Source organism: Zingiber officinale, chromosome 1B (genome assembly GCF_018446385.1).
Source record: "Zingiber officinale cultivar Zhangliang chromosome 1B, Zo_v1.1, whole genome shotgun sequence".
In the NCBI taxonomy this organism is placed as follows: Eukaryota; Viridiplantae; Streptophyta; class Magnoliopsida; order Zingiberales; family Zingiberaceae; genus Zingiber; species Zingiber officinale.
The window spans coordinates 82,414,470-82,558,648 of NC_055986.1; the positions used below are offsets into that span (position 1 = coordinate 82,414,470).

The 144,179-nt window shown below is 38.3% G+C and overlaps 3 protein-coding genes and 2 long non-coding RNA genes across 13 annotated transcripts; 1 reads left to right on the forward strand and 4 right to left on the reverse strand.

Annotated features, from left to right (window-relative positions):
• Positions 1–28,433: 28,433 nt before the first annotated feature.
• LOC121968542 lies at positions 28,434–49,050 on the reverse strand. Of its 3 annotated transcripts, none has more exons than XM_042518871.1 (8): positions 48,918–49,050; positions 47,931–48,016; positions 45,837–46,423; positions 45,597–45,674; positions 39,205–39,331; positions 33,329–33,547; positions 33,086–33,210; positions 28,434–29,092 (listed from the first exon to the last, which is right to left on the reverse strand). In XM_042518871.1, the coding sequence occupies exons 1-8, from the start codon at positions 48,924–48,926 to the stop codon at positions 28,953–28,955; spliced, it is 1,371 nt and encodes a 456-aa protein (XP_042374805.1). In that variant the 5' UTR covers positions 48,927–49,050; the 3' UTR covers positions 28,434–28,952. The 3 variants fall into 3 exon arrangements, with proteins under 3 accessions (XP_042374805.1, XP_042374804.1, XP_042374810.1); XM_042518870.1 differs by having other exon boundaries at positions 45,597–45,683; XM_042518876.1 differs by lacking the exon at positions 45,597–45,674.
• A 6,020-nt stretch (positions 49,051–55,070) lies between these two features.
• On the reverse strand, positions 55,071–57,028 carry LOC121968562 (PLASMODESMATA CALLOSE-BINDING PROTEIN 3-like). Its single transcript, XM_042518886.1, has 4 exons — positions 56,676–57,028; positions 56,348–56,587; positions 56,210–56,252; positions 55,071–55,642 (listed from the first exon to the last, which is right to left on the reverse strand). Exons 1-4 carry the CDS (start codon positions 56,728–56,730, stop codon positions 55,402–55,404), a joined length of 579 nt encoding a protein of 192 aa, XP_042374820.1. The 5' UTR covers positions 56,731–57,028; the 3' UTR covers positions 55,071–55,401.
• Positions 55,639–56,918, forward strand: LOC121968569. Its single transcript, XR_006108221.1, has 2 exons — positions 55,639–55,723; positions 56,181–56,918. It is a non-coding gene; the product is annotated as an uncharacterized LOC121968569 (long non-coding RNA).
• A 15,604-nt stretch (positions 57,029–72,632) lies between the features above and the next one.
• LOC121968578 lies at positions 72,633–90,114 on the reverse strand. 7 transcript variants are annotated; one of them, XM_042518900.1, is made up of 9 exons: positions 89,791–90,114; positions 89,106–89,257; positions 85,861–88,008; positions 85,624–85,742; positions 82,600–84,657; positions 82,443–82,491; positions 82,086–82,333; positions 81,858–81,941; positions 72,633–73,889 (listed from the first exon to the last, which is right to left on the reverse strand). In XM_042518900.1, the coding sequence occupies exons 2-9, from the start codon at positions 89,160–89,162 to the stop codon at positions 73,664–73,666; spliced, it is 4,989 nt and encodes a 1,662-aa protein (XP_042374834.1). In that variant the 5' UTR covers positions 89,163–89,257; positions 89,791–90,114; the 3' UTR covers positions 72,633–73,663. The 7 variants fall into 7 exon arrangements, 6 of the variants coding, with proteins under 6 accessions (XP_042374834.1, XP_042374842.1, XP_042374851.1 ...); XM_042518908.1 differs by having other exon boundaries at positions 90,023–90,093; XM_042518917.1 differs by adding an exon at positions 88,163–88,307 and having other exon boundaries at positions 72,634–73,889; positions 85,861–88,085; positions 89,106–90,114.
• Positions 90,115–140,648: 50,534 nt separating this feature from the next.
• Positions 140,649–141,939, reverse strand: LOC121974882. The gene is made up of 3 exons (XR_006110150.1): positions 141,230–141,939; positions 141,058–141,169; positions 140,649–140,706 (listed from the first exon to the last, which is right to left on the reverse strand). It is a non-coding gene; the product is annotated as an uncharacterized LOC121974882 (long non-coding RNA).
• Positions 141,940–144,179: the final 2,240 nt, after the last annotated feature.

Below are 144,179 nucleotides of genomic sequence, written 5' to 3' on the forward strand. Positions count from 1 at the left end.
TTTAAATTTTAATTTTTAATTTTAAGTTAAATTTTAAATTTAATTTTAAGTTAAATTTTAAATTTTAAGTTTAATTTTAAATTTTAAATTTAAATTTTTTATTTAAATTTTTTATTTTTTATTTTAAGTTTAATTTTTATTTTTATTTTTAAGTTTAATTTTTTTTAATTTTAAGTTTTAATTTTAATTTTAAATTTTAAGTTTAATTTTAGATTTTAATTTAAAATTTTAATTTTAAGTTTAAATTTTATTTTTAATTTTAAGATTTAATTTTTAATTTTTAATTTTTAATTTAATTTTAATTTTAATTTTAATTTTAATTTTAAGTTTAAGTTTAATTTTAATTTAAAGTGTTTAATCATCTTACCCAATTTATGTTTTCAATCAAAGAATCCTATAATTTTGTGAGATGAGTTAAGTTTAATTTCAGGGTATGGTTTAACATTGTGTTAGATTCAGGTTTAGCTTTGGGTTCAATAAATAAACATTCTTTGGATAAACTTCTGGGCTATGGTGAGTCACCTGGACATCATTAGAGTAACCATGCCTTCAAGGTTTTCCAAATAATCTCATCCACTAAACTTAGTATAAAACATTGGTCTAACTAGTTAGGATTCGTAAGAGGTAGCTTCAGTTAGTTCCACTAAGTCAAATACACTAGGTCGAAGACATATCTTCCTAGGCATGCATAGACAGAATTTCCCTAACTTACTATCATCCAAAACTTTACCAGTACATTTGTGAAGTTAAACTGTTGTCCCTATTTTGGCTAGTCCTAATTACCTAGCCGGGTAAATTATTATTTTGGAGGTGTCAACTAATTTGGATCCTCCTCCTGAATTGTTGAGTTTGATTTTTAAGTTTTGGGTTTATGTTGATTACTTTTATAATTATAGTGAACTTGATGATAATTTGATTTGTTTGATTTTATTTTGTTTTTAAGCTTAGAATTTAGTTTTGAAGATTTGTTTTGCTTTGAATTTAAGGTTTTAGTTGGATTTGATTTTATATAATGGATCTCATTTTTATGTACATACTTGCATGGTTAGACACGCTTTTGGAACCCAAGCTTTAATTTGGGTCTTATTTTAATTAACTAAGGATATAAAGGATTTGTTGGTTGAGTTGGACTTGTATCCGAGTTCGGACTTGTTGTACACAACTCTTTGTCACCCAAGTATCATGTCGAGATACTTGGATCTAGTTGTGAATTTTTTTAGTAATTCTTTTAATTCAATTATTTTATTTTTCAGCCTGAAATTATCCTCCTCAAGTTTTGCAACTTGAATTGGGATGTCAGCTTGAATTGGTTCAGTTGTTGAACTTGATTTTAATTGTTCATTAAGTTTGTTATTTTCTTTTGTTAGTTCATTTATGCAATTTTCAGAGTTAGTTAATTTCTTGTTTAAACATGCAATAATTTTGAAAAATCTTTTGCTTAAAGTAAGGTATACTTCATTGGAACCTTCAGAAATGAGTGCGGACTCGTGGCTCGATTCGGGTTCGTACCCGCCTTTTGATTTGTTCTCCGATTTTGATTCGTAAGCCATCAGCGCGAGGTAGTTGGTGTGTTGTGGTTCTCCACCATCTAATTCATCTCTGGACGATTCATTTCACGTCACTTTGAGGGTCTTCTTTTTCTTCAAATTCGAGCATTCGGTCTTGTAGTGCCCCTTATTGCATTCGAAGCAGGTCACATTCTTGCAATTAGAATTGGAGGTGGAGTTGATCTTTTGCAGGTCATTTTTGATGAAATTCTTCTTTCTCCTGGTGAACATCGTTCTTACCAGGTTCACCAGGTATTCTTCATCCTCTACGTCTTGGTCAGACTCAATTTCAAGTTCAGGTTTGGTTCTGGACTTTTCTTTTGATGCCCCTGCAATAAGAGAAATACCTTTCTCGATTTTAGCGTTAGTATGTTCGCACAACTCTAATTCACAAAATAACTCATCTAATTATAATTTAGACAAGTTCCTCGAAATCTTATTGACATCCACGATGGATGCCCACAGTGCATTTCAAGGAAACACATTTAGAGTATATCTTATTAAATCTCGGTTCTCTATTTGATGGATGATTGTATGAAGTTCGTTGAGGATATCTTTTTGTTAGAGTGTATACTAAAAGTCTAGCTTTTGTATAAATATTTATTTTTAAATAAGAATCACATTGGTCAAATGTCTACATTTATGCTAAGTGTAGTTATACATTTAATTTATATTGTAGATAACATGGTGTGAGGAGACACACAGAAGATCATGTTATCAGTTCCTTATAAATTATAAATAGTAACTCACAACCAAAATGGAATGGGACAAACCATTGGAATGGTTGTAGTGTAATTTGGTATTAGTTTTTCTTGACTATAAAATTACACTAGTACGCTATGAGTGAATTGAGCAGGACCATTTGAGGTAGTTTCTTTTTATACTGACTACATAAAATATAAACCCTCTGTTATTATGGAAGTGCATACTCTTAATCATGATATAATAACAAACACGTATACTTAATATTTATTTCTTTAATTTATCAAAGGGTGCGATTTAGTTCGTTAAATCAATAGGCCCAATAAGTTGGGAAATGATATTATTTATATGGTGTGTTGTTGATTATAGAATGAAACTGTGTCCTAGTAATCTTGGTTGATGATGTCCCCTTGAGGAGCTCATAAGGATCGTCATATAAACCTTGCAGGTGGACTTAGTCTGACATGATAATAAGGTTGAGTTGTACTACTCTTGGAACTAGATATTAATTAAGTGAGTTGTCAGTAACTTATTTAATTAGTGGACATTCGATATCTTAAATACAGAGAGACTAACACACTCATGATAAGAAGGAGCTCATATTGTAATATGGGATTGGTGCGGTAGTGCAACAATAACTCATTAGTGGTATGAGTTATTATTGATGAACTTAAGTTGGGTGTTCGGGGCGAACACGGGAAGCTCAAGCTCATCGAGAGACCAAAACTAATTCCTCCTCTCGGTCCCTGTTATAGCCTCTTATTTATAAAGCCTTATATCCACTTAAAGTCAAGCTTCTTACCCATCTTGTTGTGGCCGGCCAAGCCAAGCTTGGAGCCCAAGCTATGACCGGCCAAGCCAAAGAGTGGAGCCAAGTTGTGGTCAGCCAAGCTTGGAGCCCAAGCTAGGTGGCCGACCACATTAAAATAAAAGGGTATTTTAAATTTTAAAATCTTTCCTTTTGTGGAAGCCATGATTTTAAAAGAGAGTTTTTAAATTTTAAAATCTTTCCTTTTATAGCTATCTACAAAGGATTAAGAAAAAGGTTTGATATCTGTCCTTATTTGTAGTTAAAAGAAAGATTTTAATTTTTGATAAACTTTCCTTTTTTGTAATCATCCACATGTTTTAAAAGAGAGATTTTAATTTATAAAATTTTCCTTTTATAACCAACAATGAATTTAAAAGAGAAATTTTTTTTATTAAAAAATTCTTATCGGAAACAAATAAGGAAGTTTTAATTTTATGTTTAAAACTTTCTTTGTTTGGAACACAAGTATAGGGCCGACCATTTAAAGGAAGTTTTAATTTTTTGTTTTAAAACTTTCCTTTTTAGTCATTGGCAAGGAATATAAGAAAGTTTTAATTATGTTTAAAATTTTTCTTTTTTGTCAAGACCAAGGATTATAAAAGAGATGGAGGGGTGCCTCATGAGACAACACATCTTCTATTCCTCTCTTCCAATCCTTGGTGGTCAGCCCTTGTCCTTTTCTCTTCTCCTTTTGTTTTCTCTCTTGGAGGCTGACATCATCAAGGTTGGTGATCTCTTGGTGGTCGGTTGCTTGAAGGAGAAGAAGAAGAGAAGGAAGCTCTCTTGTCTAGCATCCCTTGGAGGTTAGTTGGTGGTCGGATCTAGGAAGCAAAGGAAGAAACTTGGGTGGATTTCATCTTGAAAGATCGTCACCCACACGACGTCCAAGAGAAGGAGAGGAATATAGCAGAAGATCAAGAGGTCTATAAGCTACAAAAGGTATAACTAATTATTAGTTTCCGCATCATAACTAGTTCATCTTTTGTATAGATCTTGAAAAATCAAACACAAGAAGTTATCGGTTTTAGGTTATCATTTTTGTTATTGATTTTATTGTTTGATTTCATGTTTCGATATTATGCTTCTATTGAGGTCCCTATAGTTAAACCTAGTTTACTGTAAGAAGTTGAATATCCGATTTCTTTGAAAGGCTTTGTCTAGGTAGTGGTGGATGATCCCATACCCAAGAAAACCTAGTGCCTCACCATGTTTAATCTGGAAGTCGATCTTTGAAATAGATATTTGCTTGACTTCTGTAATATGGTTTAACTTAGGAAAATCACATCGGTTAAACTTGGAGTAAAAATGTTAAGTATCGTTTCCAATCCAAGTTTAACTTCTTAAGGACAATTTGGATTAATAATGTTAAGAATTATTTGCAATCCAAATTTAACTTCAGTAGAGCACATGGGTCACTAGGATAGTTCTATGCTTGTACAAATTTGTGTACAGGGGAACTAGGACGGTATTCCGAGTAGCAACCAACACTTTTATCCTCGTATGCAGCTGACTAGCAGTCTCACCTTCCTGCATTTTTATATTAAATAGTTTATTTAAATAAAGGTCCCTTTTTGTTACCTTTGCATCGTTGGTTCCTTCGTGCAATTCGATGATTTTATCCCACAGCTCCTTCACATTTTCGTATGGGCCAACGCAGTTCAGTTCTTCCTTCTTTAGCCCACACTGAATTGTGTTGAGAGCCTTGAAGTCGATCTGAGCCTTTTCTTCATTTCCGGATTCTAATGTTCCGGGTCCATTGGAATTCCGATGTTGTTGATGGGAGCCTTGTAGCCTCGGGTGACGTTGAACCACTGGTTAAAGTCGGTCTTCAGATATACCTCCTGTTGGGTTTTTCGGGTCGCAAAAACCGCTTTTTGCGTTGCGGAAACCCCGAAACCCCGCCACCGGATCCGTGCAAAGAAATTAAAATTTTTTTAAAACTTCGAGTACGAGTTTTTAACCTAGATCTAAACTAGATCTACAAAGGAGAAGAGCTTTACCCTTGATGCGATGCCCTTCGCTTAATCTCACTCATCCAAGGTTCGCCGGATCTCGAGAGTATTAAAGTAGATACTCCTCTATGTGTATCCACACAAGAAAGAGATGGAGAAACCAAACAAAAGGTGTGCTAGCACCTTTGAAAGGTTCGGCCAAGGTGGAGGAGAGGGACAGAAGAGAGAGCTTTAGGAAGAAGATGAGAGTTACACCAAACACATCAAATGCACACATAAAGTGGCCGGCCACTAAAGGAGGAGTTTTTATACTCCATGGGATATCAAGAGTCACAACTCTTGATCTCACTCATGAGGTGGCACACACACATAAGTAACCATGATGATGGTGAGGTGGTAAATGGTCAAGTCAAACTTGACTCTTCATCTTCCTCTCAAGTCAAGTGAAACTTGACCACTTCTCTCCCATGGTTGATCAAATCTAACCATTGGTTCAAGTCAATTTTAATTTAATGAATCTCTATTCATTGAATTAAATTGACTCAATGAGTCTAAGTCCAAATTAGACTCATCTAACACATAAACCAAATTGAGTCCAACTCAATTAGCCTAATTTGGATTACTCTTAATCCAATTTGGTTCATCACATGAACCTAATCCTTTAGGTTCATCAAATGAACCTAATCTCCATCTAATTGTCCTTTGTGTGTAACCCTATAGGTTCTTATAACGTTGGCAATTCTCCTAAACTCATTTAGAAGCATAAGTAATGAGCGGTATCTAGCAACACATCATTACTACCCAAGTTGTAAGAATATTGAGATCCAACATCACCTTGTGACTACTAATTGTGACTTTTCACAATATATGACAAGTGTCCTTCTATCCTTGACATCTAGATTGATTAATGTGAGGCATAGACCGTGTCATCCTCTAATCAATCTAAATCTTGAATCTCAAGTAGACTCACTCAATCAAATGAACTCAACATCTCATATTGACTCATTTGGGCATGGTCATGCACTTCGTGGTCTCACTCTATCAAGAATATCGATACCACTCTCGTCATATAGGAGGGATAGATCACATCTACATCACTCACATCCCTCCGCATAATTTGTTACATGCCAGTAATCACCTTTATAGTCCACCCAGTTACGGGTGACGTTTGACGAAGTCAAAGTATGTAACTCCTTAAGTAGGGAACCATGGTGACCTCAAGTCCAAGGACTAGTAGTCATACTAATAGCCACATGAGAAAGTATATGACACTCATACAACGATCCATGATACTTTCTCATGGCGGGTCATTCAGTATACATTCTCCAATGCATACCCATGTGTCAACTTGATATCTCCATATCCATGACTTGTGAGATCAAGTCATCGAGTTGACCTACATGCTAGTCTCGTCGCATTAACATTGTCCCTGAATGTTAATTCTTGACTAGAAATGATTAAGAGTAGTGTTCCCTATATCATCTCACTATCGATTCAACCAATCGATTGATATAAGTAAGAACATTCTACTCAAGGACGCTATTATACTTAGTTATTTGGCATCAATACAAGTAAGTATAATAACAAAAAACAAATACCTTTATTTATATATAAGAATATGATACAACGAGTCCATACAACAATCATCAAATGATTGGCTCTAGGGCTCTAACTAACAATCTCCCACTAGCACTAGTGCCAATCAGTATAGGCTCTAAGGCCTAATGACCTACTGTGACCATCATGCTTTCTCTGTGCCAAAGCCTTGGTCAAGGGATCTGCGATGTTAGCCTCTGTGGGTACTCTGCAAATCTTCACATCTCCTCTCTCGATAATCTCTCAAATGAGATGGAAGCGTCGTAGTATGTGTTTGGTCCGCTGGTGTGAGCGAGGTTCCTTAGTCTGTGCTATTGCTCTATTGTTGTCACAATAGAGCTCTATGGGATCAGTTATGCTAGGAACTGCCCCAAGCTCAGTAATGAACTTGCGGATCCAAACTGCCTCCTTTGCTGCTTCTAATGCAGCAATATACTCGGCCTCTGTTGTAGAATCAGCTACTGTGTCCTGCTTCGAACTCTTCCAGCTCACAACACTACCATTTATGCAAAACACGAACCCTGACTGTGATCGATAATCATCCTGGTCAGTTTGGAAGCTAGCATCACTGTAACCCTTTACAGCTAGCTCGTCATCGCCTCCATATATCAAGAAATATTCTTTAGTCCTTCTCAAGTACTTAAGAATATTCTTAACCGCTATCTAGTGACTTTCACCTGGATCTGACTCGTATCTGCTCGTCATGCTCAAAGCATACGAGACATCAGGACGAGTACATAGCATGACGTACATGATAGATCCTATGGTTGAAGCATAAGGGATCTGATCCATGCGGTCTCTCTCATCTCTAGAAGAGGGACCTTGAGTCTTCGAAAGACTCACACCATGTGACATCGGCAAAAATCCCTTCTTGGAGTTCTGCATGGCAAACCATAGTAGTACCTTGTCAATGTATGTACTCTGACTTAGGCTAAGCAATCTCTTAGATCTATCTCTATAGATCTATATGCCTAGAATGTGGGATGCTTCACCTAAGTCCTTCATTGAGAAACAAGTCCCTAGCCAAGTATTGACAGACTGAAGTAAAGGGATGTCTTTCCCAATGAGTAGTATGTCATCCACAGACAATGTGAGGAAGACAACTATGCTCCCAACAACCTTCTTGTAAACATAAGGTTCATCTTCATTCTTGATGAAACTAGACTATTTGATTGCATAATCGAATCGAAGATTCCAGCTCCGAGAAGCTTGCTTTAGTCCATAAATGGACCTATGTAGCTTGCATACTCTGCTAGTATATTGTGGATCTACAAAACCCTCAGGTTGTGTCATGTACACATCCTCGAGCAGGTTTCCATTCAGAAACGCGATTTTGACATCCAACTACCAGATCTCATAATCGTGGTACGCTGCAATAGAAAGAATGATCCGAATGGACTTAAGCATCGCTACTAGAGAAAAGGTTTCATCATAGTCAATACCATGAATTTGCTTGAAACCTTTAGCTACCAAGTGACCCTTATAAATAAGTACATCCATGTCAGTCTTTCTCTTAAAGATCCACTTACACCCAATGGGTTTGCCCCCTTCAGGTGGATCAACCAAAGTCTATACTGTAGGACCGTTGCGGCCGGCTAGAAGGGGGGGTTGGATAGCCTGTAAAAAAAACAACAAAGACCCTTCTTAAACTTTCAACAGAACACTTGCATAAAGTAAATTAGCAGTAAATAAAAAGCAGAAAGAAGAGGCTCACAACTTGACTTGGTTACAACCAAGGAGGTTGTTAATCCAAGGAATGAATGTGCACTAAAATATCTCCTTCAGGCGGAGAAGCCTCTTATAGCAGTGAAAGCACAAAAGACAGAAGTTAAACTAGAACAGAAGCGCACAAGTGTTTGGAATGTAAATTTCTGAGTTGATTCAAAGCTTCTGGACCAAGACTATATTTATAGCCTTGGTCGAGGCGCCTGGAAGGGTTCCGGGCACCCTTGGGGGATAAATTTTATCCCCCAACGATCAGATCGAGTCAAAGCTCGATCCGGTCAAAAACTGACTCCCGGGCGCCTGGAAGGGTTCCGAGCGCCCCGGGCTGGTCCGGGAGCCCCGGATGCTAAGTCAACTCTGGTTGACTTTCGTCCGGGTCCTCTGCTCCGGATCCACTTGATTGGGTGATCTCTGCTATCCGGAATAGGGCTCACCCGAACCCAAGTTCCGGTCTTCTCGAGCGGGCTTCCCTCCGGCTTCTCGTCCCTCGGAATCGCTGCATGTTTCCTTCTCGTCCGCCGGCGTACTCATCCGCGGTCTTCGTCCCTCGGACGCACCACGTGCCTTCCTTCTCGCTAGCTGCGTCTCTTGCTCCCCGAGAAATCTTTCGCTCCGGCTATCGTCCCTCGGAACCACCACACGCTTCCTTCTTGTCCGTCGGTGTACTCTTCCGCAGCACCTCGTCCCTCGGACTGCCGTCCTTCATGCTAGATGTGTCTTCCACTCGACTACCTGTACTCTTAAGTTCCTGCACAGTTAGACACAAGGTTAGAAACACACAGGACCTAACTTAACTTATTGATCACATCAAAATAACCTTGGGGTTCCAACACATACTTGGTTAGTGTACATGGATTCCATCTCGGATCTCATGGCCTCTAGCCATTTCTCGGAATCTGGTCTCATCACAGCTTCCTGATAGGAGGTAGGCTCATCCTCAATAAGCACAACGTCATCATGGTCAGACAAGAGAAATGAATATCTCTCAGGTTGACGACGTACCCTATCAGACCTGCGAAGAGGTAGGTCTACTTGAACTGGTTGTTGTTCCTCAACTCCTTGTGGAACAACATCATCCACAACACTTTATGGTTCCAGTTCAACTTCCATCGAGGCTTCAGTACTATGGTTCACATCTTGAACTTCTTCAAGATAGAACGTACTCCCACTAGTCTTTCTAGAAACAAAATCTCTTTCTAGAAATATCCCAGTCTTAGCCACAACTATCTTGTGTTGACTGGGAATGTAGAAGTAATATCCCTTCGTTTCCTTGTGATATCCAATAAAATAACACTTATCGGATTTGGGTCCCAATTTATCTGAGACTTGACGTCGAACGTAAGCCTCACAACCCCAAATCCTCATAAAAGACACCTGGGCATCTCTCCCAGTCCAGATCCTATATGGTGTCTTTATTACAATCTTAGATGAAACTCGGTTGAGAATGAAGGCTGCTGTGTCTAGAGCATAGCCCCAAAGATACATAGGAAGATCTGTGTGACTCATCATATACCGTATCATATCTAATAAGGTACGATTCCTCCTTTCGGATACACCATTCCACTGTGGTGTTCCAGGAGGAGTAAGTTGGGATATGATCTCACACTCATCTAGATAGTCACGAAACTCATGGCTAAGGTATTGACCACCTCAATCTGATCGAAGTATCTTAATACTCTTGCCAAGCTGGTTTTGTACTTCATTCTTAAATTCTTTGAACTTTTCAAATGATTCTGACTTATGTGTCATCAGGTACACATAACCATATCTACTGAAGTCATTAGTAAATGTAATGAAGTACCTATAATCACCTCTAGCAGTGACATTGAAAGGGTCACATACATCACTATGTATAAGACCTAACAAGTCAGTCGCTCTCTCACTGTGTCCACTAAAGGGAGTCTTGGTCATCTTGCCTAGAAGGCATGACTCACATGTCTCATATGATTCAAAATCAAATGAGTCCAGCAAACCATTCTTATGGAACTGGGATTAACGTTTGTCATTTATATGACATAAGCAACAGTGCCAGATATAGGTTTGGTTCATATCATTTGACTTGAACCTTTTGGTACTTATGTTATAGATAGGGTTTTCAAGGTCTAGAATGTAGAGTCCGTTCATCAGAGGTGCACTACAATAGAACATATCATTTAAATAAACTGAACAACATTTGTTCTTTATTATAAATGAAAAGCCTTTCTTGTCTAAACAAGAAATTGATATAATGTTCTAGTCAAAGCAGGCACATAACAACAATCATCCAATTCTAGTACAAGCCCAAAGGGCAGAGATAGAGAATAAGTTCCTACAGTAATAGCAGCAACCCGTGCTCCATTGCCTACGCGTAGGTCCACCTCGTCCTTCGTCAATGCCCTGCTATTTCTCAACGCCTGCACATTAGTACAAATGTGAGAAGCACATCCGGTATCTAATACCCATGATGAAGAAATAGATAGATTAACTTCTATAACATATATACCTGAAGTGGAAGTCTCACTTCTCTTCTTCTTAAGATCTTCCAGGTAGATTTTGCAGTTCCTCTTCCAGTGCCCGGTCTGACCGCAGTGGAAGCAGGTAGCATCCTTGGCAACCCCTCCTTTGGGTTTCAGTGCCTTGCCTTTGCCCTTGGCTTGGGACTTTCCCTTACCTTTAGGCTTGCCCTTGCCTTTGCCCTTTTGCACCATCAAAATGGAGTTGGGCTTAACCTTCTTAAGGTTGATCTCAGCAGTTCTCAACATACTCAGAAGCTCAGGCAATGACTTGTCAATTTCATTCATATTATAATTTAGAACGAATTGACTATAGCTATCCGGCAAAGATTGCAAGATCAGGTCAGTGGCCAGCTCTTGGCCAAGCAGGAATCTCAACCTCTGTAGGTTTTCTATATACCCAATCATTTTGAGTACATATGGGCCTATAGGAGTCCCATCTTGCATCTTGCACTGAAACAGTGCCTTAGAGATCTCGAATCTCTCGTATCTCGCTTGTCCTTGATATAGTTGACGAAGATGCTCAACCATATCATAAGCGCTCATCAACTCATGTTGCTTCTGAAGCTCAGAGTTCATGGTCGCGAGCATGAGACAAGACACATCTAATGCGTCATCTTGATGCTTCTTGTAAGCATCACGATCAGCTCGCGTGGCAGTGGCAGGAGGTGCCTCGGGAATGGGCTGCTCCAGGACGTACAGTTTTCTTTCTTGAGTGAGAACTATTCTCCGATTTCTGTACCAGTCCAGGAAATTAGCTCCGTTGAGCTTGTCCTTCTCAAGGACGGAACACAGGGAGAAAGAGTTCGTATTTGACGTCATGGTAATCTACAACAGAAAATGCAAGAAAATAAATATCGTATTCCAATTAATCATCTAATTAGGCCTTTAATTAAATGATACTCCCACTGAATTTTATAATTCATGTGGGACAAGATTCACATCATACTGTGCCCTGAGTTAGCTTTGGCTAAAATGCCTAAGACTTAGTATGATCGGTAGGTAACTAATTACCAATTACATCTCTATGCAACTCTTGTTTATAGGATCAAAATCCGCATTTATATTAAAACTCGAGTTAGCTTTGGCTAATACGCCCAAGAGTTAATATAAACGTGATTTTGTCCTATCTACCAACAATTGGAAAATGTATATAGTTAAACTCGATCCAATTGAGTTAACTAGCTACTCAATCTAATTGAGTTGTACTCACCCATGCGTTGATAGGTGGGACCAAGATTGTCCCTCCGCACCCTACCAAGATAGTATGTGTTCTCTGATTTGGCAGATTCAACAACAACATGCGATCGAGGTAGTGATGGGTATCACGGCATGGTAGGCATTTCGAGTTGACGCGATTGAGATCTAATCTAATCGTCGATGTGTATCATCTACTTGATTTAGATCTAATCTAAATGTGGAGGTACATTATTTGCGCGACTTAGATCTAATCTAATCGTTAAGACACCAATTAATTACTAATCTAGCATGCATCACATATACACACACAAGCAATTAATTAAACTTTTTTGTGATTAGTCAAGGCCCTACTACGATCTTTTCGAGCCAATGAGAAGATCGGATGGTCAACCTAAGGTCAACAGCTTCTCAAGCTCCTTCCTTTGACCACCTCGTGTTGCTTGCACCCTCCTCGTAACTCCGTCTCGAGTGGACCTTCCACCGCCTCAATTTTGTACATTACAAAAGGTGAAACTCGAGTTACATTCGAGTCTAAACTATTTACAACATGAATAAATAAATAGAAGGGCACGATGCGCAGGTCGCGTATCAAATATACAACATACACAATCACATGACGGCACGCAGGCCGTATTATGAATTACAACACAATATCCAATCAAATTGGGGTCTTTTAGGCCATGACCATCACAAAATGATACACAATTCTAAATTATATAATTTCCATAAATTTCTATAATTTTGTCTAATATTTTTACGATTTTATGAGTAAAAAAGATTCCCGGCGGTCCCGTTTAGCTATTTTTGGGCGCAATCGCGGAACGAAGCCCCTTGCGGGGTTAGGGGCAACACCCCTACCCGCGATATAACCATCACAAGTGTTACTAAGCGATCCTACAGCGCCTTAGCCCGCTGTTCCAAAATGATTTGGGGCGAAACCTTGCCGTTTTGGAAAAATTTTCTCAGTAGTCGAAGCCTACAAGTGTCTAAACTCTTGTGCTTCACTTCTACAAGAAAAATACTCATAAAATCTATAAAAACACAAACTTACAGAAATTCACAGATCTGTAATTTTCATAAAAATACAAATTAAAACTCGTACTCGCTTCGCACGTGGCTTTGATACCACTGTTGGGGTTTTTCGGACCGTAAAAACCGCTTTTTGCGTTGCGAAAACCCCGAAACCCCGCCGCCGGATCCGTGCGAAGAAATTAAAATTTTCGTAAAACTTCGAGTACGAGTTTCTAACCTAGATCTAAACTAGATCTACAAAGGAGAAGAGTTTTACCCTTGATGCGATGCCCTTCGCTTAATCCCGCTCATCCAAGGTCCGCCGGATCTCGAGAGTATCAAAGTAGATACTCCTCTATGTGTATCCACACAAGTAAGAGATGGAGAAACCAAACAAAAGGTATGCTAGCACCTTTGAAAGGTTCGGCCAAGGTGGAGGAGAGAAGAGAAGAGAAGAGAGAGCTTTAGGAAGAAGATGAGAGTTACACCAAACACATCAAATGCACACATAAAGTGGCTGACCACTAAAGGAGGAGTTTTTATACTCCATGGGATATCAAGAGTCACAACTCTTGATCTCCCTCATGAGGTGGCACACACACATAAGCAACCATGATGATGTGGAGCATCATCATTGGTCCACTCTTTGCCAACTCACCAATGAGGTGGCAAATGGTCAAGTCAAACTTGACTCTTCATCTTCCTCTCAAGTTAAGTCAAACTTGACCACTTCTCTCCCATAGTTGATCAAATCTAACCATTGGTTCAAGTCAATTTTAATTTAATGAATCTCTATTCATTAAATTAAATTGACTCAATGAGTCTAAGTCCAAATTAGACTCATCTAACACATGAACCAAATTGAGTCCAACTCAATTAGCCTAATTTGGATTACTCTTAATCCAATTTGGTTCATCACATGAACCTAATCCTTTAGGTTCATCAAATGAACCTAATCTCCATCTAATTGCCCTTTATGTGTGACCCTATAGGTTCTTATAACGTTGGCAAGCTCCTAAACCCATTTAGAAGCATAAGTAATGAGCGGTATCTAGCAACACATCATTACTACCCAAGTTATAAGAATGTTGAGATCCAACATCACCTTGTGACTACTAATTGTGACTCTTCACAATATATGACAAGTGTCCTTCTATCTTTGACATCTAGATTGATCAATGTGAGGCATAGACCGTGTCATCCTCTAATCAATCTATATCTTGAATCCCAAGTAGACTCACTCAATCAAATGAACTCAACATCTCATATTGACTCATTTTGGCATGACCATGTACTTAGTGGTCTCACTCTATCAAAAATATCGATATCACTCCCGTCATATAAGAGGGATAGATCTCATCTACATCACTCACATCCCTCCGCATAATTTGTTACATACCTAGTAATCGCCTTTATAGTCCACCCAGTTACGGGTGACGTTTGACGAAGTCAAAGTATGTAACTCCTTATGTAGGGAACCATGGTGACTTCAGGTCAAAGGACTAATAGTCATACTAATAGCCACATGAGAAAGTATATGACACTCATATAACGATCCATGATACTTTCTCATAGCGGGTCATTCAGTATACATTCTCCAATGCATACCCATGTGTCAACTTGATATCTCCATATCCATGACTTGTGAGATCAAGTCATCGAGTTGACCTACATGCTAGTCTCGTCGCATTAACATTGTCTCTAAATGTTAATACATGATTAGGAATGATTAAGTGTAGTGTTCCCTATATCATCTCACTATCGATTCAACCAATCGATTGATATAGGTAAGAACCTTCTACTCAAGGAAGCTATTATACTTAGTTATTTGGCACCAATACAAGTAAGTATAATAACCAAAAAAATATATCATTATTTATATACAAGAATATGATACAATGAGTCCATACAACAATCATCAAATGATTGGCTCTAGGGCTCTAACTAACACCTCCATTCACTTTTTCTAGTACGGGAAGTCGTCACCGTTGAAGATAGGAGGGCAGACGGTGCAGTATCCTTCGTTTTGGGTCATTTCGCAACTATAGATAGAAAAACTAAAAGGAGGTGCCAAGATTTGGTCTTAGATTAACACCAACTTCGAGTTAAAATTGAACGAGCAGAAAAAGTATGAATAGGTAAAGTTTTACCAATTCAATATAAAAAAACTGAAACTGTTTCCCTCGACTTAATTGGTGGCTGCACCAATTCAGAGCAGAACCTGCTCTGATACCACTTGTTGGATTGATACACACACATGAGAGGGGAGGTAATCATGTGATTTTTAAAATCTTGTTTCTCATTTTAAAATCAAAGTGTACGCAGTGGAAAGTAAATAAGAAAGCAAACAAAACACCAGAAAACATAAGGTTTTTACTTGGTTCGAAGTCTTTGGTGACTCTTACTCTAAGACCCAGGTCTCGCGAACCTATCGATGGGTAATCCACTAAAAACCTCTTCCGGTACCTCCGAAAGAGATAATCGATTACAAGAAAGATTAGGTCAAGTGCAACATGTTGCACTTGTCCTTTTGTAGTGATTAATAAAAAAAATGTTACTAACGCTTAAGGATTGAAATAAGAGCACTTGGAGCAATCGGAACTCCTCGGAGCAATCGTCGGGCATAGCAGCTTTGTCGTAGAGTTGTAGCAGGAACCAAGAGCAGTCGAAAGCTTAAACAGATACGCACTAGCTTGTATATTAGTTCTATTTGAATGCCTTCTCGAGACTGCCTTATATAAGGCATGGAAGGCCCCTTCCATAGCCGCTGAAGGTGCCTCCAATGGGTTAAACTTGATCCCGAACAACCCAACACTTATCCTCGGCGAGGTCAAAATTTCACCCTGCGAAAGGCGCCTTCCATAGCCACGGAAGGCATGCTCTATGAACATTATGAAGGTGCCTTCACTTCACTTCTTGAAGGCGCCTTCGGACACTGTTCATCCGAAGGCAAATATGCTCTTTTTGTCCTGTAAACAATGTTAATCCAAATAACCTGCAAAACAAATATTAGGACAATAATAATTAATAATAAAGAGTAGTAATTAGTTCCTGTCCTCCCAGGACTAGGAACTAATCAAGGTCTCAGTTTAGGGATCCTAAATGAACCTAAACTGGACTGATGCCTACTGTCCCTCAACTAAGATTCGTCCTCACAAAGTCATTCTCCTATAGCGACTTACTTTAACTTACCAATTTGCCAGACATCTGGTCAGCCCATCGACCAGACATCTGGTCATTCTCCCATGCTCTATGAACATTACGAAGGTGCCTTCACTGCTTGAAGGCGCCTTCGGACACTGTTCATCCAAAGGCAAATATGCTCTTTTGTCCTATAAACAATGTTAGTCCAAATAACTTGCAAAACAAATATTAGGACAATAATAATTAATAATAAATAGTAGTAATTAGTTCATGTCCTCCCAGGACCAGGAACTAGTCAAGGTCTTAGTTTAGGGATCCTAAATGAACCTAAACTGGACCGACGCCTACTGTCCCTCAACTAGGATGTGTCCTCACAAAGTCATTCTCCTATAGCGACTTACTTTAACTTACCAATTTGCCAGACATCTGGTCAACCCATCTATCTGTCTGAACTTCACACCAGCTATCCAGTCGGCCCGTTGACCTAGTTGGATTTCTTGCCAGATATCCGGTCAACTCGTTGACCAATCTGAACTTCGTACCAACTATCCGATCGACCTGTTGACCCAACTGAATTTTCTGTCAGATATCTGGTCAGCCCATCAACCTATCTGGACTTCTCCTGCACACTTAATCAAGTGGTTAGATCATAACAAAATCTAACTTAACTTACTTGTCATTCATCAAAACATGAGTTAGACCGTTAGTGCAAACTGTACCAACAAACACTACACCCCTGCCAAACCATGTGGCCCATACAGACCCATGCTTATTGATCCTGTTTGAAAGCGAAGGAGATGACGTGCTAGCTAGGGGGCAGCGTCTAGGTGGCTTGGATGTTGACCGTGTGAAGATTGTGAACTGAAGTAAAGTGACACCGAGCGAACCTGCGTAGGAATGATAGGAACTAGGAGAAGGAAGTGTTAGTCATCGAGTTAGGGAAGGGGGTCCCTTGTGTAGGTACTCCGAAGCTCAAGTCAAAATAGTAGCCAAGTAAAATGGAGAAGAAGATGAATAATAGTAACTGTTGGGGTTGCAAGTTGCAAATATAGTCCTACATTGAAAACACATGGGAAAGATCATTGGTTTATAAGAAAAAGATATCTCCATTGGTATAAGACTTTTTGGGTATAGCCCAAGAGTAAAACAATGAGGGTTTAGACCCAAAGTGGGCAATATCATATTATTGTGGAGATATCTAAATTATTTTTGATTCTACAGTAACAACTTATGAACTATGGTAACAAGACCTCATGTACTTCAGCCCCCCTTGGCTAACGGAGAGAACTCCCTTTTTATATCGCCTCTCATAACTTCTGCATTGATGAGATGGTAGAGAATGTTTGGTGTCAGAGTATGTCGAGTGGTGAAGGATGTATGGTAGCTTTCCCATGTTTGGAAGAATGTGTTGTTGCATGTATATGTCAAAATAATGATATATTCCCTAATAGGTTGTTACAATTCTCTGACAATATTGTCTCTTAGAAAGAGTCCAACCTGTTCTGGGCCGACCGACTATAGAGCAGGAGTTATGCTCATGAGAGGTGGGGAGCTGGGCCCCGTAAGTTTGACCTGCACTGGGGCCGACAGGCTATATGCTGAGAGTTATGCTCATGAGAAGTGGAGAGCTAGGCCCCGTAAGTTCGATCAACGCTGGGGTCGGGCAGATATAACTTGAGAGCCTTGTATTTCGAGAAGTGAGAAGTTGAGTCCCGTAAGTTTGATCGGTGCTAGGGTCAAACGGATGTAAGTTGAGAGTCTTGCATTTGGAGAAGTGAGGAGCTGAGTCCTTAAGATCCGACCGACCTTTAAGTTGGGGATTTGGTATCCTCTCGGATAATATCTTCGATCGAACTTTATGTTAGGGGTTCATCTTGCACTCGGCCACTATACTTGAATATAGAGTTCAGTCCAGTCGAGCAATGTGCCTAGCATGTCCGATCGGCTAGAGTACTCGGTGGTGATACTAGACTTATTTCGGTATAGCATCAATACGATACGAGAGTTGACCCCTTCTTGATTTTGATCGCCGCATCAGCCGACTTTCTTGGCGTCAAACCCTACTTCAGGGGTCCCACCTTACTCATCATATCACTAGCCTCCCATTCAAGTCGAGTCGAAGGAGACTACAAATTCAACTGACTAGACACTTATATTTTTTAGTGTCATTGGCTTGGATGCTTGATCCTATTTTTACTATTCAAGTTTTATGTCAGGAGCATTGCCCATTCGAATAGTTCATAGTTATGGTAAGAGTTGAGAATAGGTGTGAGAGTAAACCCGCTTATAACATGATTGAGAGGCATGAGAGTCTGGAATGGGCGCGAGGGCAGGCTCGCTTATAACTCGACCGGATTATACGAGAATATAGGACATAGGAACGAGAGCATGCTCACTTATAAATCGGTCGAGCGATACTAGAGTCTGGAACACAGGCACGAGGGAAGGCTCGCTTATAACTCAGCTGGATGACACGAGAGTCTGGGAGAGGCATGATGGCAAACTCGCTTATAACTTAGCTGAGCGGCGCAAGAGTCTAGAACATAAGCACAAGGGCAAACTTACTTATAACTCAGTCGGATGGCGCGAGAGTCTCAGACATAGGCACGAGGGCATGCTCTCTTATAACTCGGTCGAGAGACGCAAGAGTCTGAAATATAGGCGTGAGGCCAGGCTCGCTTATAATTTGAACAAACGACACGAGAGTCTAGGACATAGGTGAGAGGGCATGCTTACTTTTAACTCGGCTGGTCGACACAAGAGTCTAGTACTTGGGCGTGAAAGAAGGTTTACTATAACTTGATTGAACGACACTAGATTCTAGGATATAGGCACAAGAACATGCTTGCTTATAACTCAGTCGAGCGGCATGAGAGTCTAGAACAAAGGCGCGAGGATAGGATCACTTATAACTTGACCGGATGGCATGAGAGTCTGGGACATGCACGAGAGTAGACTCGCTTATAACTCGGCTAGATGACATGAGAGTCTGGGACATGGCCAATAGAACATGATCGCTTATAACTCGACCGGACGCCACGAGAGCTGAGACTTGGGTGCGAGAGCACACTCGCTTATAAGTTAGCTGAGTGGTATGAGAGTTTGGAACACAGACGTGAGGGTAGGGTCGCTTATAACTCATTTGTATGATACAAGAGTCTGGGACAGGCGCGAGGGTAAGCTCGCTTATAACTCAATCGAGCGGTATGAAAGTCTAGAACATAGGTGCGAGGGCAAGTTCGCTTATAACTCAGTCGGATGGTGCAAGAGTCTAGGACATAGGCATGAGTTCATGCTCACTTATAACTCGGTCAAGCGGCATGAGAGTCTGGAGCATAGGCGCTAGGGCAGACTCACTTATAACTCTATCGGACTGCATGAGAGTCTGGGACATAAGAGCGTACACATACTCGCTTATAACTCTGCTGGTCGGCACTAGAGTCTGGGACTTGGGCACAAAAATAGGCTCTCTTATAACTCAGCCGAACAACACATGAGTCTGGGACATAGACGCAAGGGTATGCTCACTTATAACTCAGTCGAGGGGTACGAGAGTCTGGAACACAAGCGCGAGGGCAAGATCGCTTATAACTCGGTCGAACGACATGAGAATCTGGCACTTGGGCGTGAGAGCATGCACGCTTATAACTCGATCGGATGACACGTGAGTCTGGCACTTGGGTACAAGAGCATGCTCACTTATAACTCGGCTGAATGACACTAGAGTCTGGAACATAAGTGTGAGGGCATGCTCGCTTATAACTCGATCGAATGACATGAGAGTCTAGAACTTGGGCGTGAGAGCATGCTCGCTTATAACTTGATCGAGTGGTAGGAGAGTCTGAAATAGGCACGAGAGCATACTCGCTCATAACTCAGATGAGGGCATGAGAGTCTGGAACATGGGCTTGAGGGCATGCTTGCTTATAACTTGGTCAGTCAGCATGAGAGTCTGGGATAGGAGTGAGGGCAGGCTCACTTATAACTCGACCGAGCGGCACGAAAGTCTAAGACAAGCACGAGGGCAGGCTCGCCTATAACTCGGCAGAGCGACATGAGAGTTTGGAATATAGGAACGAGGACATGCTCGCTTATAACTCGGTTAAGCGGCATGAGAGTCTGGGATAGACGTGAGGCCATGCTTGGTTATAACTAGGTTAGATGACACGAAAATCTTGGACATAGGCACGAGGGCAGATTCTCTTAAAACTCAGCCAAGCGGCACGAGAGTCTGAGGCATGCACAAGGATAGGTTTGCTTATAACTCGGCCGAGAGGCACGAGTCTGGGACAGGTGCGAGGGCATGCTCGCTTATAGCTCGATGAGCAGCATGAGAGTCTAGAACTTGATGTTGTAGGCACGATGTATGACTCGGATGACTTGGAATTCTGTAGGTACGGTGTATGACGAATGCCTTGGAGTTCTGGAGGCACGATGTATGACTTGAATGCCTTGGGGAGCTGAGGAAGCATGGTATATGACTCGAATACCTTGGAGAGCTGAGAAGGTATGATGTTTGATCTGAATGCCTTAAAGAGCTGAAGAGACATGGTGTATAACTTGAATGCCTTGGAAAGCTGATGAGGCACGGTGTATGACCCAAATATCTTGGAGAGCTGAGGAGGCACGATGTATGACCCGAATACCTTGGAGAGTTGAGAAGGCACGGTGTATGACCCAAATACCTTAGAGAACTAAGGAGGCACGGTGTATGACCTGAATGCCCTGGACTTTTTGTTGTGTTAAAGATAAAGATATATTTTAAATTTTAAAATATAAAAGTCAAATTTTAAATTTATCTATCGGGTTTTCTTGAGTGGATAATCTCAAGCTGTTAAATAGGGATGGATGAGCTGATTGGTATGGTTGAGATGTCGGTCAGGGCATTCCTGCAACTAGAGTTATTTCGGAGCTGTAGATTGGATTTGACTTGCCAGTTGGATGTTGTCCATTTTGATGACTGCTGATCGATGTTTGTTTGGGAAAGTCGATCAAACTTCACGTGAAGATGCCACTCAGATGTTTTGATCCTCGAATTTGACACTCGATTATTTGCATTGAGCGTCTGCCCGACTCTTCCTACTATGTTCTTGAAGGAGATCCTCGAGAGGAGGGCAAGGTTGATCCTTTATTTCCTTCTCTTGATTCGGCTATTCGACGAAGCCTCTTGGCATATTGATGACACTCACTGGTGGCATGATGAGGAGATTGATGGTAGTCACAAAAATGTTTGCGCCTTTCAGACATTGACTAATCCACTTACTGCACTATCCTTTCTTCCCAAACTGACAAAAGATTCAGGCGAGAGTTTTAGGATGTTCCAGAGGTGGTAGTGGTTTCCGACCGATTTGATCGATCGGAGCTGAGACAATTATCTCCTTCCGAGTGGCCTGGGCTTCGTCTAACCGCTTTTCCTAGTAGGTCATCAACGTCCTTTGGGGGCTTTCTGACGAGGCTCAAAAGAGCTCTCCTTATAAAAGGCCTTGGGAGAAAGCGCTTATTAGTATTTCGGAAGTGGCAGGAGGAACATCTAGCACCACTTGATTGAATCAACCTTATTTGAGCGTGAACAGATTCAAGCTGGTCTTTTGATATCTCCTACTACTGGCAAAATGGTACAAGAAGGCTCTATGAAAATCTTTGAAGCAATAAATGAACTCAGTGGGGAGCCGGTTGAACCATCTTTCTACCGAGCCAAAAAGAGCGGTAAGGAACACTCGACACTTAATGACAGAAGTGACTTGGCAAAATTTCTTGAGAAACTCCTCTATTTTCTCTGATCGTCCAAGGATAGAAGTGACTCGGTAGTCTATCCTCCAAAATTTCTTGAGAGAATGACATGCTTATCTACTTTGGAGAACGATTAGGGGCCTGAGCCTTTCCCTTTCATGGATCCCGAGAGGGGCACCAATAGAATATTATACTTGGGACCTTTTCATCCATCTCATTGTTGGCGCTACTCAGAATTTCGTTCTGTTTCCCTTGTAAAAAAATTTGTACAAATACAGAACTTTTCCTAGAAACTCATGTGCTTTTCAGAAGTTAAACTTGGATTGCAAACAAAACTTAACATTATTAATCCAAGTTCAACCCATGTGTTCATTAGAAGTTAAACCATATTACAGAAGTTGATTAAATATCTATTTCAAGGATTGGCTTCCAGGTCGTTGGCGAGGCACTCGGCCTTCTTGGGTATAGGATCATCCACCACTTCTTAGTCAAAGCCTTTCAAAGAAATTGAATATTTAAACTCCTTACAGTAAACCCTAGGTTAAACTACAAAGACCTCAATCAAAGCACAAGATTGCTAGCCTCTTGTGTTGGTACTTCAGGATCCATACAAAGGAAAAATAAACAAGTACACAACGGAAGCAATTAACTAGTTATACCTTTCTTTCTAGTTTAAATACCTCTTGATCTTATGTTGCATTCCTCTCCTCCTCTTGGACGTCGTGTGGGTGATGATCTACCAAGACGCAAAAACCACCCAAGTCCTTCTTTCTTCCAAGACTTTCGGCCACCAAGGGATCAAAGCTAGGAACACCACCTCTTGTTCTTCTTTCTTCCTTGCAACCCGCCGGCCACAAGATGGTTGAAGCCTCTTGATGCCGCAGACCTTAGGTGAGAAAGCAAGGGGAGAATAAGAATATGAGGGGGTCGACCACAAGGAGAATAGAAGAGGAATAGAAATTGTATAGATGATTATTTTTTCTAAAGCACCATCTATCCTTTTTTATAATCCTTGGTAATGGCTAAAAAGGAAAGATTTTAATAATAATTAAAATCTTTCTTTTAAATTTCCTATTGTTGATGACTACAAAAAGAAAGTTTTAAAATTAAAAATCCCTCTTTTAAATATTGTAGATGGCTACAAAAAGGAAAGATTTTTAAAATTAAAACTTCTCTTTTAAATCATGGTTACAAAAAAGGAAAGTTTTAACAAAAATAAAATCTCTCTTTTAAACCATTGTAGATGGCTACAAAAGGAAAGATTTTTTAAATGTAAAACTCTCTTTTAAAATCATGTGGATGACTTCAAAAAAGAAAAAATTTTAAAATTTAAAATCTCTTTTTTAAAACATTGTAGATGGCTACAAAAAGAAAGATTTAAAAAATTAAAAATTCACTTTTAAACCCATCTTGGTCGGCCCCTTGCTTGGGCACCAAGCAAGGATATAGCCGGCCATAAGGATGACTTGGGTGGATGCGAGACTTTATACATAGAGGCTACAATAGGGACCCAGAGGAGGAATTAGTTTTGACCTCCTTATGAGCTTGAGCTTCCTGTGTTCGACCCGAACACCCAACTCAAGTTCATCAATAATAATGTTGGGACTTTCGGGCCGCAAAAATCGCTTTTTGCATTGTGAAAACCCCAAAGTCTTGCCACGGATTCGTGCGAAGACATATAAAATAAATCATGTACATGTTTTATCCTAGATCTACACTAGATCTACATGAAAAGGGAAGTATACCTTTGAAGCGAAGCCCTTCGCAAATCCCGCTCGTCCAAGGTCCGTCGGATCTCAAGTGTGTTCAAGTGTACACACCTCTAGAAGTATCCACACGAACAAGAGATGGAGAGGAAACCTTAGAGTGTGCTAACACCCCAAGGAGTCTCGACCAAGGAGGAGAGGGAGAGAAAAGAAGAAGAGAGGAAGGAAGAAGATAGATTGAATGAGCACACAATGCTATTCAAGCACCATTTTGTGGACGACCACATTTAGAGGGTTTTAAACCTCCATGGGATACCAAGAGTCATGACTCTTGGTCTCCCTCATGAGGTGACATTTGGTCAAGTCAATCTTGACCAAGTAAAGAAGCCTTGATGATGTGGAACACCATTGCCCGACCCCATGCCATGTCACAATGAGGTGGCATTTGGTCAAGTCAAACTTGACCCTTCATCTTCCCTTCTCAAATCAAGTCAAACTTGACCTCTTATCTCCCATGATTGATCAAATCTAACTATTTGATTCGAACTAATTTAATTTAATGAATATATATTCATTGAATTAAATTGACTCAATGAATCATAATCTAATTAGACTCATTGGAAACATGAATCAAATTGAGTCCAACTCAATTAGTCTAATTTGGATTACTCTTAATCCAATTTGGTTCATCACATGAACTTAATCCTCTTAGTCCATCATATGAACCTAATCTCCATCTAATTGCCCTTTGTGTGTGACTCTATAGGTTCTTATAACGTTGGCAATGTTCCTAAACTCATTTAGAAACATAAGTAATGAGCGGTATCTAGCAACACATCATTACTACCCAAGTTACAAGAATGTTAAGATCCAACATCACCTTTGTGACTACTAATTATGACTCTCACAATATGTGACAATGTCCTTTTATCCTTGACATCTAGATTGATCAATTTGAGGCATAGACCGTGTCATCCTCTAATCAATCTATATCTTGAACTCCAAGTAGACTCACTCTAATCAAATGAGCTCAATATCTCATATTGACTCATTTGGGCATGGTCATGCACTTGGTGGTCTCACTCTATCAAGAATCATGATGTCACTCTCGTCATATAGGAGGGATAGATCTCATCTACATCACTCACATCCCTCCGCATAAATTGTTACATACCCAGTAATCGCCTTTATAGTTCACCCAATTACGGGTGACGTTTGACGAAGCCAAAGTATGCAACTCCTTATGTAAGGAACCATGGTGACTTCAGGTCCAAGGACTAATAGTCATACTAATAGTCACATGAGAAAGTATATGACACTCATATAACGATCCATGATACTTTCTTATGGTGGGTCATTCAGCATACATTCTCCAATGCATACCCATGTGTCAACTTGATATCTCTATATCCATGACTTGTGAGATCAAGTCATCGAGTTGACCTACATGCTAGTCTCGTCGCATTAACATTGTCCCTGAATGTTAATACTTGACTAGGAATGATTAAGAGTAGTGTTCTCTATATCATCTCACTATCGATTCAACCAATCGATTGATATAGATAAGAACCTTCTACTCAAGGACGCTATTATACTTAGTTATTTGGCACCAATACAAGTAAGTATAATAATCATAATGAAAATGCCTTTATAAATATATAAAAATATGGTACATCGAGTCCATACAATAATCATCATATGATTGGCTCTAAAGATCTAACTAACAAATAACTCATACCACTAAAGAGTTATTATTGAACTACCACACCAATCTCATATTACATTATGGACTCCTTCTTATTATGAGTGTGTTAATCTCCCTGTGTTTAAGATATCAAATGTCCATTAATTAAATAAGTTATTGACAACTCACTTAATTAACATCTAACTCCAAGAGTAGTACCACTCAACTTCATTGTCATGTCGGAACTAAGTCCTCCTGTGGGATTTACATGACAATCCTTATGAGCTCCTCAAGGGGGCATTATCATCCTAATAAATAGGACACATTTTCCTTCTATAATCAACAACACCATATAAATAATATTATTTCCCAACCTATCGGGCATATTGATTTAACGAATAAATCTCACCCTTTGATAAATTAAAGAAATAAATACTAAGTACATGTGCTTGTTATTATATCGGGATTAAGAGTACGTGCATCCATAATAACAGAGGTTCTGTTCTTTTATGCAATCAGTATAAAAGGAACAACCTCAAATGGTCCTGCTCTATACACACATAGTATACTAGTATAATTTTATAGTCAAGATAAATTAATACCAAATTACACTACAACCATTCCAATGGTTTACCCCAATCCATCTTGGTTGTGATCTTCTATTTATAATCTATAAGGAACTGATAACATGATCTTCTGTGTGATACCACACATCATGTTATCTACAATATAAATTAAATAGACAACTGCATTTAACTAAATGCAGATATCTGACCAATGTGATTCTCATTTTAAAATAAATGTTTATACAAAAAGCTAGGCTTTTAGTATACATTCTAACAATCTCTCACTTATACTAAAAGACTATACTGCCATATATGCTGCCGTCATACATCTGATCCCCATCCCCTCAAGATGTCTATCAAAAGCTCTTGCCGGAAGGGTCTTAGTGAAAGGATCTGCCAGGTTATCTTCTGATGTAATCTTGGCGACAACAACTTTTCCTCGCTTTACTTGCCTTACAATGGTAATCTTCTCCCACTTATCTTCTGCCAGGTCTCGTATCAGGTGGTACTTGCGCTCAATATGTTTACTTGCGTTATGGGCTCGTGGTTCCTTCGAGTTTGCTACTGCACCACTATTATCACAATAAATTGTGATAATTTTTGGTAGACCAAGAATCACATCTAAGTCCATCAAGAAGTTTATGAGTCATATAACTTTTTTGGCTACCTCAAAGGTTGCCACATACTCAGCTTCCATGATGGAGTCTGAAATGCATTTCTGCTTAACACTCCTCCATGCTATGGCTCCACCTTCCAAAGTAAACACATACCCTGAGATCGACTTACTATTGTCCATATCTGATTGGAAGTCTGAATCCGTGTAACTCACAGGGAGCAAATCATCTACCTGGTAAACTAGCATATAATCTCTAGTCCTTTTCAGGTACTTCAATATATGCTTTACGGCAGTCCAATATCCTTGTCCTGGGTTACTTTGATATCTGCTAACCATGTCCACGGTAAAACAGATATCCGGTCTCATACATATCATCACATACATTAGGCTTCCTACAGCCGAAGCATAAGGAACTGCCTTCATGTCCCCTATTTCCTTTAATATTTTAGGCGACATCTCTTTAGATAAAGATACTCCATGTCGAAAAGGTAGAAAACCTTTCTTTAAATTTAAATTTTAAGTTAAATTTTAAATTTTAAGTTTAATTTTAAATCTTAATTTTTTATTTAAATTTTTTATTTTTTATTTTAATTTTAATTTTTAATTTTTATTTTTATTTTTAAGTTTTAATTTTAAATTTAAATTTTAAGTTTAATTTTTAATTTTAAGTTTAAATTTTATTTTTAATTTTAAGTTTTAATTTTTAATTTTTAATTTTATTTTAATTTTAATTTTAATTTTAATTTTAAGTGTTTAATCATCTTGCCCAATTTATGTTTTGGAGAATCTTATAATTTTGTGAAATGAGTTAAGTTTAATTTCAGAGTGTGGTTTAACATTGTGTTAGATTCATGTTTAGCTTTGGGTTCAATAAACAGATATTTGTTGGATAAATTTCTGGGCTATGGTGAGTCACCTGGATATCATTAGAGTAATCATGTCTTCGAGGTTTTCCAAATAATCTCATCCACTGAACTTAGTATAAAATATTGATCTAACTAATTAGGATTCGTAAAGGATAATTTCAGTTAGTTCCACTAAGTCAAATATATCAGGTCGAACATATATGGACCCACGCATCTGACATGTATCACAGCGGATGTCCGGATTCGACAGTATAAAAGGGCGAGCATCGAGGACTTAGGTAAGTTTTTTTGCCCTCCCCGCAAGCTTTTTCTCTCCGCAACCGCAAGACATTACTCTTTATTTTCTTCTTTCCAGCGCTAGTCAGCGCTGATTTGGATTACGCCGGCGCCTGATGAATGTTAACGTGCAAGTTCAGGACCCCGCCCAGATGTTAAAAATAAAGCTTGCCTTGCAATCAGCATTCAGCAATAATGGATGACACTTGTCAGCACAGTATTAACTTGTTTAATTTATTTTCATGAATTGCTTCAGGAAATGGTTTTGCACGACCGCTGTTTAGGGTCATGCAAATAAATAACGAATATCTAACATATCATTGCTACATAAACTCATTCTACGTTGTTCCTAAAATTTGACTTTTCTCTCTCATCTTCTCTCATCATGCTCTCTCCTGTCACACTCTCTTTTCTCATTTTCTCTCAGCACACTTTCTCTCTCTTCATTCTTTCTCATCGCACTTTCTCTCTCATGAAACTTTCTCTCTCATCATTCTCTTTCATCATATTTTTCTCTCACATTCATCTTTCTCTCACATCTAATTTTTTCTCTTATTTTCTTTTAAGGGTAAAAAAAAAAAAATTTGATTTATTCCGATAGAAAATATGCAACTAATCAAACATTGCTTTTAAGAATGATATCCATGCTCATACTCATTCTCATTCCACAATACAATGATTCTCATTCTGATTCCTATTCTTAGGAAAGAACCAAACACCCCCTTAAAATTTTATTTTTTTTTTTGAAAAACAAACTAAATGAGCAAAGAAGTACAACATCAACATCAGCAATCAAAAGATACGTCTACTGACGATCTCAAGAGCCAAATTACTAACAAATTAGGTAAAACTACATAGCATCAAACAGTTGAGAGTTGAGTTACATGTTACTTAACTATGATTATAAAATTCTTCCTTCATGAGGCCTGACAAACATGTTATATGATCTAGTATGGCAAATTTGACTATTCCAAAGTCCACAGGTCCACCACAAGAAACATCCAAAATGGCCAACTACATATTAAATATAAACAAAAAAAAAACACAAGCTGAACCAAATTCTTAATTCAGTAAACCTCATGCTGTAATCAGAAAAAAGAGAGGTGACTACCACCAAAAGTGGGGAATTATACCCCATCCAGCTGTTGTCATTTGAAGTGTTCAGAAGCTACGATGGCCTTTCATCTTTGATATTAAACTGTAACTATTATGTGCTTTGTAATCTATCAAACGAGTTAATGCCAACTATCAAAACCAACCTGCACAAAATGTGAGTTGCGATTCCCCCAAGGCCACAGTAACAGTTGGTTTACCAAAACAGAGTCAGATTAGAGAAACGGTGCCAACGAGGTGGAGCATGCTGAGGATTGTTCTTGAGGTGCTTCATGGCAGACATTGGCAATATCTGCGGGTTTCCGTAATTTCTTCCTCCGAAACACACCCCAGAAGTATGGTTGGCCATCAATTCCTGTTGTTAATATACATGACATTAGTAAGGTAAACTTATCACAAAAAAAAAAAGAACAAAAAAAAACAAGATAAGCAAAGCTTAGTCATTTACTAGTCACTAGAAGTAAGAAATCCAGTGTCTAAAATATGGGAACGTTGATTTTGTTCAAGAAAGCAGAATAAATTGCATGTTCTGTTAAAGACCAGTGCAAAGTATGAGAAAATTATTTGCCAATAAGTTAAAAAGGAGATGGTTTGAGGGTTTAGGGTTTAGGATTGACCAAAGTCTAGTAATAAAACTTGAAATAATGAAAGCTCCATACTATTTTTCATTCTTCCAACAGTTATGGACAAAAACAAAAACCCAAAACAAATTTTCAACAATCCGGATTCTCATGATGAACCCCAAAATTCTTTAGGGAAGTAAATGTGTCAAGCACAACAAGGGCTGGAAATGGCATGTTATTGTTATTGTTGTGCCCGACATGACATTGCCTTAAACTGACTATGTTAGGGATCAACACAATTGGCTCATGGTGTGCACAACACATGCCAGCCAATTTCATTTTAAAAAAATGTAAAAGTTAAAAACTTTAAAATAACTATTTTTTTAAAATTTATGAATATTTTTTTAAAAAAATAAAAAGTATTTCAGATTTTAATTTTGTAGTCGGATTAATTTTCAAAGTAGATGAGATCTTGAAATTTTTATTTGAACTCTATAAAATAAATGAATTATAGATCTTGTCATGCCGACATGCGAGCTGAGCATGACACTGTGCAAGGACATTGTGCAAGAGTTGATGAACTAACTCTATTACCATGCTAAAACTTAAGAGATAGCCTAATCCACTCAACTGCCAAGGAACAACTCTAGGTATTTAAGCATGTTTAATAAGTTTCATTTATCAATGTGAGACTAAGAAGTGTCATTTAGCAATGTGAGACAGAGTTGGAGCTTCATCCTCTCCTTGCTTCTTTACTCCTTTTAACATGTCTTCCTTCAATAGATATAAAAAGGTTTAAATTTTAAGACAATTATACAGTAGTGTGATTTTATGCATACTAACAGTGTTGTCATTTTTTTCAGCTTTATCCATCAGTACATCTCTCGCAACTCTACACCCATAAATGTATTTAACTGATTTGTCATTCATTATCAACAGCCAACATGAAGTGTCATTTCTAATCAACCACTAACAAGTCATTTTCAACTTACAGTTATATATATTTTAATCTTTAGTTATCCACCTGTTATCTGTATATGTCATTAAAAGATATGGTGGTCTTAAAATGCCTTAATTGTTATTTTTTTGATAAATCATTTATTACATAAAAATTAATATATGGAGAAAGAAACCTCAATTTTAATTATTGATCAATGAAAAAGCCACAATATTTATATCAATTGATAGTAATTACATTATTTCATTTTGTTTAACTCTTTGCTGATATTAAAACATAAAGATTGAATTTTATCTTTTTTAATCAGATTTAATACTTTAATGCTTTGTTTACTCAGAGGATGAAGAAGGAAAATGAATTCATTGTGGAAACATATCCGGAAGGGGAATGGAAAGAAGTAGGATAAAAAGTAAAAGGAGAAGGAAAGCCAAGCAGCGACGACCGACCGCAGTGAGGCCTCAACTCACAAGCGCCTCGGAGGCAACCTCACAGCAAGGTCGCAAGGCCGGAACTCACGACTAGGTTGCGAGGTCGAACATCACACGCGACCTCACGAGGCCGGACCTTGATCGTGACGTCGCTATGGGGAACACATCTGCCATGCTCACCCAATACGATATCGAGGAAGTCCAAAACCACTGCAACTATCTCTATACTGTCTTTGATCTTTGTTCTTGCCCAACAATGACAGTTGTTCTTTCTTGATTTGTTCTTGCTTTCAGTTTCACAATAGGAGATTGTCGCCCTCTACAATCGCTTCTACCAGCTCGATCGCACTGCCAAGGGCTTCATCTCCTCCGACAAGTTCCTCTCCATTCCCAGTTCTCCTTCAATCCCCTCTCCCAAGTCCACCACTTTCATCGTTTTCTTACTCTTTGGATTTCTCCACCGTTTATTCTCGCAATTTTACCTTTTTTTCTCCTTCATTTTTCTTGTGCAAGGGCTCCTTAAGATGATTGATGGGTTAAATTTCAGGGACTTCACTACCTTCTTGTCGGTGTTTAGCTCGCGAGTCGCCACTCCTATTATGATTGCTGGCTGCGAAGGAGGGGAGAAGAAGAGGGGCGGGAGGGAAGTAGAAGACGAGGTGGTGATGACCAAGTAGACTCTGGGATGAGGAAGATTGTTTGGTGTTGCAGGCGGAGTGCTCCGGTGAGGAATCCAAGGAGAAGACAAGGGAGATTGTGAGATTGCACACTTCTTGCTCACTTCCGTCCACTTGCTTATGCCCGATTTTGAGGGGATGAAAAATAGAGGCAAAAGTAATCAACTGATAGATTGGAGATATGTCCGTCCATTATTTTGTTATATATAAACAAAAGTAAGGATTTCAAATCTCGTGCAATCTTTTCTTCATCCATGCTCCCAAGTAAACTAGCCATAAATGCTTGCATAAAAACCTAATTCAATAGATCTTATTGCCAATTAAATTGTTTTCTATTCATATTGAATTAGTATGAATTCAAAATTTAATATTATCATTTAAATAAATTTATTATAAAAATAAAATACTATACAATGCATGAGTCAGGGAGAGAAAATAATAAGACAACAGAATTAATTATAAAGCACTTTTAGGTGGAAATAAATTAAATAATCGACAAAAACTTACAGATGAACAAATTGCAAAAGCTAATAATTATCAAATGCATTATTAAATTATTGAGTCATCCTATAATTCAATACCAATACATCCCATCAACAAATTATGAAGTATATATCCAATGAGAATAAAAAAAATTTTAACATAACTATTAATTTACACAATAGACTTGTATTGTTAGTTATTTAATCAATGGTATCAAAGTGGACATTATTTTCTTGATCTAACATGCATTTATCTACGACGTTATGAGGTCAACTAACCCCATTATGGATATCATGGCTCTGCCCTGGAATGGGCAAGAAGCTAGTGGTAGTGTTGTAGCTCACCAACCTATATCTTCTATGAGATTCCCATAATTGATCTTTGCATTAGAATACACCATCGACCAACTAATAGGCATTGTCTCTACCACCAAAATTGCTCCAGCCATTTATAATTTGAAGATGTTCAACATCTTTACGTAACACCAAGATTATATTGTCATTTGGGCTTGCCTCATTTAGCAAAATCATTCAAGACAATGATATTTGCAAGTTGCAAGAAATCACATTGTACAAAAGTTTTCATAAATTTGATTGTTAGTGAATTGGAATGAAAGCTTGTCAATGAGGCTTACATGGTGCACTTTTTTACACTTCACACATACGTGTTGTCACAAGTCATATTAAGGCAAGTATCTAATTTATTTCCAAATAAGAAACCATCCTTCATCTCATTTTCCCACATGAAACAATCAATCTACTAATAGGACATGTGCAACAAAGAGTGATTTCAACTCAAGTGATGCAACCATTAACCTAATAACTCTAAGTCAACCAACATGTTGACCTGGTGCAATCTGGATCATTCAAGAGATATAAAGGCCTAAGACATATCTGGATAAGTGGACTGAAAAAGACACATCCCAAAACTATATATAGAAATTCATAGTTACAGGATCAGAGTGAATAGGGCAAAATCACTTTGAATTCATGTATGAATTCATAGCAAATTCATAGTTAGTAAGTGAATCTTCTCTCTCCTCTAAGGAGTAGTATATAGAAATTTATATTTAAATGACTTAATCTCATTATATAAAACTAAAGTTCCACGTGAGGTCAAAAATGAATGTTTGCGATAGTTAGTTTGGCCTATGCAATAACTCTAGTTTGATATTTCTATTTTTTGTGTGTATGTAATTAAGGAGATGGGCTTTTAATATTAAAAAACTATTATACTCACGCTGGGAATCCAATCTCAGTTGTGTGGATGGGTATATCAGTAATTCCACTTCTCCTAGGCAAGATTGCATAACAAAATCTTTTGAACCAACTTGCTCCAGCAGCCAAAAATATTTATTGCTTGGCCTGTAAACAAAATGGAATGGATTAAATGATTAGAATTATCTGAATACAGAGAAAAAAATGTTTCTTAAACTGAAGAAACTTGAAAAAAAATATTGAACTTAATTTCAAGCAACTTTACCTATCAAATTGACCAACAAAAAAGTATAAACCAATATCATAACATGTGGGAATATCAGATTGAAAAGGCCAAGCATCTCGCCTTGGCAGCAAATTGAGCTTTAACTTAAATGGCATTTTTTTCGAAATATCATATACTTTGTATGACACTTGACAGGGGAAGTGTGCTTCAATTTCATCAAACACATTGATGGCCATGCCAAAGACTTCAAAGACACCCCTGCAGGAAATTGAATGGCAAGCAATAACTGAATAAGTACTCAAAAAGAAATATATATAGAAGGGTGATACAACATAAACTTGAATGGCAAGCAATAACTGAACAAGCAATTCTCATTTACTTTTGTTTTATGCAGATATAAGCCTACATAAACTTGCAAACACAGAGAGAAACTTTGTATGGTGATACAACAGGAGATATCACGTTTCCATGATTAGATTGACAAAACAAAATGTATACATCATTATAAACATATGATGTAAACCTTATTCAGCTAGAGCTTCACTTGTGGATATGCATTTGGAAACTCAACAAGATGCATTACACAGTGTATTATGCAGCCTAAAGGACCAACACAACTTTTCTTGAGAATTGAAATAAAAGGTTTCAAATAATATGATTAAATGTCAATTAAATACCTGAACTGATATACTAGAAATGGATAGAATCAAATGATCAACACCCTATTCCCCAGAGAGACTAGCAATGATAACAAATGTTGACAAACCAATGCACAGAATTGATAAACCATACATGTAACATTCAGTAAGAAAAGTTCAGAAATTTTAATAAGAAAGTCCATGTTGTCACTGTGATTTTAGCTGCCAGGATTGTATCAAGATAGGATTGACAACTATTTTTTAGTATAACTTGTGACCCTGTACTCTACCAAAGGTTCCTGTTCCCTTGTGGTATGCCAAACCTAGCATGCCCTTGGATAGCATCTAAACACCTTGCTGTTCTACATTACAACTGAGTTATACTTATCTGCCCATGTCACAAAAGTTGGCAAGTAAATTGGTATATAGATCATACATCAAGCATCAAAACATTTCAAAAATATTTATATACTATATCACAATTTAAGTATTGTAACTGCCTTGAACCCAAGTACATTAAAACTTAAATCCTCAGCTAGCCAACAAATAAACCCAAGAAAAACTCTAAGGGCTAGGTTCATCTGAAAGTCATGAATATCTGTCTGATTCCGATGAGGTAAACACAAAGCATTTAAATCAACTAAACTCTTCACAAATATGTGCATAAAGCTCCTGAAAGGAAGATCGCATAATTGCTAGGTAGGATAATGGTAATAAATACCTGAAAGCCCGTATATAAAAACAAAGGACTAGTATACGTAGGAAACATTACAGACACAGCCAAGTGCAATGACACCAACAGTAATGTGCGGACAACAGGGTCATCCTGTGAGCCATTAAGTTCAGTGTTTGGGCAAATTTGGTAGCATGCAACAACAAATTACTGTAAATAAAATTTGCATACCAACATAAACTGCAATTATCTTTATCAATTGTAAATATTTGGAAATTTATGTGCAATTCTCTAGTGGAACCCCCAAACACTTTTTATATTTTTGTAATTTTTATATGAAATATACAAAAATAAGAATGGTAAGATGGATGTGAGCATTAGAAAGCATAAAATGAAAAATATCAATATCTGAAATCAATTAGGTGTAGCTCCAATAAATTTTTTTTGATAGAAAAATTAAATCAATTAGAGTAGAAAGTATAATGAATAGATGAAGAACAAAGAAAATATTAGTAATTTAGTTAGTATGATAAAAAAAAGGTAATTTAATTCATTTCTATGATTAGTAACTTAGTGTTGTATACAACTCAATAGAGAGGGATAAGATCCATATAGTAGGTCCCAATTAATTAAAACAAACATAGGTTGATAATGATGATGTATAAGTTGTCATCATAGCTTAAATGCAATTCTCTTTTAGATTAAGAGAGACACATTTTCCTAAGAGATGAAGGGAGGGGAGATCCCACCAGAAGTTAGATTTCAGTTTTAGCAAAAGTTACCACTTGACTTCATTCTCAACCTCTTATCATTGTAACGTCATTGTAACGTTTAACCACTAATATTGTTACTTAAGCAGAATAATGACATGGTAGATTTTCAACTCCAATGACATGATACAATACATCTGTCATGTCAGTACTCAAAAAACTGTGTTCGTAGCTAGAATTAAAATGACATAAGTTTTATTATTATTTTTTTTTGGAATGATTTTAAAACTTTAAAGGCCATTCTAAAGAAGAAAGTAACTAAGGGGGCATAATGAATTTTCCCCATTGAACAAAAGGAACTTAGAGCCAACCCTTGACAAAAACACCTAACAATAAAAAAAAATATTAGTTACATTTCTGAATAGTTAACACATGTAGCAACAATATAATAAATGTCCTTCATCACATTAAACATAATTTGTTAGACATTCTTTTCTTGTCTAATTCTCACCATAGTAAATATTCTTGTGCTCTCATGCATTTCCTAAGTTTATAAAAATATTTCTTCTTTTTTCCTTTATCTCCATAAATTGTCTTTAATAAATCATAGGTCCTCTACATTTTCAATGTAGCATTTGTAGTTGATCTTTTGGGCACAAAATCAATTGAGTTTTCAATAAGTTCTACTTCTTCCCATAAACACCTTTCCCAAAGTCTCAGAGTCACCAACTTAATTCCTCTATAAATATAAAAAAAAAAAATTATCCTTCCACTCTATTAAACTATAAGTGGAGAAAATAATTGTTTTTCTTGAATCTAAGGCTATGTTTACTTTGAAAGATGGAAAGGAGAAAGAAAAGAATTGATGGTAGAAAAAATTCCGTAGGAAAGGGTAAGAGAAAGGAAAGAGAAAAGAAAAGAAAAGAATACGAGAGAGAGAAAGAAAGGAAAAGAATACGAGAGAGATAAAAGAAAAAGCTCTCCACGGAACGGAAGGAAGGGAAAGAAGAGAAAAGACATGGTGGCACCAAGGGAGCACCTTAACCTCGTCACCGTGGGCAAATTCTCCGAAGAAGATCGAGCACTCCATCGTCCGAACACTATTTTCGGCCTGTAAAGCACAACAAGCAGCCAGTGGAGCAATTGTTTCTTGAACCCGGATGTCGATGCCAACCACATCGCTGACTCCTCCGACGTCTCGAACGCCAGCTGTCGCCCGCACCAATGGACCGTGCACCGCACCACAAAGTTAAGCCCGAGAGTGTTTATTAGCATACAGAGCAGTGTCACGAGGATGATGATCATGCTCCCATCCATCCTGACGTCGAGGATCGTAGTTCTAACGGCTGCCGCCAAACAAGCGCCGAGAAGCTTGCATATGTTGATCAAAATGTCAACTTGGATGAAATCTGCAAGTTTACCATGAAATAAAGCAATTGGAACATCACAATTGAAACTTTTCGACTATATGCACTCTTTTGCTAGTTCTTACTCTTCACTCTGCCAAAAATCATTGGGAATAGCAGATTTGTAAGGAATCTAAAGAGGGCGGGGACATTGACACATTGTTGGAGACATCTTTTGGGTTTATTATCCACCAAATTAAAGATGGAGAATAACAAACGAAATCACTCAGCTTTTGCGTGCCCTGTTCTTGCTTCTCAAATCAGGAAAATGGACTTTTCATTTGCTTCACAATTTGGGTGGAACTGAGTACATAGTGAGCAAGGAGTAGCTAGGGGACTAGAAAGGAAATTGTGGGGTCGACCTCATAGGTCGCTTGTGCTCACGGTCAACCACGAGTGACCCCCAAGGTCACTTACGCTTGCTCTTGCTCTTGCAAGGTCGCTCGCGCTCGCTGGGCAGCCTCCTTGTCGCACACAATGCCCTTGCGGGACCGCTGGCAGGAAGTGGACATCGAGCGGGGCCACTGATTGCGATCGCGTGAGTTCAATCGCGACTGCAAGAAATAGTTGTGCACGTTGAAACGTTGAAGGAGGAAATTGCTTTTTGCCTGGTTTAGGCAGAATTATGATAAAAAAATAATCCGCTAAGGATTTATAAATCCGTCTGTCCATTAGGTTAAAAAAAAGTACAATAACTCTTTTTTTTCCAAAGTAAATAAGAGAAAAGAAAGGAATATAATCCATCTTTTTTTAGAAGTAAATCGAGGAAAGTTTTACATGATGGAAAATATTCAGTAGTTTTATTTCCTTCCTTCCAAGTAAACAAAGCCTAAAGGTTACATAATGTCTCTTTATATGAGCAAATTAGAATGTCTTGTTAATAGAAAACTAATACGAAATCCAAAAAAATTAATAGTAACCTAATAACCTATCAGATATTTGACTAAATTCTATAGGAGTTTTATCAAATAAATTGATATCAAATATTTGATTTGGTAATGCGATTGATGAGATAAGCAACAGAGAACATGACAACCCATAGGTATTTAAGGACATTCATGGTGAACATTAGAACATGGACTACTTCCAATAAATGACTATTCTTCCTTTTTGACACTCCATTTTGTTGAAGAGTATTGACACATGAACTTTGATGGATAATCTTGGTATTGAAGTATTCTTTGCCATTGCTAGTAATTGTGTTCGAGTCATTTTGTGAAATTTTTTAAAGATTTTGGCTGTGTGTGATTTGTTTCGAAGAAGGTAAACTCACGTAACCCATGTGTGATCATCAATAAAGCTTAGAAATCATTTTTGTCCTACGAGATAGTGATTGGTGACCGACCCTATATATCACTATCCATAAGAGAAAAATGGGGTGGATAGTGCATATAGTTTTGGAGAGAACGATATAAGTGTGCCTGGGTAAATGACAAATTTCAAAGTCAATCAAAGCAAGGTTTTATTATTGAATAGAGACGAAAACAACAACAACAACAACAACAACCAATTATTATCCCACTAGATGTGGTCGAGGAATAGAGACGAAAAAAATGTTTCAAATATAAAAACTAGGAAACAAACATTTCAAATACTATCCTTTTTTCATTTTTCAATCCAAAATCCTTCATGCCCACCTTTGTATTTTTCATATACTCTCCTTATGTCCATTTAATTCTCCTTTGAGTACAAATTTTCAATCCTAGATATATCTAATCCTTTTAGAACACTCTCTTAATTGAACCATACAATTTTATTGAGCATAAGCATTTATTAACATTCAGTGTCTTATTTATAAAATCAACTTCCATACAATGATTCTATCCAATTCTCCTAAATTTGACAATCTTATCACAATGATTCTATTTCTCTATTCTCCATCTCATTTCTTACTAGTACGCATAATGTGTATATGACTAACATGGGAAATGCTTGGAGATTGGCCTCTACGTTGTTAAATGATGAGCTGCAATAAGATGTCTAGCTACTAAAGCCATTATATGGTAAGAAAGACAAAAATAAAAGAGAACAATCTATACATTACACAAGTATTTATATTATCACAACCACACCATGAAGCATGTCTTCCTAATAGAGTCCTAACTTTCTAGGAAACCTAGAATTCGAGAACACTATAATCAAAATCAATACGAGTTTATCCTCGAAATTGTATGTTAAATTCCTTGTTCAACAAACTCAATAACAGAGAGGTTGCTGGAAAGCCTAAGAGAGGACTACATTGATAGGAAGCTTCAATGAATTAGTTGCATTTTAAGTTCATGAACCCAACAGACAAATCCTAAAATTTCCCTGAACAGGGGAAAAAACAGGGGGGAAATGTCAAGCATGTAAAATTCAATAGAAAGACAGAAGTCAATCAACAGCATACACAGCAGCAAAAAATAGTAATATCAAAAGCATTCTATGAATAAGATTTCAGAAGTTAACTATTCTGTTTATCCATTAGCAAGAGATGTCTGGCACTTACTTCCAACAAACTTTTGGAGCAGGGACATTCAAAAGATTCTCAGCTGGATGTATGAGCAATATCTGTGGTGGGTTAGTTGCTTCAGGTGCTGGTCTCTTGGATGTGGTAGCATAATTTTCCCTTCCATCTGTTAAACATCTATTTTGATTCACAACGTGATTTGTAAAAGAGGTCTAAATCAGACTGTTCTTGATGATACAATTGGTGATAAGCATTCATGTTGGTCAAGGACATGAGAGAATCAATTGGCGATGCATCACTACAAGCAAAAGACTGCTGAAGGTTTTGAACCATGGACAAAAATTTAAGTTATTGAATTACTCAAGAAATTTCAAAAAGGGATGCATCAGATGAGATACCCCACACTCAAATTCCCACTTGTTTGTGTATTCCTTTACATTTAATTGTCTATTCCAACTGAAATCAAAAAGGTAAATCTCTGCTAAGGTTTGAAAACTTGAGTCATGTATAAGTTAAAAAAAAATAATTAATTAATTAAATTACTAATACATGTTTGTTTTTTATTTAATTGTTGATTAATTTAATCGTCTTGCTCAAGTTAAAAATACTTACAAACAATTATTAATTTTTATTTTTAGTCATTTGTACACAGTATCTTTTGTATGTTCCATAATGATTTATCCTTATAATCTACTCAACTTTTTCAAGTAGAAGCTAAAATGAGCAACAAGAAAATGGAACCTTCTATTGCCCCTCTACGAACTGGGTCATGCTTTATTTTCAATTTCTGCACCATTAAAACAATTCCATATTTCTGAGGATGTTTTTAATTATGCATTCAACTTGTTCTAGGACAAGTATTATTCTAATATTTTGGCAAAAATTTGTAGTCATAATTTCTTTAAATATTAGCTCTATGGTCACTATAAAATGTAAAATAAATGTATAATTTATTTTTTAGTGTATATATTTAAAATTTGTTCATGAACATATAAAAACATTGAGCATCAAATATATCATCTTGCATTTTATTTTATGGATGTAGTGAAACAATTCAAGCTTCTATTATTTCATTTTAATTTGATTTATTTTAACCACATAGCTACAATTCATGGTTTAAAGTATCGTGCCGAGACGGTCGAAACGGACGAAACATCTCGTTCCGATCGGCGACCAGCACCAGCACAACCCCAGCACCAAACCCACGATTGTTGTGACGTGTTGCGCGATCCCATGGCCGCAGCAAAGGGGTCACTCGAACGCGCAACAACAGCGGAGGGTCACATAACCTTTCCACTGCCGCCGCGGAGGCGTCGCGCGACTCTATGGCTGCTGCAAAGGGGTTGCACGACCACCACAGTCGCACCGGAGGAGTCACGCGATCCCCACGGCCATGGCTTAGGGGTCGCCCAATCCCGCGGCAATACTGAAGTCGTGCGAGCTCGCGAGTGGTGTCAGATTTCGAATTTTTTTAATTAAACTTAGGTTAATTATTTTAATTAACTCCTAGTTATAATGAAGATAATCTAAAGAGACTTTATTAAACCCTTATAAAATTATCTAATTAATTTTATATTTCAATTTAAAAAATATAATAAAAATTTTATTTATTTATTTATCTATTTTCATATCTTTTCCTTTTCTAAAGATTATTTTTTATATTGTTTATTTTTTAAAATATTTATGTTACATATTTTATTTTTTAATTAATATATTTTATATTTAAAAAATATCGAAACTATATCGACACGGCACTAAAACCTCGATACGAGTTAAAATTTTAAAACTTGCTACAATTTATTAAAATAAACAATGATAGAGATATAGTTTTTTTCAAATTTTAGATATATTATATTTTGTGTTTAAATTAGAATGAGTTTTGTGACTTAAATTTATTTAATTTAATGAGTACAAATCAATGAAAATGAAAAATATTAAACGCAGTTCAACTCAAATCAATCAAATTTATTTTTTTTTAAGATTTTTTTATAAAATCAAATTCAAATTTGAAAAAAAAAATTACATTCAAACGAACTGAATTTTTTGAGGAAAAAACCCTTTAATGTGATCCAATCAGTTAGCACTTATTGCAATCATTATGCATCTTAATGGCATTCCAATAAAATGAACTGTAAATAGTGAAAAAAATAAATGAAGAATTTTCTTAAATCATAAAAATAAAATAAAATAAAATAAAATAAAATAAATGAATAATTTTCTTAAATCATTCTTTTAACTAAAGTAACTCCGCCCATGATGATCGGTCATGGCCGGTCCCAAGCCCGGATAAAGGAGGAGGGTTGCGTTAGGTTGCCAGCCAGCGTCAAACTATGGCAAATATTTCATGAATGAATCCATTAAACTATTGTGCTAATGCTAGGTTGTTCCCCGGAAGGAACGCGTTGCAGGGTCCAACTGTAACGTCTCGGCAAGGACCGCTACATCTACAGAACTTGGGTGTAGTGATAAATATGCAAGAGTTCGCGTTACAGGGTCCGACTGTAACGTCTCAGCAAGGACCGCTACATCTCCAACTTGAGTGTAGTGTTAAATAGGCAAGAGTTCTCACACCATAGGTTAGATAAGAACAAATATGATAGGAAAACTAATAATATAAGATTTGAAACTTAGAACATAGGAACTCTCACTGGTAAATCAATGGAGATAGTAGATATGATGATTAGGAGAAAAATTAATATTTTGTGTGTACAAGAGACAAAATGGACAGGTGAGAAGGCAAAGATGATAGAGAACACGGGTTTTAAGTTATGGTATACTGGAAAGAGTAAAACAAGAAATGGAGTGGGTATTATTGTAGATAGTTTGTTAAAGGATGAAGTTGTAGGAGTAGTTAGAAAAGGGGATAGAATTATAGCCCTTAAGATAATAGTGGCGAAAGAAACTATGAACATAATTAGCGTATATGCACCACAAGTAGGATTAGATGAAGCTACCAAATCAAGGTTTTGGGAGGACTTAGATGAAATATTACAAAATATTTCACCAAATGAAAGGATTTTAATAGGAGGTGATCTAAATGGACATGTCGGAGTGAAAAATGAGGAATATGAGAGAGTACATGGGAGTTATGGGTTTGGAATGAGGAATGAGAAAGGGAAAACTATATTAGATTTTGCGATAGCATATGACCGACCTTATATTAGCTAATACGTTTTTTAAGAAAAGAGAATAACACTTAGTCACATTCAAAAGTGGGAATAATAAATCGCAAATTGACTTTCTTATGGTTAGGAAGAAGGATAGAAAGATTTGTAAAGATTGCAAAGTCATCCCTGAAGAAAGCTTAACTACCCAACATAGGGTAGTAGTGTTGGATATACGTCTTAAACATAGTATCAATAGAAAGAAAATATATACAATTCCTAGAATTAAGTGGTGGAAGTTAAAGGATGGGAAGCAACATATATTTAAGGAGAAGGTAGAAGTACAAGCATTAGGTGAAATATACGATGACTCTAATACAACATGGGATAAGATGGTATAAAAGTTGAAAATAGTAGCTAAGAGTGTCCTTGGTGAGTCAAAGGGACATGCACCGCTAAGTAAAGAATCTTGGTGGTGGAATGAGAAAGTACAAGAGAAAGTGAAGGAAAAACGAATAGCTTATAAGGAATTATATATTTGTAAGAATGAGGAAAACTTAAAAAAATATACAATAGCCAAGAAAGAAGCTAAGAAAGTGGTGAGTGAAGCAAAAAATGAAACTTTTGAACGGTTATATCAAAAATTGGATACAAAAGAAGGGGAAAGAGACATTTATAGAATAGCTAAAGTGAGAGAAAGAAAAACAAGAGATCTTAGCTAAATAAAATGTATTAAAGATGAATGTAATAGGGTATTAGTAAGCGATGGAGAAATAAAAGAGCGGTGGAAGAGGTATTTTCATCAACTTTTTAATGAAGGTTTAGGAGACCAACTTAACTTGGGTAATTTAATTAGGTCAAAGGAGCATCGAAATTTTAATTTTTATCGTAGAATTCAAACTTCAGAAGTAAAACAAACTTTAAATAAGATGCACAATAGAAAAGTCGTTGGACCAGATGATATTCCAATAGAGGTATGGAAGTGCTTAGGAAAACAAGGTATTGAATGACTTATAAAATTATTTAACATGATATTGAAAACGAAAAAAATGTCTGATCAATGGAGGATAAGTACTCTAGTTCCCTTATATAAGAATAAGGGAGACGTACAAAATTGTGCAAACTATAGGGGTATTAAACTAATGAGTCATACTATGAAACTTTGGGAAAAAGTAATAGAAAAAAGATTAAGGAAGGAGACAACAGTGACAGAAAATCAATTTGGATTCATGCCTGGAAGGTCGACAATAGAAGCTATACATCTTCTTAGACAATTAATTGAAAAATATCGAGACAAGATGGTATTCGTTGACTTAGAAAAAGTAGAGTCCCAAGAGAAATTATATGGCGAATTTTAGAAAAGAAGGTGTTAGCGTGGCATATATTGAACTAATTAAGGATATGTATGAGGATATAATGAAGACTCAAGCAATTAATCAAAAGATTTCCAAGGGTTACATCGAGGATCAGCTCTAAGTCCTATATCTTTTACACTAATTATGGACGAACTCATTAGACACATCCAAGACACATTATTATGTTGCAGGTTGTTGGCAGATGATATTATTTTGGTAGATGAGACACGTGAAGGAGTAAATGCTAAGTTAGAATCTTGGAGGGAAACACTAGAAGGGAAAGGTTTTAAGGTTAGTAGATTAAAGACAGAATATATGGAATTTAAGTTTAGCAATATTAGAAGTAATGAAACAATTATTAAGATAGGAGAGGACGAGTTGCCTGAAACCGAGCGATTTAAATATTTAGGATCATTTTTACAAAATGATGGAGGGATTGAGAGAGATGTCTTACATAGAATACAAGCAGGATGGGTGAAATAGAGGAGAGCGTCGAGTGTTTTATGTGACCGTAAAATACCTCTTAAACTTAAAGGTAAGTTCTATAAAACCGCAGTGAGACCTGCTATGTTATATGGAGCTGAATGTTAGACTATGACTTGAGCACACAAGCAGAAGATGAGAGTTGCAGAGATGAGGATGTTAAGGTGGATGTGTGGACATACGAAGATGGACAAAATAAGAAATGAGAGCATTAGAGAGAAAGTCGGAGTTGCATCTATTGAGGAAAAACTCCGAGAGATAACGTTTAAGATGGTACGGACATGTACTTAGACGACCAATAAATGCTCCAGTTAGGCGATGTGAAACTATGATAAACATGCATATCAAACGAGGAAGAGAAATACCAAAAAAGAATTGGTTAGCAACAATAAAACAAGATAAAATTTATTTAAATATAGATGATATAATAGGAGATAGAGCTCAATGGCGTAAAAGGATTCATACAGCCGACCCCACCTAGTGGGAAAAGGCTTGGTTGTTGTTATTGTATTCTTTTAACTAAAGTGTTGTATCAAACCTGAATTGTTCCACAACATTGAAACTAAAACTCAAAGAAGATACAAAGGAGGGAGAGAAGAAGCTTTATACAATCTCACTAACCCTTAGTTTTTCAATAGCATGCTCATATGATCTCTCCCGATAGAACGAGTTAAAACACAAACAAAAAAAATAGAATTTTATCCTTTTTAAAAATTTTGCATCTTAAATTAATTTTTTAAAATTTTAGGCAATTAGTTAAGCTTAATCAAGCTAATATTTTAGGTTTAGTGATCAAATAAAAATAGATTTAGGGTTGAATGAAGCCTACCGATTAGGCATGGTAATCAAAGTCAGGTAGGTTTAAACCAAGCTCGATTTGGATCCATTGGTTAAATTAGGAACAAACCAAGTTATGAAATAGGATAGTCTAGTTCTGCTTATTTAGGTTAGTGAAATTTTAGAAAATTAAGAATCATTTATATTCTTCCCTCTTGACATACTCTCCTTCTCTTCCACTTTCTTTCCTGATCCTACCTTCTCTTCCTTTACCTCACCTCCCACCAGTTGCCCAATCTCATTCCCCAATGAGTTGCAATCTCATTCTCCTCTCTCTAGAGCTCTTACCTCTCCCTTAGTCTCTCTTGTGGTCTCCCCTCCTCTTTGTTTCCGCTGTGCATGCATTTCCATTCAAGATAGAGTTGTAAACTTAGATCTAAGATCTAGTTGAAGCTGCTCTAGTGTTGATATCAAAGTTGTCTCGCATGTGGTTAGCAGGCTACCCATGCATACTGACATGGCTTGACACTTTAATTGATTCTATTAGTTGGGGGTAACTATCAGCAACAATAGATATTTTGTGTTTTTCCTCAGAATGTATAACATTTGTTCCTCCTGTTATGCATGAGGTGTAGTGCGATGTAGCAACTAAAGGAGAACCGTAACAACGTACAACACTAACCACACATATGTTGAAAGTAGATATGCATACCTAGGGCCTTGAGTTTTATTTTATTTCCCATTCTATTTGCAGTGTATGAAGCTGAATCATCAGAAGCAACACCTAAAGCTGCAGACACTGTAAACTTTCAAGAAAAACATAAGCCCATAGCAGCAACAGCTCTTAAAAGTGTTGTCTATGAAGTAGTAATTTGGAAATATAACAGCACATTTAAGAATAGCTGGTGACCTACAAAGATATAAATTGTTCAGAGGTATATCAAAAGAGCACCTGGAACTTTCTTTCTCATATTTGCTTCCTTATCAACAATAACAGCATCCCTGGTTGTGCTGACATTTCCGGCAAGAAGGCCAGAATAAACAGTAGCCGCATTTGGCTGTTTGAAAACCCCAGGTTTTGTTAAACTAGAGGATGTGTATGGGTCTTTTACTTCTTTTCTTGAGCTAGGATGCAACGTCGCAGCATAACTCCTTCGGCAACTTGAAGGACCTGAATTTGATGCTTTAAAGGATATCTTTGGATGCTTAGTAAAGCAAACTTCTTCAGTTGAAATGAATTTTACTTTTGCATTTTGAATGGCCTTGTAGAAACCCATTGGTATTGACGAGTGTTTGACATGCTTCCTGTTCCGCCACTTCCTAGAATCATCAATTTCTTTAGGAATTCTTTGGTCATTCAAATTGGAACTTCCTTTAGTTGGAGGCACCCTGTTCAAGAGAGGATGGAAAGCTTTTGAATTACTTTCCATAACTGTATGAGGCATCTTTGACTTTTGAGCTACATCGACTGACAGATTGGAACACTCATCACAATACCAATTATCTCGAACCCCAAAACGAACCACTTTCATGCAGTAACTGCAAAATTAAAAAGTATAAAAGGGGGTTGACAAGGTTAGCATCATTGTAATCAATGCACTGAAAAAAAACATAGCTTTGATCCACAGACTTCACAAAATATAGCTCTGATTCACAAAGACTTCGCACATTAAATAAAGACATGATTCAGGCATTAACATGACAATGGCCTGAATTTCACCCAATAAACTTACCTAGCCAGATAATCCATTGCCTGTTTTAGATCTCATTGCATTTTTTTAACTAGATTGTCAAATTTAGATATATATCATGATTAGTCATACGAGGAAGATTATAACAATAATTAGAATTAAAATGAACAAACCTAAGCAACTAGAATAGATCTTATGGAAAACTCATTTTTCTTGTCTTTACACTTGCAACCCTTCATCAAGGAATTATCTAGGTGGTAGGTGGTCAGCCAACCACCTAGTGTCTAGGCAGTAAGCAAAGGCCTAGATGGTTATATTAATATTACTAATATACAGTTATCAAGTCAATTTTAAAATTATATTCCTGGTCACATATCACATTTCAAGAACACATAATAAAAATCAACAAAAATATGACAAGAAAATATATACAATTTCACATTGCAATTAATAGAACAAAAAGTTACAGAAAAACATAAAATTCTTTCCATGAACAAACCATCTCGAAATCTAACTAAACTGATTGCCTAAGAAAGCTGCTTGGATGGCCTAGGTGGGCACCTACCTCGATTTTTAAAACACCCCGCCTAAAAGAGAACTATAGTGTAGGCGAAGTAGATGCCTACTAAAACCACCTAGGCAACCACCTATCTCACTTTTTAAAGTCGCCCTTCACATACTCACATTGACCTTAAAAAGTGATAGCATATCATATGTCTGCATATCATATGTCTACATATGACAAGTGAGCCAACCAAGGATCTAAAACATTAAAAAAAAACTTTTGCATGCTAAGATAAGGTTTTAGACCTCGTAAGGATCTTTAAGGGAGCGTTATACATTGAAAACTATTCAAAACAAAAAAGGAAACAGAATAATATGGGCTCCAAGCATCTGACCAGTATTCATCACGTGCATTTTTGAAGTGTTAACTGATCATTATGAATGTAATTTGTCATGTTATCACCAAAAGTAATTTAAGTGTTCATGAGACAAGATATTCTATGTCCTGAATAAACAATAAAATTGTGTTTATGACACTTTGGAATACATTTGATTGACAAGAACTGTTATGGTCCTCTACGGTCCTAATTTGAATTACATAGTGAGCACCAAGGATTGCACTTCAATGTTCATTACAAAAATATATATATATATCAAATAGGAGGTAGGATCCAAGTTATCCAATCCTAAACATGCCAAATTCTTATAAGTTAAAACAAAGTTGAATCAATGATCAAGAGTCATTTTAACTTGCACTTTGGCTCCAAAACACCTACTAAAACAATATTCAGTAAAAAGTAAAATCAGAGTATTGAGAACAAGTTAAAACTAGTTAAATCTGCAAGGCTTACGTGTGTTCAAAATTCCTTCTGCAACGATGACACGTGATAATTTGTTCCGAGTAGCCCGTATCTCCACAAATACCACACAATTTTGTCTGCAAGAGCAAGGGAATGTTATCATCCTTTAGGTCAACATATAATACATAGAAACCAGAGAAATAGAGAAAGTTGAAATTCAAAACAGATAAACTCATAACAAGAAAATAAAGGGTTCCAATTTCTTTTGATAATTCAGGTATCCAGCTTTTCGAACTGACTAATCCTGCATGTGACTGGCCGGTCCCACGGAAATTTTCCTCGGCCACTAAGATAAATCAGAAAACACTCGTGGAGACCCATCCAAGCATTCTTAGGCTCGCTTTTTACTGCACCGCATTTGAATCTTAGATCCCTTAGTTATCCATTGGAGAGTCTAACAATTGTACTATTACCCGGTGCAAGGGTCCAGTTTCTCCCTGCTGACACGTGTCACAGAATGCAAGTGGTTCCCTTTCTATCTCCTTCTGACTAAGGCCGGCCCCCCCACCTCTCTAATCCAAGTCAGTCAAACCTCTTCTTTTTCTTGCATTCTTTCGGGGCAGGGCAGGGCAGGGCAGTTTTTGAAAAAAGAAATCCCGAGGAGAATCACTCGAGGATCAGGGGCAACTACTACTATTATAAGACAGACTTGGCTTCAGACGGATCAAAGCCCCTTCCTTGATATGCAGCTTCACAAGATCAGGCTCATCTTCTTCAAGAAAGCAGACTCAAGGGAAAGAAAAAATTTCCATCCGGTCTAGTGACCGTAGCCTTACCGCTCCGTGGGCTTTCCATACCTATTTCCGTTTTGTACTCTCGTTGGTTGATTCAAAGGTTTGCGTATTTAAATAGTCTGCCCATTCGCTCATGGCTCGTTCCGTGCTTATGCACTCTACTCGCTTTCGGCGATTTCGTAAACTCAAAGAAATATACGTTCGGAACAAGAAACGAACAAAAACGATGAAAAGAAGGCCTCACCTTCCTCATTGTCGCCGGAGAAAGACTCGGCGGCGACGGCTAATGCACCGAGAGAAGCGAGACGCGACTTTTGGCTCTTCCTCCTCTCTTTCTCCTTGTAACCAACAGAGGCAACTCCGCCTCCCTGCAATAGCATGAAAAAGCTTCCTTCAATTTAAAAGCTCATTGGGGACACTCAACATGCGTTGCCCACAATGATACCTCAGTCAGCGGGAGGCACGGTATGCCACGTCGTCACCGAACTATCGACTTAACAGTGGGTATTCAGGAGATGGGTACCGTAAGAGAGAGTTTGTCGCTATTTGTCTCCGCGGCCGTACGGCTGGGGCAGCAGGCGGTGATCGCATGGGTGGATGGTGCAATGACAATCAATGGGGCCCGGCGATGAGACGCTCGGACAGCAGCGAAATCACTTTTCTTCGTCAATAAGAATCAATTAAATTTAAAGTTGTTTGATTTTTAAAAAACAGAAATAAATCTAAATATTTTTTAACATATATAATAGTCCAATCATAGTAAGTATCAAAATTTCATTTTTTGAAATATTCTTAACAAAAATTAATTCTTCTTGCATGTCTCTATTGCTTATAATTCATAAACATATGTAAATGATTTATATATAATATTTGTCTTTCATTTGGCAGGTTCTTCCCATTAATCTTTCTATAAATAATTTAAATTTAATTCCTTATTCGTGTTAATATTAAAAAGGCATATTTAAAATTGCCGAGTACATACAAATTATCAATCTAAGATAATTTTTTCCGTTTAATTATTATAAAATAATCCATTCTTGAAGATAAATTTTAAAATGGTTCATCAATATTAGTAACAGATCAAGTATAACTTCTTTAATGGAACAAATTCTTCTATTTTTTATATTTTTGCATATTTAAATTATATTTTCTAACAAATATATCAATATTCAAATAATAGGAAGCAATATGGTCTCTAATATTTTATCAATATAAAAATGTTTAAAATTAAAAAATAAAATAAAACTTAATTTATGTCATTTACTTTCGTGATGATATTTTAAAGTTTGACACCTTTGTCTGCACAAATATAATAAAAGAACAAATAAATATTAATTTTTATTTAATTAATTAGAATGAAAATCCAGATGAATAATCAGTCTAATTTTTTAAAAAAAAAAACTATGTAAGCGTTTTAATAGCGGATTGATTTGGTTTTATTTTTATTGATAAATCATTATATTTTTTATTTTTATATCATTTCACTTATTTTATAAATAGGGATTGATCTGGTGGTAAGGACGGGGGACCCTCATGGGTGGAGGGTCAAAAACACGTGGAGCTCAACCCCAAGTTCGCGCCGAACGGAAGCATGTCGGGCCGAACGGAAGGATGTCGTGCTGAACGGAAGCATGCCGGGCCGAACGGAAGGGTGCCGGGCCGAACGGAAGGATGCCGCGCCGAACGGAAGCATGCCGGGCCGAACGGAAGCATGCCGGGCCGACCTGACATTCGGCCAGGAGCTTCCCGGGCCGGACAGAAGGCAACCCGACCATGGGAGGGTTTCCGACGCTCATAGTGAAAAGGTTCACCGGGCCGAGCGGATAGCTCGCTCGGCCGAAGCATAAAGCATCGTTGCTGTGGAACACTCTCAGATGAGCACCCGGTCAGACCGATACTTACGCCCGGTCGGACCTATGCCTACCGAGCGGATGAATGCTTGGCGTCAGGAAAAAGGAGACAAAGGCAATGGGACATTAGGGAACATCATTTTCTGACAGCAGGCATGTTCGACGACCAGGCCATACATAAAATCGTACGACGGAAGGACCTGCTGTCCCATCAAAGAGGTGATCAGACTGTATAGTATGGTGTCAGGCATATTTTTCTGACAAGCTCATGCTAAGGTATGGTATCAGGACACGTGTACGCCTCGGTAGGTGTGCCCGAGCCTCCCCACAGCTCTATATAAGAGCCTTCATACTTCGCCGGAAGTATGCATTTTAGATATTCAAAGCCACCTCTTTGTTGCCCACTTGCCTGACTTGAGCGTCGGAGGGTCGTCGCCGGGAACCCCTTCCCGGCCCGACTTCTTTGCAGGTTCGCCGGAGCGCCGTCCGACCGGCCGAAGATCTACGTCAGCGAGAAGGAGAGCGCCACATGCCCAGCGTCCGTTGATTCATCGATTCGGACAGGATCAATTTGGCGCCGTCTGTGGGAACGCACCTGCATCCAAGCAGAAGCAATGGACGAAGCTGGACGACCGCATACGGTGATGTTCTCCAGGGAGGAGCTCGACGCTCTGATCGAGGCAAGAGCGGCTAAGCTTGTGGAGCAACAGAAACAGAAGGCGCAAGCCGAGCGGATGGAGCAACAAGCGACGTCAGAGTCAGGAGGCCGAGCGGAAGCCGAGTTCCGACCGGAGAACATCTCACCAAGGGGCCGAGATAACGATCCGATCGGCATTCATGGGGAAAGAGGATGGCCGAGCGAACCACCTCCAGCCGTACCGAGCTGGGTGAAAGGTGCGCCGATGTAATTCATTTTATGTGTGTCTTGGTCGCCTGTGTCCTTTTAATGCAGGATGCAAAGTGATAAAACGCATTTTGGAATTATTGGTCGAACGGCCGACTACACGAAGACCACGTGCTGCTCGGACCGTGTTGAAATTAGCCTTGAAGGCCGTCGAGCTCCGACGTTAAAAATCGAGAGACGAGCCGGCGTCTATAAACCCTCCGAGCGGAAGACCGTCGAGTTCCGACGTTAAAAATCGAGAGACGAGCCGGCGTCTATAAACCCTCCGAGCGGAAGACCGTCGAGCTCCGACGTTAAAAATCGAGAGACGAGCCGGCGTCTATAAACCCTCCGAGCGGAAGGTCGTCGAGCTTCGACGTTAAATATCGAGAGACGAGCCGGCGTCTATAAACCCTCCGAGCGGAAGACCGTCGAGCTCCGACGTTAAAAATCGAGAGACGAGCCGGCGTCTATAAACCCTCCGAGCGGAAGACCGTCGAGCTCCGACGTTAAAAATCGAGAGACGAACCGGCGTCTATAAACCCTCGGAGCGGAAGACCGTCGAGCTCCGACGTTAAAAATCGAGAGACGAGCCGGCGTCTATAAACCCTCCGAGCGGAAGACCGTCGAGCTCCGACGTTAAAAATTGAGAGACGAGCCGGCGTCTATAAATCATCCGAGCGGAAGGCCGTCGAGCTCCGACGTTAAAAATCGAGAGACGAGCCGGCGTCTATAAACCCTCCGAGCGGAAGACCGTCGAGCTCCGACGTTAAAAATCGAGAGACGAGCCGGCGTCTATAAACCCTCCGAGCGGAAGACCGTCGAGCTCCGACGTTAAAAATCGAGAGACGAGCCGGCGTCTATAAACCCCCCGAGCGGAAGGTCGTCGAGCTCCGACGTTAAAAATCGAGAGACGAGCCGGTGACTATAAACCCTCCGAGTGGAAGACCGTCGAGCTCCGACGTTAAAAATCGAGAGTCGAGCCGACGACTATAAACCCTCCAAGCGGAAGACCGTCAAGCTCCGACGTTAAAAATCGAGAGTCGTGCCGGCACTACGGGCGTCCAGTCAGTCGGACTATGCGCCTCCTTCGACTAGACTTGAAGGGGAGGCATGTGATCCGGTGGCAAGGACGGGGGACCCTCATGGGCGGAGGGTCAAAGACACGTGGAGGTCAACCCCAAGTTCGCGCCGAACGGAAGCATGCCGGGCCGAACGGAAGCATGCCGGACCGAACGGAAGGATGCCGCGCCGAACGGAAGGATGCCGGGCCGAACGGAAGCATGCCGTGCCGAACGGAAGGGTGCTGGGCCGAACGGAAGGGTGCCGGGCCGAACGGAAGGATGCCGCGCCGAACGGAAGCATGCCGGGTCGAACGGAAGCCTGCCGGGCCGAACGAAAGCATGCCGGGCCGAACGGAAGGATGCCGCGCCGACCTGACATTCAGCCAGGAGCTTCCCGGGCCGGACAGAAGGCAACCCGACCATGGGCGGGTTTCCGACGCTCATAGTGAAAAGGTTCACCGGGCCGAGCGGATAGCCCGCTCGGCTGAAGCATAAAGCATCGTTGCTGTGGAACACTCTCAGCTGAGCACCCGGTCAGACCGATACTTACGCCCGGTCGGACCTATGCCTGCCGAACGGATGAATGCTTGGCGTCAGGAAAAAGGAGACAAAGGCAATGGGACATTAGGGAACATCATTTTCTGACAGCAGGCATGTTCGACGACCAGGCCATACATAAAATCGTACGACGGAAGGACCTGCTGTCCCATCAAAGAGGTGATCAGACTGTATAGTATGGTGTCAGGCATATTCCTCTGACAAGCTCATGCTAAGGTATGGTACCAGGACACGTGTACGCCTCAGTAGGTGTGCCCGAGCCTCCCCACAGCTCTATATAAGAGCCTTCATACTTCGCCGGAGGTATGCATTCTTAGATATTCGAAGCCACCTCTTTGTTGCCCACTTGCCTGACTTGAGCGTCGGAGGGTCGTCGCCGTGAACCCCTTCCCGGCCCGACTTCTTTGCAGGTTCGCCGGATCGCCGTCCGACCGGCCGAAGATCTACGTCAGCGAGAAGGAGAGCGTCACGTGCCCAACGTCCGTTGATTCATCGATTCAGACAGGATTAGGGATGTTTGGTAGAAATAAAATATAAGACAATTCTCTTTCTTTACTACTAAATATCAAATTTTGTTAATAATCATGTCAAATTAAATACTATGATTCATAAAAATAATCTACCAAAACTAACATGTCAAATACAAAATCTAAATTTTTTTCATTAAAAAATACGAATAGAATTTGAAGGTCATCGTGTGAGAGAATAGCACAAAGAAGGAAAAAGGTCCGTGAACCCTTAAAAAAAAAAAAAAAAAAAAAAAAAAAAAGGAAAGACGCATATTACAAGTAACAGGAAAGGGGTACGTGGGACATCGATAAAAAAAGGGTAGGACTAGAGATAAACGACTATGAGCACATATATTTTTGGGAGATCAATACGGAAAAAAAAAGTTGATTAGGTTTAAAAATAAAATATATAATTAAAATTTATTTTTAAAAATCTATAACAAATAAAATTAAAATTATCTAAAATTAAAAATAGGCCTTTAAAAACAAATGAATATGAATAAAATTTTAAATATTTAAAATCAAGGTCGCACTATAATTGGGGGCCTATGTAGTAGGGCTGCAGGCATAGGCCTATACCTTGAATTGACTGGCATCATCTAGAGCTCATTTGAACCTCCAAATCTAATTTATCTTTGCACAACAAATCATATTCGACTCATTAAATAATAATATTTTAATAGATTCTTTTAAAGATTCAACTAGACTCGACCCTAGGCTAAATCTGAATCAGACTTGATCTGGATCCGTAATTGAATTAACATGTCAGTTACCCGATTACATAGGAGTCGGGTCAGGTATGATTCAAGGGGCTTGTTAACTGTTGAATCGACGAGACGATCAATTGTCAGTTTTTTTAAAAAAATTTAATTTTAAAATTATCTGTTGATTCGGGCCATTCGGCGATTCAATTAAGTGTTGAATATTGTAATATTTAATATTAATTAATATATTTTACTTTTTTATTAAAATTAAAATTTCAATTAATTTATCATGATTGATGTGTGACTATTAAACTTTTCTATTAAAATTAATTTTTTTTAAAAAAATTATATAGGACTATTCTAAATAGAAAATACAATCTATTTGTTTTGAATTATTTTATTTAATCTTATTTAACTCTTTTAATTAATATTAATAGTCTAATTTTATTCATTTAATATTGAATTTATAAAAAATATTTGTATCCAATAATAAATTTATCAAAAATATAATTTGTTTAGTAGTACAATTATATATGTATAGCCTCAGCCCCTAGCCTGGTCCAAACCGGACTCATAACTAGGTCAACGAGTTAGTTCTGACGATTGGACGTGATTTTAATCATTGATTTTTTTTATAAATTTTAAATATATTTTAAAATAATAATAATAATAATAATAATCAACTATGAATTGTTTGTTCTGAATCGTAAATTATAACTATATAATTTTCTTAGACGATTAAGATTAAGGATGGATGTTTTAAGAACCATCAAACTGACAATTCCAAATTGTTAAATCGTGGGTTCTAAACCGTACGTGGTCGAATTTAGAGTACTCAACGACCACATATATATGGCCAATAAAACCCAAATTGGGGAGGAATGTCAGCTAACCAAAGTTTACATTGACCGATAAAGGAGGCTGATCAATGCAAGCATCCCCCATATGAACACTAATCTATAACAGCGTCCCTAGCTGACAATCAATACAAGGGACCATATGTGAAGAACAATACAATTACATTGCCACTCTTCCCCATCCACAACACCCACCAATCACCCAAAAGGAATCAAAGTCTTTTCTTTGCCACAAAACAACAAAATCCCATGGATCCACACACCAACCGTGAAGTCATGAACCACCCCACCCACCTTCTCAGTTCAGATGAAATTCTCAAGAGAGGCAAAGAGGGCAGTGAACATGAAGAGGAGAGAAGGCATAATCAGCATTTTGTTTGGAAGCAGGGCTGCATCACTGGCATCAAAGTTCCCAGTACCTGTGGGGACAACTCCGAACACCCCTCCAGTCCCTGTGGTGGTGCTGGGAGTGAATGAGCTAGAGTTTGTTGGCATGCTACTAGCGCCTTCTGGAGTGGTTGGAGTCGTTGAGGAGCCTAAAGCACTGATGCCATGCGGGACACGATAGAGTTAGAGCTGTTTTGATACACATCTAAAGAACATGCTCAAGAACGTAACTTTCAAGGTTTCACAAATATCTTTTTTCATATTTAGTTTATGATAAATGAATGATGTCTTACATCAAATATAAATAGAATGATTGAAATGAAAATTGTTTTTTTTTATCATAAAATTAAATATTTCTAAAATCTAAAAGGAGATGATTAGATCTGTTATACTATATGAAAATGAATATTAGATCTGAATACAAGATGAGATTTATGACAATGTTAAAAATAGATATGCAAACATACAATAAATATATACTTAGACATTCAAAATAAAAATAAAATTAATTAACAATAATCAAATAAAATAAAATTTATTGATGGGATATAGTTTTATGATTATTATTGTATAATTAATTTATGTTAAATCTAGATGAATGAGATAAAAAAAAACTTTGAATTTTCTCAGATTTGAAGTCTTTTGCTTCAAAGGAACAAAAGTTCTCACACTATGCAATTTCTGACCAAAATAAGGGTAGGAAAAAACAAAAAGAAGTAAATACCTGGGAGTTGCAGTGTAGCTGCAGCCATTTCCTCCTGCAACCCCTGAAGAAGATGCATATGGATCATAAGAAGAAGAAGAAAAAAAGAAGAAGAAGAAGAAAGTAGTGAAGGAGATGCATTGGGATTGAGTGACTCACCAGGGTCAGTCGAGGAAAGCACAGCCGTGCCACTGAAATCACAGGCGTCCTGTGCCTGCCCCTTCCTTTGGTAGTAGCTGTTGGCAGCGTAGGAGCAGTGAGCGAGCACTGTGTTGGGATTGTAACAAGCTCCATTTTGGAGAATGGGAGTGCAGTCAGCTCCAGCTCCACAAGCGAAGTCCAGTGTCTTTTGCAGGGCAGTGGTGCTCATGTCAGATCTACAGACGCACCAAGCAGCATCTGAAAAAACAAAGGAAAAGAAGAAGAAGAAAGGAAACACGATTTGAAGAAGGAAGAAATAGGGAATGCTGATGTAGAGGTTAACTACCTGAAGGGCTAAGAGAGGAGAGAGGAATGAGGAGGAGAAGTAAGAAGGCAGCCATGATTGGGAGGGCAAAGGGAAGAGAGATGGAGGAACCTCCAAAGCTTTGCTTCGTTCTGCTGTCTCTATTGATAGAGAGCTACTGAGCAATGGCAGTTGTAACATCCATAATTCTCTGCATATTTATTACAACATGCTCAGTTACAGCTCTATCTATTGTAACACCCAACTTACAGTTTGAGGGGCTCATAATCTTCTTTCTGTTGCTCCCATAATTTTGGTGCTCGAATCTCCAAAACTAAGAGAAGTCAGTCGCTCGAATTAACCTTCTCTCTGTTGCTTGTTCACTCACAATTACATTGATGTAACCACATTATAATATTATTTGACGATGTATATGAATAATAGCACCCCTCTCAAAAACACAGCAACAGCAGAGGCTCCTCAAGAGCAATGTTCTGCAAAAAGGTCAAATACAACCTAATCGTGGAGTGTAGTTACAGATACCCTTGAGAAAGAAGGTCAGAACATCTGATCCAAAAAAATTTAGATCAAAAGAATCTTTATTCATTCATTGGATAGGTGGATTAGATCCCACCTGTTAAACAGGTGAGATCCAGTCCATCCAACCAATAAATGAACAAGGGACCAAGATTGATCCAGAGATCCAGGACTAGAGGATCCCTGCCTTTGAGAAAGTGATCTGATCCCTTCTAGGTCAGCCCCCAACTTCATGTTGCTCACGTTAGCATTATCAATATACATGACATCAGTCGAACTTTCGGTTTGACCTGAACTCTTGAATCGCTAGTGTGACTCAAGCTCTCAATAGAACTAGCACTATAGCTTGATGCCCAAGGACTCAACAACCCGAGCGCTTAGAATGGCATCTCAAGTGTTCGGTGGCCCCAAGCACCCCAACTCGACATCAAGTGCTTGATAGCCCAAGATTCTCAACTTGATATCAAGTGTTCAGTAGCCCAAACACCCTAAATAGGTATTAGAGTGCTCAATGATAAGAGCACCGTGACGTAGCATTCCTAGTGCTCGATTGCCTGAACACCCTTGGTTTGACACCTCGAGTTAACCCCACTCAGGGTCATTCTCGAGCTTTGTACCCGACTAGTCCCTCTGAGCATCCTAGGCTTTCTATAGCCCCTCGGCCTAGTTTCGTTGGCTTGAGCCCTCGACTATCTCTAATCAGGCATCCTTGTAGGGGTGCAGCAATAAATGACAATTTGCTCTTAATTTAATGAAGAATTTGATATCCGTCCAAATGAAAGAGAGCATGGAGGAATTTTTCTAAACTTTATTACATAATTAGATAATCGGATATATGCGTATTCAGATAATTGTTGGGTATGAAGCGGATCTAATAGAATTTTATCTATATCCGTGTGTGTATATATATATATATATATATATATATAATTTGTTTTCTAAAATTCTTTTTGATATTTAATGTATTTGTATTGAATATGATTAAATTAAGAGTAAGATTATAAATGTTTTTTTTATTTAATTATATATTTTTTTGATATAATATTAATTTTGATAAGCTTTATGGTAGTCTGATTGAATGAAGAAAAATATTAATATAAAAGATATCCCATCTTATGATGGGTATAATTGTGAGGATGTATATTCAATCCATGATGAATATAAAGATGAAGATGAAAATTAAAAATTCGATGGGATAGAGACGAGAATAGAGATGAATATAATAAATGAGGATAAAGCTGAAAGAAATTAAATCCAAATTAAATCCGACTAATAGGCATCCCTAGTTGTAGTAAGTAACCAAAATAAATAAAAAAAACATAATGGAGTAGACATTTCATAGGTTAAGAGGACTAATCATCTACAAAAGATAAAATCGTCAATGAGAAGGGATTCTCACTCTAATTTTCTTCTATCATTTTTTTATTTTATCTCAAGCCTCCACGGATGAAAAACTGACTTAAGCATAGCTTTGCCAAACAACTCCGATATTTCCTGATACATGTTGATCCACATAAATCCATCTACATTATCTAAAACAGATAGATCAATCTTCAATTAAGAGGTAGATTTTGCCCTAAGCGATGGTGGAGCAACAGGATACCTTTTAAATTTTTTAGATATCTAAATATTGAGTCTTAACTTTAACAAATTAATTGATAATTTTTTCTTAATGGACAGTTGATCTAAGAATATTGAGTTGATGGACGGTTGGCTAGAAATGTTTTTCGATTTACCCTTATGATTAGTGGAAAATTTCTAAGCACTCCCCGATTTATTATTTGGATGAACCTATGTGAGCGCTTCTTGATTTACTTGATGGTAAATAGAAAACTTCTATAGAACGGATCAATTACCTAGGATTAATTATATTGGTTAAAAAATTGAATATCTAAAAAATAATAATAATAATAATAATAAATTTTGAATGGATGAACTTATACTAACGTATAAATCCATATGATGACACGGAGTACCTCAATCAAGTGACTGATCAGCGACCTCATTACAACAAACAATAATTGTAGCTTCTGGAAAGATATCAGGACACAGTTTGTGCCTGTCAATTGCCAAGGACCAAATTGATGCATTAGTTGAATTGTCAGTATTGGCCTTTTCCATGAATTGATGGGTCATCTTTCATAGCTCCAGCTTCATCATGTACCTACTCAAAGAACAACCATAAAATCCTTCATAAACGATCTGCAAAATACACACCATATTGGTTAATAAACTAACATTTCCCATCAATCTACAGTTATAAGATTCCAATCATACTATGCCATACTAGAGAAAAAAGAATCACATCATCAGATTATAACACACTGAAATTATGTTTCTTAGAAAAAGAATGAACATTGCACTGAACCTGAAGCACAAGCGCTATAAAAAGTCACCATCTTACGCTTTCCAAGCCTTGTTGCAACTTGGAGACAATCTTATGCTGAGGCATATTTGTTTTCTATTCATCTTTTTGAGACGATCTAATAATTAACATATGAGGTACTGTCATCATGAGATCTAGGGTTCAAATTTTGACATAATCGAGATAAATACTTCTCTGTGATGAATTAACACGTGCGTGGGGATGAGTAGTCATTTTTCTGCCACCATATTTGTTTTCTACTCACTTGAATTTTTCTGCCACCATTTTCCACTCACTTGAGTTTCTTTTATTTTTTTTGTTTTTCACTTTTTTGGATCCTATCATTTTATGTGTCTATCCTTGAGTAAAATTTTTTAAGTTTTTTTCTTTGAACATATCATTGCTCTTCAAAATTATATAATATCAACAATTCTTGGTAATTCTAGATACTAGATGTAAAGAGAAAGGAAATTATCGATTTTACCTATAAATTACTAAGAACATTCCATCTGCTCACTAATCTGAAAAGAGAACCGTCTTGATACTCATTTGCTGGCTTTTGATATGGTACTACCTTCCTTCTCGACAAATATTCATGCCAAAGAAAGAAAGATAGAAGTAGGTGAAGCTTTTGAACGCAATGGGAATAAAATTATGACAAGTGTTACAATCCCCAAGAATGGTGCCGGCACATCCCAAGAAAAGTTTGAAATTAAAGGATCAAGATGATGATGATACAAGGCGACTACAAGTTTGAAAGGATCAACATGAAACCAGTTTGGATGGCAAACATCAAATTGTCTAAGGACCCAAACCAAGCGTACAGAGGACCAATTTTTTTTAAAGCTCCCTTTAATTCACAAGTAGTAAAACAAAATAAGTTTAAAAAAATTTACAACACAGACACATCAAGATGTGGTGATGTTAATAGGTGGTGAATTGATGATATAATACGTTTTCTTTGACAATTTAAAGCTCCTTCATTTGATCGAGAATCGAGACTTAAAGATTTTTTTACTCCATCTAAATCGAGATCTGTTTTCTTTAAATTTTGATAGAGATGTTTTTTTTTAATGTAGTTGAATCTGAGTGTTATAGGGTCTAAGGACTTTTTAATCCGCTCCATTTGCTAATGATGTGCCATCTGTATTTCAATTAATCATAAATTTTGATTATATTTTAATTTCTTTAATTACTCTTTCTTATGCATGTATACATATCGTTCATTCATATGTTTATGGGTTCATATTTCTCAAATTGGATTTAAAGTATTTGAATTCATTATTTATAAATTTTTTAATAATTTATATATTCTAATATATTTTAAATATTTTATTATATATAATAAGTAAAATATAGAGTAAAAATTAAGAAGACGTCATTTCTTTTTCAATTATCAAAAGCACATCTTATTTTGATTTTTTATTAAAGGACATCCTCATCCCATATAAAATGATACAATTATTCTCCATTGTTATTTCTATTATTATCTCATTTATATCTTCTATCTAAATCTTGAATTACGTATTATAGTAACTACAAAACTATAGTTGCTACACATATTGTAGCAGCTATAATTTCATAATTATTACAATTACAACAATTGCAGCTTGTAGTCGTAATAATTACGATTTTATATATGTTACAACTACAACAGTTGTAACTTATAATTATAATAATTATGATTTCATACCTGCTAGTAGTTACTATAACTATGATAATTGTAGTAGCGATAGTTTCGTAATTGCTATTACATGGAAAATAATCTTAATTATAAAGATAACTAATTTTTTTGGAGCCTTTGAAAAAGTTTTAAACGATGTTTTTTAGATTTAAGACTGGGCCATTTCATGTTACACTTAGTAACAAATGTAGATCTCTGAACGAGTGTTTCTTAATTTAATCCAAGTTAAAAGTTATAACCTCTTAAAGTTTATCTATATTTATATTGTAACAACTATGAAATCATAATTATTAGAAGTTTGTAATTACTGTTACAATGCACCCTTGGTTCAAAATTTAGGTTACCAAAATATGCGATAGATAATAATAAAAAGTAATTGGATAATATATATAGAGAGAGGGGGGGGAGGGATGGAATGCCTTTGATAAAAAAAATTAAAGATTCCTAAACTATGGTGATTCTAAAAAATAAGGGACACCCTCTTATATTTTGATTTCCCTAAAATATATTCCTAAAACACTTGTGAACTCTAAAAGAGAGAAAAAACAAATTAAAGAGAAGAAATTATTAATTTAAAGCTCAGCCTATCAAGCTATGTATGCTGGCACAGATTGGCGGCGACGGCGGTGGAAATGGTGACAGACTCAATCGTCCCCGAGCTAGGCGTAAGGTTCCTCTGCTCTCCCAAAATGGGCTTAGGGCTTGCGTTCTATGAACAACCACGACGCAAGCACTCTGTGGAAGTCGCTCGCTCTCACTCTCTTCATTGCTCCAACCAAGTTTGGTAACGAATCTTATGATATGGCGATGGAAATGAGCAGAGCCCGTTACAGCGCATCTCTGCCATTGGTTTGGTCGTGGGGCTCAAGATCGTCTGATGGCAGGAAGGGAGTAATAATAAAAATTGTTTTCAATTGATGACGTGGAAACTATTAGGACCTTGACGTCGCTAGAAGGGGGGTGAATAGCATCTCACCCAAATCGTCGCTTCCTACACTTGTTAGTACGCAGCGGAAAATAAAATACAAACTAACAAGAAGAAACTTAAACCCTATAAACAATAGGCAAAGACAAAACAAACCAAAACAAACCGTAACACAAGGCGTTTACGTGGTTCGGAGATTAGAGCTTCTACTCAACGGCTGTCCGTAAGCTGGACGATCCCAATCCGTCGGTGGATGACTCCCCGGAAACCTCCGACTAGCTCAAACCTCATTCTCGGTGGAGAAACCATACCACAACCTTGATCCAAATACTCTTAGATCACAAGAAGAACTTGGAGGCTTTGAAATACTACTAATAGGGGTTGACCACATTTATTTCTTCAACCATGCCCAAGCACCCCGAACTCTATTAAATAGAGTTCGGGAGGAAAACACCAAGTGTTCTCCCGCTACCAATCGATTGGTGTATGCACTAGTCGACTGATCCTTTAAGTGAAGTCAACCGGTACCCAATGGTCGGCTACCAGTCTACTGCCACAGTGTACCAGTCGACTGCTACAGTAACCAGTCGACTGCTACAATGTCGCTGCAGTACTGCTATAGTGTCGCTACAGTACTGCTATAATAACTCCTAAAAACATAGGATTTTTCCTCGAGTACAATCACTCAGCATTCATCCTCGCCCGACCAACCTAGACCTAGCCTTCTAGCGTCCTTCATCAGCCTCGCCTCCCTCGGATGTCTCCCCATCCTTCACGTCTTACCTTCTGGAGCTTCCTTTGGTCATGTCCTTATTGTCGGGTCTTCCTTTGCCAAGAAGCTCCTCACCTCCGAGACTTCATTCATTGTCAAGTCACACTTGGACTTACGTTGCCAAGCCTACATGCTTGGACTTACACCGCCAAGACTCATCCTTGGACTTTCCTCCTTTGCTAAGATCACACTTGGACTTTTCTTGTTGTACATGTATCCTGCACACTGACAATGCATATCAAATACAACAATAAACATAACTTAAATCTTTATCCAAACATCAAAACCTAGGGTACTCAGATTGCTCTAACAATCTCCCCCTTTTTGATGTTTGACAACCCGTTTAAGTTAGGGAAACAATATAACAATACATATGCAAATAAATATGTAAATCAACTCATGCATAAATAATGGAACCTAAATCCCTAGGCTCCCCCTTGATCTAGGATTTCTCGCAAAGGTAAACTTCTCCCCCTTTGCCTAAACAATTGCTCCCCCTTCACCTAAGCTCCCCTTAGCTAGGATTTCTTGCAAAGGTGTGTAGGTTTCTCACCTAAACATAAATTTCTCCCCCTTTGCCATACATCAAAAAGAGCTCCAACAATATCTCAATTGTTGAAAACTTGTCATCCAAATTGACCTTAAACTCATGTATTTATCCCCCATGGATCTCATACATCTAAACAAGTTAACACGGTCAAGAACAGTGTTGAAAAACACTTTCAGGCTGGTATCAGTCGACTGCACTAGGTACCAGTCGACTGCTCCCATCGATTTCCACTCACAGAGCCCTCTGTGTTTGAAATACACTGTTACCAGTCGACTGGTATCGGAACCAGTCGACTTCCCTCATCAAAATGAGCTTACAAAGACATTTTGTGCTCAAAAATATTGTTACCAGTCGACTGGTACCATATTTCTGCAAAAATCAGTCTTTTCTGACCAACTTTATAAATACAATAGAAATTCCACAGATCTCCAAAAAATCTCAAATTTTATGGAGAGGTCTATTTTATCCATGTCTACTTGGAAAAAATATATATATAAATATATTTATCATGGATCCCAAGAATGACACAAAATTCAAAACTATCTAAATTGTTTAATTGAACCCTTGACCTAAAGTCATAGTTTTGACTTCCTTTTGATGTATCTGCTCATACTAAACCACAATACTTCCCTAGCATGGGTTTATATGGTATCTATACATCAAAAACTAATTTTCATACAATATGACCCCAATGCCATATTTTTATGCATGAAACTTAACCCAATTGTGCCAACCAACTACAATAGAGACACAAATCTATCTCTAATCCCTTTGGCACATATTGGTTCACTTGAGATCATTTATCATATGCCCCAAATACTCTTTGAACTCCCCCTTGAGCTCTTAATCTTATCCACCTCCCTAGATGACTCATCCACTATGGCTAGGCCACTTCGGTGCACCTTGGATAACACTTGACCTACAAAACTCACCTTCTTAACCTTAGACACCTTGTCTTTGGTTAGTTTCTTCTTGTCCTTCACCTTGGATACCTCATCCTTACCGTAATTATATGTCACCCTAGCATATTCCTTCTTATTGGCCTTGGATGACTCTCCCTTAACCTTGGTCACACCTCCCTTACCAATGTCATGTGCTACCTTAGCACTTGACCTCCTTTTGGTCTTGGAGGGACTTAATTTGATATTTTTGTATCTTTGACTACCCAAACACATGTCAAGTCCTCTAGGTCCAATAATGAACCTATCTAGGATTTTCTCCATTTCTTCAAGCCTTACCTTCAAGACTTGATTTTCCAATTCTAGGGTTCTAACCTTAGAGTCAACATGGCCACGTTGGACATCACTAGACCTACCCACCTTCCTAGACATGTGTCTCCCCTTCTTGGGATTAATGCTTAGGTTTTCAACTACCTTCTTCTCCTTAAGCAAGATAGGTTGTTTTATTTTAGGTCTATCATTTGAAAATGATTTTCTAGGGTTATCACTTACATTAATCCTATTTATATCATTATATCTAAAACCATTAATATGCATGGGTAAATAATTCATATTATTTCTAACATACATGGAGGAATTTGAATTTGAACTTGAATTCAAGTTAGGGTTTACCTGCCTTACCCTTGAAGCTCTCGTCTTCTCCCACTTCCTTAAGTGCGTCAATTTCTTGAGCTCTCCTCCTCTTGGGCACCTTGTGTGGTAGTGACCCCACTCACCACATGTGAAGCATCAAGTATGCTTCTTCTCCTTCTTCTTCCTACAACTCAGATTAGTTTCTAAATTAACTTTAGTGAGTTTAGAGTTTACCTCCTTTACCTTCTTGAGAGAAGGACACCTACTCTTGTAGTGTCCCATCTTACCACACTCAAAGCATTTGATGTGACTCTTCTCGCTCTTCTTGGAAGTTGAGGTTGAGGGTTGAGCTTCCAAGACCTCCTCATCCTCGGATTACTCTTCTTCTTCTTCACTTGAAGATGTGGATGGTTCCACTTCATCCTCCCTTGAAGATGTGGATGATACCTTCTCATCTTCCTTCTCCTTCTCGGATGTTGAACCCGTGTTAACATCCGATTGGTCCTTCTCTTCTTGGACCAATGAGTCCTTCTCCTTGGGCTCCTCCTTTTCTTGGATTTATGTAGGACTCTCATGAAGTTCAATTACCTTTTTCCAAAAGTCGCTTGCATTCTCGTATTCACCTACATTCAATATTATATTAGGAGGTAATAAATTAATTAAAATTCTTGTTACCTCCTTGTTCGCCTCCGATTGCTCCCTTTGCTCCTCGGTCCAATATCGACGTTGGAGACGCTTTCCCTTCTTGTCCGTTGGAGCTTTAAATGGTGTTGGTGCAATATCCTTTAGGTCAAGGTTGACCTGGTTGACCAAGCTTGAGTCTTGGTTTGAGTTTTGATGTTTGACAATATATTGGGTTTAGATGATATGGACAATGCAGGTGCAGTTGTTCATTTGGGGAGATTGTTGATACAATTCTCGTTTGGTCAAGGTTGACCAGTTGAGATGTAAAGGAGAGTCGAGAAGGTCAAGGTTGATTGGATACTTGACTGGAAGTCCTGGTGAGTGAAGTCAGGCAGAAGGAAATCCTGGTGAGTGAAGCCAGGTGAAAGACCTAGTGAGTGAAGCTAGGCAGAAGGAAAATCCTGGTGAGTGAAGCCAGGTGAAAGACCTAGTGAGTGAAGCTAGGCAGAAGGGAAGTCCTGGTGAGTGAAACCAGGCACGAGGAAATCCATATGGATCAAGGTTGATCGGACATCTGGTGTTGGGAAGTCTAAGTGGGTAATGGAGGACCGGACACTTGGCACAAAGAGAAAGTCCAGATGAGTCAAAAGTTGACCAAAGTCTTAACGGTCGTAAGTCCAATAGGGAGTTGGCATGGAACTAGGAAGTTCGGACGTAGTAAACTTCCGAAGACCATAACTTTTGACTCGGATATCGGAATGAGGTGATCTCGGATGCGAAACGAAGCTAATTTCAAGCTCTGCACAGATTTTTGCTTCCCAATCGATTGGCTGATCGATTGGGGGGTTGAATCGATCAGTGGATCGATTGGTTGACGCGAATTCATGCAGAAATGGGCTGAATCGATTGGGTAATCGATTGAAACTTCCCCAATCGATCGGTCGATCGATTGGGAGAGTTTCTGAGTGAACAGTAAGCTTCTGAATCGATCAATTGATCGATTGAAGCCTCCAATCGATCGGGCGATCGATTGGAGCGCTGGAAATCGCTCGAAAAGCCTTGAATCGATCGGGCAATCGATTCAAGGCGATTCCAGAGAGCACAGAGGCGCTCTGGATCGATCGGTTGATCGATCCAAAGCCTCCCCAATCGATTGGGAGCAATCCAATCGATTGGGATTCGACCGTCGACGCAAATATAGACGTTGGCGAGCGTTTTCTTCGATACGACTTCCTCTCTTCTCTACAGACGAACACAGAACTTCTCCACAGTGATCTTTACTTCCTCGCCGCCAGTTCTTGAAGGTTCTTGGAGGCTCATCCAAGTCAAGAGGCGATTTGCAACAAGAAGAAGAAGAAGCTAGGGTTTTCATTGTAATCTTGTAAGATTCATTTGTATTTTGCTTCTTTCTTTCTCATTGTTGTATTGTGAGGTTGTAAGGCTTCTCCGCCTTCGGTAGTTACCGAGAAGGAGTGTTTTCATAGTGGAGGGTGCGTGAGTGTGTGGATCCTTAGATTAGTCACCTCTTGTGAGGTGGATACCAAGTAAAATCTATTTGTTAGCATTGTTGTAGTGTTTCTTGTATTTCCGCTGCACATCTTTGAAGAAACAAGCAACGTCAAGCACGAAGATCGCACCGAGCTATTCACCCCCCCCCTCTAGCTACATTTTGGTCCTAACAAATGGTTCCTCCAACGCAATCCATTGGTTCCAATTCATTTGGAACCACATCTCCATGCGCTTCCTCCAATAGTCGAAGTTCTCGCATTCGTATGGAGGTGGGATTCGGATGTCCTATCCGAGAGGTCCCTCCGACTCCATCTTCTTCCTCTAGCCGCTCTCTTGGCGATTAGTCCAACAAGAGCTCACCTAGCTATGATACCACTTGTTGGAACCTTGACGTCCCTAGAGGGGGGGTGAATAGCATCTCACCCAAATCGTCACTTCCTACACTTGTTAGTACGCAGTGGAAAACAAAATACAAATTAACAAGAAGAAACCTAAACCCTATAAACAATAGGCAAAGACAAAACAAACCGTAACACAAGGCGTTTACGTGGTTCGGAGATTAGAGCTCCTACTCCACGGTTGTCCGTAAGGTGGACGATCTCAATCCGTCGATGGATGACTCCTCGAAAATCTCCGACTAGCTCAAACCTCCTTCTCGGTGGAGAAACCTCACCAAAACCTTGATCCAAACACTCTTAGATCACAAGAAGAGCTTAGAGGTTTTGGAAGACTATTAATAGGGGTTAACCACCTCTATTTCGTCAATCATGTCCAAACACTCCGAATTCTATTAAATAGAGTTCGGGAGGAAAACAACAAATGTTTTCTCGCCACCAGTCGACTGGTCCTTTAAGTGAAGTCGACCGTTACCCAACGGTCGGCTACCAGTCGACTGCTACACTAACCAGTCGACTGCTACAATGTCGTTGTAGTACTGCTACAGTAACTCTTAAAAACATAGGATTTTACCCCGAGTACAATCACTCAGCACTCGTCCTCATCCGACCAACCTAGACCTAGCCTTCTAGCCTCATTCATCAGCCTCGCGTCCCTCGGATATCTCCCCATCCTTCACATCTTGCTTTCTGGAGCTTCCTTCGACCTTGTCCTTATTGTCGGGTCTTCCTTTGCCAAGAAGCTCCTCAACTCTTAGACTTCATCCATTGCCAAGTCACACTTGGACTTACGTTGCCAAGACTACATATTTGGACTTACACCGCCAAGACTCATCCTTGGACTTTCCTCTTTTGCCAAGATCACACTTAGACTTTTCTTGTTGTACATATATCCTGTATACTCACAATACATATCAAATACAACAATAAATCTAACTCAAATCTTTGTTCAAATATCAAAATTTAGGGTACTCAGATTACTCCAATCCCATTCAAATGAGTTAAGTCGGATGAATGCAAAGACGATGAAAAAAACAATTAGAGTAATTTCTCCATTATTTATAGAGCCATTCGTCCAATCAAAAACTTTGTAAATAATTTATTCACTTTAGTAAATTTATTATTAATCTTTTAATTGATACGAGATATTGAAATTTTTCGAATCACTAATTCTACAATAATTCATCTTTACAAAAATTTTCTAGAGACTATCAAAATAGATCAAAAAGCACTGAGATTCGTCCAAATAACAATGTTCTTAAATCCATTTTTTACCGGAAGAAAAACACTTTTTATTGAATAATATATAATATTTTTTCTTTCATTATTTGTAGATGGCATTAGTCAAATAAAAAATTATATACCTTGCACATTCCTAGGCACTCCTAATCTGTCTAGACGTTCCAATTTACTTTTGAAAATCGTGACATCTAGATAAACATCTGGGCGCCTAGAAGTATGCAGAATAAGGATATACAAACTAAAAAAATTATATATATATATAGAGAGAGAGGAGTGCTCTGCTACGGACTGCACGCTGTGGAATTGTGCATGCTACAGTACCAGATGCCTGGATTGAATTCAGGCGCCTGGATTCATTTTTTTTAAAAAATATTTTTTTAAAAAGAAACACTATACCCTGTGAGTATTTAAAATTTTTAATCTTGAATATAATAATCTAAAAGGTAAACCTGAATCTTAGAGGAAAAATCTTATTAGCTTAAATCTATTATAACTCAACTCCTAAATTCTAAAATTATAAATCCTAAATACATATAATTTATCCCGTGACTATCTAAAATTTTTAATTTTGATCACTATAACCTAAGAGAAAAACCTGAACCCTAGAAGAAAATCTTATTGGTTCAGACCCATTATAACTCAACTCCTAAATTTTAAAATCTTAAATGCTAAATACATATAATATACCCTAAAAAATAAACAAAAAAAATAAAATAAAAACCTTTTGCGAAATCAGGGTGCCTGAAGTGAATCCAAGCACATGGAGTAGACGCCCCGAGTCCACACATTGACATGACATTTGGCCCCAACAGAGCAATCCGTGTGTGTATATATATATATATATATATATATATATATATATATATATATATATATATATATATATATATAAAATTGATATCCTACGCGTCGCACAATGCACGACTGTGCGCACAGGATATCAACACATTTTTTTAATTTTATTTATTATTTTTAGTTTTTTTTAAAAAAAAATTAACATTTCCTTGAATATAAATCTCAAATACATTACTATATCTTGTAAACATATTATTATACCCATAAACATCTAAATTTTATTCGTTTTTAATTTCTTTTTTAACGTAATACTATAACTCAATTGGAAAGTCTGAACCCTAAAGATAAAATTTTAAAATTTTTTAGTTTGAACACTATAACTTAATTAGTAAGCTTAAACCCTAGGGGTAAAGTGTTAAAAAAAACTATATTAAAATTTTTTAAAATTTACCTTAAGGTTCGAGCTTCCCAACTTGATTATAGTGTTCAGTTAAAAGATAAATTAAAAATAAAAAAATTTAGATGTTTACAAATATAGTAATATGTTTACATGGTATAATAATATATTTGAGATTTATATTTAAGAGAATATTATTTTTTAAAAATAAAAAACAAATTGTACTGTACAAGCATAATCACGCATTGTGCGACTAGCGCGATATATATATATATATATATAAAAGGATTGTGCAAACTTGCGCTACAGACCTTAGAGTCTGGGGTGTTGAGAAGTGATCCGAGCACCCTGACTTTGACTCACTTGAAGCCCCACAACTTACTAAGTGTGCAACGTAAGTGTGGAAGTCCAGTCTATAACATATAAATATATATACATAATTTTTACCCTTGAGCAACATGCATGAACGGGAGCATCTCTCATAGCTACCGAAGCATTATTTTTTTTATTTTTAAACTTCAAGTCAATAAACTTTTGCCTTTAGTGATAGAGGCTAAATTGTAGTATTAAGTAAAAAATAATTTTAAATCAATTTTTTTTTGGAAGTGCAAGATAAGGCATACAGAATGTCAAAACTATATCCAATGTAGTTGACATTTAAATTTTTTTTTTTTTATTATATCAATAAGATTTTACTTTTAGATTTTAGGAATTTAATTACAGTATTAAGTATAAAAAGTTTTTTTTTTTCAAATTTTTATATATATATACACGATTTTGATATACTGCGACGCGCACAGTGCATAACTGTGAACGTCACGTAGTATATCATGATTTTTTTTATTTTGATTAAAAAAATAAATAAAATATATTAATTTTGATTAAAAAATAAATAAAATATATATTTTACGATTTTATTAGTAGGGTTCAGGCATCCTAATTGGGATATAAATTTTCAGTTAATTTTTTTTTAAATATTTTACCTCTAAGGTTTAGATTTTCCAATTGGATTATAGTATTTGGTTAAAAAAAATTTTAAAATGAAATAAATTTAAGTATTTACGGAGTATTGTAATATGTTAAGGGGATATCGTAACGTATTAGCTACTTATATAAAGAAATATTATTTTTTTAATTAAAATGTCTGTGTTTTGTTTTTTTTTTATTTTGAATTAAAAAAATAATTATTTTTTAAAAAAATTTTATTTCTAGGGTTCAGGCTTTGGGTTATAGTATCAAAGTTATTTTTTTTAGATTTTACCTCTAGAGTTCAGGCTTTGAGTTATAGTATCAAAGTTATTTAGGATTCATGCTTTGCGGTTATAGTATCAAAGCTATTTTTTTTTTTTTAGATTTTACCTCTAGAGTTTAGACTTTAGGTTATAGTATCAAAGCTATTTTTTTTTTTAGATTTTACCTCTAGGGTTCAAACTTTGAGTTATAGTATCAAAATTATTATTTTTTTTAGATTTTACCTCTAGAGTTTAGACTTCCCAATTAGGTTATAGTGTTTGATTTAAAAAAAAAATAAAATAAAATTAATTTAAGTATTTATTGAGTATTGTAATATGTTGAGTGAATATGTTAATGTATTAAAAATTTATATAAGGAAATGTTAATTTTTTTAATTTAAAATATTAAAAAAATAATAAAAAAAAAACTATTAATTGATCTCTGCGCGTGGATCTGACACCAGATTTATCTTTTCTTTATTTTTTTCTTGATTTTTTAATTTTATTAAAATAGAATCTTTGACATTTTTATTTTGACTAATTTTATTTTTCATCTAAATTCTGATTGGAAAGGAGTAATTTGATTGGGATGATCCATAATTTAATCTTATATGTCTTATATGTATCAAAAGGAAATCTGAATTCTGAGAAGAATCAAAGTTTCAGATTGTGCCTTATATGCCTTAATCCACAGTCTGTGCGCGTAGCGCAAAGATGAAACCTCTATATATATATATATATATATATATATATATATATATAACAATTATATATATTTAATAATTATAAAATACAATTACTATAACAAATAAACAAGTAGAGATAAGATCTGTATGTTGCCCCATCTGTCCGTGCACAACTTCATCCGTGACTGACTTATCATTTTCGGGCGCCCACACACTCAATCGAGCATGTAGATCGAACATATCAATTTCATGCACAAGTAATGCAATTTTTTTTGCATTCAAGCTATAAAATGAGCTAATTTAGATATCAAAAACAAAAAAAAAAAGATATTTTTTTAACAATTCCAATAAAAAAATGCCTTTTAATTTTTGCCCAAAGAATATCCCATCTTTTTCTCAAATAAATGCCTTGAGTTATGCAGCAGTACCCTCAAAGAACACGAGTTCACTCCATCATTTAAATGTCAATTGGACCACTTGCAAGTTAGATGCAATTCAACTATATACTCTACTACTAAATATATTTAAGTTGACTTGAATCATTGGCAATATTTGCATGGAAACTGAGATTGATCACATAAAGCTTAAGTTGTATAAAATCATGAAATTTGGATACTCTGCCGCTGTTCACTGAGATCACTGATAGAATTAATCAAATAACTAATACTGGTACTTGTATAAAGCATATAACAAAGACTGCAAAATTTAAAAAAAAAAACACAGACAAAAGTTTTAATACACAATGTTCTGAAAGGGCAGCGAAGAAAACAGATCATCGTCCTTTTCTCTCTCTATATACAGATAGATAGATACAGAGCTAAAAGAGAGAAACTGCAAAAATAAATGCCATGATGCATGGGATGATCAGACTACAGGAGGAGATATGGGCTGGTAACTAAAAAAACAGAAGGTAACTTTAAAGTCAAATGACTGAATTAATTCCCCATAACAATACTTCAAAACTATTGACTTGATGTTAAAAATCTAAATAACTGTAATGAACTTCATGTCCAGTTTAGTATTATTACCTCAGCACCCTCCTTGGCCATGGAATGTTGCCCAATTTAACTGGTAACAGATCAACAATGTCATCTACTCCCAAAAAAATAAGTAGCAGCGTACTCCTCAAGTGCGTTTGTAAATGCATTGAATTGTACAATGGTCGAATGAAAAATCATATCGTTGCACTAGGGTTACATCCTGATGATATTGATCCTGAACTACCTCGAGATCAACTGAATGAATAAAAACCTCATAAAAATAGCACCATCTGAACAAAGATATACAGCTATCGTAGCTGAAATTGTAGATACTATCTTCCAAAAAGGCTTTAGCATGAAAACTGACAAGATCTGAAGAAACCAAGATTTACAACTAATTGCCAAGGACGACAAAGATGTTTTATTTTGTTTTACTTCTCCTTTAGAAGGGAAGAGCCCTAATTCTGAAGTTTATTTCAATTTAAAATATGTAATCATACTAATACTCATCCCCTGTTCGAAAATGAAGACCTACTCTTTCTTTCTTTCTTCTTCATTGATATACAAATACCTATATTTAATGAAGCATTAAACATCAAGAATCAATGCTGTTTCAAATGCAACACCCCTACGAGGTAGTTGAATCAGAATAATGACTACCTGCCCCCTCGACTCGTGTTCAACTGGGCGTTGGTGGATCAGATGCGAAGTGTTATCTAATACTTTTCACTTGGGGAGTGCTTGAATGATCATGGACAATTGGTGGGGCTTTTTGCCATTTTGGCAAGGAGAAATTATCACTGACCTAGAGTGACAAACACATTACCCCGTCTGGAAGATTTCCTTGCATGGAAAGTGCGGTGATGTGTCTCTGTGCAAAGGTTCTGCGAGGGACAGTTCCAGAGGCAGAAACTTCGACTGCATCAGGATGAGTTCGACCATGAAACTTTGCCAACCTATTGACTATGGAGAACCTCTCTAATTCTTGACATTCCAACCGTACATCTAATAGAAAAGTTTCCTTCTCCATCCTGAAATATGTTCAGTAATGAAAAATGTAAGGACTAGGTACATGTATGTACAGAAATTTGGGACATTACATAATGGATATTCCAACTGTAAGAAATGCTTGTGAAAACAATAAAATTTATAGAAGGATCATACAAATCCAAATTTCAGTATCTATTGGTTCAATAAAATAGAGAAATATAGAGGAAAACTTTAAATTTAGAGGAAAACTTTAGCATGATCCTCCTTTTTTTTTTGTAATTGCTACGTAAAAGTGACTGGATGGTGCAAAACGAAGAATATCTCAAAGTGAGCTAAGAAAGAGTCATAGAAAACTTGTAATTAATTTTCTTATATGCTTATAGCATAGGTGTTTGATGAATTAGCAACCATAAGAGCCTTCTTGCACCACTGAAACAGAGAAGCAAGCTGTTTTTCTCTCTTAACAGAATTTTACAAACAGATATAGGTTGACAATGCTAGAGGTAAATCAAGTCGCTGAAGATAGATGGCAAACTCCTCTACAAGCTCACTTTTTAATATGATTACCACCTAAAGAAGGAACGCTTAACATCAGCGAATTTTATTAATGCCTATATATTATCTTATGACAAGCATGTTGTTTAATTCAAATGCTCGACTCTGTTTATTCCTCTAGATAGATAGGCCAGGTAAAGGATTGATTGCACAAGAGTGAAGACAGTTACATCAGTTTAGTTCACATAAAAAATTAAGGGAAGGACAGATCTAAAATTCATCCGCTAGATCATTCTTGCCCATTTTCTCGTCCACCCAAAAAATTTGTTCCTCCCTAATCAAATTTTCCAGTGAATCACAGCCCCCAACAACAGGCTCCAGCGAACCAACAGCCCACCAACAAGCTCGCCGCAAGCTCAAGGCTTGGCTGTGCAATACAAGTTCCTTTTATTCTCCTTTCCTCCCCTCTTTCCCTCTTTCTTTCTACTGTTGATCCTTTTCCACTGTTAATCTTTTTGCCTATTCTATCCACTCTCCAGGGGTAAAACCAAGTTTTAGGGTATAAAAGGTATTGTTCTGATGAACACAGGCGCATGTTCTTGGCTCTTATTGGCTAAAGAACTAAGGGTACTTGAGCAATTTAGGATCCAGACTAGTTCAATTTATTTGATAAATACAAATACCGGTAATCATAAAGCTTCAAAGGGCACAGGGCATGTGACCATTTTTGTCACTCCGTAACGTAGCCTAGCGGACGATTAAGGCAAACAACCTCTCACAAACTGGAGAACTCTCACACACAGATACAAAAAGAAATTCTTATTAATTTAGAAGTATAAAATTATATCTGACTTTGGGTTTCTTCTATAGGTGCAAACCTAAAAAAAATTAAATAACCAAATAGGGAACACGCTAGATCATAATTGGGAGCACAATTACCCTAAAATTAATTGCAAAACAAGAGAAGGTGGCAATCCTAAATTACCAAATCCCTCAACAATTAATCAAACAATAAACAATCAAATTTAAAATTCAGTTGGACTCAAATTATTCTCCAATTTGTTTCATTTTCTGCAACATTCTCCCCTCACCAAGAACTCAACTTCGTCGAGTGAGGAAATGAGACTATCCAAATCAAGTTTGGTAGCACTGCACATATGTGCGAAGTGTAGGCACCTCTTTGATGGATCTGGTGTCTGCCACTCCATTTCTTTAAGTAACTCGGCATTTGCTGCACATAGGTGCGAAGTTCACCTTTGATGATCTGAGCATCATCAATCTTGGAAAGTCTTCTCCAATATATTAGATACTTTTGGGTGTTTTCACTAGAGGATATCAGCAAATTAGCAACCTCAATCAACTAAAAGTGTCAAAAAGTGATCCACTTCAGCAAAAGCAAAATAATGGTGCTGCTGTGAGTAATGCCTAGGTGATAATCATGAAGCCACATTAGATGTATGATATACACTCTTGTCCTACTATTGTCCTTAACTATCTTATCAATTACACTAGCAACATAATCCCTCAATTGTTCTAAGTCTTCCACTTTCGATTGTAAGATCTTAAGTTTATCATCTACCAGCTCACACCTAATATCTACCTCTCTAACGGTGAAGATTCTTATTGTACTTAATGTGGAGATTTAACAATTAATGAAAATTATAAAACTAAGGGTACTAAGTAGTAGGCATGCCAATAAGTAAAAAACTAAATTGGATTCCTAGATGGAATTGAGGAAAGGATATCTTTGCAACAATGACAACGTTTTTTTTTTTTTTTTTTTTTTGCTTATTGTTGCCATAAGAAGGGCAGCTTTGGCGTAACGGTAAAATTGTTGCTTTGTGACCAAAAGGTCACGGGTTCGAATCCTGAAAATAGGCTCTTGCAAAAAACAGGGTAAGACTGCGTACAATGGATCCTTCCCCGGGACCCCGCATAGCGGGAGCTTCGTGCACCGGACTGCCCTTCTTGTTGTCATAATAACATAGTGTTTTTTCAGAGGAACAACCTGCAAAATATTAAAATTGTTAGACAAACTTGCAAAAATAGCTAAGTATCATTGGGCTTGCAATGGGAATGATCTTAATGGAAGCCGCAGGGCCAGCGAGTTGTGGTGCAAGGAGAAAATCTCGCCAATACAGGAAGCATCCAGTGCAGATGGAAAAAGATGCAAGGAAAGCATCAAGTGGAGGGCTAGCAGTCATTAATTGGGAGAGAGGGATCGACTAGAGCAGAAGGGTGGCATATATGACCAATAGTGCTTCATGTGTGTCTCACAAGAGGGCAAAACTAGCTGTGACTAGTGGAGTCAATTTGAATGGAGAGGGTGACTATATGAGAGGAACCAACTAATTTTGATTAGCGAGACTGACGAGGGTCAGACAATTACATTAGTAGGTTCTCCTATTAATGTAGGCAAGTGGATGAGCCACCGTAGGCAATCCCTATTGGAGGTTTGTCAGCATTGAGTTGGTAGACGAAGTTGTTAGGATGAGGTAACAACCAAGCAGGGTTGCCAGCATTGTTGCTTGGACTCGACTACAACTCGAAGAGCAGCATGATATGATGGACAGGAAGGGGGCTGAAAGTGGAGTGTTGGTAACTGATAAGATGGTTGGCACAAAGACAAGAAGTAGTTTTGGTTCCCCACAGAAAGGGCTTATCCTTGTGTAAGGCTTGCCAAAGGAAAAAAGAACTAGCATAGAAGTGCGATTGAGGCAAACAAGCTTCCAAAGATATCTCTCACATGGAGAAAGAAGTAGAAATTCTTATTAAATGAAATTACAAGGACTCTAAATTTCTTTTATAGATGCAACCCTAATGGAAACTAGGGAATAAATAACCATATTGGATGACACGCTAAACTATAATCAGGAGCTCAGTTATTCCTCTAATTAATTACCAAAAAAAATTAACAAGACTAGATTAAATATGTCAACAATTTACTAATCAATAAAAAATCAAGTTTAAAATCCAATTAGACTTTATTTTACAATTTGTTTTCTTTCCCACGTCACCATATTCTTATTTTATTGTGTTTCCTCATAGAAGTTGGTTTCCACAAGTTGGTATGAATAAACTTAGTATATATAATATAAGCAGAGGCAAAATTGTTCCTAACTAGAACAAATCAAAGTTTTAAAAGCATATACACATGGTTTAAGAAGGATATGCCAGTGCATATGGATCCACAATTTCAGTGGCATAAAAGCGATATTGACAATAAGGTGTTAAAACAATATGGTTTACATCTACCAAGAAAAATATCCATTTTGATGATATGGAATGACACTTTAAAAGATGGTTACTATATAATAACTGTTGGACAATTTGTTGCCAGATATATTGGGGAAATTATAGAATTGAAATTACACAAAATCAATTCTAATTTATCTGTTGAGATGACCTGAGAGGATAATCTCAGGCTGCTAGCGGGGCTGGTTCTGCCAAGCTTCCGGTGGTCTGAGTTGCAGAGTTGATGCGATGCGTAGCAGAATCGGAAGTCGATTATCGAATCGGGAAGAAAATTCACTGACTAAGATACCGAGGTCTGCGTTCAACGCAGTTTTCAAACAAATTCATCCCACCTCCGACTGTGCTTTGAGGTTCTCTCGGGTCGTCTATTTCTTAGGATACAACGGCAAAACCACGCACACAACCAAGCACTGATTGTTCGTGGTGAACTGAGAATGCACCCGAGTACTATCACGAGTGGTTCAGCCGAACGGATGCACAACTGAGAGAAAAGAATCGGGGAACGAAAGTGGAGGAATTCTTTTGCTTTCGCTTTGGCTCTCGCTCTTTATCCTTTGCCCAAGATCCAGCCTCCTTATATAGGAGCTCTCACATTGCCTGCAATAAATGACCAAATTATAGTCATTTAATGGGTTTAATGTCGCTATTACTAGGTTTAATGTCTTCATTAATGTCGAGACGTTACGAAATCATTATTAATGGATTTAATGACGTCATGAATGTCGAAACGTTACGAAGTCACCATTAATGAGTTTAATGCCACCATTAATGTCGAGACGTTATGGAATCGTCATTAATTTCATATTAATGCTTTCGTTACACTCTTGAGCAAGTAGCAAAAAGAGATTCAGTTGGCAAAATGTTAGTTCATTCACTTGGGCAAATCTTGCCTCGGCGAGTCTGACATTCAACATGTGCAGGTCGTGCTCGCACACGAGTCAACCTTGGTTCAGTACAATCCGGGCCCTGGATTTGCACCCACCCTTGCACACCCATGCGTGAAAGAGTCTCTCCCCATGCATATGTTTACAACATCAATGCATGTGCCATAATTTAAACCAACAATAAAGCCAAGAGACTTCTAATGTGAAACTAACAACCCATGCACAATAGTCTCTTCATCTCCACCTCTTTATTCCATTCACATTTCCAACAATAACTAAAATTAATTAACCTAAGAAATCAATCTAAACAAAATTTACATTTGAGGGGTGGTTGGAAAGTAGGGGTGTAATCGAGCAGAGCTGAGCCGAACTCTTGGATGTTTGAGTTTGGCTCGTTTATAATCGAGCCGAGCTCGAGCTTTATTTAACGAATATATTCATGGCTCACGAGCTTATTCGAGCTTTTATCGAGCCTAAACGAGCTTAATAAATATAAATTATAAATTTAAATATTAATTAAAAATTAAATTATATATTTTTAAAAATTATAATATTCTTGTTAAAATTTATAATTTTATTCTAATAAATAAATTTAATATATTTGTCTATGTTTTTCATAAGTAGAATGTAAAATCTATAAATTCAATATCAAAACTATTATTATTTTTATTTAAAAGTTGATTCATGAGCTTAACGAACATGTTCACGAGCTAACGAGCCGAATATTGTGAAGCTTGAGTTTGGTTTGTTTATCTTAACGAGCCTCGTTAAACGAGCTCAAACGAGCTTTTATCGAATCGAGCTCCGAATAGCTCATGAGTGGCTTGGCTCATTTATACCCCTATTGGAAAGAGGAGTGAGAAGAAGCTTCAAAACAAGGAGAAAAGCACACCAGAAGCTTTAGGAATAAAATGAAATCAAGTGACTTGACTGAGGAATCTATTGATGTTGGTGAGGAGAAATCAAGTAAGGTCGTCAAAGGATAATACATATATGTGATGTATAACTATATATAATTATCTAATATACTATAATCAATTTATTAATTAATATGGAATTATTATGTATCGTGCAAATAATTGATGTTAACCATGTCGAAAATTGATAATTGTATTAACTAAAAATTTATCCAATATATGGAAACCCCTTTTTATAGAATGATAACACGACTTATTCCAAAATTTATGGAAATGAACTTCTGAGATATGCATGAATTGACTAATCATACTAATGTGTATGCTGTCTTATCGTGAATGAGACAGATAAATAAATTTTGCTTCTATACTTTGATACATTTCCTTAGTCATTCCAAGTATGAGATTTAGATCTATTTACTTGTTGGCTTTCAAGTTGTGTTGCCTTTATTTTAAGGAGATGTATGATATATTTCTTTTGGAAGATAAAAATGTCTTGTTTAAAGAGCCACCTCAATCCCAAGAAAGTATTTCAACTTTCTTAATACCAAAGTCCTACATACACTAAGAGTGTTGCAATTCCTCTTGTAGAAGAGTGTTTAATAAATAATGCATCATCCCCTTGGCTCTGTCTAAACCCCATAGCAATCATAAATCTCACAAATTTGTCAAATCATGCCGGTGATAATTGCTTAAGTCTGCCAATACTACCAAATAATGGCATCTATAAAAAAATCACGGATACAAAGATGAGCTATACTGCATGACGGAAATTAAAAATTATATCAACTCAAAACCTTATCCAAGTCATGGATCCTAATCCCTTTTTGTATATTGACAATATGACTTATCTTTCATAAATACCAAAGCTGTTCTAATAAAACTCCTAAATATCCCAATTAAAATTCTAACTTTTCTAAAAAAACAAACTTTTTATGGCAACTAGTTATGTTATGATATTTTATACATAGTTTATTTAAGTCTAATTTTAAAATATATACATAGTTACAAAATCATATTTCCCCACGATATGTAATTAATAAATTCAACACTTTATTTAATTAGTACTGCTTTATTAATTAGTACATGTTTTTGAATAATTGAATCAACTAATTTCATTGATTTTAACAGGTTAATTGATTTATTTAGTTAATTAATTTATCTGTTAATTGATTTTAATCAACTAATTGATTCTATTTAGTTAATTATATATTAAAATCATAATCAAATTACAAACCGAGGAATTTGATATTTTGCCAACTAGTGCAAATGATGTTTTAAATAATATAAATTTATATTTATAAATAAATAAATATCAAAATTGTATTCGCGTGGCATGGTACCAAAGTTGCACCATTCTGATCAGTTATATATATCAACACTAACCAATATAAACAAAACTATATATATATATATATATAGAGAGAGAGAGAGAGAGAGATTTTCTTAAAACGAATGGAACTAATTTTCTTGATCAAATTAGTAACCACATTAGCAAAGCAATAACTACAGAATAAATGCAGCAAAACAATCCTGAAACTGTGATTAGCAAATTGGCCTCTAATTGAACCAATGATAAGTAATTCAGCCATACAAAAACCTATGCAAATTTGCTTGAAATGGATTCTGGTAAATTGCAGCATAGTGGTAAAATTGGTTTGAGTGAAAATTTCCAATTACTTTATTCAGTTGGATTCAATTTCCACCATAGTCATAGAACTCTCAAATTGAATAAGCAAGCTAGCCCATTTGGGTCGTGCCCCCGACACAACCACTTGGCATGCTCAACACAGCCTGCACCTAAAACTATATTGAGCACAATCTGCGAGCCAAGAGGAGATTTCCCAGCCCAATCCACATGATGGGTTGGGCTTGGCACAAGTCAACCTTTTGGCAAGTGTTTGTGTGTGTGATGTGTTTGTGGGTTGTGGGTGGGTGGGTATGCGTGTGTCCATGCATAGGTGTGGACAGATGTGTATGCATGTGCTTTGCCTTATGGCTTCTTCCCTTGTGTGTGTTGTGTGTGTGTGTGTGTTGTGGGTGAGTATGGGTGTGTGTGGGTGTGCATGAATGCATTTGCATGTGGATTGCCTTGTGGTTTCTTCCACTGTGTTGTGTGTGATGTGGGTGGGTATAGGTGTGTGTGGGTGCGCATGCATGTGTGTTGCCTTCTGGCTTATTCCCCTAGAGAACAAGATTACACCTATTATAATTGAATACAAATCTAGTCTGTACATTCCCCATTCTTGAACTAATGTAAAGACAAAATCAGAAGCCACTAGTATCAGATACAACCAAAATATCAGTTGTCAAAAACAATGCAAGTCATGTTGTTAACAATGTGTGTAAGCTTTTATGTCATCTTTTGTAAAGTACTGTTCAGGTGATAAGAATGGCTAAAATGGTTAAATATATTGTCAAGGAAAAGAAAGATCTATAAAAATTATTATCCATTGCACACCTTGAGAAATCAGCTTGAAGTTTATTAAATTTTGTAACAGAATCCTCTGTGAACTTGTTTGAAGTCCCAAGCTGTCCAAGCATCCTAGAGAGTTGAGATAAAGAATATCTAATTAAATAGCAGTATAAAAAGTTCTAGAAAGTGGCATTCCCTAGTTTACAGGTAATAGAACAGTTTAGCATCTCAAATATTATATAGTGAGATCTTGAATTTCAATTTGGAACGTACATATTTTGCTTTACCAACGGTTCATGCCAATCATTTTTTGAGGAAGGAACTATGCTACATCCATCTGCGAGTGCTGATTTAGCTACAACAAAAGACAAACTTTGATAAGCTGAAGTTGCCTTTCTGTTCAGCAATTCAGATGGTAAAGCTGGAACAAGTTGCTGCATCAGCTGAGTTGTCAGGATTAGCCTTCTTCGCGAATGAGGAAATGATGGACCATCTTCCACAGCTTCAGCTTCATCATCTACCTACTCAACGAACAATTACAAGAAAAAGAACTACAAAATTCACTCAAGCAGTCCTGCTAAAGATTGCAACAAAATGATTGAGACAAGAATTGTTGGTTAATGAACAAACCTTCTCCATCAATCTATCAGCAGACAGATTCCAAGCCAACTCTGCCATACTAGATGGGAAAAAAGATCATATTTATCAAACAAACCAAATGAAAATTATTGTTCTTAAGAAAAGTATACTCTATAGAGCAACATTAAAGCAGCCATCTAAAAAATACCTTATGCTTTCCAAGCTCTGTAGGGATTCAGTGACAATCTTATGCCAAGGCATATCCATTGTCACACCTTTACGTTTCTTTGGTCTTAAAATTGCACCATGGTCACTGGTGTTTGGTAACAAGGGTGATGATTCATTGGGTGATATCTTGGAGGACAATGTACCTTCCCTGTAACCACCAGCATGGATGTTATCAAGTCTTTGTTCGACTATAACACTATCTTCCATCCCTGCAGTAACATTTTGGAGTGAGTACTGCTGTGTTGAAGTGGTTACACTCTTTTGAGCATCATAAAGAGCAACCATCTTGCCATTTTGGTAGATTCCATAATGCTCAAACAAGGTAGGAACAATGTGAGGACTAATGCGTGTGCAATCATTACCCCCCGATGCAGTAGCTGTAGAATTTGTGCAGAGGGGATGAATATGTGTTTGAAGGTCATCCTGTCCTGCTGTTGATGTTCTAGGATCTTTGTCTTTATGGACATTTGAGTTAGAGTTTAACATTTGGGCATCTGAAACATAAGAAGCTTCCACAACTTTAACATCAGGGAGATATCTAGAATGTGGATTATCCCTGTGATTAAATCTCTGATTTACATTTAAGTTCATTTGTGGAGTATTAAAAGATGTTCCTCTCAGCATGTTTTCTGCCAATGTGTTCATATCAGAATCAGAAGCCTTTGTGGACTGTATTTGATGGAGAAAGGAATAGTTTTTCTGCTGACCATCTGAGGGCTTTGGCATGTGTTCACAAATGCCACTGCTCCTAAAAGAAATAACACTTGTTAGAGAAGAAAGCAAGTCTTGAGATCTAAGAGCTAGATTGTGTTCATGTTTAGCCTTGTTAACATCCTGCTGATGCAGAGAGACAAGAGATGATACTGAAACGCTAGAACCTCCATCTAAGGTTGCTGTTTCTTCCCCTTGGAACATATTACTTGCCCTTGAAACAACATCCATCTTCTCTTCGAGTATATTTGAGGATTTGACATGAGCTGAATTCTCTTCTTTCCGTGAGTTTGAAGAACAAGTGCTAAGTTCAGGAGCACTTTCTTCCTTGTTCAATTGACTGTGAGCCTTTGGCATGCCCCACGAACTCCTATCCCTTCCATGATTTATTATGGACTGAAGTACATTTGGAGCAAGTATAGGAGTGATGCCAGCTTGACGTCGTTGAGCTGATATAGTCGTCCACACATTATGCAGCTTTGAGAAGCCAGCTTGGTTAGACATAACTGATTCTGAAGATTGTAAAACTTGTTTTGTGTCTACAGAGGGTAATCGATGGCCAAAACTTGTAATTTGAGAAAATTCTGCAAATGTTGGTTTCATGTGATCTGCCCTTCCAGAGAAAAATTGTGAACCACAAGTTATATGATTTTGAGCATTGGAAGCAACTCCAGAAGCTGAAAATCTACTAGACAAAATAGGCAATGCCTGAAAAGATTCGCCAGCTACAGCTGTATTATTAGAATCTTCTGGCTGCTTCATGAGTGCACCTTCGTTATCTTGGTTTCTGTTAGAAATATGACCTTGCTGCTGCTGTAGGCGACCTTGTACACCAGAACGATCTTGTTGCGGAAATTGGAGATGCTCTTGCTGATGATTTTGTGCTAAAGGAAAATCAGAAGCAGTGACTGATGATGAGTTAAAATACTTGTTTGCTTCCAAGTGTTCATTCTCTTGTTCTCTTGGTAGGCTGGAAATCTTATGCCCATTAGCTGTTTCAGATGCTTCATCAAGGGGAGGCAAAGGTTGACCTAAAGAAGTATGACTAGACTGCGACTGATCCTGATATCCAGCCTCTACATAGCCTGATTGTCCAAGCATATCACCATTCAAGAGATTCTGATAAATTGGGTCTTTGTCAGGCAGTGATTGCCTCTGAGATGGAGGAGCCAGATGCAATCCAAACCCTCTTGAGTTAGAAGAGCAATCAGAGTGAACTCTGGCAGCAGGAACATCGGCAACAACTAGTATGGCCTTATCAGATGCATTCACAGAATTCTCATTCCTTGACTGATCAACCTTGTAAAGAAGCTCAAGCATATTATTGCTGCCATAAATAAATAAAAAAAAAAAATCAAATCTAGGATTAGAAAGATCGGAACGCATAGCTTGTAATAGAAAATAAAAAATTGAATTAAAAACATAAAAAATTAAATGAAGAGAAGAAATTGAGGGGAAGAAAAGGGTGCAAAGTTGCGACCCATTATCAGGTGCCTTTGCAGTGAGGAATGAACAAAAAAATGAAAGAAAAAAAAATAATTTCTAAGACCAGGTTTTCTACAAAAGAAGGAAACAGCTAGATCTCAACACCAGATGCCTTGGCAGCAAGGAGTGAACAAATAAATGAAAGAAAAAAAGCCCAAAAAAATGTTTCTTAAAACCATGTTTCTTACAAAAGAAGGAACAAGTATTTAAAGAAAGAAAATATGTTGGGAAAAAAAAGGAAAAATATTGCAAAACATTTTGCATCCAACCATTTCCATAGAGAGAAGGAAAAAGAGAGGGAAACTTTAAATTCCAAAACTTGTCAAAAATACAGAGGAAAAGCATAAAAAAACATATTTAATTTTTTTAAAAAATGTTTATTTTTGAATAGAAGCAATATAGAAGAAAACTAGAGAAGATTTCTCAGTATTTTCCTTCCCTCCAGCTTTTTCTGCAAAGGAAACAGAGGGACAGTGTCGCTGGGGAAATATATATGTTCCCTTTTTTTTCTAGTTTCCTGCCCTCATAAGAACCATGCCCTAAGTTCTAGAATCATACAACAAAATATTACTTTGATAGTAGCATAGAATCAAACTTGAACAGTCTATTCCACCAGTCCCATTAGGCATGGAAAATGCATGCTAATGACTATTTAACCAGGGTAAACCTATAAAACAGGATATGCATGGCACATGCTGTCATGAAATACTCAGCTATTAAAATCATGCTCCATAGAAAGGAAATCATCTAGGATGTCACAACAATGGTTGACTTAAATAGATGTTCTTAAAAGAAAAAACAATTGTACCTTGCTTGAGAAATGGTTTGATTCTGTGTATATTGAGCTCTTGATTCATCATAAGAACTGCTAGAGGGGTGGAGAGGTCTTGCATCTATAGATGGCTGCTCAGCTTCCACTCGAACCCCCTATAGGAAAAGAAGTTTTTATTCAATTTGGAATTGAATTAAAATATCTAAAATATGAATTCTAGAGAAAGATGTAAAAGGTAGAGAATGAATATTCTTCCAGGACCAACTATATTACCTCACTAGTGTCATTTGGATTGTTGCCAACAACATGACCAGCAAAATGTGAATTCCCATTGAATGATTGGCCTATGTTATTTGATCCACTGAAAACTGAGTTGGGTAGACTTTGTAAGTTTAAATGGTGATTTGGTTGGAAAGAAGGCTCAGCTTTCCTCTTCAAATTACCAGCTGAGTTCTGAAAGATGTTAGGTCCCATTGAAAGTTGGCCATGATGAATTGAATTCTGGCTTCCAAAGTTATGGCTCAATACTTCTGCTGCAGGAGTAGTTGACAAATCACTATGAGTCTGATTTTCTTCATCATCTTTGACAACGTCAGAAGTCACATACATATTGCAGGCAAAACTTCTTCCAAAAACAGATTTTTGTTCATCCATAACTTGTTGATGCATGTTTTGTTTCAATTTTAGGGAATTTGGGTGCCTAACAGACCCTAAATTTCCTGCTAATGAATCTTCTGATTGCATCTTGAGACAAGCAATATTTGGTTTGACAAATTGTGTTTCAGCATCCTGATCAACATGATTTTCAGGGATCCTATCATAACTTGAAGGAGTGTCACCTCTCGATTCCATTGCATGACTAGAAATCCAGCGACCTAAGCTATTGACAGGCTGAAAAGAAACATTGGATAAGAGCAAGTTCTGTTGGCCAAGATTACCATTTCCATTGTCTTGTGACTTTAACTGAACGTCCTCTGAAGTGTTATGGTTCTGCTCAATGGACTGTCCATCCCATATTCCAATAGAAAAAGGAATTTTAGCTTGAATAGCACCTATAAGTTTGGTTTCATTCTCACTAGCTGAAGAAATCCTAACTTCAACACCACCTTCTACTAGCCTGGATTGATTCTGACTATTTCCAAACTCTTTGCTATTGGTTTCTTGCAAGGAAGACCTTAGACACGCATGGGAAGCCTCAGTTGTTGCCGTACTATTTTCTTCATGAGCAGTCTTCAAGAGAAGACGATTATTGCCAGTCAAGGAGCTTGGAGTTGCAAAAGGTTGTGCTATCAACGAAACTTGATTGTAAGAGCTGTCATCATCCAAGCCAATTGATTGTTTCCCATCATCAGTTGCACACAAAAGTGTTCTTATTGGTTCAGTTTTACTCAACCCACTCCACTCTTCCTGCCCTTTATAGCTAGTGGAAGCTTGAACAGCCTCTTGCATAAGAGCGCTCCAGCTCCCACTTTGAATAGAAGGAAATGCACCATAATGATCATTATCTACTTGTTGTGCATGCACATTTCCACCCATGCCAGACATTAGGCTTCCACTAAATAAAACTCCCCAGTTATTATCAGCATCTGTGCCAAACAACAGCTTTTGTTCCATTGGATCTAAACAAGCAACATTTGGCGAATTCCCAAGTTCTGATACTTGCTTCCCCTGTAAATTAGTAGACATAGCATCTTGTTCTTGCCTACCATGAAATTCCTGAAACTGATCATGGAGATGCAGATTGCTAGCTTGTTGAAACTTTCCAACTGTAACACCATTAGCTAGATCTTGCATAGGAGATTTTACATATGCATTTCTGTCTTGTAGATTATGTATATCCAATGTGTTGTCGTGTAAGAATCCTCGTTGAGTTGATTCTGGACCAGATTGAATAGTAGACGGATTCGATGACTTAGCTTCAACGGTTGCATCTGAATTAGTTATCAAATTGTTGCAATTATTAGACAATTCTAAGAAGTGAGAGTATTGGTCTAAACTGCTAGTGCCTGGAACAGGCAAGCCATGAATAAAATGATCATTCTGCTGTGGCATAAATCCCATGGATCGCATTGCTCGACTGCAGTCATTCGGTGTACCATCACCATTGCCAAGGTTCTGTAAAGCTGTTGGGTGACTAGGCTGCACCAAGTTCATATTGCCAGCAATAACCATCTCATAGGTAGATGGTAAGTTGGACAGGTCTCCAGGAAAATTATTTGTCCACATGTAGTTATATGCATTGTTGATTGACATTTCACTACGCATTGCAGTTAACTGATCTCCTGTGGCAGATTTTCCTACAAATGACATCTGTCTCTGTGGAACCAGTTGTCTCGCTTCATGATCCAACTGCTGAAGGTGGTGCCGTCTCCGAAGCTCTTGGAGTTGGAGCTCCTTAGATAACAATTGTTGTTGCCACAACTGCATATAGATAAAGAAGATGGTGTCTTGGATTATAAAGTGTCACACAAGGCAGGTATCTTTGAGGAAGCAGTGATCTACAACAGAGAAATTTTATAAGAAGTCCAAAAAACCAAAGAATCAGAGGGAATCTTCAAATGAATTTAGTGCCAACTGCAATTTTGTGGATGAGTTGCATTGTTTCCCCTCAGAATGATCATGAAAATCAGATGCAAAATATAGCAAGCATGAGCATCTTCTTGAAAGGAAAACAACAATGACTTTTGATCGTGCAGACTTGTATTTTTCTAGACAGGTGCCTAGAATCAAAATATATGAAGATAAGTTAGATTAAAGACACTAGAAATATTAACAAACTTCGTAATGAATTAATAACTTTCAAACTTTATGCTCACTCTAAGGAGATGGAAGAAAGTAAACTTTTGGTCCACAATTCATGTGGGCACACCCATTAGAAAAAGTACTAGAATTTTTCAAACTGGGATTCATACCATTGCTTTAAGACATTGAATCACCTAACATAATACATAACCACCTAAATTTTCAACTTCAAATTGATAAGCACACACTAAGTTTTCTTCCTTAAAATACTGGGGGTGGTGTAACTAAACTCCACTGCAAGCACAGCAATCTAGTTCTTATGTACTACAAACTGAATTATCAAATGCAACCATAACAGACAAGAACATGAGAATCAAAAGTAGTTAATTAAAAGAAGATAAGAACCCACCCTATATCAACTTACAGATTTTTCACCTAGACTAGTAAAAGGAGGAAAACAATAGAATACAACCAAAAATTATCTCTTATCATAATCAATGAAGTAACTAAGTTTGTGATTTTTAATTCTACATCACAATCAACAGCTCCCATTGGTAAGGAGCACATAAACATTATTTTAATTAGTTAGTCTTTAACCAAGTGTTGTCTTTCCAGTGAAGTCAGATCAACCAAATAATAATGGGGGCATAAGTGAAGTTCAAAATGGAGTATAATTAGCACAGACAAAGTGATGGGAAGTAAAGAACATTTAATAAGGTATATGTGCCCAAAGCATAATTTTTCAAGAAAAGTAATGGAGAATATTGATAGTGTACCCATAACAGCACCACAATGCCCTTTATGCTGCATGCTCTTTCCTGAATCAAGATCATAAGGATTCTAAAAGCTCCATTTATCTTTGTGTTACACAGTTAGCATATTTCCTCTGCTCACTAATCCCACAAGAGAACCTTCTTGAGATTCGTTCCTAGCATGATAAAGAACCACCTTCTTTTTGTCAATATGTCACGAAAAGGAGGAACAGAGTAGCTGAAGCTTTAGGATACAAGAGAAGAACAATATGGCAAGTTTAGCTTCCAATATCAGAACCAGTTCAAAGTTTTGTCAGAAGTCGTAACTCAAAAGAGCATATAAATTGCTAGTTAGCAAAACAGTTCAAATAGCAAGGAGGCAAAAAAAAAAAATGTTAATTGCACTAAAAACGGAAACCGAAACCACGTAACCAAGGTATCCATCTAGCCTCGCCTGAGCAATCAACCAAAACCCTCGCTACAACCGTACAACAACAGTAAAGCATACACCCAACTCCCAGCATTTCAAATACAAACCGACTCCTAAGCTTCCGATACCAAATTGGAGCTAAAGATAGTGGAATTGCCCGCTCAGCCAGCTAAACTAAGACAAGTCAGCACAAGGAAACTCAAGGTAATGAGAATCGAGGGCCTACGACGGCGAAGGGCTACAGATCTACAGATCGATTCAGAAAGGTAAGATAGATACGCTAGGCCGGATCTGCGGCGGAGGAAATGGCGAGAAACTCGATCGTCCGCGAGCTAGGGTTAGGGTTCCTCCGCACTCCCAGCAGGGGCCTATGGTTAGCGCTAGACGAACAGACGGTGCATGTTCACCCTATTGGAGCTCGTTCGCTCGCTCTCACTCTCTCCATTGCTCCATGCGAGAAAACTATGAATTTTTTCCGCGAAAAAGGATGGGCGAGGGAGAAGATTGGAACTTTGTGAGCTTTCCAACGAAGGGGGCGATAGCCGAGGAGGAAGAAGACGCCGGCTCAGCGACGAAGCTGGTGATTCGAACGACGGACCGGGTGGTTCGGCGTACTTTTTGGTTTTGAGCGTGTTTCTTGAGCCATTTATCGCCCATCGCGGCCGTTGGTTTAGCAGTGGGACATGTGCGCATATCTGGTGCGTTTGATGTAAGATTTGATCGGAGATGGCGGGAATCTAATGATACGTACGAGTTGCTGTTATCTGGATGCTGACGTGGGAGGTAACGAATTAGTTAGAGAGTGGAGGAGATACGATGCAACGGTATTAGTTTTTTCCGTTATTCGCTGAGTTGTTCGCCGAATGGAATAAGATATTTTAATTTTATATCAACTATAAATAGTCGGAGATACAAAATTCGTGTTAGTTTTTTTAAAATTATATCTTATCTATATGATACCGGAAATACTGAAGGGACCCATGGATCAGACGGAGATAATAATTAAGATTACATGACAGTTGAAAAACTGAAGGAGGTGGCGATCATGGCCAAAAGCTAGATGTCCAGATAGTTCATTCGTCTAAATTTTATTTGACTTTATGTTAATCGGACTCAGTCCCTTCACTTCTCCTAAGTATCATCCTAATTTTACTCTCGACTGATCTCTTAATCGATTGAACCCTAGGACTCAGTTCTATCACTTCTCCTAGGCATCATCTCAATCTTATTCTCGATCGGCCTATTAACCCATTGGACACTCCGACTCAATCCCTTCATTTCTCTGGATCAACATACCAGTCTTATTCTCGACCGGCCTATTAGCCGGTTAGACTCTTAAGCTCAGTCTCCTCATTATTTCTGGGCATCATCCCAGTCTTACTCCCTGGTTGGCCTATTATCCAGTCGGACCCTAGGGTTTAGTCTCCTCATTTCTCCTAGGCACCATCCCAGTCTTACTCTCGACCGACCTCTTAGCCGGTTGAACTCCCTGGGGATAACGCTGTCAAGGAATTGTAATAACTTGTCAGAAAATAATAGATATTCGTCAGGAAATATTCCAACACTCTGTCACATACAAACCGCAGAACTTTCCTCTACCTAATAGAAGTCCGTTGTACATCTTCTTTCACCCGACACCCTTTGACATGTGACATTCTCTGATACCTTATGATTGTAGAGGTTACAAAAGGTAATATAAAAAGGAAGGTTCTCTCTATTGGTCAGGTACGTGCTAGACAGTATTCTTACTTACGTGCATATATTTACTGTTCTTCATCTTTTTCCACTCGACTTCTCTTCTAACTTGAGCATCAGAGGATCTGCGCTAGGGACCTCTTCCCTAGTTCTCGCTCTAATGCTTCCAAGTGCTTAGCTTGTGGTGTTTACAGGGTCGTGGATACCATTAGTGATCCTCTTCCCCAGATCCAGATTCCTTTCTTCGTTAACGTTCTCGCTATTATCATCGATATCCTATCTGACTCAGCTTTCAAACGGGATCATTATATATTATATATTGTGATTTCTAAGTGTTTATTCGTAGATAAGTATACGCCCATCTTTGTATTATTTGTATCCTACTTACCTTTCCTTAAGTATAAGTTTTTTTGAAAAGAAAATTCCATTTTAGTCGATGAAACAACTACTTTTATTGCTATATTTATTTTTATTTCAGATACCCTAATAACATACCAGATGACAATTTAAATGATCAAACTCTGTAAAGAGTAAGTATTGGTGTCTCTCTCAAGAAATATAATGATGAATTATAATTTTAGGATGAATTATTAAGAAAATGGAGGTTTGAGTTTTTGATATTGTAAATAAGGGTTTGTTGTTGAGTTGCTAAAGTGTTATGAAGCCGTAAGTATATGGTTATGTTGTCAGTAATAAAAATATCGATCCCACAGGGATTGAGAACACTTAAAGACTTACATATTGAATTAGTTAAACTAACGAATATTGAAAAAAGATTTCTTGTATAAAAGTAAAGAACACAACCAAGAAAAGTAAACTAGAAATAAGAAAATTTAGTAAGTCTTGATTAGTAAAAAGTTCTAGGAGTTTTGCTATCAAAATGAAGGAACTTAATGTACTTGGACTCACCAATTCCTACCATCAACTCTCATATGTGCAAGAAGTCTAACCAATGTACCAACACTAATCCGCGGCTAAGTGTTGGAGTACTATCCCTATTATTATCCAATGCACCTAAATGAAGATGGTAATCTAAGAAGTCTGGTTAAGAGGGAATCCCTGTCACTAGGACCCCCGACCATATATTCCTAGGTCACTCACATCATCTATGTACACAAGATTAGGAAAACTCATTAAGAATAGTTAAAGATCTCCCTTGTGGGAGAATTGCCTCTCTTTATGTAAACCAATCCTAGATGTCGGTTAAGAGGGAATCATTGTTACTAGGACCCATTAGTCATACAATTTAGAGATCAATTCATGCAAAGATAACAATCCACACACACCCATCAAATCTAACATAAGAAATAAGCACAAAACCACACACACACACACATTATATCTAATAGGAATAAGAATGAAAGCATCATTTGAATAGGACATTGGCACAATCCAAGAATTTTACATCAAATTCGAATTCATATCTACTCCCTAGTTCCTAGAACAGAAGATTTACTCTATAACAAGAGGAAAATTGATCTCAAAGATAAAGTACACTAATCTCCCCATCTAAATTAAGAAAGTAAGGAAGAGGAAACTTAGCAAGTGTCAATGAGTGATCTTCGGATCAATCCTTGCTAATAGAGAGATAGAGAACTAGAATTTGTCCTCAAATCGTTGAGTTGAAGCCTCCTAAATACCAGGTTCAAAGCTTTGAATCGTCCTCCCCCAAGGGGAAAACTTCCTCCCTCAATTTGGGGAAGAAACCCCCTTTTTATAGGTTGGCACGAGCCTAGCCATGGGCAATGCCACGGTCGTGCATGTTGAGCACGACCAAAGCCTGTTGGCTATTGGAATTAGCACACAGTCGTGTGGAATTCACACGGCTCAGGTAAAGTTGATCCCTGGAGGTGTGACACGGCTATGCCAAAAGGCACGACCCCATTCCAATTGAGCTATGGAGGAACCACACGATCATGCAGTGTAGGATTGAAAAAAATTTAGATATCTCCACAATGGCATGATATTGTCCACTTTGGGCCTAAACCCTCATGATTTTGCTCTTGGGCTATACCCAAAAGGCCTCATGCCAATGGAGATATCTTTCTCTTATAAACCCATGATCTTTTCCATGTGTTTTCAATGTGGGACTATGTTTGCAACCTTGCAACCTCGATAATCCCCCCCTCAAACAAAGGACCACAGGCTTCCCACGTCCGATCCTCGACCCACCAGGACTTCCCGCCCCTCGGTCCACCCGACCTACTAGGACTTCCTACCTGATGTCTGGTCCTCTTAATCTGAACATAGGAGCCCCCACTTTCTTTGTTCAAGGTCAATATTGTACCCAAATGGCTCAATCAGACCATAACTCTTATGCACAGTCGGTGGTTAAACCTTTTGCCAGTCCGGGCTTTGATACCAATTGTAGGAAAAGAATTTAGATATCTCCACAATGACATGATATTGTCCACTTTGGGCCTAAGTCCTCATGGTTTTGCTCTTGGGCTCTACCCAAAAGGCCTCATGCCAATGGAGATATCTTTCTCTTATAAACCCATGATCTTTTTCATGTGTTTTCAATGTGGGACTATGTTTGCAACCTTGTAACCCCAACATGTAGGTCTATATTGTTAGGATAAGAGTTGAAATTGTCAACTACAATAAAGCCTATTAATTAGGATCTAGTTTAATCTTTACCCTACGTGGATTGCTTTCTAAAATGTTATCTCATTGTAAGGTTATATAAAGCCAATGGTCTATTGATTTCAGTAGTTGAATAGAAGAGTTTTTTTTTATCCTTAACATCTGGTATCAGAGCTAGGTTGCTGTTTCTTTTTTTTCACCTCTTCCTTCGAAGTTCCTTTCTTTCTCACGAGCAGAGAAAGTATATCTTTGGGTTCGCTATTCTTGATTATAGTGGTGTTGCTACTTGGAGTTCGAGCAAAGGAGAGTTCACTAAAGGAAGCGTCGAACTCAACAGTCTCAAGGAGACAACAGCATCTACGGCAACCTCGAAACTGACCAGAGCAAAGTTTCTTGAAGGATGACTGATAATTTTGTTCAACCTGCAATTCCTAAGTTTGATGGATATTATGATCATTGGTCTATGCTTATGGAAAATTTTCTATGCTCAAAAGGATATTGGAGTTTAGTGGAAACTGGAATTCCTGTCGTAGTAGAAGGAGTGGAGCTTACTGAAGCACAAGGAAAATTATTTGCAGACCAAAAGCTAAAAGATTTGAAGGTCAAGAATTATTTATTTCAAGTCATTGTTTGAACTATTATAGAAACAATTCTCAACAAAGACACTGCCAAACACATTTGGGACTCTATGAAGCAGAAGTATCAAGGTTCCACAAGAGTCAAAAGGGCACAACTCCAAGCCCTTAGAAAGGAGTTTGAGATTCTACATATGCAAGAAGGTGAAAGTGTTGATGCATACTTCGTTCGAACTCTTACTATAGCAAACAAGATGAAGATTCATGGTGAAAACATGCAGCAAGTGGTGATTATTGAAAAGATCTTACGATCAATGACCTTCAGGTTCGATTATGTTGTTTGTTCCATTAAAGAGTCTAATAACTTAGACATCTTAAGTCTTGATGAGTTGCAAAGCAGCTTATTGGTCCATGAGCAGAGGATGAACAGACATGGAGGCGATGAGCAAGCATTAAAAGTGACCTACGATAAGATTGGTGAAGATGCAGGGAGAGGGAGAGGTAGAGGAAGAGGCAGAGGCAGAGGGAGAGGTAGGCAAGCATTCAATAAAGCAATGATTGAGTGTTATAAATGTTATCAATTAGGGCATTTCCAGTATGAATGTCCTAAATGGGAGAAAGAAGTGAATTATGCAGAGCTAGAAGAGAAAGAAGAATTATTGCTGATGTCATATGTCAAGCTTGATCAAGCAATGCGAGAAGATGTTTGGTTCCTTGACTCGGGGTGTTCTAATCATATGTGTGCACACAAGGAGTGGTTCTCGGATCTTGATGAAGAATTTCGGACTTTTGTGAAGCTCGGGAATAATTCCACAATGACTGCAATGGGAAAGGGTAACATCAGGCTGCAAATTGTTGGAGCTACTCAGGTAATTACCGATGTTTTCTACATACCTGAGTTGAAAAATAACCTATTAAGTATTGGACAACTGCAAGAAAAAGGTGTATCTATTTTGATACAACATGGAGTATACAAAATCTATCATCCAGAGAAAGGGCTTATTATGCAAACAGCAATGTTTGCAAATAGAATGTTTATACTACTTGTAAAAATTCTACCGAAATTACCCATCTGTTTCCAAACAACTCTTGAAGACCATACTCACCTTTGGCACTGCAGATATGGACATCTAAGTTTCAAGGGTTTGAGAACGTTGCAATACAAGCAAATGGTGAGAGGGTTGCCACAACTGAAGGAATCATCCAAAATTTGCACTGATTGCATGATAGGAAAGCAACATAGGAATGCAATTCCAAAGAAGAGTTTATGGAGAGCATCACAAAGATTACAGTTGGTACATGCTGACATATATGGACCCATCAATCCTGCTTCCAATGGCAAGAAAAGGTATTTCATAAGTTTTATTGATGATTTTAGTCGTAAAGCGTGGATATATTTTCTTGCTGAAAAATATGAAGCTTTTACTATATTCAAGAATTATAAATCCCTTGTTGAGAAAGAGACAGGAGTTTTTATTCGTTGTTTGCACAGATAGAGGTGGAGAGTTTACCTCTCATGCATTCAATTCTTGTCTCAAAACTAATGGTATCAACAGGCAACTCACAGCAGCCTACACTCCCCAACAAAATGGAGTAGTCGAATGCAAAAATAGGACAATCATGAATATGGTTAGAAGTATGTTATCGGAAAAGCAAGTTCCAAAGACTTTTTGGCCAGAAGCAGCAAATTGGGTGGTTCATATACTCAATAGAAGTCCTACATTGGCGGTAAAAAATATGACACCTGAAGAGGCTTGGAGTGGTGTCAAACCAAATGTTGAATATTTCCGGGTTTTTGGATGCATTGGTCATGTTCATATATCAGACAGTAAAAGAAAAAAACTAGATGATAAGAGTCTTCGGTGCGTGTTGCTAGGGATGAGTGAAGAATCTAAAGCATATAGACTATATGATCCAGCATCCAAGACAATAATTATAAGCAAAGATGTGATTTTTGAAGAAAATGAATGTTGGGAATGGAGACGAAATAATGAAGAAGCAGGACTTGATATACTTGTGCAGGAAGAAATTAATGTAGAAAGTGCACATGATCAAAGTGAAGAAGAATATGAAAATGTAGCAATTGAAGAAGAAGAAATAGAGGTCAGTCTATCTTCAAGTGAGTCACCTGAAGAGAACCCTCCAGAAAGAAGGCAGAGAAGAAAACCATTTTGGATGGAAGATTATGTAAGTGGGGAAGAATTCTCTGAAGAAGATGTTGAGCACAACAATTTGGTTTTGTTTACCTCCACCTCAGATCCAACAAGTTTTGAAGAAGCTATTCAGAGTTCCAAGTGGAAAGCTGCAATGGATTTGGAGATAGAAGCAATCGAAAGAAACGGGACTTGGGAGTTGACATACTTGCCCAAAGGAATGAAAAAGATCATAGTAAAGTGGGTTTACAAAACTAAACTCAACATAAATGGCAAGGTTGACAAATGCAAAGCCCGGCTAGTGGAAAAAGGGTATGCTCAACAACATGGCATAGATTATATTGAGGTATTTGCACCTGTGGCTAGATGGGATACGATTCGTATGATAATTGCTCTAGCGGCTCGAAATAACTGGAGTCTATACCAGCTTGATGTCAAAAGCGCCTTTTTTCATGGAGAGCTAAATGAAGTAGTATTTATTGAGCAACCACAGGGCTATGAGAAGAAAGGTGAAGAGTATAAGGTGTACAAGTTGAAAAAGACATTGTATGGCCTTAAACAAGCTCCTCGAGCATGGTACAGTAGGATTGAAGCATATTTTATTTGAAAGATGCAACTGTGAATATACATTATTCATCAAATTGGGTGGTGAAGGTAAAATTCTGATTGTTAGCCTATATATTGATGATTTAATTTTCACTGGCAATGATGAAAGTATGTTTGTTAAGTTCAAGAATTCTATGAAACTTGAGTTTGATATGATTGATTTCGGAAGGATGAAATATTTTCTTGGTGTGGAGGTGCTACAAAATCCTGAAGGCATCTATATTAGCCAAAGAAAGTATGCAAAGGATGTTTTGGAGAAGTTTGGTATGGAGAAGAGTAACAGTGTGAAAAATCCCATTGTTCCTGGTGTTAAACTTACAAAGGATGAAGAAGGATCCAAAGTGAATGCTACCATGTACACACAATTAGTTGGAAGTCTTATGTATCTAACTGTTACAAGACCAGATTTGATATATGTGGTGTCTCTCATTAGCAAATTTATGGTAAGTCCAACGGAGTTACATTTGCAAACTGCGAAAAGGGTACTAAGATACTTAAAAGGAACTGTGGATTTGGGAGTCTTCTACCAAAATGAGGGTAATGGAGAGCTAATGGCATATACAGACAGTGATTATGGAGATACAAATGATAGGAAAAGCACTTCTAGTTACGTGTTTTTTCTTAGTGGAGGGGCTGTGTCATGGTCTTCAAAAAAGCAACCCATAGTTGCTTTGTCCACTAGTGAAGCAGAATTTGTAGCAGCTACCTCGTGTGCTTGTCAGGGGGTTTGGATGAGGAGGGTATTGGAGAAACTCGGTCATTTTCAAGGCAAGTGTATCATCGTATTATGTGACAACAGCTCTACCATTAAGCTCTCCAAAAATCTAGTCATGCATGGACGCAACAAACATATTGACGGAAGGTTTCATTTCTTACGTGATTTGACTAGAGATGAAATTGTTGAGCTAAAGCATTGTATCACACAAGATCAAGTTGCAGATATTATGACAAAACCACTCAAGCTGGATATGTTCTTGAAGCTACGTGAATTAATGGGTGTACGTGTGGTATCACAACTAAACTGAAAGCATTACTGCCACCAGTTTAAGGGAGGAATTGTTAGGATATGAATTGAAATTGTCAACTACAATAAAGCCTATTAATTAGGATCTAGTTTGATCTTTACCCCACATGGATTCCTTTCTAAAATGTTATCTCATTGTAAGGCTATATAAAGCCAATGGTCTATTGATTTCAGTAGTTGAATAAAAGAGTTTTTTTATCCTTAACATATATAGCCTGAAATTGTTGGACATGGAAAATTCCACATGGTCGTGCCTGGGGCACGAGCGTGTTCTGGTTGTATTTGGGCGATGTGGCACGGTCGTGCCAAGAGGTATGTGTTAGTTAGAGCCCTGAGCCAATCATATGATGATTATTGTATGGCCTCATTGTATCATATTCTTATGTATATAAAGACATTTATTTTTGGTTATTATACTTACTTGTATTGGTGCCAAATAACTAAGTATAATAGCGTCCTTGAGTAAAAGGTTCTTATCTATATCAATCGATTGGTTGAATCGATAGTGAGATGGTATAGAGAACACTACTCTTAATCATTCCTAGTCAAGTATTAACATTCAGGGACAATGTTAATGCGACGAGACTAGAATGTAGGTCAACTCGATGACTTCATCTCACAAGTCATGGATATGGAGATATCAAGTTGGTACATGGGTATGCATTGAAGAATGTATACTGAATGACCCGCCATGAGAAAGTATCATGGATCGTTATATGAGTGTCATATACTTTCTCATGTGGCTATTAGTATGACTATTAGTCCTTGGACTTAAAGTCACCATGGTTCCCTACATAAGGAGTTACATACTTTGGCTTCGCCAAACGTCACCCGTAATTGGGTGGACTATAAAGGCGATTATTAGGCATGTAGCAAATTATGTGGAGGGATGTGAGTGATGTAGATGGGATATATCCCTCTTATATAACAGGAGTGACATCGTTATTCTTGATAGAGTGAGACCACTAAGTGCATGGTCATGCCCAAATGAGTCAATATGAGATATTGAGCTCATTTGATTAGAGTGAGTCTACTTGGAGTTCAAGATTTAGATTGATCAGAGGATGACACCGTCTATGTCTCAAATTGATCAATCTAGATGTCAAGGATAGAAGGACACTTGTCATATATTGTGAAGAGTCACAATTAGTAGTCACAAGGTGATGTTGGATCTCAACATTCTTGTAACTTGGGTAGTAATGATGTGTTGCTAGATATCGCTCATTACTTATGCTTCTAAATGGGTTTAGGGGCATTGCCAACGTTACAAGAACCTATAGGGTCACACACAAAGGGCAATTAGATGGAGATTAGGTTTATTTGATGTACCTAGAGGATTAGGTTCATGTGATGAACCAAATTGGATTAAGAGTAATCCAAATTAGATTAATTGAGTAAGACTCGATTGAGTTAGACTTGAGTTAGACTTGAGTGAGGCTAGACTTGAGTTAGACTCAAGTGAGGCTTAATGATGATATTCATTGAATTTTGAATTCAATGATAAACGAAATTCAATTTGAATTTTAGATTCAAATTTCGAATGAGTTTTAAAATGGTCATTTAATGAAGAATATTAAATACTCATTAAGGCTCATTAATGGTGTTAATGAGCATTAAGTATTTTCATTAGATGAAAATACTTAAGCCATTTTTTACTCTCATTTTCATAATCGATCATTATTATTCCTCCTTACTTCTTATTCTCTCCCTCTCCTCCTCCTTGGCCGAAACCCTCAAAGAGTGCTAGCACACTCTAAGGTTTCCTCTCCACCTAATTGTTCGTGTGGATACACATAGAGGGGTGTTCACTTGACACCCTTGAGATCCGACATCTTCTTGGACGAGCTGGATAAGCGAAGAGCTTCACATCAAAGGTATAAACTCCTAAACATGTAGATCTAAAGTAGATCTAGGATAGAAAAACATGTACACGAAATTTTTTGTTCTTTTAATATTTGCACGGATCCGGTGGCATGGGATTTCGGGGTTTTCGCAACGCAAAAAGTGGTTTTTGTGGCTCGAAAATCCCAACAGTGGTATTATAGTCACGTGCGAAGCGTGTACATGTTTTATTTTAATTTTTATGAAAAATTACAGATCTGTAACTTTCTGTAAATTTATGATTTTTATATATTTTATGGGTATTTTTCTCGTAGAGGTGAAGCAACAAGTATTTGGACACTTGTAGGCTTCGACTACCTAGAAACACCTTCCAAACAGGCAAGGTCTCGCCCAAAATGATTTGGGACAGCGGGATAAGGCGCTATTAGATTGTCGTGGGACACTCGTGAGATTCATTTTGTGAGAAGGGGCGCTGCCCCTAACCCCGCAAGGGGCATTGCCCCGCGACCGCGCCCAAAAATCGCTAAACGGGACCGCCGGGAAGTTGCGACTCGTAAAATCGCAAAAATCAGTAGTAAAATTATATAAATTATGGGAAAATACATAATTTATAATTATGTATAATATTGTGATGGTCATGGCCCAAAAACCCCAATTGGATTGGATACATGTGTTGTAATTCATAATATGGCCTGCGTGCCATTTTGTGTGTTTGTGCGTGTTGTATATGATCGCGACCTGTGCGTCGTGCCTTTCTTTATTTTATATTCCTGTTGTAAATAGTTTAGACTCGAATGTAACTCGAGTTTCAAATTTGTAATGTACAAAATTGGAGCGATGGAAGGTCAACTCAAGACGGAGTTACAAGGAGGGTGCGAGCAGCACATGACGGTCAAAGGGAGGAGCTTGGAGAAGCTGTTGACCTTAGGTTGACCATCCGATCTTCTCATTGGCTTGAGAAGATCGTAGTAGGGTCATGACTAATCATAATTTAATTAATTGCTTGTGTGTATGTATGTGATGCATGCTAGAGTAGAGTAATTAATTAGTACCACCACGATTAGATTAGATCTAAATTGCGTATATGATGCACCACGATTAGATTAGATCTAAATCGCGTATATGATACACATCAACGATTAGATTAGATCTTAATCGCGTCAACTCAAAATGTCTACCAAGCCGTGATACCCATCACTACCTCGATCACATGTTGTTGTTGAATCTGCCAAAGCAGAGCAACGCATATTATCTTGGTAGGGTGCGGAGGGACAATCTTGGTCCCGCCTATCAACGCATGGGTGAGTACAAACTCAATTAGATTGAGTAAAACTAGTTAAACTCAATTGGATCGGGTTTAACTATAGACATTTTCCATTAATGGTTGGTAGATAGGTCAAAATCATATTTATATTAACTCTTGGGCGATTTAGCCAAAGCTAACTCAAGTTTTAATATACATGTGGATATTGATCCTATAAACAAGAGTTGCATAGAGATGTAATTGGTAATTAGTTACCTACCGATCATACTAAAGTCTTGGGCGATTTAGCCAAAGCTAACTCAAGGCGTAGTATGATGTGGATCTTGTCCCGCACGAATTATAGCTAAAATCTAGTAAGTGTGGTTTGACCACGTCCATGACCCAATTCTACAAAAGTTCTATAATTCAGTGGGAGCATCATTTAGTTAAAGGCCTAATTAAATGATTAGTGGAATATGATTATTTATTTTCTACATTTTCTGTTGTAGATTATCATGTCGTCAAACACGAACACCTTCTCCCTGCGTTCTGTCCTTGACAAGGACAAGCTCAATGGAGCTAATTTCCTGGACTGGTACAGGAACCTGAGAATTGTTCTCACTCAGGAAAGGAAACTGTACGTCCTGGAGACACCCATTCCCGAGGCACCTCCTGCCACTACCATGCCAGCTGGCCGAGATGCTTACAAGAAGCATCAAGATGATGCATTAGATGTGTCATGCCTCATGCTCACAACCATGAACTCTGAGCTTCAGAAGCAACACGAGTTGATAACTGCTTATGATATGGTTGAACATCTTCGTCAACTATATCAAGAACAAGCAGGACACTGGAAGAGGAACTGCAAAGGATACCTGGAAGATCTTAAGAAGAAGAGAAATAAGATTTCTACATCAGGTATACATGTTATAGAAGTCAATCTCTCTATTTCTTCATCGTGGGTATTAGATACCGGATGCGCTTCTCACATTTGTACTAATGTATAGGCGTTGAGAAATAGCAGGGCATTGACGAAGGGCGAGATAGACCTACGAGTAGGCAATAGAGCATGGGTTGCTGCTGTTGCTGTAGGGACTTACTATCTATCTCTACCCTCTAGGCTTGTACTAGAATTAGATGAATGTTGTTATGTGCCTTCTCTTACTAAGAACATAATTTCAGTTTCTTGTTTGGACAAGAAAAGGTTTTTATTTATAATAAAGAACAAATGTTGTTCAGTTTATTTAAATGATATGTTCTATTGTAGTGTACTTCTGATTAACGGACTCTATATTCTAGACTTAGAGAACCTCATCTATAACATAAATATCAAAAGGTTCAAATCAAATGAAATGAACCAAACCTATCTCTGGCACTGTCGCTTAGGTCATATAAATGACAAACGCTTATCCTAGCTCCATAAAGATGGTTTGCTGGACTCATTTGATTTTGAATCATATGAGACATGTGAATCATGCCTACTAGGCAAGATGACCAAGACTCCCTTTAGTGGACACAGTGAGAGAGCGACTGACTTGTTAGGACTCATACATAGTAATGTATGTGGCCCTTTCAATGTCGTTGCCAGGGGTGGTTATAGGTATTTCATTACATTTACCGATGACTTCAGTAGATATGATTATGTGTATCTGATGACACATAAGTCAGAATCCTTTGAAAAGTTCAAAGTATTCAAGAATGAAGTACAAACTCAGCTTGGCAAGAGTATTAAGATACTTCGATCAGATCGAGGTGGAGAATACCTTAGCCATGAGTTTCGTGACTATCTAGCTTAGTGTGAGATTCTATCCCAAATTACTCCTCCTGGAACACTACAGTGAAATGGTGTATCCGAAAGGAGGAATCGTACCCTATTAGATATGGTACGGTCTATGATGAGTCACACAGATCTTCCTGTATCTCTTTGGGGCTATGTTCTAGACACTGCAGCCTTCATACTCAACCGAGTTCCATCCAAGGCTGTGATAAAGACACCATATAGGAGATGGACTGGGAGAGATACCCAGGTGTCTTTTATTTGGATTTAGGGTTGTGAGGCTTACGTTCGACGTCAAGTCTCGGAAAAACTGGGGCCCAAATTTGATAAGTGCTATTTTATTGGATATCCCAAGGAAACTAAAGGATATTACTTCTACATTCCCAGTCAACACAAGGTAGTTATGGCAAAGACTGGGGTATTTCTAGAAAGGGACTTTGTTCTAGAAAAACTAGTGGGAGTACGTTCGATCTTGAAGAAGTTCAAGATATGAACCATAGCACTGAAGCCTTGATGGAAGTTGAACTGGAACCACAAAGTGTTGTGGATGATGTTGTTCCACAAAAAGTTGAGGAACAACAACTAGTTCAAGTAGACCTACCTCTTCGCAGCTCTGATATGGTACGTCGTCAGCCTGAGAGATATTCATTTCTCTTGTCTAACCATGATGATGTTGTGCTCATTGAGGATGAGCCTACCTCCTATCAGGAAGCTGTGATGAGACCAGATTCTAAGAAATGGCTAGAGGCCATGAGATCCGAAATGAAATCCATGTATACCAACCAAGTATAGACTTTGGTTGATCCACCTGAAGGGGTAAAACCCATTGGGTGTAAGTGGGTCTTTAAGAGAAAGACTGACATGGATAGACTTATATATAAGGGTCGTCTGGTAGCAAAAGGTTTCAAGTAAATTCATGGTATTGACTATGATGAAACTTTTTCTCCAGTCGCGATGTTTAAGTCCATTCGGATCATGCTTGCTATTGCAGGATACCACGATTATGAGATCTGGCAGATGGATGTCAAAACCGCGTTTCTGAATGGAAACATGCTCGAGGATGTGTACATGACACAACCTTAGGGTTTTGTAGATCCACAGCATACTGACAGAGTATGCAAGCTGCATAAATCCATTTATGGACTAAAGCAAGCTTCTCGAAGTTGGAATCTTCAATTTGATGATGCGATCAAACAGTTTGGTTTCATCAAGAATGAAGATGAACCTTGTGTCTACAAGAAGGTTGTAGGGAGCATAGTTGTCTTCCTTGTATTGTATGTGGATGACATACTACTCATTGGGAACGACATCCCTTTGCTGCAGTCTGTAAAGACTTGGCTAGGGAATTATTTCTCAATGAAGAACTTAGGTGAAGCAGCTCGTATTCTAGGCATACAGATCTATAGAGATAGATCTAAGAGAGTGCTTAGCCTAAGTCAGAGTACATATATTGACAAGGTTCTACTACGGTTTGCCATGCAGAACTCCAAGAAGGGATTTCTGCCGATGTCACATGGTATGAGTCTTTCGAAGACTCAAAGTCCCTCTTCTAGAGAGGAGAGAGACCGCATGGATCAGATCCCTTATGCTTCAGCCATAGGATCTATCATGTACGCCATGCTATGCACTCGTCCTGATGTCTCGTATGCTTTGAGCATGACGAGCAGATACCAGTTAGATCCAGGTGAAAGTCACTGGATAGCGGTCAAGAATGTTAGTGGAGGCTATTCACACCCCCCCTCTCTAGCCATCCGAAGGTCCTAACAAGTGGTATCAGAGCGAGGCGCTCTTCATCCGGATTAACACCCTAAAGAGCAAGAAGATGGCTATGAAGGAAGGTTTTAGCACCAATCGTCCACCCTACTTCGACGGAGCGGACTTCCAATATTGGAAGAGCCGTATGGAGTATTATCTCAAGACCGACATCTCCATGTGGTTCTCGGTCAAGGAAGGGTTCACACCTCCGAAGGACGAAGAAGGTAAGGAACTAGAGTCGTCAAGGTGGTCCGCCGAGCAAACTCGCAAAGGACAAGCCGATGCCAAGGCAGTGGTCACTCTACAATGTGGGATAGCCAAAGATCAACTTGTCAAGGTAGGTCCATTTGTGAGCGCAAAAGATTTGTGGAACAAGCTCATCGAGCTCCAAGAAGGAACCCGAGACTCTCGGATCGCCAAGAGAGACTTGTTCCTAAACCAACTACAAAATCTCACCATGAAGGAGAACGAAACGGTAAGTGAACTACACAGAAGGTTCAAAGAGATCATCAATGGTCTTCATTCCGTAGATGAACGCGTAGAGAATCGAGATCTTGTAAGGTATGCTCTCAAAGCCTTTCCGAGGAATGCCTTGTGGTCATCTATGGTAGATGCCTACAAGGTCTCCAAGGATCTTTCAATTGTTAAATTAGATGAATTCTTTTGTGAAATGGAACTTCATGAACTTGCTAACAAGGGTCAAAAAGAGAAAGGTATTGCCTTAGTTGCAGGAGAAAAGAGCAAGGATGGAAGAAGGAAGAAAGAAAAGAAGAAGGAGAAAGAGATTCCTACATCTTCATCCTCCTCCGAGTCCGATGATGAAGGTGGATCATCATCAAGCGAGATGACCAACTTCGTAAGGAGAATCATGAGAAGGAGCCGGAGATACAAAGGGAAAGGTAAGTCTATTGATCAAAATGTTGATAAGACTAATGTTACGTGTTATGAGTGTAGCAAGAAAGGACACTATCGGAGCGAGTGCCCAAAACTCAAGAAGAAGAAAGCTCTCAAAGCTACTTGGGATGAATCCTCCTCAAGCTCATCGGAGGAAGAGAAGAAGGAGAAAAGCACTCGTCAATTAGTGCTCATGGCAAGGGAGGAATCGAATTCCGGAAGTGATACATCAGCCGCGGCTTCATCATCTTCGGATGATGAAGAGGTAACTTCTCCTCACTTAGAAAAATGCTATAGAACTATTGCTCATTTATCTACTTTGCTTAAGAAATCAAAAACTGAAATCAAATCATTAAAAGCTGAAGTAGAACACTTGAAGACTCTTAGGGAAGATGAGGTTGATGACCTACATCAAGAGCTTCTTGAGGATGAAAACAAAGCCTTAAAGAGTGAAGTTGAGAAACTCAAAAAAATGTTTGAAAAATTCTCAATTAGCTCTAAGACCTTAGATATGATTCTAAATGCCCAAAGGGCGGTCTACAACAAGGCTGGGTTAGGATATCAACCTAAGGAGTCTAGTTTCATTTCCCTAGTGTCTAGAACCCAATTTCATAGATCACATGCTTCTAGGGTTTATGAGACTAGAAAGGGTGTGACCAAGGCATGGGTTCCTAGGTCCTTCATTGTAGATGCATTAGGTCCCAAGATTTGGGTACCTAAAACATCTATCTTTCGTGTCTTGTAGGCATTTGTCAAGGGGGAGCATCTATCAACTTGGTTTGTTGATAGTGGATGCTCTAAGCACATGACCGGGGACAAGTCACTCTTTACTACCCTTCAAAACAAAAATAGAGGTAATGTGTCCTTTGGTAATAATGGTAGCCTTAAGGTTATAGGAGTTGGAGATATTCATATATCCGAATGTCTCCAAATCAAAAATGTCCTTCTAGTCAAGGGGATGACCTTTAATCTCCTAAGTGTCAGCCAATTGTGTGATACGGGTTACACAATTGAGTTTCATTCAAGTCAATGTATGGTCAAACACATTGACACACTTGACACGGTACTAGTAGGCACAAGGGTAGATAACATTTACCAAGTATCTTTTAAAAGTGCTACTAATGCCTCTGCTAAGTGTTTCATGTCAAAAGAAGAAGAATCATGGCTGTGGCATAGAAGGTTGGCCCACGTAAACATGAAGAATATTCGAAAGCTGGCTAACAAAGGATTAGTGCGAGACTTACCAAGCATCAAGTACCAAAAGACAAAGTTATGTGATGCATGTCAAAAGGGTAAGCAAACAAAAGTGTCTCGTAAAGGTAAAAGCGCTGTAAGTACATCTACTGCCTTAGATTTATTGCATATGGATTTGTTTGATTGCAGTAATGTTATTTTATTGAATGGAAGTAGATACTGCTTAGTGATCATTGATGATTTTACTAGATATACATGGACTTTCTTTTTGAAAAATAAGGATCAAACCATAGATGTTTTTGTTTCCTTTTGTAGAAGAACTGAAAATGAAAAATCAACAACAATTAAAACAATTAGAAGTGATCATGGTGGAGAATTTCAAAACCATAGATTTTTAGAATTTTGTCAAGAAAAAGGATATAGGCATGAGTTCTCTACTCCAAGGACCCCACAACAAAATGGGGTTGTGGAGAGAAAGAACCGAGTTTTGCAAGAGGTTACACGAAGCATGCTCAATGAGTACTCACTACCAAGCTACTTATAGGCTGAAGCTGTGAATACCGCTTGCTATGTGCAAAACCGAGTCTTGATACATAGGTTTTTAGGAAAGACTCCCCATGAACTTTGGTTTGGGAGAACCCCTACAATTAAACATCTTAGGGTGTTTGGTTGTAAGGTGTTTATCTTGAACACCAAGGATCATCTTAGAAAGTTCACGGCTAAGGCTGACGAAGGGATACTAGTCGGGTACTCTCTCATCAGCAAAGCCTATCGAGTCTACAACAATAGGACTAAATTGATTGAAGAGTCCTCGGATGTAGCATTTGAAGAAATTCCTAAATCAAATGATCAATCAAGGGATGTAGGAGAAATTCAATTTGAACTTAGAAATCTAAGTTTAAATGATCAAAACATAGAAAGAGTCGAAATTGACTCCGATGATGATGAGCAAAGACAAGAGAGGGCTCAGTCTGATCCTTTGCTTGATACTGAGCCTTGCCTGTGTCTAGTGAGACCACTCATGAGGCATCGCCAACACCAAGACAATCTAGGATAGCTTATAGTCATCCCCAAGACCAGATTGTGGGAGACATTCAATAAGGGGTTAGGACTAGGTCATTCTTTAGAAATGAGTCTAATGAGGTCGCCTTGATCTCAGAAATCGAACCAAAATTAGTTGATGAGGCATTGCACGATCTTGATTGGATCATAGCTATGCAAGATGAGTTAGGTCAATTTGACAGGAGCCAAGTGTGGGACTTAGTTCCTAGACCTAAGAAGACCACCATTATTGGAACCAAATGGGTCTTCAAAAATAAGTTAAACCAAAAGGGAGAAGTCGTAAGAAACAAGGCAAGACTTATAGCCAAGGGCTATAGTCAAGTCGAAGGCCTCGATTATGATGAGACTTATGCTCCTGTGGCTCGATTAGAGTCCATTCGTTTAATGCTAGCTTTTGCTGCACATAGAGGTTTCAAACTCTATCAAATGGACGTTAAATCGGCTTTCTTAAATGGTTTCATTAAAGAAGAGGTCTATGTTGAACAACCACCGGGGTTTGTGAATACCGAAGCTCCAAACCACGTGTACAAGCTCAAGAAAGCTCTTTATGGGCTTAAACAAGCACCTCGAGCATGGTACGAAAGGTTGTCAACTTACTAGAAAAGAGTTTTGTAAGAGGTCAAATAGACCCAATACTATTTCTGCGTAGAAATGGTGAAAATATATTTGTAGCCCAGGTGTATGTCAATGACATAATTTGTGGCTCAAATAACAAGGACTATTTGAATGAATTTATCACTCACATGGAAAGTGAGTTTGAGATGAGTCTGGTGGGAGAATTGACATTCTTCCTTGGACTTGAAATCAAACAAACTCGAGATGGCATCTATGTCCATCAGACGAAATACACTCAAGAGATGCTCAAGAAATTCAAAATGAGTGACTCTAAGGAAGTATCCACTCCAATGGCGATGAACACTCGCCTTGACAATGATGAGAATGGAAAACCAGTTGATCTAACGCAATATAGAAGCATGATTGGTAGTCTTCTATATCTCACAGCTAGTCGACCGGACATACTTTTTGCTGTGGGCATGTGCTCTATATACCAAGTGTGTGCCAAGGAATCTCATTTAATTGCGGTTAAGAGAATTATGAGATACCTTAAGGGCACAATTAGAGTAGGTCTCTGGTACCCTCGTACTGAGTCTTTTGACTTGATAGGTTATACCGACTCCGATTATGCTGGGTGCAAATTGGATCGGAAAAGCACTAGTGGGGGTTGCCAATTTTTAGGTTCATCATTGGTTAGTTGGTCAAGTCGGAAGCAACATTGCGTTGCCCTCTCCACGACCGAGGCTGAATACATTGCCATGGGAGAGAGTGTATCACAATTGTTGTGGATGATCCACACCCTAGAAGATTATGGGCTTTCGTATAAGGGAGTGCAAGTGTTGTGTGACAACATCAACACAATAAACCTAACGAAAAATCCAGTCCATCATTCAAGAACCAAACACATTGAAGTGCGTCATCACTTCATTAGAGATCACGTAGCTAGGGGAGACATTGCGCTCACATATGTTGAGTCAAAATCGAACCTAGCCGATATTTTCACCAAACCTCTTCCGGAAAATGAATTTAGTCATTTGAGGAGAGAATTGGGAATGTGTTTGGCTCAATAAGCCATTAGGACCCCATCATGATCAATAAGAACAATTAAAACAACAAGAGAAATTGGGAAATTAATTTGGGCAACTTGGGAACATCTCACACAAACTATAAGGTTTAACAAATTATTTTTGTTTGCTAGAAATGGGGTGAGATGCTAGGATCAGCCGAATTATTCAAAATGTATCATGCATCCCTTGAATAATTAGGTTGACGAGACATAAATTGAGTATGGGGAAGACCATTACATAATTCATGTATATTTGGTTCCTAGATCTTGCTCATATATTCCAACCAAGGAAACTTGGTTGGACCTTTGCCTAGAAATTATGTAACTTTGGTTGATGGACTGTTTGATACCTTTGACCGATACTTTTCATGATTTTGATTGAAACTAGGACAAGTACTTGAGATAATGATAGCAATTTGGTTATATTTTGACAAACTTGAAACTGAACATAACAAGGACGGAAATTTCAGTGTTTCAAGCCTTGAGTTGTCTGTTTTTCTAAATGTATGAAACCTTCGGGCTATAATCAATTTCAGACCATGATCTTTAGGAAATAGTTATGCTTGTAGATTCTTCAGAGTCTAGGTACTGGATTTGGAAGTTTCACTGGAGAAACTTATACGAATTATCGAACACCTCTACGAATTTCAGTTACTGAAATTACTGGAGAAATTTCAGTATCAGACACTTATCGGTCTACAGACCGATCAGGAGTTTCCTGGATCGGTCCAGGGACCGATCAGGTTCATTTTGTACGCCAGGAAGCCTACTGATAGTCTTCTGATTGGTCTACAGACCGATCAGGAGTTCCCTGATCGGGCTGGGGACCGATCATGTCAGTCTGGTACGCAGAGGGCTACTGTTCGCCTTCTGATTAGTCTACAGACCGATCAGCAGTCTACTGATCGTCTTCTGATCGGTCTACAGACCGATCAAGAGGTTCCTGGATCGGTCCAGGGACCGATCAGGAGGTTCCTGATATCTCCTGATCGGACAGCCGTCCGATCATTTCAACACCTGTACACCCATCTCCCTTAAATCTTCCCGATCTTTTCTTTTCCCCTTTCACGTGGAAGCCCTAGCCGACTCTTCCCTACACCTCAACTCTTCTCTTCTCTTTGGACGCCGAAGCCCTAGCCAAAGCCCTAGCCAAAAGATACTTCAATGGCACCAAGGTAACTCCATACTTCTCTAGAACTACTCACCTTGGCATTTCAGTTTCGTTTCTCACCGTATCTGTGCATTTTGTTTTGGCTTTCGGGTGTTGGTGGCTCCGGTGCTCACTTATTTGCCCCATTGTATCACATTGTTAAACCTTAGGAAGAAACAAGTGGGTGAAGGAACCTCTAAGTCTAAGTCGCCTGAGAAGTCCAAGTCTAAGGCTCCCTCCCGACCTCAACCATCTGTCTCCGGGAGATTCCCAAACCACCATTTTGAACAAGCCTTTAAACAACGGACTTTCAAATTGCTCCCTTGTATGTCTGTGGATCAAAAATTCATGGATGAATTTTGTCCATCTGTGTCAGAAATCATTGCCTATTACAAACTTGATTCACTTGTCTATTTAGAACGAGATATTAATTATGACTTAGTATCTGAGTTTTATAACAATCTTCATCAAACTAATGATGCAAGTTATAAAACAAAAGTTGCTAAGCAGACTCTTGATTTCAGTTTCTCAGCCTTCGTTGATTATCTAGCTTGCCGGAGGTGTTTAGGGAATGTCTTTTCTATATATCCTGATTTACCAGACCCCTTACTTTCTCCTTTTGATATCTCATCTGACTCCGTCTATGAGTATTTCTTCGGACATCCTAGACCAGGTGGACTAGATGAGTTAGACGTTGATTTTTCTACCTTTGCAGCCCTACGACTATCTGCCCCAGATTACATTCTCTTTAAGATTGTCACGAACTGCCTTCTGTCAATCACATCTAAACCCCTGTCTGAGATCCGACCTTATCATTGCCTGATGCTTTATGGATTGCGTCAGCGTCTCGACTTTGACATCATGTCTAGCATCTATTCTTCGAGCATCTCCTATAGTGAGCCAAACAGCTTCACTGTTTATATGCCTTATGGACATATAATTACAGATTGGCTCGAGACCCTTCAGATTGATGTCTCCAAGGGTAGAATAGTCAAGATGGTCAGGCAGGACTGCAGACTTGGGAAACGGGCATTTTCCAAGTCTGGCATCATAGGACAGAATGGGGAGGTTCGGTGGAAGGATGGGAGAGCACTAGGTGAGTTACCGCGGGCACCTCCACGACAGGTTGCGGCTGCTCCTGTTGCTGCTCCTGCTGCTGCTGCTGACGATGGAGAGGCAGATCCTGATCTGCGCTGGCAGATCGCCGAGCTGGAGAGTCGCATTGATCGACATGATGAGCTGCTGGTTGCTAAGCTCCACGGGCTGCGCGTTCAGATTGACTAGCGCTACGATGATCTACGCAGTCAGCAGTTGGCGACACATCAGACGATTATGGGATGGATGGCCAGATACCCACCTCCGCAGGATTTCCCGGGCTATCCATCCTCGAGCAGCGGCATGCCACCTCAGGGACCCACTCCTCCCGTTGATGATGCTGATGCTCCTCATGATGAGGAGGCTGATTGATACACATTGTTCTATGATTTCATTTTGAGTATCTATGTTTTGGATACTGTTTGTTGGATACTTATGTCTGACCTAGATACTTGATGATTTCATATATTTATGTTGCTCATTTTTTTTTTTTCTTTATGTTTCACTTCCTATTGGCTATTAATTTGCTGTTCATATGTCATGTCTTGTATGTCTCTTATTTCTTTATTACTGTCTTATAATACACTTAGAGGGCATTCTAGGTGGATTAAGAAAAAGACAGTATGAGTTAAGGGGGAGTCCTTTAACGTTTTCTTACCTAATTCGCACATTTTCGGTGTTTGACAAAGGGGGAGAAGATAACTAAGTTTAGAGATAAATGAAAGTTTGGTTTTAGGGGGAGGATCTTGATTCCCCTATCCTTACATGGTGTTGTATCTGTCTTAGGGGGAGGATCTTGATTCCCCTAAAATTAGGGAAATATGAACATTTCTGATCTAAACTTAAATCGTGTTGTCAAACAACAAAAAGGGGGAGATTGTTGATACAGTCTGACCTGGCTGTTGTTTTGATGTTGACACTGATTTAAGTTTGTATCAGATATTAATTAATCTCAGACTGATTAATGATCAAGGTTGATCATGTGGAGAGGAAAAGTCCAAGTACGGACACTTGGCACACGAAGTCGGAGAGGGCTCGGTAGCTCATTCTCCGGACTAGATCAGAGAGGGCTCGGTAGCTCGTTCTCTGGACCGGACGAAGTCAGAGAGGGCTCGGTAACTCGTTCTCTAGACCGGACGAAGTCAGAGAGGGCTCGATAACTCGTTCTTAGGACTAGGTCAGAGAGGGCTCGGTAGCTCGTTCTCTGGACCGGACGAAGTCGGAGAGGGCTCGACAGCTCGTTCTCCGGACTAGGTCAGAGAGGGCTCGGTAGCTCGGTCTCTGGACCGGACGTGGAAGTCAGAGAGGGCTCGGTAGCTTGTTCTCCAGACTAGGTCAGAGAGGGCTCGGTACCTCGTTCTCTGGACCAGGAAGACATTAGGGTTTAGGGCTAGGAAGCTCTAAAACCAATAGAGGCATTGGATCGGTCTGTTGACCGATCCAGTGATACTTTGGCTGACTGGATCGGTCTGTCGACCGATCCAGTGATACATTAGTTATCTGATCGGTCTCGTGACCGATCAGTAACCACACAGAAGCATTCTGTGGATTATCTGATCGGTCTGGTGACCGATCAGTAAGTAGCGATAGGATTCAGAGCAATAGGGGGATCGGTCTGTGGACCGATCCACCCATAGGCTGATCGGTCTATAGACTGATCAGCATCATCCCAGACCGATCAGATGACCCACAGTGAGAATCAGTGTATCACTGGATCGGTCAACAGACCGATCCAATGCCTCTGTTGGTTTTAGAGCTTCCCAGCCCTAAACCCTAATGTCTTCCTGGTCCAGAGAACGAGCTACCGAGCCCTCTCCGACTTCCACGTCCGGTCCAGAGACCGAGCTACCGAGCCCTCTCTGACCTAGTCCGGAGAACGAGCTGCCGAGCCCTCTCCGACTTCGTCCGGTCCAGAGAACGAGCTACCAAGCCCTCTCTGACCTAGTCCGAAGAACGAGCTATCGAGCCCTCTCCGACTTCGTCCGGTCCAGAGAACGAGCTACCGAGCCCTCTCCGACTTCGTCCGGTCCAGAGAACGAGCTACCGAGCCCTCTCTGATCTAGTCCGGAGAATGAGCTACCGAGCCCTCTCCGACTTCGCGTGCCAAATGTCCGTACTTGGACTTTTCCTCTCCACATGATCAACCTTGATCATTAATCAGTCTGAGATTAATTAATATCTGATACAAACTTAAATCAGTGTCAACATCAAAACAACAGCCAGGTCAGACTGTATCAACAAAGAATATTCTTAAGTACTTGAGAAGGACTAAAGAATATTTCTTGATATATGGAGGCGATGACGAGCTAGCTGTAAAGGATTACAGTGATGTTAGCTTCCAAACTGACCAGGATAATTATCGATCGCAGTCTGGGTGCGTGTTTTGCATAAATGGTGGTGTTGTGAGCTAGAAGAGTTCGAAGCAGGATACGATTTCTGATTCTACAACAGAGGCCGAGTATATTGCTGCATCAGAAGCAGCAAAGGAGGCAGTTTAGATCCGTAAGTTCATTACTGAGCTTGGGGTGGTTCCTAGCATAGCAGATCCTATTGAGCTCTATTGTGACAACAATGGAGCAATTGCGCAGGCTAAGGAACCTCGCTCATACCAGGGCACCAAACACATACTACGGCGCTTCCATCTCATTCGAGAGATCATCGATAGAGGAGATGTGAAGATTTACAGAATACCCACAGAAGCTAACGTCGCAGATCCCTTGACCAAGGCTTTGGCACAGAGAAAGCATGATGGTCACACTAGGTCATTGGGCCTTAGAGCCTATACTGATTGCCACTAGTGCTAGTGGGAGATTGTTAGTTAAAGCCCTAGAGCCAATCATATGATGATTGTTGTATGACCTCATTGTATCATATTCTTATGTATATAAAGACATTTGTTTTTGGTTAATATACTTACTTGTATTGGTGTCAAATAACTAAGTATAATAGCGTCCTTGAGTAGAAGGTTCTTATCTATATCAATCGATTGGTTGAATCGATAGTGAGATGGTATAGAGAACACTACTCTTAATCATTCCTAGTCAAGTATTAACATTCAAGGACAATGTTAATGCGACGAGACTAGCATGTAGGTCAACTCGATGACTTGATCTCACAAGTTATGAATATGGAGATATTAAGTTGACACATGGGTATGCATTGGAGAATGTATACTGAATGACCTACCATGAGAAAGTCTCATGGATCGTTATATGAGTGTCATATATTTTCTCATGTGACTATTAATATAACTATTAGTCCTTGGACCTGAAGTCACCATGGTTCCCTACATAAGGAGTTGCATACTTTGGCTTCGTCAAACGTCACCCGTAACTGGGTAGACTATAAAGGCGATTACTGGGTATGTAACAAATTATGCGGAGGGATGTGAGTGATGTAGATGAGATCTATCCCTCCTATATAACGGGAGTGACATCGTTATTCTTGATAGAGTGAGACCACTAAGTGCATGGTCATGCCCAAATGAGTCAATATGAGATATTGAGCTCATTTGATTATAGTGAGTCTACTTGGAGTTCAAGATTTAGATTGATCAGAGGATGACACCGTCTATGCCTCAAATTGATCAATCTAGATGTCAAGGATAGAAGGACACTTGTCATATATTGTGAAGAGTCACAATTAGTAGTCACAAGGTGATGTTGGATCTCAACATTCTTGTAACTTGGGTAGTAATGATGTGTTGCTAGATACCGCTCATTACTTATAGTTCTAAATGAGTTTAGGAGCATTGCCAACGTTACAAGAACCTATAGGGTCACACACAAAGGGCAATTAGATGAAGATTAGGTTCATTTGATGTACCTAGAGGATTAGGTTCATGTGATGAACCAAATTGGATTAAGAGTAATCCAAATTAGATTAATTGAGTAAGACTCAATTGAGTTAGACTTGAGTTAGACTCAAGTGAGGTTAGACTTGAGTTAAACTCAAGTGAGGCTTAATGATGATATTCATTGAATTTTGAATTCAATGATAAATGGAATTCAATTTGAATTTTAGATTCAAATTTCGAATGAGTTTCAAAATGGTCATTTAATGAAGAATATTAAATACTCATTAAGGCTCATTAATGGTGTTAATGAGCATTAAGTATTTTCATTAGATGAAAATACTTAAGCAATTTTTTACTCTCATTTTCATAATCGATCATTATTATTCCTCCTTACTTCTCATTCTCTCCCTCTCCTCCTCCTTGGCCGAAACCCTCAAAGAGTGCTAGCACACTCTAAGGTTTCCTCTCCACCTAATTGTTCGTGTGGATACACATAGAGGGGTGTTCACTTGACACCCTTGAGATCCGGCATCTTCTTGGACGAGCAGGATAAGCGAAGGGCTTCGCATAAAAGGTATAAACTTCTAAATATGTAGATCTAAAGTAGATCTAGGATTAGAAAACACGTACATGAAAATTTTAATATTCGCACGAATCCAGTGGCATGGGATTTCGGGGTTTTTACAACACAAAAAGCAGTTTTTACGGCTCGAAAATCCCAACAGTATGACCCTGCCCTGCTATTTTCTCCACATGCTCCTCCTCAACACGTTTTTGCTCCATTTCCGCGCCAAAAGCGTTCTTATCATCAAAAAATACACGAGAGCAGATCTTCGAACTAAAAGAGTAAATATGCTGAAATAATGATAGGAGTGCAAAAGTGTAGGACATATTCAAGATAAAATCGTAGATATGCGATAAAGCTTGCATAAATACATATGTAAACTATGCACATCACACCTCCATATTTAAATCTTTGCTTATTCTCAAGCAAAAACCTGCAATATCAAGACACAAGTGTTCAAATAATTCATTGTAATTCCTAATGAATGGATCATTCTCTATCAATTAGTTTCATTTTGTGAGTATGATCATAGAATATTATGAGTTTAGCCTAAAGTTAAGTTCTCGTGCACAGTATAATAAGTGACTTGTGCTCTTCAAGTCTCAATCCCTAATCTTAGTCAAGTCGTTATCAAGTTGAGTTCCTCGTGCTCCCAGTGATAGACACTTACCTGCCAGACACTTGGTTCACCTTTTTTAATCTACCCAAGGTCTCAAAGGCGTACTCAAAATCAAGAGAAACATAATATTTATATCTCTAGTAACCTAACTCGGTCTCAAATGGGTAACTTGCTAGTTTCCACTATATATATATATATATATATAATGTGTGTGTGATATTTTGATTTTTCCAAGCAAACTTTAATGAATCGAGCAACATCCAGTAACCAAGATGTAGTTTAAGAAATCACCATGGGAAACTAAGTACTACATTCACTTGATGAATCATAACTATTTTCAAGGTTATCAATCATTCAAGACATAAGTTAAGTGAAGTAATAAACTCAACATCAAACTAATACCCAAAAGACATTCACAATAATTCATTGCTCATTTCTTGCTACTAGAGATAGAAATAGAAAATTCATTAAAAATATTAGAACAAGTCTGATAACACATGTATCAAGACATAAACGTACTATGATTTCTATTTTTGGACAAGTCAACAAGTAAAGTAGATAATGATGCAACTTTTTTTATCACAAAAGTTGCAAACAAGAGTGCAACAAAACAAAGACTAAAGTGTAGTAGATGAAAAACTGAACTGAAATAAGCAAACTATAGCTAGAACAAGCAAAAGTGCGTACACTCCTCCAAGACTTAAACGCTTTCATTATCCCGATGAAATCAATATGAAGGAAGAGGAAAATAATCTGATGGTGGAGGATAGTCCGATGGAGGAGGGTGAGGGTTATGGGGGGGGCCTCCTGAGCGATGAGGGGAACGTGGTCGTAAAAGAAATTGAGGCAACTTAGGCATAGTATCAATATGCTCATGATATTGAAAAATTATGGACACCTACTGCCTAGTAATCTCCATAGAGCGCCTGAATTCTTCTATTCTCCTTTGGTCATCATTGTAATCCCCAATGAAGATTGCCACTTGATCCTGAAAATCCCTTGTATATTGAAAATGATCCTGCACCTCTTAAAACTGATCATCACTGAGTTTGAAGCAGTCATCCAATAATCGTTGTTGGACACCATGCTTCTCATGAGCAAATCCAAGGAGGAATGAAAATCCAAGAAATCAAACCTAGAGGGACCCGTGCCGTAGGCGAAAGAATGCTAACCAATTCTGGATGGAAGGGTGGCTCCAGGTGTCTAGATAACGAGGGCTGAGGATGTTCTATGGGAGTGGGAGCAACCTCGAGGACTATATCTATAAGAATCCAATTGGATGAGTAGTGAACTGTGATGCTATCAGGATTGGAAAGAGAAAGTGGAAATCCATCCCTCTTTGAGAAGGCAAAGCCTTTCTCATCCCGAACTATCATCTTCATGGCAAGACATGTATCAATATCAATTTTTATATTTCCATGAGTGACATCTAAATGATACAGTTCACAACCTAAATGTAAAACAATATTTGCTATCAAACCGCCAAAAATTATTTGTCCCGATGAAGCTTTACTGAACCTCGCAAGTGTTTGTAAGAAATAAAACTCTAAGTTGAAGTAGAATTTATTAAGCATGGCCCAAAACAAATAAAGTTTTACCTTTCACACCACCCCATCACTTTCTCCTCTACCGAAGATGGTTTTACTCAGCATCCAGTGGAGGTATCGGAAGACCGAATTTTGTATGTTGGAAGCTTTCGATCGTGAAGGGTTATAGGATTCATTTAAGCTTATTAGTGAACTCCAAAAGAAATTATTATTGAAGTTATAAACAAACTTTCGAGGTCCCCCATTGGGCAGGCCAAAATAAGTATTAAAGTCATATAGAATTCATTGAAAATCTTGGCTCATCAATCTGAAGCTAATCTTACCATCTTAGTTCTCATCCGATGAAAAGTTTGTTTCAATAGAACTTAAGAACTCTAGGATAAGGCGGGGATAGGTAGGATTGTGTGAATACATCATGCCATTCTAATCCATAGCACTAATTAGCCAATCTATGTCTTCTTTAATCTCTAAGTCTTCCATGGTGTTTATGTCCATATAATGAGTGCAAATAAGCTTACGAGTAACAAGAGTTTTAAATCTAGACTTTTGTTCATCATTTCTAAAAATAACACTGTACTCATTTTCGTTACCTTCGTCGTGTGTCGCTTGTTTTCCTTTGCCTTTGGAGGTCACCTTTTCTTTCCCTTTGTCTCTCCTTGAATCATCTCCCCCGCTTGAGTCATCGCTTCCTCACCTAAGCCTCTTCAAGATGTTAGACATAATAGAGCAAATATGGAGAGAGTGCTTATTATCCAAGAAAAGAAAGATCTAAGAAGAAGAATTGGTGAGAAGAAGGATGAAAGAAAATCATTATTCAAATCTAGATCTAGACCTAGATGTTTACAATGGATTAGAGGAAGGGACAATTATGGAAGAAAGGTGTAGCGAAGGAGATTTGGGAATTTTAGAAGAAAGGTTTGGGAAGATCTAGAGTGGAAGAGATTTTGAGAATAAGTGAAAGAATTTTTGTTTGGAGGTAGAGAAGAAAAGGATAGTTGGAGGAAGAGTTAATAAAGAAAAAGAAGAGGAGAAAGAGGGTGTGGATGGGGCATGTGCCTCCCCACGCCCATGCCTGGAGGGCACAGGCCGAACCATGTTTGGTTTGGCTGGTTGGGCACGATCGTGCCTACACGACATGACTGTGTCAACCCCTTTATTTCATTATTCCGCAAAGGCCGTGTCATTTGACACAGCTTGACCTTATTCACCTCGGCCACTAAGTCATGACTGTGTCAAATGATACGACCTTGCCTAGATCGTGTTCGGTTGCAATTGCACAACCGTGCCCAATGGGCATGGCTTGAGCTTGTTCAACTCGACCAATATCGCACAGCCGTGTCAAATGACACGACCAAGGTGTGTAAGTGTGTTTTAATGAAATTTTACCTCCTTTTTGGTTGTCGAAACACCTCTACAAACTTAACAAAGGACACAAATGAAAATAAAATTAATACCTACACAGAGAAATAAGGAAAAATATAAACTAGACTAAAGAACCCTTGGGTTGACTTCCAAGAAGAGCTTGTTTAAGGTCTTTAGCTCGGCCCCATTTATACTCTTTTAAGATCTAGGTATCAGAGGAATGAGTTTCTCCTCTGATGGTGGATTCTTCCTTCATCCGTGCTCTCGCTGGACAAAGGTACTTTTCATTTTGAATGGGAGGCCTTCTTCTATTGTTTGTTGAGCTTAACTTCACATCCGACGACTTCCTATGTGGATGAAACATCCACTTAGTGGTGTGATATATTTCAAATATTTTGCAATCATTTAATAGAAGAGAAACATGGTTAGAAAACCTAGATAAATCAAATGTAAACCTTTTCTCACTAATAACTGGGTCCAACTTATAATTTTTCACATCAATTATGGCTCCGGTCTTTCCAGAATTATTTGAATTTTGGGGTCCTCCTCCATGTCAAGAACCATAAAATCGGTGAGCACCAAACATCTGCTCACCTCTATCAGCACATCTTCAATTACTCCCAATGGATATCTGCATAAATGATCAGTCAATTGTAGTACCATGGTAGTAAGTTTAATATTTTTTAGGCCTAACTTATTATAGAATGAATAAGGAATATAATGAGGCTAACACTTGCCCCTAAATCACAAAAAGTCTTTTCTGTCAAGGTATTCCCTATCTTGAAGGGGATGGAAAAGCTTCATGGATCTTGAAGCTTTGGAAGTATAGTGTTTAGTAGTAAGGCGCTACTCTCCTCTGTCAACGCTATTGTTTCGTATCCCCCTTTACTTCTCTTGCTTAACATTATTTCCTTAAGAAATTTGGCAAACTTAGGCATTTCTTATAGTGCATCAATGAGTGGAACCTCAATGCACAAGTCCTTAACTTTCCTTAGAAATTTGTCAAACTCTTCATCTCTTTTAAGTTTGACCAATCTTTGAGGGAATAGAAGTGCTTGTATTTGAATAATAGGTGGAGATGACTCCTTAACCTTAGTGATACTCTCCTCCTTTTCTTTATTGCCTTCATCATTGGGTAGAGAAGGAGAGAACTCTCCATCATTGTGAGTTCCATGACTTTGAGTAGTCATTTGAGATTCTCCCAAGGTCCGTCCACTCTTAAGCTCAATCATATTATAGTGCTCAATAGGATTCACATCTATCTTTCCTGGAAATGACCCTAGAGCTTTTACAGAAGATGAAGCTATCTGAGCTATTTGGCTATCCTAGATTTTCTGATATTTTTCCACACTGTCTATCCTTTAACTCATTTGCTTGAATTCATTTTTTTATCTCCTTTTACTCAGTAAGAATTTTCTCAAGCATTTTTTTTATTTGGGATAGTTGATTTCCTTGTGGTGGCTATTGTTGATAGCTTTGTTATCTAGGTTGGTAATTTGGCCTTGCCCTTGTAGATGGTTCTTGATCTTGATTGTTTCGATAAGAAAAAATTGGATGATTCTTCCACCTAGGGTTATATGTGTTAGAATACGGATTATTTTGTCTTTGATTGTAGCTTACTATTTGTTATGCTCCCACAAGTGCACGATTACGTCATCAGTAATGCAAAAGATATCGAACTCACAGGGACTGGTTATAATCACTAGCGATCTCTCACGTAGAATTAGCTAAACAATCGACTATATGAATTATGTGCTAGGTAAAAGAAACAAGGCTAAGAACAAGAAAGAGAAGGTGGAACTTGGTTTTGTGAATGTTCTAGGAGTTCGATTTTAATGTGATGTTTATCAATATAACATGGTTCACCAATTCACTATCCTCAATTCAAATGCATTTGTAGGAAGTTGTCGGTTCTCCCTTGCAGTGGATAACCGACAAAGTATTTAGATCATCATCACTAGCAATTAAATATGAATGATTCCTATGAAATCCGTTAACGGGTTACCCTTGTCACTAGGGTCCCTCGGTCATATATTACAAAAACACATGCACTATTCAATACACATAGATATGTAGGTAATAATTGCATACAACTACCCACTTCCTTGTAGGGATTTGCTTCTTCTTTCAAGATGACACCCTAGACGTCCGTTAATGGATTACCATTGTCACTAGGGTCCCTTGGTCATACAATCTAGGGCATCCCTTTACGGGATCCACAAATACGCATAAACATTCAATCAAACATGAGAATTAAGCTCAAACATATGCATTCACATAAGATCAAATAGATACAAAACATGCTAACATGATTTAGATAGGAAATTGACATATCCATGAGTTCTACATCAAATTACACCAAACTGCTCCCTTAATCCTAGAACAAGAGATCTACTCCATAACAAGAAAGAAGAGATCCAAAGATATGATAATTACAAGCATTTAAACCCCAAACAAGAGAGAAAAGGGAAGAAGTGTTTATCCAATGACGTCAAGTGGTCTTTGGATCCAATCTTAAGCTTTCAGAGTCGATACGATGATGGAAATGGTTTCAAATAGTTAAACGGAGGTCGGAGAGGGCGTGGATCGACACCAAGTTGGATCTCCCCAAAGGGAGAGCCTTCCTCCCTTAGAAAAGGGAAGAAATCCTCTTTTATAATACAGGGCATGGGCACCACACGACTTGTGCCACGGCCGTATGACTTCCATATTACCGAAGCCTTCTTGGCCGCAAAATAGGTTGCACGACCGTGTGGATTCACACGACTGTGTTCTTTTCCTCTTCTGGGCTACACGGTCGTGTGGATGCATACGACTGTGGTCTGCTTTCCTTTTAGAAGAGTTGTACGACCATGTAGAGTCACACGACTGTGCTATGTTTGCTACTGAATTGGTGACACGACCATGTGGGATCACACGGTCGTACCTTGCTCCTTCTTTGGTGAAGCCACATGGTCGTGTGGCTTCACACGGACGTGGTCATCCTCCTCTCTGCTTCTTTGACACGGTCGTGTAGCTTTAGATGACTAGTGTCGTTTGTCTTTGTTTGCTCTCCGGATCGACTACAAGCACCATTTTTGCTCCAAAAATGGTTCATGCCAATAGAAAATGCACAAGAACAGGTCTCCGATAAAGAAAAGTAATTATGTTGAAAGTAAGATAAGAGGTGTAAAAATGCATAGATAAAGTATGTGAATGTGCATTAAAACATACATAAAAGTGTATATAATCTATGCACATCACTATTGCATCACACTGCTCAAGTTGATCTATTTGTGCAGAAATAGCCCCTAGAGGACAAGTTTCTTAAGCATGGTTTGTGCTTCCATAAGAATCACACACACATATAATCGCATTAACTGTATCAGTACTCATATTCTCAAGCTTTTTAATCAAGACATCCAGTTTCATAGACATGAGAGTAATTACATCCATGCCATATTTTCCTGATGCCTTGATAGAGTTTCTAGAGAAGGAGCCTCCACATCTTTCGGTTTCCCATTCATGATGGTTCTGAGCTACACTCTCAATAATATATTCGACCTCATCTAGACTTTTATTCATTAATGCCCCTCTAGCTGCAGAGTCAAGTGACACCTTTGTATGATAGTTGATGTCGTTATAAAAAAATATGTAGAACCAACCACTTCTCAAGTCTATGATATGGACATTGCTTGAGCATATTTTTAAATCTATCTCATACTTCGAATAATGATTCTAAATCTGTTTGTTTGAAGGTTGCTATAAGATTTCTCATATAAGCAGTTTTACTAGGAGAATAGAACTTATCTAGAAATTGTTTCTCGCATTACTTCCAAGATATAATGTTATTAGCCATTAAGGAAATAAGCCACATTTTAGCCCAATCCCTTAAAGAAAAACCAAATAGCATGAGTCTGACGGCCTCTGCAAGGACACCATTTATCTTTATGGTCCCGCAAATCTCATAAAAGACCTCAAGGTGTTGATTCGGATCTTCATGGGGCCCTCCCCCCAAATTGGTGTTGTTGCACCATTATAATAACTGTAGACTTTATTTTAAAATGACTTCAATAGTTGGTTTCGTGATGTTTGACCTCAAGTCACGTGCATAAGGCGCTGCATAGCCCTTGAGAGGTCTATTTGCTATTTCTGAATATGATTGCTCTACTTGTTGTTTTTACAGGTTCTTTCTTTTGTGAAATATACTATCCATCTCATAATCAATAGGATATAAATTTCTTGCAATGTTAGTCCTACGCATACGAGAGTGATACTAAACAATTAAGTCCAAAAATGGAGTGCATAAAATTTGAAAACAAAGAAAAACTGAGTTTTAGAAATAAAAAATGAAATGCAAAATAAGTGAAATGCAGAAATTAGAAATGCAGAAATAGAAGTTAAAGAAATGCAAGATGTATGTGTAAGCATATTTACAAAAAGAAAAAGAAGAACTGAGTTTAGACAATCGAAAGTGTTTCTGTGATAACTATAAATAACAATTGATAAGTGCTGCGCTTGTTAGCTAGAACCCTAGAGCCAATCATTTGATGATTGTATTTTGGACTTTTTGTATCATATTCTATATAAATAAAGGTATTTGGTTTTTGGTTATTATACTTACTTGTATTGGTGCCAAATAAACTAAGTATAATAACGTCCTTGAGTAGACGGTTCTCACCTATATCAATCGGTTAGTTGAACCGATAGTGAGATGATATAGGGAACGCTACTCTTAATCATTCCTAGTCGAGTATTAACATTCAGGGACTATGTTAATGCAATAAGACTAGCATGTAGGTCAACTCGATGACTTGATCTCACAAGTCATGGATATAGAGATATCAAGTTGACACATGGGTATACATTAGATAATGTATACTGAATGACCCGCCGTGAGAAAGTATCATGGATCGTTATATGAGTGTCATATACTTTCTCATGTGGCTATTAGTATGACTACTAGTCCTTAGACCTGAAGTCACCATGGTTCCCTACATAAGGAGTTGCATACTTTGGTTTCGTCAAATGTCACCCGTAACTGGGTGGATCATAAAGGCGATTACTAGGTATGTAACATATTATGCGGAGGGATGTGAGTGATGTAGATGGGATCTATCCCTCCTATATGACGGGAGAGACATCGGTATATTTGATTGAGTGAGTCTACTTGGAGTTCAAGATTTAGATTGATTAGAGGATGACACGGTCTATGCCTCACATTGATCAATCTAGATGTCTAGGATAGAAGGACACTTGTCATATATTGTGAGGAGTCACAATTAGTAGTCACAAGGTGATGTTGGATCTCAACATTCTTGTAACTTGGGTAGTAATGATGTATTGCTAGATACCGCTCATTACTTATGTTTCTAAATGAGTTTAGGGGCATTGCCAACGTTACAAGAACCTATTGGGTCACACACAAAGAACAAGTGGATGGAGATTAGGTTCATATGATGAACCAAGAGGATTAGATTCATTTGATGAATCAAATTGGATTAAGAGTAATCCTAATTGGGCTAATTGTGTTAGGCTCAAGTTGATTCATGTGTTCAATGAGTCTAATTTAGATTATGACTCATTGAATCAATTTAATTAAATGAATTAGATTCATTATATTAAATTGGCTTGAATTAAATGGTTGGATTAGATCAACCATGAGAGAGATTAAGTCAAGTTTAACTTGACTTGAGAGGAAGATGAAGAGTCAAGTTTGACTTGACTTTATGCCACCTCATTGGTGAGTTGGCATTAAGTGGACCAATGATGATGCTCCACATCATCATGGTTACTTAAGTGAAGTGCCACCTCATGGGAGTTACCAAGAGTTGTGACTCTTGGTATCCCATGGAGGTTACAAACCACTTAATTAGATGAAAAGAGGTTCATTTTGCAAGTGTAACTCTCATTCAAGTGATCTTCATCCTCCTAAGCTCTCTTCTTGCTCCTTCTCTTCTCTTGGTCGTGGGTTTCAAGCAAGGGAGAAGAAAGGAGAGTGAATCTAATCCAAGAAGAAAGGTTAGTGAAAGTCACATATAGATTTTAGAGGAGTGTGTTCTCTTCTTTTCCTTTCTTCTTCTTCCAATCCTACCCGAGAGCTCTAGAGAGTGCTAGCACACTTGTGGTGCTCTCTTCTCCATCCTTGAGTGTTAGAGAACACTTCTTGTTTGTGTGGATATCACTAGAGAGTTGTCTACGTTGACAACTTCGAGATCCGGCGTACCGTTGGACGAGCGGGATTTGCGAGGGCACGCTTCAAAGGTATAAAATGGTTTTCCTTTGTAGATCTACTGTAGATCATAGTTTGAAACTCGTACTCGTATTTTCGAAAGTTTTCTTCGCACGGATCCAATGGCTAGGGGGTTTCGGGGTTTCCGCGACGCGGAAAAGTGGTTTTCTCGGCCCGAAAAACCCAATAGTGGTATCAGAGCCACGTGCGAAGCTTGTACGAGTTTAGTTTTTATTCTTATGACAAAAATTCAGTTCTGTGATATTCTGTAATTTTATGGTTTTAGAGTTTTTATGGGTATTTTTCTCGTAGAAGCGAAGCACAAGTGTTTCGGCACTTGTAGGCTTCGACTACCGAGAAGAATTTTCCAAAACGGCAAAGTTTCGCCCCAAAATTTTTTGGGACAGCGGGCTAAGGCACTCTTGGATCGCTTAGGAGCAACTCGCGATGGTTAGATCGTGGGTAGGGGTACTGCCCCTAACCCCGCAAGGGGATTTGCTCCGCGATTGCGCCCGAAATCGCTAATCGAGACCGTCGGAAAAAATTTACTCATAAAATCTGTAAAATTATGAAAAATTACAGAAAATTATGAAAAATATATAATTTTGAATTATATATTATTTTTGTGATAGTCATGGCCCAAAGACCCAATTCGGTTGGACAATTTGTGTTGTAATTCATAATACGGCCTGCGCGCCGTGATGTGATGTGCGTATTGTACTTGTATTTTTATTTTTTATTTTATTCGCGACCTGCGCGTCATGCCTTTCTCTTATATTCTGGTTGTAAATTAGATTTAGACTCGAATGTAACTCGAGTTTCAAAATTGTAATGTACAAAATTGGAGCTGTGGAAGGTCCACTCGAGACGGAGTTACGAGGAGGGCGCGAGCAACACAAGGTGGTCAAACGAAGAAGCTTGAGAAGCTATTGACCTTAGGTTGACCATCCGATCTTCTCATTGGCTTGAGAAGATTGTAGTAGGGCCATGACATAATCACAAAATTATTTGATTAATTATTTAATTAATTGTTTTGTGGGTATGTGATGCATGCTAGTTAATTAAGTAATTAATTAGTGCCTTACGATTAGATTAGATCTAAGTCGTGCACATGATGCACCCTTCAATTAGATTAGATCTATCGAGTATATGATACGCATCATCGTTTAGATTAGATCTAAATCACGTCAACTCGTAATGTCTACCATGTCGTGATACCTACCACTACCTCGATCGCATGTTGTTGTTGAATCTGCCAAAACAGAGCAACACATACTATCTTGGTAGGGTACGGAGGGATAATCTTGGTCCCGCCTATCAACGCATGGGTGAGTACAACTCAATTAGATTGAGTATTCCTAGTTAACTCAGTTGGATCGAGTATAACTATAGGCATTCTTCCAACGGTTGGAAAGATAGGTCAAAATCACATATATATTAACTCTCGGGCGTATTAGCCAAAGCTAACTCGAGTTTTAATATAAATGCGGATTTTAATCCTATAAACAAGAGTTGCATAGAGATGTAATTGGTAATCATTACCTACCGATCATACTAAGTCTTGGGCGTATTAGCCAAAGCTAACTCAAGAGTTAATATGATGTGGATCTTGTCCCACATGAATTATAGAATTCAGTGGGAGCATCATTTAGTTGAATGCCTAATTAAATGATTTAAAGAATATGATATTTATTTCTGCATTTATTTCTGTTTTAGAATTTCCATGACGTCAAACACGAACAACTTCTCTCTGCGTTCTGTCCTTAAGAAGGACAAGCTCAACGGAGCAAATTTCCTGGACTGGTACAGGAACCTGAGAATAGTTCTCACCCAAGAACGTAAACTGTACGTTCTGGAGCAGCCCATTCCGGAGGCTCCTCTTGCCACTGCCACGCGAGCAGACCGAGATGCTTACAAGAAGCATCAAGATGACGCATTAGATGTGTCCTGTCTTATGCTCGCGACCATGAACTCTGAGCTTCAGAAGCAACATGAGTTGATGGGCACTTACGATATGGTTGAACATCTTTGTCACCTATATCAAGGACAAGCGAGGCACTGGAAGAGGAACTCCAAAGAATACCTGGAAGATCTTACGAAGAAGAGAAATAAGATTTCTACTTCAGGTATACATGTTATAGAAGTCAACCTCTCTATTTCTTCATCGTGGGTATTAGATACCAGATGTGCTTTGCACATTTGTACTAATGTACAAGCACTGAGAAATAGCAGGGCATTGACGAAGGGTGAGGTAGACCTACGAGTAGGCAATGAAGCACGGGTTGCTGCTATTGCTGTAGGAACTTACTATCTATCTCTGCCTTCTAGGCTTGTACTAGAATTAGATGATTGTTGTTATGTGCCTGCCTTGACTAAGAACATAATTTCAGTTTCTTGTTTGGACAAGAAAGGATTTTCGTTTATAATAAAAAACAAATGTTGTTCCGTCTTTTTAAACGATATGTTCTATTGTAGTGCACCTCTGATAAACGGACTCTATATTCTAGACCTTGAGAGCCCTATCTATAACATAAAAACCAAGAGGTTCAAGTCAAATGACATGAATCAAACCTACCTCTGGCACTGTCACTTAGGTCATATAAATGACAAGCGCTTATCCCAGCTCCATAAGGATGGTTTGTTGGACTCATTTAATTTTGAATCATATGAGATATGCGAGTCATGCCTACGAGGCAAGATGACCAAGACTCCCTTTAGTGGGCACAGCGAGAGAGCAACTGATTTGTTAGGACTCATACATAGTGATGTATGTGGCCCTTTCAATGTTGCTGCTAGAGGCGGTTATAGATACTTCATCACATTTACTGATGACTTCAGTAGATATGGTTATGTGTACTTGATAACACATAAGTCTGAATCCTTTGAAAAGTTCAAAGAATTCAAGAATGAAGTACAGAACCAGCTTGGCAAGAGTATTAAGATACTTCGATCCGATCGAGGTGGAGAATACCTTAACCATGAGTTTCGTGACTATCTATTAGAGTGTGGGATCCTATCCCAACTCACTCCTCCTGGAACACCACAGTGGAATGGTGTATCCGAAAGGAGGAATCGTACCCTATTAGATATGGTGCGATCTATGATGAGTCACACAGATCTTCCGACATACCTTTGGGGTTATGATCTAGACACGGCAGCTTTTATACTCAACCGAGTTCCATCCAAGGCCGTGATAAAGACACCATATAGGATATGGACTGGGAGAGATGCCCAGGTGTCTTTCATGAGGATTTGGGGTTGTGAGGCTTACGTTAGATGTCAAGTCTCAGACAAGTTAGGACCCAAATCCGACAAGTGCTATTTTATTGGATATCCCAAGGAAACTAAGGGATATTACTTCTACATTCCTAGTCAGCACAAGGTAGTTGTGGCAAAGACTGGGGTCTTTCTAGAAAGGGACTTTGTTTCTAGAAAGACTAGTGAGAGCACGTTCGATCTTGAAGAAGTTCAAGATGCGAACAATAGCACTGAAGCCTCGATGGAAGTTGAACTGGAACCACAAAAGTGTTGTGGATGATGTTGTTCCACAAGGAGTTGAGGAACAACAACCAGTTCAAGTAAACATACCTCTTTGCAGATCTGATAGGGTACGTCGTCAGCCTGAGAGATACTCATTTCTCTTATCTGACCATGATGACATTGTGCTCATAGAGGATGAGCCTACCATCTATCAGGAAGCTGTGATGAGACCAGATTCCGAGAAATGGCTAGAGGCCATGAGATCCGAAATGGAATTCATGTACACCAACCAAGTATGGACTTTGGTTGATCCACCTGAAGGGGTAAAACCCATTGGGTGTAAGTGGGTCTTTAAGAGAAAGACTGACATGGATGGACTTATCTATAAGGGTCGCTTGGTAGCTAAAGGTTTCAAGCAGATTCATGGTATTGACTATGATGAAACCTTTTCTCCAGTAGCGATGTTTAAGTCCATTCGGATCATGCTTGCTATTGCAGCCTACCTGACTATGAGATATGGTAGATGAATGTCAAAACCGCGTTTCTGAATGGAAACCTACTCGAGGATGTGTACATGACACAACCTGAGGGTTTTGTAGATCCACAGCATACTAGCAGAGTATGCAAGCTGCATAGGTCCATTTATGGACTAAAGCAAGCTTCTCAGAGCTGGAATCTTCAATTCGATGATGCAATTAAACAGTTTGGTTTCATCAAGAACGAAGATGAACCTTGTGTCTATAAAAAGGTTGTAGGGGACATAGTTGTCTTTCTCATATTATATGTGGATGACATACTGCTCATTGGGAAGGACATCCCTATGCTTCAGTCTGTCAAGACATGGCTAGGGAGTTGCTTCTCAATGAAGGACTTAGGTGAGGTATCCCGCATTCTAGGGATACAGATCTATAGAGATAGATCTAAGAGATTGCTTGGCCTAAGTTAGAGTACATACATTGACAAGGTACACCTTCGGTTTGCCATGCAGAACTCCAAGAAGGGATTTCTGCCGATGTCACATGGCATGAGTCTTTCGAAGACTCAAGGTCCCTCTTCTAGAGAGGAGAGAGACCGCATGGATCAGATCCCTTATGCCTCAGCCATAGGATCGATCATGTACGCCATGCTATGTACTCGACCTGATGTCTCGTATGCTTTGAGCATGACGAGCAGATACCAGTCAGATCCAGGTGAAAGTCACTGGATAGTGGTCAAGAATATTCTCAAGTACTTAAGAAGGACTAAAGAATATTTCTTGATATATGGAGGTAATGATGAGCTAGCTGTAAAGGGTTACAGTGATGCTAGCTTCGAAACCAGGATGACTATAGATCGCAATCGGGGTTCGTGTTTTGCATTAATGGTGGTCTTTGTGGTGGAAGAGTTGAGCAGACACGATGAGTGATTCCACGATAGAGGCGAGTATATTCGCATCAAAGGCAAAGGAGGCGATTTGGATTCGTAAGTTCATCACCGAACTTGGGGTGGTTCCTAGCATTGCGACCCTATTGAGCTCTATTGTGACAACAATGGAGCTATATGCGAAGGAACCTCGCTCACACCAATGGACCAAACACATACTACAGCTTCCATCTCATTCGAGAGATCATCGAGAGAGGAGATGTGAAGATTTGCAGAGTACCTACAGAGGCTAACATCGCAGATCCCTTGACCAAGGCTTTGGCACAGAGGAAGCATGATGGTCACACTAGGTCATTTGGGCTTAGAGCCTACACTGATTGGCACTAGTGCTAGTGGGAGATTGTTAGCTAGAGCCCTAGAGTCAATCATTTGATGATTGTATTTTGGACTTGTTGTATCATATTCTATATAAATAAAGGTATTTGGTTTTTGGTTATTATACTTACTTGTATTGGTGCCAAATAAACTAAGTATAATAACGTCCTTGAGTAGACGATTCTCACCTATATCAATCGGTTAGTTGAACCGATAGTGAGATGATATAGGGAACGCTACTCTTAATCATTCCTAGTCGAGTATTAACATTCAGGGACTATGTTAATGCAATAAGACTAGCATGTAGGTCAACTCGATGACTTGATCTCACAAGTCATGGATATAGAGATATCAAGTTGACACATGGGTATGCATTAGATAATGTATACTGAATGACCCGCCGTGAGAAAGTATCATGGATCGTTATATGAGTGTCATATACTTTCTCATGTGGCTATTAGTATGACTACTAGTCCTTAGACCTGAAGTCACCATGGTTCCCTACATAAGGAGTTATGTACTTTAGTTTCGTCAAACGTCACCCGTAACTGGGTGGACCATAAAGGCGATTACTGGGTATGTAACAAATTATGCGGAGGGATGTGAGTGATGTAGATGAGATCTATCCCTCCTATATGACGGGAGAGACATCGGTATATTTGATTGAGTGAGTCTACTTGGAGTTCAAGATTTAGATTGATTAGAGGATGACACGGTCTATGCCTCACATTGATCAATCTAGATGTCTAGGATAGAAGGACACTTGTCATATATTGTGAGGAGTCACAATTAGTAGTCACAAGGTGATGTTGGATCTCAACATTCTTGTAACTTGGGTAGTAATGATGTATTGCTAGATACCGCTCATTACTTATGTTTCTAAATGAGTTTAGGGGCATTGCCAACGTTACAAGAACCTATTGGGTCACACACAAAGAACAAGTGGATGGAAATTAGGTTCATATGATGAACCAAGAGGATTAGATTCATTTGATGAATCAAATTGGATTAAGAGTAATCCTAATTGGGCTAATTGAGTTAGACTCAAGTTGATTCATGTGTTCAATGAGTCTAATTTAGATTATGACTCATTGAATCAATTTAATTAAATGAATTAGATTCATTATATTAAATTGGCTTGAATTAAATGGTTGGATTAGATCAACCATGAGAGAGATTAAGTCAAGTTTAACTTGACTTGAGAGGAAGATGAAGAGTCAAGTTTGACTTGACTTTATGCCACCTCATTGGTGAGTTGGCATTAAGTGGACCAATGATGATGCTCCACATCATCATGGTTACTTAAGTGAAGTGCCACCTCATGGGAGTTACCAAGAGTTGTGACTCTTGGTATCCCATGGAGGTTACAAACCACTTAATTAGATGAAAAGAGTTTCATTTTACAAGTGTAACTCTCATTCAAGTGATCTTCCTCCTCCTAAGCTCTCTTATTGCTCCTTCTCTTCTCTTGGTCGTGGGTTTCAAGCAAGGGAGAAGAAAGGAGAGTGAATCTAATCCAAGAAGAAAGGTTAGTGAAAGTCACATATAGATTTTAGAGGAGTGTGTTCTCTTCTTTTCCTTTCTTCTTCTTCCAATCCTACCCGAGAGCCCTAGAGAGTGCTAGCACACTTGTGGTGCTCTCTTCTCCATCCTTGAGTGTTAGAGAACACTTCTTGTTCGTGTGGATATCACTAGAGAGTTGTCTACGTTGACAACTTCGAGATCCGGCGTACCGTTGGACGAGCGGGATTTGCGAGGGCACGCTTCAAAGGTATAAAATGGTTTTCCTTTGTAGATCTACTGTAGATCATAGTTTGAAACTCGTACTCGTATTTTCGAAAGTTTTCTTCGCACGGATCCAATGGCTAGGGGGTTTCGGGGTTTCTGCGACGCGGAAAAGCGGTTTTCGCGGCCCGAAAAACCCAACAACGCTAATCCCCGATAACGACACCAAAAATTTATTATGAGACCGTAAGTGCATGGCTACATCATTAGTAATAAAAATATTGATCTCACAGGGATTGGGAACATCTAAAGACTTACACATCAAATTAGCTAAACTAACGAATTTTGGAAAAGGGTTTCTATATAAAAGTAAAGAACACAAACTGTAAATATCCCATAGTGATTTTGTTGTGATCAACCAAGTTAAATTAGGTACTGTTGTGGTTTGATGCCCCGTGTCTAAGTATGCAGAAACTTAGAAGCACAGGAGGTCGATCGAAAGATACAGCTAGTGAGAAGGATGGCATGAGAGAGAGCTGACGGGCTCGGTGGGTCCGAGGGATGAGACGCTGCAGAAGAGTACACTGGTAGATGAGAAGGAGGTGTGAGACATTTCCGAGGGATGAGAAGCCAAAGCAAAAAGTTGCTCAAGAAGGCAGAAAAATGGGTTCAGGTGAGACCTATTCTGAATGGCCAAAATCACCTAAGTGAGTGGAGCTGGAGCGGAAGACCCGGACAAAAAGTCAACTTGGAGTTGACTCTTGTCCGGGCACCCGGAGCTATTTCGGGCGCCTAGATCACCCCGGGCATCTAAGGTGCCCCGGGTGTGAGCCCTGGTCATGGGCCGGTTTAGCTTGGTCCGGGCGCCTAGACCTGGTTCAAGCACCCAAACCAGAAAACTTATCTTTTGTCGAGCTGTCGCGATCTATTGTGTCGTGGATAAAATTTTATCCACCCCAGGTGCTCGGAACCCTTCTAGGCGCCCGGATCGACGCTATAAATATAATCCTGATTTCAATAGTTGAAGAACAATACTTGTAAATAATTCTCTTTTTGGTCTACTACTGTATGAACTGTTAACATTGTAAGAGACTACTCTACCCAAAGGAGATCTTCATAGTGAACTTCATTTGCCTTGGATTAGCAATCCTCTTATTACCAATCGAGTAAATCATTTCTTGCCTCTGTTTTTAATTTATGTAGTTACTTTTTGTTATTACACAAGTATTTACCTAACTTAGCTATAAGATCAAGAAAGATTTAAGTTTGCTTTTTCAGGCTATTCAGCCGCCCTTCTCTATCCCGCCACCAGGAGACCAACACAGACAAGGAAAGTAAACTAGAAATAAGAAAATTGAGGAAGTCTTGATTAGTGAAAGGTTCGAAGGGTTTTGGTTTCAAAATGAAAGAACTTAATGTACTTGGACTCACCAATTCCTACCATCAACTCTCATACGTGCAAGAAGCCTAACCAATGTACCAACACTAATCTGCGGCTAAGTGTCGGAGTGCTATCCCTATTGTCATCCAATGCACCTAAATGAAGATGATAGCCTAAAAAGTCCGATTAAGAGGGAATCCCTGTCTTTAGGACCCCCTAGTCATACATTCCTAGATCACTCACATCATCTATGTACACGGGATTAGGAAAAACTCATTAAGAGCAGTTATGATCTCCCTTATGGGAGAATTGCTTTTCTTCACCTAAATGAATCCTAGATGTCTGATTAAGAGAGAATCCTTGTCACTAGGACCCTCCGTCATACAATCTAGAGATTAATCCATGTAAAGATAATAATCTACACACATCCATCAAATCTAACATGAGAAATAAGCATAAAACCACACATACACATTAGATCTAATAAGAACAAGAATGAAAACATCATTTGAATAGGGCATTGACATAATCCAAGAGTTTTACATCAAATCCATATTCACATCTACTCTCTAATCCTTAGAACAAAAGATCTACTTCATAATAAGAGGGAAATTGATCCCAAAGATAAAGTAGACTAATCTCCACAACCAAATCAAGAAAGTAAGGAAGAGGAAACTTAGAGAGTGCCGATGAGTGATCTTCAGATCAATTATTGCTAATGGAGGGATAGAAAACTGAAATCCGGCCTTGGATCATCGAGTTGAAGCCTCTAGGATGCCATGTTAAGAGCTTTGAATAGTCCTCCCCCATGGGGAAAACTTCTTGCCTCAATTTGGGGCAGAAACCCCTTTTTATAGGTTGGCAAGATCACAATCATGGGCCATGCCACTTCCGTGCCCCTTGGGCATGGCCAAAGCATGTTGGCTACTAGAATTGGCGCACGGTTATGTGGAATCCACACAGTCTGGGTAAAATTGATCCTTGAAGGTGTGGCATGACCGTGCTAAAAAGCACGACCCACTCTAATTGAGCTATGGAGGAACCACACGGTCATGTAGATCTACATGGCTTGAAATTGTTGGCCATAGGAAATTCCACACGGCTGTGCCTAGGGGCACGGGTGTGTTCTGGTTACGTTTGGGCGATGTGGCACGGCCGTGCCAAGAGGTACGACTCTGCTCTGCTATTTTCTCCACATGCTCCTCCTTAGTGTATTTCCACTCCAAAAGCGTTCCTATCATCACAAAATGCACGAGAGAAGATCTCCAAACTGAAATAATAAATATGTTCAAATAATGATAGAATGAATATAAAAGCGTAGGACATACTCATGATAAAACTGTAGATGCATGATAAAGCATGCATAAATGTGTATGTAAACTACGCATATTATAAAGCAAAAAACAGTGAATGAAAATAAATAAAATTGACCAGAATGCAAACAAATTGACAGGAATGGAAACTAAACTATGAACATGAAAGAAATAATGATAAATATAAAGTAATGCGAGCAATTAAAATATAACTGAACTAAATTATATTCGCAAAAGAATTCATGGAAACGAAAAGCAAATCATTCTAATCTAATCTAACCTATGAGCATCTCACAATCCATATGAATAGCAACATCATGACAACACAACTAAAAAAATGCATGAATTAAACAAACTAAATTGCATTAACTAAAGTAGCAAAAGTAATGTAAGGAAAAATTAAGATAAACACAATGCAAGCATAAGAAACTAAAGAAAGCTAAGCACTAAAGCAGAAGAGCTCTCCCTCTAATTGGAATGGATATGGTGCAGATGATGCTTGTGGATGAAAAGAAATAGGGAATCCCCACGCCTTCCTCTCCTACAAGTAGAGCCTTCGGCTTGTCGAAAATGGATGATGTGGATCAAGCGTTGGAATCTCAAAGAGCTCATGGTGGAGTTGTGTACAAAGCTTGAAATCCCAAAGCTCGCATACAAACAATGGATGGATGCAGCACGAAGCTAGGAATCCCAAAGCTCCGATGGATAAGATGCTTCCCTCAATGAAGAAGGGAATCCCCTTCCTTGAGGTGTCGATGGTAGAATAAGGATGGAGATAACGATGAAAATCTCATATCATCTCTTTTCCTCAATGGAGGAAGGAAGATGGATGGAGGCTCGTCGGTAGAAGATGTTGGCGTGAGGTGGAGATGGAGGAGGGTGACATTCGGTTGGGAGTGACATGTGTTTAGTGTATGTGTGAGGAAAGGGAAGGTTTTGTGTGTGTGTGTGTGACATTTGAACCAATTCTCTTTAACCCTAGCCTTAGGCTAAGATTGGTTCAGCTCGACTCAAGTCCTACCAAATCACATTCAAATTTTAAATATAATATCATAAATATAGGAAAAATTATATCGAAGCTCAAAATGGATCAAAACTCGTAAAATATGATATGAAGATGGAATAATGCACACAAGAGAACTAAAACATCAAGTATAAGAGCTAAAATAATATGTCAAAATATTAGTTATTAAATTCTCTCACAGTTATTCTTGCACATCTCAAACAAGTAAACAATACTAAAAAAAAACTAAACTCATCTCCCTATCAATCTCTATCAACTCTTTGAAGAGCATAAAAAATAATTATAAAGGATCATCAAGTTTTCAAGAATCAAGACATTCATGGTTCAATTCTCACAAGTAAACAAGCATGGTGATTTCAATCAACTTGAATAAACTAAGAATAATAAAGTCTCACAAGGTATGAAATGACCCTAAACTTTTCCCCTAACAGCTTACAAAATAAGTCATACAAACCCTTCTTCTCATACCAAGTCGAATCAATGTTAAATAAATAAGGTTGGATGAATCAAATCGATTGTCATGCATCTCAAAACCAATGTTCAACTAGAAAGTGGTAAAACAAAGTCTTATCTGTAAATCAGAATCAATTGTATGACTTAACACCTAAAGATCCAAAAGTGCAACTTGTTGGTTGCTACTCGGAATATCGTTCTAGTTCCCCTGTACAAAAATTTATACAAGCATAGAACTATCCTAGCTACCCATGTGCTCTACTGAAGTTAAATTTGGATTACAAATGATGCTTAACATTATTAATCCAAATTGTCCTTCAGAAGTTAAACTTGGATTGGAAACGATATTTAACATTTTTACTCCAAGTTTAATCGATGTGTTCTTCATAAGTTAAACCATATTACAGAAGTTAATTAAATATCTATTTCAAAGATTGACTTCCAGGTTAAACATGGCGAGGCACTAGGTCTTCTTGGGTATGAGATCATCCACCACTTCCTAGACAAAACCTTTCAAAGAAAGTAGATATTTACCTTCTTACAGTAAACTAGGTTTAACTACAGAAACCTCAATAGAAGCACAATATCGAAAACATGAAATCAAAAAATAAAATCGATAACAAAATAATAACCTAAAATGATAGCCTCTTGTGTTTGGTTTTTCAAGATCTATACAAAAGGATGAGCTAGTTATGATGCGGAAACAAATAACTAGTTATACCTTTTTGTAGCTTATAGACCTCTTGATCTTCTGTTATATTCCTCTCATTCTCTTGGACGTCATGTGGGCGACGATCTACCAAGATGAAATCCACCCAAGCCTCTTCCTTTGCTTCCAAGTTTCGACCACCAACTAACCTCCAAGGGATGCTAGACAAGAGAGCTTCCTTCTCTTCTTCTTCTCCTTCAAGCAACCGGCCACCAAGAGAAAACCAAGCTTAATGTCGCCAGCCTCCAAGAAAGAAAACAAAAGGAGAAGAGAGAAGGAAGAGGGTCGGCCACCAAGGAATAGAAGAGAGGAGTTTCAACCACAATAGAGAGGATGCAAGGCTTAGGTTGTTTTCAATGAAGCACCATCTCCCTCTTTTTTATAATCCTTGGTGAATCCAAAAAAGAAAAGTTTTAAAACAAAAAATTAAAACATCCTTTTATTCCTTTACATGGTCGGCCACATCATGTCCAAACAAGGAAAGATTTTAAACAAAAAATTAAAATCTCTCTTTTAAAATCCCTTTTGTAGATAGCTATAAAAGACATGTTTTATAAAATTAAAATCTTTTCTTTTAAATCTATTTGTGGATATCTATAAAAGAAAAGTTTTAAAATAAAACTCCTTTTAAATCATGGTTACAAAAAAGGAAATTTTATCAAAAATTAAAATCTTTCTTTTAAATATTATAGATAACTACAAATAAGGAAAGATTTTAAATCTCTCTTTTAAACCTTTGTAGTAAGCTATAAAAGGAAAGATTTTAAAGATTTAAACTCTCTTTTAAAACCATGTGGATAGCATCAAAATTTTATTTTAAATAAAATTTTCCTTTTCTCTTCTTATATGGTCAGTCCCTTGCTTGGGCACCAAGCAAGGCTTGGCCGACCCTAGCTTAAGCTCCAAGCTTGGCTTGGCCGGCCCCTTGCTTGGGCTCCAAGTAAGGATGTGGCCGACCCTTAAGCTTGGTTAAGAAGCTGGACTTTAGGTAGATATAAGACTTTATAAATAAGAGACTACAGCGGGGACCGAGAGGAGGAATTGGTTTTGGTCTCCTGATGAGCTTGAGCTTTCCATGTTCGCCCCGAACACCTAACTCAAGTTCATCAATAATAACTCATACCACTAAAGAGTTATTAATGCACTACCGCACCAATCCCATATTACAATATGAGCTTCTTCTTATCATGAGTGTGTTGGTCTCCTTGTATTTAAGATATCGAATACCCACTAATTAAATGAGTTACTGATAACTCACTTAATTAATATTTATCTCCAAGAGTAGTACCACTCAACCTTATTATCATGTCGGACTAAGTTCACCTGCAGGGTTTACATGACAATCCTTATGAGCTCCTCAAGGGGACATTATCAACCTAGATCACTAGGACATAGTTTCATTCTATAATCAACAACACACCATATAAATAATATCATTTCCCAACTTATCGGGCCTATTGATTTAACGAACTAAATCTCACCCTTTGATAAATTAAAGAAATAAATATTAAGTATATGTGTCACGCCCCGGAGGAATCCCTGTCCGAGAAAATTTCGACAACATCTCCCCTGTACGGCGGACAATCTGAAACTTTTCTACATCCTCATATACCTGAGCCACATGCGGCTGGAATAATAACATGTAAATAAACCATCACCACGCAAATTATATAAATATAAGCAAATCAAAGCAGTAATACCATGACTCAAAATCAACCCTACTCAACTACACTCGTAAAGCTCAAATCCGATGAACTCACCTCTTCTGCCGTCCAGGCAGGCATGTAGTAGAATAAATCCAAATTATACTAAAAATCCATCAAACGATATGAACCCATACAATATTCATAAGTAAAACAATACAAGACTAAAAATAAAGTCTGATAGAGAAACTAAGATAAAATAACAACTCAAGACCAGCAGAGGACTAGCACTACGTGCAGATGGGGACTAGCGACTGGAACTGCTCCGGACAGCCTCAACCTGAAAATATCAACAATGGAGGTGGGGTGAGTCCAACACTCAGCAGGTATAATAATAAGAAAATAACAAATAACACTAATCATGCGTACAGTCTCTGATGTAATAAAGGTGAATCTGTGAAGTAAGCGAGAGAAAGCTGTCTTAACCAGGACACAGGTATAAGGACAAACGATGCGAAGGTATAAAAGACCAGATGTACGTCAAACATAGTATCAAACAATACGGCGATATAAACGCGTGAAACACAAACACAAGCAATAAATGCGTCATGATGGTCAGCCCTGACGCCAGTCAGCCAACTCACAACCAAAAGTGGGACCGAGTGGGTAGGGTTGTGACAACCGTGCACTCTGCTCTCACCCACGATGGTGGACCGAGTGGGTCGGGTCGGAGTACACATACTCCTACCCCAAATCATAAAGGGAGTCAATGCTCTCATCTCTCAACTGTACGGGAGGGATCTCTAACGTGCTGCGTCACACTACCCCGAGCGGATCGAGCAGGAAGAGCAAATCGGACGTCTACCACGTCGTCACGCTACCCACGTCGGCAACAACGGAGCACCGAGCGGTGATGGGCGGCGATGTGCTCGACAATAATGGAGCAATCTATCACACAGCATGCAATCATGCGAATGGTGCATGACACTAAGCATGGTAATATACTAAACCAATCTATGGACATATAATGATGTGCACCATAATGAACAAATCATATCAAAGTACACTGATCAAATAAGGTATCAAACCTAGGTCTTGAACATGGTGAAACATGGTTATATCACTACCCCTATGAGCATGTGTAATCAGGTACATAACAGCACGAAATGTAAAACAAACAATCAATCAAGCAGGTAACAGGTAATCGGGTAGTGATTAACTGTAACAAATGAGGAACATAATTAACGCAACTTGTTAATTTCATTACTATGCATATCAAAGACAATAAGTCAAAAGTACCCGCCTCCAAATCGAAAAGTCCAAACCGGTAGTCGAGATACTCGTCTCGCGTCAAAGTCCTGTCATAAATTGTACCATTTAGCTAAGTTTCATTATAACAAAAGTAGTTAAACCAAATCCTAATCCGATTTAGAAAGTTATGGTTCAATTCTATTTGATAATCTTAGCCTTCCTTCATAGTTGATATTTTTGAACTAATCAACTAGAGATGTCAACCAACAAATAAATCTTTAACCCATAATCAAGTAGATTAAGCAAATCTTAAACCATTTCACCTTCCAATGAGGATTTTGCTTCACACAAAAATCAATCCAAACTTAGCCAACTCTAAAACTAGTGCATTCATAAACATCTCATATTAGTAAGCATCAATTATCAAACATATGAGAACTTAACAAACCGAATCTCACCAAATCAAATTTGCACATCTCGGTGGATAGTTCCAATACAGCTGTGATGAAGTAAAACATCTCTTATCAAATCCGAGAGGAAATTGGACGATCGTCATCCAACACAGTTGCCCTAAACCAACACCACTTTTAGATCCAGTACCCAAATCCTTTGCTAGGTTTAATTGTTTACCTCTATAGTGGCAGCAGGTAGTAGAGCACCGCCGCGATCAGTGGAGAGGTGTTGCTAGCCGACTAATTTGCCATAAACAGCTAATCCCTCGCCAGAGCCGAATACCAACTCGAGCTTCCTCTTTAATGCAAATCCGGATGTTGCTGTGATGCGCGAGGAAGAAAATCTCATCACCAGGGACTAAGGGATGGGAAGTAGATGGAAGAGAATCAATTGGCAGCCGGTGGTGATTGCGGGCAGATCACTAAGCTCAGCAAGGGCAGATCGGCGATGGTGGATCGTCGGCTAGGGCTCTGCTCAGTGAGACCTGTGGGCACAGCGGCGACTTGAGTGCCGGCGAGGAGAAGAAGGCCGGCGCTGCTCGGCGTCGGCGGAAATGCTAGGGCACAGAGAAAGGGGGTCGGTGCTGGGGTTCGGGTGCCGGTACAGAGAAGCGGCCGAGAGGAGTCAGTGGCGTCGGCGGAGATGCTAGGGCACCGGGGTGTGCGGCAGTGCTCCGTGCGTCACCGGCGGCAATGCTCCGTGCGTCGGCAGTGCTGGCAGTGGAGATGGGCGTCGCGACGAAGGAGGAAGAGGAAAGATCCGGCTCGGGCAGAGGAGAAGAAGAAGAAGTGGAAGAGATCGCCGGTTAGGGCTCGGAGGAAGAAGGATGAGGGGAAATCGGTGCGCGGTTGGGGAGGAATTCGGTCACGCGGGGAGGAAAAGAAAAAAAAAACAAAAAGAAAAGAAAAGGAAATAAGAAAAAGGAAATAAAACTTTTCCTCATTAAAATATGGTAGCCTAAACAGGCTTTTTCGGGTCACATTTTTATCCCCATTAACTCGTCCAAACGAGCTCTGAAAAATTCCCGAAAAATTTCCAAAAATTCCAAAAAAATCCCTTATTAATATTCGCCTATTTTTCGGTATTTTACATTCTCCCCTACTAATTAAAATTTGGTCCCCAAATTTTGTTATCTACCATCAGCACATACTAACAACAGGTAAAGAGTAAAAATGTTGAACGGTAACTTAAATCACATACCTCAAGTAAAAGATGGGGATATCGAGCTCGGATCGTATCCTCAAGCTCCCAAGTAGTCTCCTCGCCCGAATGATGCTGCCATCCGACTTTAACCAGCCGGATAGTCTTGTTTCGCAACTGACCACTACAAGAAAAAAGCTAATAGACAACGCTTTTAAAGCGTTGTCTTTTTGCCTGAAAAAGCGTTGTTAAAGGCACTGTTGTAAAAAGTCTGCTCAACGACAACGCTTTTAAAACGTTGTCGTTTGTACCAAAGACAACGTTTTTGCAACGCTTTAAAAGCGTTGTCGTTTTATGCAGAGGCGACGTTTTACAACGCTTTTAAAGCGTTGTTTTTGGTAGAAAAGACAACGCTTTAAAAGCGTTGTCGTTTTATGCAGAGGCGACATTTTACAACGCTTTTAAAGCGTTGTTTTTGGTAGAAAAGACAACGCTTTTGCAACGCTTTAAAAGCGTAGTTATATTTTGCAAAGACAACACTATTACAACGCTTTAAAAGCGTTGTTGTTTTTTACAAAGACAACACTTTTTGCAACGCTTTAAAAGTGTTGTCGTTTTAAAGAATAAAAAATAAAAAAAAAATTATTTAAAAATCATTATTTTTATATTTACGAAACTATTATTTTTCTTTTACCATGTCTAGATTCGAATTTTACATATAATCAACTCGGTTAATGATTTCAAACTCATAAAAATAATAGAAATCTGGCGTTGAAGTAATATTAATAATTAATTACATGAAAAGCTAGTAAATATCAAAATTTACACTAATTCTGTTTCAAAGTATATAGTGATATTCACATATAAAACAAAAGAGCACAAAAAATCTATTTTGAACAGAGCTATAATCTGTTTAGCCAACAATCTGTTTACTGAATACTGAATACTGAAGTAGCCAACAATCTGTTTACTCAAAATAGTACAGTAGTTACTGAATCCATACGCTTAGTGTACTGATCAATTACTGAATCCAGACGCTCCTCAGTGTACTAATCTCAACTGTCCTGTATCCACTACAAAAGAAACAAAACAAAACAATCATTACTGATGAGCATATATGAGCATTACTGATATTCCATATAAGTTAATAAAACTTGAACATGCAACCTGTTTTCTTACAGTAGCCATATAATTTAATAAAACAATCATTACAGTAGCCAACAATCTGTTTTCTTAAAACTTGAACATGCAATCTGCAAAATAAGTTAATAAATAAATATGGACTATGCAACCTATTTTCTAAAGCTTACTGATCTACTGATCACATGCATCCACAATACGATCCAAACCTGAAAACCAAACAAACAAAAGTTTTTTTTGCTGCAAAGCCTAATTGTTATATGTATGTATATATATATACATACATATATTGAACCCGTTGAAAAGGCCCAGAAATTAAGAATAAAAAGCTTGAGAATACTACCAAAAGCTAACTGATATCAGAGACCAAAACACCTCCAAAATTCAGCAATTCAGATGGACAACAGCTAAAGGTTGAACCGTTGAAATGATCAAGAAAAGCAGTTGTGCAGTGTTGCTGGGGAAGAGAGAGAGAGAGAGAGAGAGACAGAAGTGGATGAGGGAAGCAAGTGAATGTTGCAATCCTCCACCATTCAATACATACCCACAATGTACAGAACCAACTCTGACGTCGCACTTGCCGTCTTTTCCCCTAATTTTTTTCCCCTTCTCCTGGCAATTTATCCCGGAATTCTTACCTCCTGAGTATAAAAAAAATCCTTTCAATTGCATACTCTATATTTACTGTCTACCCGTGGTAAAATCAATATATTATCACACGCTCCAGCCATAGCCGAGTTGATCATCACGATAAATTTATAGAAATGAATAAAGGTCAATTTCTAATGAAACCGACATAAATATCATCTCATGTAGTGTCCTGTTCGGTTTTCTGATTTAACCCGGG

Excerpts from the sequence above, each read along its gene's own strand:
- LOC121968562 (XM_042518886.1), bottom strand. The coding sequence starts at position 56,730 with ATGGCTGCCTTCTTACTTCTCCTCCTCATTCCTCTCTCCTCTCTTAGC. Across the intron at positions 56,588-56,675 it reads CTCCTCTCTTAGCCCTTCAG|ATGCTGCTTGGTGCGTCTGT; the intron begins GTAGTTAACCTC and ends TTGTTTTTTCAG. Across the intron at positions 56,253-56,347 it reads GCTTTCCTCGACTGACCCTG|GGGTTGCAGGAGGAAATGGC; the intron begins GTGAGTCACTCA and ends CATCTTCTTCAG.
- LOC121968542 (XM_042518870.1), bottom strand. Across the intron at positions 33,548-39,204 it reads GCTCCAAAAGTTTGTTGGAA|GGGTGTCTTTGAAGTCTTTG; the intron begins GTAAGTGCCAGA and ends AATTTCCTGCAG. Across the intron at positions 33,211-33,328 it reads TTTGTTGGTCAATTTGATAG|GCCAAGCAATAAATATTTTT; the intron begins GTAAAGTTGCTT and ends TTTTGTTTACAG.
- LOC121968578 (XM_042518900.1), bottom strand. The coding sequence starts at position 89,162 with ATGATCTTGATTCAGGAAAGAGCATGCAGCATAAAGGGCATTGTGGTG. Across the intron at positions 88,009-89,105 it reads GCATTGTGGTGCTGTTATGG|TTGTGGCAACAACAATTGTT; the intron begins GTACACTATCAA and ends ATCTATATGCAG. Across the intron at positions 81,942-82,085 it reads CCGTTGGTAAAGCAAAATAT|GATGCTTGGACAGCTTGGGA; the intron begins GTACGTTCCAAA and ends TCAACTCTCTAG.